The sequence below is a fragment of the Aptenodytes patagonicus genome, chromosome 3, assembly GCF_965638725.1.
Source record: "Aptenodytes patagonicus chromosome 3, bAptPat1.pri.cur, whole genome shotgun sequence".
In the NCBI taxonomy this organism is placed as follows: Eukaryota; Metazoa; Chordata; class Aves; order Sphenisciformes; family Spheniscidae; genus Aptenodytes; species Aptenodytes patagonicus.
This window is the reverse complement of record NC_134951.1, coordinates 95,641,699-95,784,373: the sequence shown is the minus strand read 5'-3', so window position 1 is coordinate 95,784,373 and position 142,675 is coordinate 95,641,699. Positions and strand designations below refer to the sequence as shown.

The 142,675-nt window shown below is 47.9% G+C and overlaps 3 protein-coding genes across 7 annotated transcripts in view; 2 read left to right on the top strand and 1 right to left on the bottom strand.

The window, feature by feature from the left end:
* Positions 1-69,242: 69,242 nt before the first annotated feature.
* Positions 69,243-91,526, top strand: MRPS18A (mitochondrial ribosomal protein S18A). Of its 4 annotated transcripts, none has more exons than XR_012994987.1 (7): positions 69,243-69,360; positions 69,508-69,539; positions 73,059-73,163; positions 80,169-80,292; positions 81,100-81,166; positions 85,637-85,864; positions 90,771-90,856. XR_012994987.1 is itself a non-coding variant. In XM_076334330.1 (7 exons), the coding sequence occupies exons 1-7, from the start codon at positions 69,261-69,263 to the stop codon at positions 90,913-90,915; spliced, it is 696 nt and encodes a 231-aa protein (XP_076190445.1). In that variant the 5' UTR covers positions 69,243-69,260; the 3' UTR covers positions 90,916-91,526. The 4 variants fall into 4 exon arrangements, 2 of the variants coding, with proteins under 2 accessions (XP_076190445.1, XP_076190446.1); XR_012994988.1 differs by lacking the exon at positions 90,771-90,856 and adding an exon at positions 87,954-88,021; XM_076334330.1 differs by lacking the exon at positions 85,637-85,864 and adding an exon at positions 87,954-88,076 and having other exon boundaries at positions 90,771-91,526.
* A 1,233-nt stretch (positions 91,527-92,759) lies between these two features.
* On the bottom strand, positions 92,760-111,969 carry RSPH9 (radial spoke head component 9). Its single transcript, XM_076334329.1, has 5 exons — positions 111,743-111,969; positions 111,323-111,485; positions 110,615-110,744; positions 109,907-110,053; positions 92,760-93,013 (listed from the first exon to the last, which is right to left on the bottom strand). Exons 1-5 carry the CDS (start codon positions 111,967-111,969, stop codon positions 92,853-92,855), a joined length of 828 nt encoding a protein of 275 aa, XP_076190444.1. The 3' UTR covers positions 92,760-92,852.
* A 27,786-nt stretch (positions 111,970-139,755) lies between these two features.
* The window catches only part of LOC143158410 (epoxide hydrolase 1-like), a 10,914-nt gene continuing 7,994 nt past the window's right edge, over positions 139,756-142,675 (top strand). The window contains exons 1-3 of one of the 2 annotated variants that reach the window (XM_076334326.1): positions 139,756-139,859; positions 141,197-141,220; positions 142,150-142,363. In XM_076334326.1, coding sequence (XP_076190441.1) covers positions 139,831-139,859; positions 141,197-141,220; positions 142,150-142,363 — 267 coding nt within the window. In that variant the 5' untranslated portion in view covers positions 139,756-139,830. The remainder of the gene's footprint in view (positions 139,860-141,196; positions 141,221-142,149; positions 142,364-142,675) is intronic. The other variant, XM_076334327.1, reaches the window with a different exon arrangement.

The window sequence follows — 142,675 nt, the reverse complement described above, 5'->3', positions numbered from 1 at the left end:
AGTGCCCAGAAAGGGAATGAATGCCTCCCTGATAGGGCAGACGGGCAAGAAGGACATGGATGAAGTCCAACACCAGTTTCTGCAGGCAAGTTGGTGGCAGCACCGCTGTGAACTACGGCTCCTTGTGCCTGCAAGCTCCTTGTGCTGCTCTTATTCCAACCGCCTCAACACTAACCATGAGCTCCAACTTCCCATGCACTGCCAGCTCCATCCCAAGCTCATGCCTCCAAGGCTGCCAGGGGTTTGTACCCTGAAGCCCAGGGAGCAGCCACAGCCCCTGCTCTTTGGACTGGCTCCTTTGGCATAAATGCAAACTGAAGCTCCAGCAGGAACTACGCTGACTCTGAAGGAACCATGGGGAAATCCCAGCGCAACTCTGAACCCGCAAGGGAGAGGCAAAGGACCCAGATCTCCGAGTTAGTTACCCTCTTTTCTTCTCCCCCCTCCTGCCCTAAACAGGACGGTCAAGAGGGAACACACTGATTTATTAAAGCAGCTCTTGTGCTGAAAAGAGGCCCTGGGTGCAGGACTGCTGAGCTCAGCTGAAATTGGGCATCTCCCACAAGCAGCGGGACAGGGAAATTTGTGTCAGCTGAGGAGTGACCCTGCTGCAAGTCATCCAGCTGTTTCCCTTCCCGCCTGGGTCTCAGACAGCGCAAGCCTGCCCGCTTCCCTCCCCCAAACCAACCATCACATTTGTCACAGACTACATTGGCCTAAATTGTTAGGTGTCACGTAGCCAGCAGCCCGTACGGGAAGATCTTACATAACTCAGATAAATGGGACAAGGTCAATGCCAAGCCCGAGCTCCTCTTGCAGAAGACCCCGCACCGATCGCTCCTCCCAGCCCTCCGGCAGCACGGGGGCCTGCCGGGGATGGGGAGAAGCAGGGGCTGCCCGGGAGCTCTGGCCACTCTGTCCACAGGCAGATCAAAGGGCACTGCTGATACGTACACGAAGAAATTCCTGGTAGGATTTGCAGGGCTGGAATTTGCCAGCATCAGTCAGTAACCAGCAGTGCCAGATCAGGTGAGACGGTTTAGTGAAACCACAGGTGTGGCCCTTTGTCTGTGCCCAGCGCCTGGCATGGTGGAAAAGTTTTACCTGGGTTACCTCACATCCCCTGCACCTGCTGATTCAGGCGCCTCTCTCTATTTTTAAACAAGGTGTTCAGTGTCACCCAGTCAGGAAAATTACTCTGCGCCTCCAGAAATAGATGCTATACCTTATGCCTGCTTTGGCCCATTCTAGGGAGTCCCTTATAGGTGATACCATTTAGCGGCGATCAGCACTGCTCCTTCATGCAAGGGGATTTCTGCAGCGTCTGCTCTGAGACTATGCAAAACCTGCGTTTGTGGGAAGCGCTGTGGAATAGAGAAAGGGGGCTGAGTTGTAGGAGAGCACAGCACCAGGTGATGAGGGAGCAGGGCTGCGTGTTTTGCATTTTTATGGAAAAAAGAAAGGAGGATAAAAAACACAGGCTGGGGAAAGGGGCTGGAGAGGCTGGATGCTGCGGGCAGCGCTAGTGGGGGTCAACAGCTGGCCAGTGCCGGGCCACTGTTTGGGAGCACTGGCCTCGAGAGCAGGGACAGATACCGGCTGGGGAGGACAGATCTGCAGGGCGGCCTGCCACGTGCAATGCGGAGAGAAGAGCGTGGGCAGGGGGCAGAGGTGCCCAAATTAGGATGGGTTTTGCAATAGCGTGGGTTTTCCTTAAAGCCCCTGCTTTTGCTGAGGGAAGAAAATTTTCAGGGCTTGTCTAAAAAGAAAGGCAGTTTCTAGTCTTGGTGGTTTCAGAGAAAGGCTTAGAGCTGTGTCCTGAGAGGAATTTTAAGGGTAAGCAGTTGGAAGTGGGGGAGGAGGGGAAGGGCTGTTAAATACGGATGCTTTTCTTTACTGTTATTTTTTCTTACTCTATCAATTTGTTGCGCACTTCAGGCTGGCAGTGTGGGATTTTAAGGGCCAGTACACAGGGTGGCTGCTCTCCAGTGACCCCTGCCTTGCCGGAAAGTGCAATGGGGCTGCAGCATTGCTTCAGCTCCCTGGCCCATGCTGCTCAGGGAGGGGTCTGGCCCCACAGCAAGCCCATTGCCGCCATCTCGCTTCCCTCTCCTACATCTCCATGTCCCTCTCACTTCAGGGAGCGCTGGCTCCTTTATGCAGAGCCCCTTTCATACCCCCATACATTGGCCTGTGGTGCTCCGCAGAGAGCCCAGGAAGCACCAAAGCAAGGCTGTAGCGCGGCGCTGGCTTCGTGACCCGGCATCACCAACCCCGACCCATCCAGGGACACAGGGCCAGCTACAGGTGTCCATCACCTGGAGGAAGCAGCCGGCGAGCAGCGTTTGTATCACGTGCCGGAGAAGGAAAACCACGGAGTCAGACAGAGGCCAAAAACAACAGCCGGGAGAGGAGGAATTCATTAAGAAAAAAGGCAAGGGAAGCAAAGCATGTTTGTGTAAGGGCAGAGCCAGCAGCAAGCCATCCTGCGACCTGCAGCCGCAGAGGGTCGCGGCTGGAGCCATGCCCACCCGGCTGGCTCCGCGCCGGCTGTCTCCTCAGCCGGGCTGTCCCAGCGAGAGGCATTCAGGGACCCTCCTGTCCCCTCCCAGCAGGCCCCGGGGGCTCCAGCAGCGGGTCTTCGCCAAGCTGGACACTTTCACACACCCCCAGCAGCATTATTTATTGCTGCCTTTGGCGTGCTTGGGCAGCAGCGGCCCCCAGGGTGGGCGGGTGGTTTTTCGGAGCCCGAGGCCCCGCAGGGGGGCACACCCCTGCTCCTCGTGGCTCCCCGGCTTAGCATCCCCTCTGGCACACAGGCCAGCGAGTTCCCAGCAAAAGAGTTGGAACTGACTTCAAAAGGATTTACAGTGAGCAACCTTTCTATCTCTTGATCCTCTCAGCTGTACACTGGATTAGGGGCTGGCTGAAGCCTGGAGCCCCCAGTCTGGGGCTCACTCCCCTCGCTCTCTGGGGATACACTGGGGACCTGCTTATCCCCAAGTCCCAAACCCTCTGTTTCCCGTGCTGGCCCGACAGTCTGCAAGAAGGAAGTTCTGTCCAGTGTCAGTGGCATTTCCTGGACTCCGGCTAGTGGGGGCACAGGGGCCCTACCAAGGACATGGGATGGGTTTGCCCACTACAACACCATCTGGCAAAGCTCAGTAAGGCCATGGCATCTCCTCCTCCTCAGGATGCTGCCGTTAGGGCTGCCCCAGGCAGAGCCCTTTATCCAGGAGGAGAGAAAGCTGAATTAGCCCAAACTGTGTCTTCCCTAACTGCATTTGCCAAGGCAGCCATCCCCACAAACCTTGCATCGCCCTGAGGCTGAGCCATTCTGATTTTTAACTGGGCTGCCTCTCCTTGGGAAATATATTGGGTCCTTCCATAGCACGCCCATGCCATGGGACTGATACATCTCCTCAGGTCCCAGGGAGGAGAGAATGGTGCTGGAGTAACACCACAAGGACTCAGAGGAAGGATAATTTGCCACCGAGGAGAGGACAGTAGGTCAGGGGAGAAGAAACGCTGAAGGGGCTGCAAACCTTAACGAAAGGACTAAGCTTTCAAAATGGAAAAGGAAAGCTGGGGGGTGGGGTTGTTTTTTATTTTTCCAACGCACAAAAGAGCTGGTCCACATTTTTGAATCATGAAAACAGGGAAAGTTTTTGAAAGGGAGAAAAATGAATCTGGCTCAGCTCAGGGTAGCAGAATGAATCTGGCTCAGCTCAGGGTAGCAGAAGAGCAGTTTGAGCTCAGCATTACTAACTTCCATTTGCTCTGCAGGATGGGTCAGTGTGATTTAAAGTTTGTCTTTGAAAAGGATGTCCAGATTTTTTCCAATTGGTGGGGATGGGAACAGAGGTGGAGTCACTTCATTAAGGAGATGAGGATGGGAAACTGCTCAAGCAAAGTTCATACTGCAAAAGTGGAGATGTTTAGCGATCACCAGAAAAAAACATAGCCAGCATAGTGGACAGGGTTACTGCAGGGCAGGACACCAGGCCTCTCCTCCAAAGTGAAGGAGAGGGGCTGAGCAGCAGCACTGGAGCAGCAGAGCAAGGGTCGGGACACCAGGGTCTGGAAGCAGCATTACTGCGCTCGAAGCCCACTTTTGCCACTGTCTCCCTGCATGGCTCTGCGTAAATCTCCTTTGTGCCTCATCTTACTGCTGTAAAACACAGGGGGGAAAAAGTGGGGTGACTTCCAAGGGGTGGTGGAGGTGTCAGCCACTACTGTCATGTGTTTCGAGAGCCGCTGAGAAAGGGAGAGGACTCCAACCTGCCAGTGCAAGCGATGGATCCATCAGGGTCTACTGGGATGAGCTTGTTCCCTGAGCCTTCGGCCCCCATCACACTCTCCCCACAGCTGGGCCAGCCAGTGCTTGGGAGGGCCACTGCACCGGGAGGTGCCGGGCAATCACTGGACAGAGCCGCCGCTGCTGCCAGTGCTGCTTCAGCTTGTTTGTTTTCCTTAATCCCAAGAGACAGCATCTCTGACATGGCAGCAGCGTGATTAAGATGATCCAGCATTGCTGTCACAAGCATGTAATTACGGGTTTCCTGTGTCACTCCTGCTGGGAGGTCAGTGACTTGCCCTCCCTCACTCCAGCAGCAGGAGGGGACGGCCGCCAGCTCCCATCTGCCTCTTAACCCCCTGCCCAGCTCTGGCCTCCAGCCTTCAGCCTCCAAAGCTCTGGCGAGGGGCGGGCAGGCTGCGGCGCACAGCCAGGCTGGGGAGGGACAGCAGGCTGAGAGGGGTCAGGGAGACCCAGAGCAAAGAAGAGGGGGACGGCGAAGACTGCAGAGATGGGGGCTTGAAATGGAGACTGCAGAGGACGCCTCCCTTGCCAGCACTCAGTACCCTTAGGTTTGCCCACAAGGCTCTGCAGCGAAGTGGCCCGTGTGGAGGCAGCTCAACGGCTGCCAAGAAGGGGCCTGGCTTTCAAGAGGGTGTGCCTGGTGGGTTTTGGGAGGCTGTCCTTCAGACCCCACAGTGGACCTGCCTCTTCAGGGGTACCCTGGCCCCAGGGAGAGGGGAAGCGCTCTCCTCATGAGCACAGGGGCCTGCCAGGGCCCAGTATGAGGGCTACACTGCTCATGGATGCAGAAAAGTGGAAACTGTGTCCTGTTCCCCCTCCCACAACCCTTTTAAGACATAACATAATACATCTGGGTCCATCCTGAGAGACCTGAGCAAGCTTTCCCATCCCCTACATCCACATAACTCTGCCTACAAGTACAAGAAGAATGGGAGCTTTGCCACAGTCTGCCCCAGGTTATCCCAAAAGGCACTGCAAAATCATTTAGGAGGCCCTCAAGGAACCATCCTGCTCCTCAACATCCATGTTTCCCTTGCAAATAGCGGGCTGGTCAGGGATGCACAGAGGAGCTGCTCTCACCAGATCAGTTTCTGAAGCAGTTGCACATGGGATTAGCTGCAAATCGCAGCAGAGAAGGTCCCACTGCTGGCCTGTCAGAACAAGACGAGGTTTGTGCTGCATTTGCTCCTGGAGAAGGCAGGGTTTCCTCAAGCTTTGTTTGTTTAGTGACCCCTACGTAAGGGGATCCATCACATAGCCTCCTTTATTAATTCTGGCAATCATCTGCAACCAGCTGTTGCCCAGCTGTCAGAGCTGGTATTGCATGGGAATCCCTGCACAGAGAGCCACATCTCCTCATACTTACAGACCTAGGTTCCAAAAGAGACTTAAGGAAGAGCCTGGGAGGATATAGCAGCAGCCTGCTTAGTGGGGTTACTGGTACAGGCAGATGCAGTGGACCTTAGCTCCTACTCACACAGCAAACTGCAGCTCAGCTGTAGCCCAGGCTGGCCATGTCCCCACAGAGCCCAGTGCAGGAGCAAAGTGCTTCTGTCTGTGAGGAGGTGTTACATGGTCACTGCTCCTCAGCCCCAGCAAAGCTTAGCTCTCTCCAAAACACCACATGCTGTTGTGTTTAGATGGGGGCCAAAGCCGGGGTTCAGATGTTCAGGCCAAAATGGATTTGCACCTCATACATAAAGCAAGTTGTGAAACTGAGTCTCAGTTCTTCCCTTACTGATCCCAACTATTTGCATCTAGCAAGGCATACCTTCCAGAAGGTCATCCAGTTTCAATGCAAAGACATCAAGAAACAGAGAAGCCACCATCACCCACGATAGAGTGCTCCAGTGAGGAGTTGCCTTCACCATTGAAAAACTTCTGCCTTCTTCCTAGTTTGGATCTGTCTGGCATGAGCTAAGAAGCAGGCAAACCATACATGAGTTGTGTTTACACCTAACACAGTTACCAAGAGCTACAGTCTTGAAGTAACAGCTATATAAAGCTACATGGGAGCAGATAGCAGCGAGGACTTTTGCAGGTTTCCTCTAGTCTACGCTGCATTAGAAAATAAATGAGCCCCATCCATAAAGCGTGCTGTAAGCAGGAGCACGATCTAGAACATCACAGACAGAGAGGAAGGGTTTCCTAATTCAGCCATCCCAGCCACATGCTGTTGCTCAAACAATCAAGGTTTTCTCTGAAACAGAAAACAAAGGAGCACAGAGGTCCTTCAAGTGAAGGCTCCCAGGAGCAGCCTCATATCACAAAAAGCTCCAGCTAATGCAAGGGCTTAGGGGTCACTGTGTGGTTTAGCTATAAAGAGCTTTCTTGAAGGGGTAGCACAAAGCTAGCAGTGGGAGTGCAGAGACAAGCTGGAGGAGGCATGAGGCAGCTGTGTGGATCCTGCCAACCACCCTTCCCACTTCCTCCACAGGGAGCAGAGGGGAATACTGCAAGCACGCTGGCCCATGGTGAGGATTACTGCTGAAATCCTCAGTGCATGCCCCATGTAGCTGGTCTGCGCACTGATACAGCCCTCTGCGCAGACAAGGCCTCCGCATAATGAGTAGCCGTCTTGCTCCTGACCACTTGCGCAGCCAGTCCCTGAAACTCCCCTGGTTTCTTTCTTGCACCCCCAATTCACACGACACAACATCTCTGTGTTTCTGAATGTGCTCATGGTGATTCATAGGCACACACACAATGGCCTGTTTTAGCGGGAGGCCGGGGAGGAGCTCTACCTGCCAGGACAGAGATACTGCTGCTTTCTGAAACATTTCCCAGGAGGAAAACCCTTCACCTTGCCAAGGGCAGTGTCATGCTGGCTGTGCCGCTGCAGGGTTAGCGGTGACTGACACATGCAGAGTCCCCTCCCATGATGCAGGAGCTAATCACTTCCCTCGACCTGCCACAGCCCCAGGGGTGGGAACGTGTCCCATGGCAGATGAGACCCAGGGTGCAAAGCCCGGAAGTGTTGCTTCTGGAGGGGAATGTGATGCTGCTCTGTATTGAACCAGTGGAGGGGACACCAAATTTGCACACAATGCAGGTAACTTTGAAAGCAAAGCAGAAGACATCCTTTAAACATCAGGCAGGGAAGAGGCAGGCAGCTATTTGTCACCTACAGGACTATTGGACTGGGTAGGACCACCAAAGCCATCTGTCCCAGTCCCTACAACAACAGGCTGATCCAGAGAGATCACAAGGACATTCACCCCCATCCCCTCCATCACCCATAATATGAGCCATGAAATATGTCATTGTTCTCCTCTGCAGTTCACAGGAACATCTCCTGGTGCCCTGGGAAAGCAGACCATGCCACGCACTACAGAAGGTTAAAAAAATTGTTCCTGCCAATCTGATTTGGATGGAAATACTTTCCTAACCCCAAATCTGGCATTTCCTTAAGGCTAGAACACGTGCATTAGACATGTCAGGCAGGCCTTGGAGGAGTTTCTGTGTGCCACTGAAGTCACCACGACACCCCACCACATCTTGTCTCTAGCTGTAGCCAGTGTCCGGTGCATCAGGACAAAAAAGAAACCTTCTGAATTTCTTTTCAGCATTCTTTCTAAGCGAATCAAAAGGGAAAAAAGTTTGCTGGTGGGTTTATATGGGCAACCTGAGATAGGGATTCATTTAGCAGAATTCTTTGTATTAACTGGGATTAATTAGTGCGCTGCACCAAATTGAAATGAGATCACTTTTCATGTTGCTTTTGGCAATACCACCAACTGGAACATCCAAAACTCAATATTGTGAGCTTTATTCCCCCAGTCCAGCACCCTGTTATCCTGTCATCCATTCCCCTCCATAAATTCAGCAATCCTACCAATGAATTATTCAGCTGTCCTAGGTCTTATGCATCAGCTGCTACCCCCATGTAAGACCAAGATCATGAGGAATGGGAAGAGGGACAAAAAGTAAGACAGTTTGCTTTCTCCGTAGCTAGAGAACAACCTATAGCACATCCCAGAAAGAAGGCCAGAGCTCCCCAAAGTGCTTGTGCTTTTCTAAATAAGATGCAGAATGACCATGGGGAAGGGCAAGAGATTCATACGCTTGATATGAATCTTGTATTAAGACTGTTTGTTGAACTTGCATCATTTAAAGCTCATGGTCACTGAGATTTCTACATAAAACCATTTTTCACTCTTTTTTTTTTTCTCTGTTTATCTAATCCACACATGTAACTGGTGTGGGAAGTACTGACAGGACATGACTCAGAAAGCGTATCCCTCTACATTTATGCAAGTAAATTCCCAAGATTTTGCTTCTGAGGATGGCTGCATTGCACTGAATGTAACAGGTACTTGTACAAAACATCCTCAGGGCCCTCTGAGCTCAGGTAAGTGACCCCTCCTTGGACAGCCTGGGGCCTTCTACCATGATGGGAAACAGCCATACTTACTCAGGCATTGGCCTGTGATGGAGGACCCAACACCACAAGTCCTACCACTTTCTGCTAACAAAAGAAAGGCACATTTTTCTGATGTTCCTTCTCCACAAAGGTGTGGACAGCCCAAAGAAAACACCATCCTCCCATTAAAAAACCAATCTTTTTCCTAGGAAGGAGAGTATACCATAGAGGGCTGGTGTTAGTCACCTCTCTTAAGAAGCTGGTGGAGGTTGGTATGTTTTGGAGCGTGGGGTGAGAACATTATCATACACTAGCTGACCCTGCACCAGGGAGTCAAGCCCAGCCTCGCCTGTGTTGGCTCTGCTGATCTTTATCTGCTAGAAATGCAATGAATCTATTCAGAGCTGGATCTGGTGGGGAACCTGGAAAAGGTGAAAGCTCAGCAAGGGGAAAGGAGAGGCGGATGAATGATCGGTTGGCCCTGCCAGAGAAGGGCCATCCCACAGCTCAGACAGAAGGGGACCGAGACTGTGAGCTCTGCAAGCGAGCAGGGGAGAACTGAAAGTCAGCCGAGGAAAAGCAAAGCTCCTTTATGCTCCTTTGTGATGCTTCTTGGAGTTCATTACCAGCATGCCATGGCCAAATGCTGAAAGAGACAGATCCCAAATGACAACAAAAGACAGAGGTTCTGGAAGTTCTGAAACAAGGATCCCCCACAAAGAACTAAAGCTGGACAAATATTGCCACAAAGACATAGGAACGACACTGAAGAAGCTGACCCTGCCACCAAGCTGTGCAGAGCAGCACCGTTGAGCCATTAGGCCATTTCTACATGTAAGTGTCATTCCTTCTTGAGGTGTGATTGCCAAGGTCAGAGCTCCAGAGAAAAGCAGAACTTCTGAAAACCAATACACAAGTGTGGTAGAGCAAGCATGAAGCAAACATTTGATTGCAACACATAACACCTCCATCAGGAATTTCAGAGAACTCCAATGTCCTTCACGACAAGAACCAGTTAAACTTTACATCCTTGCAACAAAGGCATTCCCATTTTACTGACCAGGAAACTGAAGTACCAGGAGATTCCAACCAACGTTTCTAAATGTGGAAGCCTTAAATCAGATGTCTAAAAAGCTTGCAGGCATGTTAGAAAGGGTCCCAGTCTTTCCAAGATGCTGCATGTCCCCACTGTTGCTAACTGAATAATTGCCAGCTGACCTACTTCAGCATTCATGATCACAAACCTCTCCATAAAGGTGACAGATTATTATTATTACTGATAAGAGGGCCCAATTCAATCACTCCATTCTTCTAATTAATTCCAAGGCTCCCAATGCCATTTCCACCTGATAAGACAGAGGAGAATGCTGTCATATAATTTGCTTAAGATTTCCCCAAGTTTTCACAGTTACCTCTTGCACAGATTTTTTCTCCAATCTGAAGGCAGCAGAGTCATGCATGACTATGTGGGGCCATTTGATCCTATCACTTTTAAACAAACGCCCCCCTGGAAATCAGGTGTTAGCAAGTCCAAGCAAGAAAAATCCGTGTCCCAAGACCATGGATGACTGTAGTAGAGATCTGTATTAACATGTCCTTCCCAGGCCAGAAGACAATTCACAGCTTTTTACTGTAAGCTAACTTTATCCAAACTTCTGGTTTGGATCACTGAATTGGATGTTTGAACAAATCTTCCCACTGCTCCTCTTATGCCAGGACAGCAAGGAGCTTACGTGACAGGGTTGATACTATTTTGTTAGATAAAAGCACACAACTTTTTGGACATCAAAAAAGAGACCCTTCATCACTTACAATGCAAGTAGGAATTCCTGTCCTTGAAAATACTAATCTTAACACTTTCCCAGTCTGTGTTAAATTAGTAGCATTCATACGCAGCACTTCAGGCCATTTACAAGGGGCATTTCCTGCAATCAAAAACATATGTCCCATAAATGGCCCGGTTCTGTCTAAGTTTGCTTTCCTAGAGCAGCTGGCCATTCCTGAGAATACAAAGGAGAATATTTAAGCAAGTGTAGCATTCGCTGATACCCGGAGCTGGCTGGTAAACAGAAATCCCTTCCAGCGAGAAAGAAAACAATAGTAACTGAGTTTCTTTTTAAGGAAAATACTAGACTGAAAAATCAAAAATACTGTTTTCATTAGACTTCTACAAAAATCATGCTTCACAAGAACCAAAACGAAAACTTCTGGCTTCCTGGCTGCCCATCTGGTAGGGACTTATTTGATTTCTGGTGCAGGTGAGCTGTCAAAAACTTAGCAGGGCGACTTCCCATCTCCCAGCCTTCTTACGCCTCTGACTGCTCAGCTGCGTCTCTGATTTCTGGACCTGAGGGGAAGGCTGGGTAGCTGAGAGCTGCACAGAAAGACAACTTCTGCTAGCTCTCCTACAACGCTCTTGGCAATTTTATTTTCTCCTTGCAGAAAAAAAGCCAAGGATACTTCATTTTGGTTTTCCCAATGGAAATCTGCAATTTTCTTACAGAAACTGCTGAGTTAGTGAAAAGGGCATTTTCCATTGGAGAATTATTCTGATGGAAAATTTCCCAACTAGCTTTATTAATACCCTTGACATTGTTTTGTCATTCCTCCTATTTGTGTATCAGTGTCTGGCCACTGAACCAAATTTCCAGCCAGGACTTTCATAGTTATTATTCCCAGAGGGCCATCATGTAATTCTTGGAGTACACTAGACCTGAGATTTATTACAGTAAGTGCTCTGGTGCCACACGTTAGGCAACCTGGACATGTATTTCAGTACTCTCTTTCCAGCCAAGAAGGCTTGAAGAGGCTGTGTGCTAAGCCTATCTCCTTATCCTTTCACCAGATGCCTCAGCCAGGCCTGGCTCGCCCTCAGTTTCACATTGCATCAGGGTACCTGTCACTTGCCAGGTGCTTGTGGTACCAGTCACTACATTCCTACCACGGTACCAGAGCAGAGAGTACCCCAGAAAACCTTCCCTTTCCCTAACCAGGCTGTTACTGCTAACACTGAAGCCAGCGTTTGACATTTGCAACCAGAGTAAATTGTTTCCTCTTGAGATAAGCTGCGGTTAAACCGCTGACCTCCCAAGACGACACGTGGATCTTTTCTCTGAGTGTAAGCACAGTGCTGTAGACTGATGCCAGTGAGCCCCAAGCGCAGGTCTTTTCAGTATCTTACCCTGATGGCTGCCTTTCATCATCAGTGTTTCAGGCCCACAGGGAAGTGCTGCAAGCTAATTTTACAAGTGGAGTTTCACTTTCTGATAATCCAAAGTTCTTTGCTTCATCTGGAGCCTTGGTACATCATGTGGATCAACATTACTTCTGTCCTTTGTGCACTGGTCTATTTAGGGAGTGCAACAGTGTTGATATATTGGGCAAGACCCCTTGGTAATAACTGCCTGTCCCCAGAAAGGAAGATAATTGTGACATATCTTGTAGTTGAGGTGCCTTGAGAATAGCCTCAAACATTACTGGTGATTTATGAAAATCATCTGCAAGTCCCACAGCACACAGCCGAGCCTCTGTAAAATTCACTTTTCCCTCATTTACTGTCCAGCCGTTCTTGACAGTCGCACCAGTACCTCTGCAGACATCCCTCGTTGTCACCTCCATTAACCCATACACTGTCTGCGTAGCTCTGAATGTTAAAAATGCTTTGCAATAGCTGACCCATGGCCCTCCAGCAGAACATGGGTGTGGAAGCTATCCTAGTGCTAGCCTGTTACACTGGAGTAAAGCCTTGTGTGCATTATTCACAAGGTACTTTTTGTCATTAGCCAGCATCCCCATCTGGCCGATAGGTTTTGCTTAGTCAAACCTAGGCAAACCTGTCTTTGTTGTTGGCGACCAGGGAACCACCACAGAATGGAAAGGCCCCTCTTTCCTCCTCGCTAGCACCACATCCTCCCTCAGTAACCCCTGAGAGCATTCCAGGTCCTGCCCATGTTGTTGTTCTGTCCCTATGCAGGCTGTTCCGCAGATGAGTCCTCAGGAGCACAGTGGAATTAAATACATGTTTCTCCTTCAAGCAAAGCTTTCTCTCGTGAATGTTTTCAGTTCCAATATTCTCCTGAAAGACTTTCACCACAAAGGGGTGACTGTCCCCCAAAGGGGGAACAATAAAAGTTTTGTTTCAGGCTGTTTGATGCTGTTGCAACTCCCTGCCTTCTAGAATAGCTGTATCCTTTGACACAGCAGTTCCTAGAGCACGTTTTAAGGGCAAATCACCCTCAGTTAATAACCGTTTTTGTATTGCTTCATTTTACATACCACACACTAACCGCTCCCTTGACGCAGCATTTAAACTCTCTCCAAACTGGCAATACACTAGTAATTTCCTTAACCCCCCTAACACATCTTTAGAAATTGTTTCATTTTCCTTTTTTTTTTCTTGCATTTTTCAGGAGCTCAAATGCATGGCTATCACAAGTGCCTTTACGAAGAGAGAATTTGGGAAAACTTCCACCACCTCGGCAAGCATTTCACCCCCTGGTTTAACAGAAGCCACTAGTCTGTGGTTTCCTCTTTAGCTTTTTAGCAGTCACTGTATTCCTGGATTATAATGCCACTCTGGTCATCATTTCTTGTTTTTCTTTCCTTCTTAGACATAACACGAAGAGCCACACAGTCACGGATGAGCGCTTACTGAGTATACACAGCAGCTTCTCCCACTACAACTTGGCCATGAGTGTGGAGCAAATGTTGCTTTCTCCTTCGGCATTTCAGCCTGTCTTCTTAACCATTTATTTGCTCCCCGGAGGCTGTTTAGCTTAGGGATGTAAAGAGCTGGTTTGATTATAGATCCTCCCAAAATATCTGTGAACTGATCTCGGGCACCTGGTGATCTCCAAGTCAGGTGCTGCTCTCATGCTGGTGAATCCTCGCTGGGTGGAGTTCAGACACCCAGGTTGTTGTATGTACGTGGTCGGTGGTGTCGAGGCCTTGCCACAGCACACAAATAGCTCTCACCGCTGCCAGCACGCGTCTCTGCTCACAGCTCCGGGCCTTCGACCTCCTTTCTTCTCCCTTCTCCATAAGGGACAATGTGATGCCTTTGCTTTCCAGTTCTGGGTCGTGTGTGGTGCAGGCTGGCTCACACCTCGCCTGCCCTGCTCCAGGAGCATCTGCCCTAGCCCTGATCCACCTCTGCTCGGGGTCAGCCCCCACCTTCCTCCAGCACAGCATCAGTGTGGTGACCACCTCGTGAAACTGGATACTGTCTCCCAGTTTCAACCATTGCATTTATTTCCTTGCTCTTCCCTCGCTACCACTCCCCTAAACATCCCTAGTGCCAAAACCACTGGAGCCCTGCTGCACCTCCCCTTGCTGCCACCATCTTCTGATGCATCTCACATCAGGCTGCACCATCTCCCCGGACCACCACCACGCTCACTGCACCTGCCACTGCCTCTTGCAGGGCACTGGCCACAGAGCCTGCCAGCTCCATCTGAGGCAGCTCAGCTGCAGGGGTGCAGTGTGACCCCTGCCTGGAACCTGCAAGGACGGGTACCTCTCTCCCCTCATCCCCACTTTGCTGATAGGGAAACCAGAGCAAGGAGACTGGCACCACACAGCAGCTGGGGGGACTTAGCCTTCCTGTGGGCCACTGTGAATGCAGTAGCCAGCTGCCAGGGTGGGTATCAGTGAGGGCCCTATAATCCCTGTGCCATGGGGGATCTCTCCTGGCGCCACAGGAGAGCGGCAGAGGTGCCTCGTGATGCTTGCTTACTCTGTGGGCACTGTCTCTGCTCATGGTCAAGCAAGAAAATGTCTTATGTGCATCACTTCTGGAGGTCACGATAGGGAGCAGAGAAAGGGGGTCCGTGTATCTTAGGGGAGGGAGGGAGATGAAGGGATAGTCCATCCATACACAGGTACAATCCAGGCACCCAAGTGGAGAAAGGCTTTTTTCACATCTCCCTTCTGGCACCGCAATATATTCTGGCAGAGCTGTGGAAATTCACCTGCGGTGTTACATCACTGGGGCCTGGCACAAAAAGCTGAACAGGAAGAGGCTTCACCAGGCACCCAAGCACTGGCTGCAGGCACAACAGCATGGTTGGAAAGGTACTGAGACAGCAGTGAGTCACAGGTACGGAGTCACGTCAGAAAGGGGATACCAGCTTGTCCCCTCCCAGTCGGGTTTCAGAAGGAGTTGCTGCCCAGCTCCTGCTAGTGGCATTTTCCATGCAAACTTGGCAGTGCTGGTGATACCCAGGATTAGCTTCCCCTGAGGGGGGAAGGGAAAGCCAGGTGATACTTAGGGTTGTGCCAGCCTGATCCTCACGCAAAAAGAAGACCTGGCTCTTTCCAGGCTCTGCTTCTTTCTCTTCCCTGCATGGGAACCACATCCCCCAGTGGGGACAGGCTAGGGGGGCAGAGGGAGAGACAGAAAAGCCTGAGGAAGCTACTGCTGTTGGCAGATATGCTACCTAGACCGGCCTGATGCTACAACAGTGAGGGGCATCGCAGGATCCCCCCAACACCAAAAGAAAGGCGGGCACAATGACCGGTTATTTTCTGGGGCTCGTCCTTCCTCCCTGACATGCTCCCACTCCCCCTGCCTTGCTCGGGCACCATGCACACGCCAAACCTCACAACAGCTGCAAACTCTCACTGCTTGTATGGAAAACAACAGGCCAGCAACCCCCCTCTGTTTTCTTTTAGCTTAAATATGATAAATGTCGAAGAAAAGATGAGGAATTACTTTGGCCTGAAGTTCAGGATGGACAACAGTGAAAGTCAGGCCATGGGCAGTCTTAAGGCAATTATCTTACATTTTACTGTCTTGCAGAACATCGGTGTCCTGCCCCAGGAAAGGGGTATTGCCACCTTTCCAAAGACACCAGGCTAAGCATCAGCTCTGCAGAGCCCAAGGCAGCCTGTCTAACACAGCACGGAGCTCAAAGTCGTGATTTCACATGAAAAGAGGAAGCTATTCAGGAGCATCTGGATGAGAGGGGCCGCAAATGAGGACTGAGCTATCACAGGCATCGGGTGCTGCAGGACAGGGGCAGAGCTGGGGCCCAGGGCTGGACCAGCCGGGGCTGAGGGGCAGGAGTGTGGAAAGAGGCTTTGGGCTGGATGAGCTGCAGGTAGGAATGAAGGGCATGAGCTGAGCTGCACGGATGACATTTCCACAGTTGCTGTCTGCAATACACCTAGCTCTTGCCTCTGCCCTTGGTCTACTCACCCTTAACGAGCCACAGTTGTTTGTTTGCAGCAATTTCAAACCCAAGAGTAAAGCTGGAGTTGCCTGGAGCAGTGCTACTGTCCACACACCGGCTGACCTCACGCATGTATACGCCGGGGAGGTATATGCACCATACAGTAATGACCCAGGACCTGCAGCTTTAAACTCCAGCTATAGGTGTTGCGTCAGGTTATGTAAAGTTCAGTTGCATCACGCACTGTTGCACAATGCAGCCTGTGCACAACGCAGCCTGTGCCTGACGGCAGCATGCCAAACCCCCACTTCATTCATCAATCAGGTCTCGTCGGCCGCAGCGAGCTGGTCAGGAGAAAGGTGTCTGCTCCTCAGGGTACCCCAGTGTGGGAACGGCCTCTCCCAGCTCACCACACCCTCCCGAAACGTGCAAGGGGAGCTGCCACCCAGGTCTCTGTTGTATTTGGCACAACAGCAGCACGAGAGCCCAGTGAGTGAACAAGGCGTGAGCCACCCAGGTGGCCTCCTCTTGACCAGAGCTGAGACCATATCTCCTCGGAAAGACCCTCTGCCAGCACCGCTCTGCGGGAGGCTCTGCCAGGCAACATGCTCTGTTTCAGAGCCCAGCGCCCACCTCACCGATGGTGTCCCCACGCAGCACCTCTTGCAGGTGGTCTTGGCCAGCCCAGCACAGCACTGAACCCAGCTGATGTAGCCCCCACACTGCACATATCCCCCCAGGATCTGCAGAAAGCATCTGCAGATCGGCCAGGGATAGGACACCGCACCAGCATTGCCCTGCTCGAGCAATTCAAGCCATGGGCTAATGGAAAAGATGGCGAGTGGCCCTCCAAGGGCCAAAGGTGATGGGAATGGCCTGTCCAAAGCAGCTGGAAATCAGAGGCCACCAGGAGCACACCTGAAGCCCAAAGGGTGTTTGCGTCCGTCTCCAGAGAGCCCCCGGCCCCCACCCCTGCTGGGCTCCTGTGCAACACCCCTCCCTGGATGTGCTGGGCCACCTGTGGTGGCAGGCTCGGCAGCGTTCAGTGGATTTGCCGCTATTGTGTGAAATGCTGCCTTCTTGCCAAACGGCTCCCCTCCTCTGCTAAAAGCTCAATCCCACGATGACCCACTCCAGGGCGCAGCATTGCAAGCTGTGGCCCATCCACGAGGCTGAACTGGGTGAAAGCCCTACGGCACAGGAGGGTCTCCTCTGGGGGGGGGGGGGGGAAATGGACCTACCTGTGCAGCGAGGTGCTCTGTCCCCCTCCAGTGGCAGAGACCTTCAGGAACCATCTACCAGGCTTCACTTGCCCAGCTCACCCAGCCACAGCCATCTCATGCTTTCCACAGCAGATCATGGGCATTCAGGGCCACCAGGCAGTGCCACGTCATAGCCGTGGTGGGCTCCAAAGCCACCAAGGCATCTTGCCAAGAAAGTCCTCACCAAGGAAGGTGCCCTGGCAAGAGGTCCAGTAGCCTGTGGGAGACCTCAGCCAACCACAGCCTGATCCCGTGCAGACCTTGCCTTCAGTGCAGGCATACAAAGCTTCATGGCTCCTATATTCACTTAAGAAAAACAGAGTTTTTGACTTCTGTTTCTTCCCTGCCCAAGATACCATTGCTAGAAATGGAGGAAGGAAATCCCCAGTATCTCTGTATACAGAACTACAAATTTGGTCTTGCATTTGCCATGCCTGCAATTTCCTCATGGAGCTGTAGTTGAACAGGGACATGGACTGGTTGACTGCAAGCCTGCCTGCCTCTACAATGCATGTCCCTCCACTGGGGAACATCCCAGCTCTTGTGGAAGACCCCAAGAGAGCCCAGGACAACAGGGATCCACCCAGATTATGACATGGAGATGCTCAGGCGATTTTCCTAGAGCAGTTGCTGGTATGGGGATGACAAGCAGACACAAACCCAAGTCCCCTGCAGACCCGATCACCTTCAGGCAGCAGGAACATCCTCCAGGCTGGGCATGAACTTGGCATGGGGAGGATGAAGGTGAGAGGTCTGGGAAGATGAGGGAGCCCGACAGGCTGGCATGTCTAGTGTTTTCCCTCTATGCAATGACAGGAAGAAAACACATCCACACCCTCATGACTGATTTTACCACCAAAGTATCGTACATTAGCTGCAGTGGGAGCACACGCCGGGGAAGAGAGTCACAACCAAGCCACGGCCCAACTCTCCAGCAGCTAATTGCTCCCTCCAGGAAGGCACCCAGCAGCCACAAGCTGGCTTCGCTGGGCTTGCTCAGGCTGTTGAGTAGGAGGAGGGTTTAATACCAGTCAGTCAGCGGTGAACTGTTTAAGATGTGAGGGCAGGCTGGGCTGAACAAGGGCATGGGGAATTTGTTGGACCTACTGTGACCTCTACTGGCTTGGTCTGAAATTGGTGTGCTAGTTGGCCTGGTCTCGCCAGAGCATGGTGGGAGCTGGTCCCCCTGCTGCAGGGCTCCCAGGAGCTCCCACACTGCAGTCCCTGGGGATCGCTGCCTCCAGTGCAGTCTTTGCTCTCACTCCTGATGCAAACGTAATGCAACTCCCTCAGCTCCTCTGGAAAGAAAATTGGCCTCTAATCCTCACAATGACATCCTTCTGGAGTCCCCAGGCATGCCAAGTTTAAGCTGTAATCTCCTCAGAAAGCTACATGGGGTCAGAGAGTGCCACACTGAGACAGGAGATTTCCATGGAGCAGTGGTGTCCTGCTCCAAGCGGGGCTGGTGATTCATGGGCTCCCACCCCACCCCAGGCCTCCCTCCATCCCGCTGCCAGTATGGCCACTATTAGGTCTATGCTATGGAAGGGACCCTCTCAGGGGGGATGCAAATGATGCCCTGAACACCTGTGACCATGAGAGGTCATGACAAGTGCCTGCTTGGGTCTTCTATGGATGAGCCTTGGAAAGGACACCCCAACGAGGTGAGGACAGCTCACCCCCTTCAGAGCTGCTATCTCAGGGTCTGAGTCGGTATCAATTTTATCCAAGAACAAAGCTGGTTTAAAAGTCTCCTGCCTCTCCTAAGCCTGGCTGCTTGTTCCTGAACCTGTGCTGCAATTTTCTGCCCTCTCAGGGGCATATCGATGACAATTTTTCCTCACCAGCAAAGCTGCTTATGAAGCTCCTGCCCCAGCCTGGTGTTCCTGACCTGGCACAGCAGCTTGTCCTTCCTCCTGCCCCTCGCCCCCAGTGGTGCCACTACATTGCTGTACATGACCACAGAGAGAGCTCATTCACTGAAATGGTTTGGGTTAAAAATAAAAAAAAATCCTTCTGAAACTAAGGCAAGTTTTGTGCCCCTTTGTAACCCACTCCATGGTCCAGCTTGTACATGACAGCAGTAGCAAAACCGAAGGCACAGTAAACCTCAGTGCAGGGGCAGAAGCGAATGCTTTGCGACAGAAACCTCTGCTCATCTTTGCTGCCAGGCGAACTGAAGCACTGAACCGCGCCCTTGGGGTTTCGGGACCCCAGAAGAAGCTGTTGCATCACTTCTCTTTAGCTCAGGGTTTTGATCTTTTCTATGCAGGCAGAGAGCAGGAAGCTTTCTTTTTTAAAGGAAATCTGAGCTTTCAGTTTAATCCTGTGTTTTTAGGAATGCCCGGATCTTAATCCAAGCCTGGAGTTTGGACTGTTTTAAATAGATGTTGTGTGACATTTCAGAGCTAGTTGCATTTAATTGGTGACCTAGAGTCTGTTCCCACTGCTTTGTATGAAGTTTTAGGTTATAGTTTGATGAAAAACACTAAAACATGCTCACCCACATACGCCTCTCAAGCCTCTACATATAAAAAGAAATACGGAGGGGGAGAGAGAGAGGCAAAATCATTAGCAAACCAGTAGGGTGCTGAACCTCACTTTGAAAATCAAAACCAGAGACTCATTGGTGGTGACACATTAAAGTGTCACAAGCTGCTCCCATAAAAGACACCGCAGAACTAGTTTTGATTGAGTGTTTGTGCTTTTTCCTATGCAAGCTACTGCCTCTACAGCAACACAAATGTTTCTTGTAGCAGAAGAACTTTTCCAGTAGTTTCATGTTTTAAGCACAATTCCTTCTGCAGCACTGAACAAGACTGAATGCTCATACAGCTTCTATGGGGTTTGCACTCATCTGACCTCTCTTGTAATCCAAATACTCTTCATCACAGCGAGCACACCTTCCTCTGGGCTGTTTGTTCCTGCTAAACATAGGACAGATTCTCACCAATGCTGCAATATGTACTGAACAAACATTGTGTCATGATTTAAAAATAAAATCCAGTGAAATGAAAAACTGAGACATTTCAAACCTCCTAGAAGACATTCCTGGGTTACGGGGATGTCTATGGAAAAGCCAAGACACACAGACAGATGACACAACACATTCTTATCAGCTAACCTTTGTCCCAACCCATCAGACTGCTTCTCTCCCATATGATGTATAGTATGGACTTGTGGACTTGACTTTACTGTGATGCTTTAGTAAGAGCCTAGCCTTTCTTTAGCAAAGGGGATTGTCCGCATAGAGAAGGGGAAGTGGTTGGTACACCTCCAGATAGCTGACAGTGCCACAGCAGAAAGTATTGACAGCAATGAATAAACGATGGTGAAAACCACAAGGCAGGAGGCTACGTTATTACCCTTACTATTGCATTTTTGTGGCAAAACCACCTAGAAGAGTCAAACTCCCATCTTTAGGCCTACTGTGCAATGCTGACATACGTATGTCAAAAGCTGAGGTCTGCCCCAAGCAGCACATGAACTGAGACAGGCAGACAAATGAAGAGCACAGAGAGGGGCAAGAAAATGATAGAGGGAGTTCCCAAGTACGCGCTGTGCCCCATCCCAGGGGGTTCTTCAAGTTGAGCCAGTGTTGGTCTGAAAGAAAACTTGCACCGTCAAGAGTTATGATGATTGTGACTGTGAGAAAAACTATCTTACGATATCAGTCTTGACCTCACTGGAGCAAAGCCCTCTGAGTCTGTGAGGCAGGGTGGAGTGAAGCAAGATAACTTAAGGAAAAAGAGACTCAAATATTCCCAAAACAAGAGACTCAATAACAAGCGAAGAGTGACTGAACAGGAAGGCAGTTGCGGGCTCTGCCGTGGGCTGTAGGCTGAATCCCCAAAGCTGGAAAGTTCCTTTCGGTGTCCATATAAATATTTCTGTAAGTTATTTTTAAGTGTGTGTTTTGAAACTGAAATATATTTAGACTAGTTAAATGAAAATGTGGTTTACAGAAGGCTGCTTCTTTAGAAATTTCCCACGCTGGGGAGTCTGCTTGGCCGTGCTCGGTCTGTGCCAGGGCTGCCTGGTCCTGCGGGCAGCTTCGCAGGCTGGCACTGTGCAGGCAGCAGCGGCAGCACGGGGCAGAAGCAGGGGCACCTCTCTCATCAGGGAGGACAAGACAGCTGTGCACCATCCCTGGTTTTGGCACAGGAAGGCTGGTAGCCCATGTGACATTTACACGCTGCTTTCTGATCCTGGCATGCGAGAGCAGGGTAAGATGTGGTGCAGCACATGAGAGGGGAAGGGCTGAGGAGGAAATCCTGGATCTGGAGAAAGCGAGCTTTCTCCTTCCTGTGAGCCGCGGCCGAGTGACTTTCCCAGGGCACAGCAGGGGTCACGACAATAGTCTCTTCCCAATGCAACACGAATCTGGGGTACTCGTCACATGTGGTCTGACCCCAGAGCCCTTGCCACAGAATCAGGATGTTGTTTTGGCCAGGCGCCAGCCTGGCTTGAGTGGCCAGCACCCTTTTGCAGAAGCTAGGGATCAAAAAGTTCATGAGATGGACAGCATAGTCCCTCTGCCTGGTCAGTGGAGACTGCCACCTAGGACCGCGGCACGCCATGTTCTGCCTCTCTGTTTCCCTGAAGGAGTTTCAATGGGTTGCAAACTTGTTTTTCCTTGCACATTCCAAGCCATTCTGCAGTCCTGCTGTGTACACATGGACGGTTTTCTGTCCCATCCCAGAGAGAACTGCTTTGCAGTGGATGGTAAAATCCTCCTACCTGTGTTTAAGGCTGAAGGAGAAACACAATTATTTATGCACTGGTTCACATAAAATAATGCTGGGAGTGACACCACATAGAAATATGCTTTTTCTTCCATTTTGCTTGCTTGCATTATCTGTCCATCTCGTGAGTAAAATTCTCATAAGCTTTCCCGTGGATTTCAGCCGGCTGGGTTGATTTAGGAAAAACCTTTTGAAGCTTCTCCACTCCAGCCTGCACAGTTGGATTGCTTTTCGGGGGAGTTCTGGGAAGTGCACATCCAACAAAACCTCTTTCCAGGACTCTGATTTTCTTTTCCAGCTTTTATAGATAGTCCAGCTGGAACAGCAGCATCGTGTATGCTATAGTTTAGAAATCTGACCTAGTTCCTTTAATCCGCGCTAGCCACGGGAGCTCTCAGAGGGCTCAGAAACAGTGCACAGCCTCACCAGGTCACTTGCAACACAGGCTTTAAAGAAACAGTTTCATCCAAGAGTAAAAACATCCTTTGATGGATATTAAATTAATCAAAAATGGGGGGGGAGGACTTCAAGCTTAAGCAACAGCAAACTTCAAATGAGCCTAGTTTCTTCTACAGATGAATGAAAGCTAAACTCTGTGATGCAGCCTGCATCACCCATGAGAGCTCCTTGCAGGGGAATTCCAGAAAACAGAGCGAGATGTATCTGGTAAATGCAAATACAGGATTAACAGCAACTGACCCAATGGCAGGACCCAAATCAAGCTGCTGAAATGAAATATAAAGCTTACAGTAAGTCCCAGATTCCATTTGCTGCGCTGCATATCCCCAATGCTTGAGGGGCAATATTCCCCAGTTGGTAGGCTGCCATCTGCAGAAAGGCTGCCGAGAGGGACAGCAAGACCACCGAAGTGTTATTAAATCCCAAACAAAAGCAATGTTGCTGCTTTCTGCCCCTCCCTTCGAGGTCCAGAAGTCACCTCTGAACATTTCTCCTCCCAAAGTCATCAGCCAAGTGTTTTGATGTTCCTTTTATTTTTCCCTAACACACACAAGGGCTTCATTTTTTTTTCTTTTTTTCCCAAGTGAGGGGTTACTCCTTGTAATAAAGGAAGGCTGAGAAACCCACTTCTAGGCATCCTTTTCTCAGTATAAGCAGAGGGTTTTATGAACCATATTCATGGTCTGTTTGGAGTCTGGTCTCTTCCTATGATGATAGGTGCCATTTAAAAAGTCAGAGGAGGAGCAGACCTGCTCTCCTTCTAGTCGAAGCCAACGACAACATTTCTTATCCTAAATCACCCTCATCTTTTCCCTCTCTCATTATAGAAGTGCTTTTCCCAGGCTCCCAGCCATTCTCAATAGCAGCGCCCCAGCCCCCTCTGTTTCTTTTTTACCAGAGCTGGAGAATATATTCCCTTCCCACGAGAAAATACCATTATAATATTTGCTGCTTTTTCTTTTTTTCCCTTCCATCCCACTCCCATTTTTGTTTTCTTTTGACCCCAGTGGCATACAGGGAAGAGCTTTCCACCCAGCCATGCCCACTGATACCGAGCCTCCTGGCCAAGCAGCTACCCCAAGCACATTTAAAACACAGTCCTGTGAACGAACAGTTTGACCGGTCCCTTGCCGTGCACCTTCCCCCAGCTTGGTTTGCTTCTCTGGACCTCAGGGTCCAGATGTTCCCACTGCCCTCCTCACGCCTCCTTCGGAGCAGAGATAACAGTCTCCCGGGGAGGAAACCTCTGGGCCTCATTAGCAATGTTGACAATGCATTTTGGATGCAGTCTTCATCTTGCAAAGTATCCCGACAGCAGCAATGTACTTGTCTCATTGCTTTGATCAGGCCAGTCAAGGAGAATATCAAGCGTAGAAAAAGGACATTTGCTAAGATCAGCTATGAAAATTTAAGAGGTGGCCACTGCCTGCCCTGTGCCAAAATTCCTCTTCCTACTCTGTGCGGGGAAATATTTGCAGGATCACTGGAGTTTTGTTTTGCTTGTTTTTAGGCAATGGGAATTTCGCTTTTGTTTCCCAGGATTCACATGCAGCTGAAGGGATTTCCCGAAACAAAACCCATCCTCCATTACAACCTGCAAAAAGAAGGGCCCAAAGGGCATTCTGACCACACAAAAGCAGAAACATTATAATAATAGTAATAATTTGAATAACATGAACATTCAGGGTGAGACAGGTAAACAGAAAGAAATAAAGGTGAGTTTTGGAAAGGTGTATAGACCCTGCTGCTGCAGAGCTGATTCTGCCTTTGGATCCCCAGTCTCAGGAGAAAACCACTCCTGGATACAAGTTACCGCACAGCCTCGCTGTAGGGGTTCCTACACCTCTACCTGTAAAACGTCATCGTTTGGCTGCAGTGAAGAGGAACCCAAACATCCCCATGCACGGCTGGACCCCACGAAGGCGGCAAGCCTGTGGGGCTGGCCAAGCGCCCGGCGCGCAATTTTCCCCACCTCCCTCTTTTTCAAAGGGTCCATTCTTATCATCCCCCCCCGCCCAACCTCCCCATTTCCACATGTTACTGGCATTCAAGGCAAATATTTCTCCCAGCCCCTTCGGTCTGGTCCTCCCCCCCTGCTTTTAGGAGGCCCCTTTATAAGGCAAGATCATGGCGAGCCGGGCAAACATTACCTCAGGGGCACTGTGAATCGGGGCTGGGGGTGTGAATAGGCCCCACACATTCTCTCCAGCCTCTTCCCTTTCCTATAGCAACCAAGTTGGGAGCAGGCAGGTCACACAGCCCCTCCGTTGTGTGGAGAGCCCTGCTGGGGCCAGGGGGGCGGCCATTTGGCCGCCCCGTCTGGGAGCGGGTCGCAGGGGAACAGGGTTGGGAGCAGGGGGCCCGGGGGGCAGCGCTCAGCCCTGTGCAAATATGGCAGGGGGTGCCCCAGCTCCCCACTCGGGGCCTGGCCAGTGGCTGTGCCCCACCAGCACCTGGCTCTCTCTTCCCAATTAACCAAAGACATCTTTTCTGGCACGAAAGGGGAGCTGCTCGGCCCCATCCCCATCTTTTCTGCAAGTATCAAAGAGGGGAAAGGAAAGCAACATAACAAAAAAACCCCTCTGTATCAGCCACAGATCCCAAAGGAGAGCACCAGGCAGCGGGGGAGGAAGGAGCAGGAGGAGCCTGGCAGATCTTTCCACCAACAGAGGCTCCTTCAGGAGCCTCCTCTGCCGGCCTACCCAAGCCCGCACACGCTGCGTGCAGGGCAGGAGCCACTGCTCAGGAGGGTCTCTCCAAGGCAGCATCACAAACCCAGGCGTTGTGCCTGCCTCTCCACACCAAGCCCCAGCTCTCCCTGACAGACTTGTCTGGGGAAGCTCCTATGAAGCCCTCAGCCTTGACGGACACAGCAGCGCCAAGGTGGGGGATGCCTTCCCATGCCACCGGGATTTGACATGGCAGTGCCTGGGGGCTGGCGTCAGCTGTGCCTCTCGCCAAATCTCAGAGCATAATGTGGACCTTGTTTCAGTAGTCCCCTCGTCCTTCAACAGGCATGACTACCAGCTCCCTCACAGTACCCAGAAGGCTTTCTGCAGCCCTGTGCATGGACTCTCCCGCTCCTTTCCCCGTCACAGGGCTCTGTGCAGTTTCTTCCCAGGGGAATTTGCGGTGCACAAATCACGCAGTGTTTAGCTAAAGATGCCAAAGTGCCATCTGACCTCTCACTTTTGACCTCCCACAGGTCACCTCCCTCTTGGCACACTTCCCTCTGTGAGCATGGAGGTAGGGTTTAAACATGGTTGCACAAAAGAACCAGCTCTCACCTGACGCCATGGACCTCCAGGTCTGGGTGCCTGCAGGGATGGCAGACAAGGCACACACCCTGGCACCAGCAGCACGAGCAGGGACAGCACCTATCAACAGCCTGGGAATGGGAGGTGATCTGTATTTTCACAGGGGAAAGAGGAGAGGATGCCATTTTGGCCCTGTGAAGCTTTCCCTTGCAAAATATTTATGATCTGATGTGACAGGGCTAGTCATGGGCAAAACTCTACGTGCAACAGCAGCCTCCCTGTGGCTCCACACGTAAGGAACAAGCACAGCTGTGCTGGGTCAAAGCGAGCATCCATCTAGCCAAGCGCTCTGTCTCCAACGCTGGCTGATAGCAGATGCCTGAAGGAGAAGAGAAGAAGAGCAGGCCAACAGTGATATTGCCTCCGCATGCTCTCCCAGGCTGATTGTGGCTCAGGACTCCCTGGGCCAGAGGCTGTCTTCATATCTAACAGTCCTTGAGGGACTTTTTCTCCATGAGTCTGACTAGTCATCTTCAGGAGTCACAGATTTTTAGCACCTACTGCATCCTGATGCTTACCCAAGGGTTGTGTGAAGGACTAATCCCCTTTGCTTTTGTACTCTACATGATACTGCCTACCCCAGGCATCTTAAATAAACCAAAAATAACATTAATTGGGTAATTTTCCCTCTTGGAAGCATGATGGTGTCTGGGATGCCAGAGCAGATCCTTTGCCTCCAGGCTTCTGGTAAGACACTGGATACACCCACCCAGTAACGGGCTGCACAGGCAGGTGAGCTCAATCCAGTGTCCTTTCTGTCATGCCCAGGCATGGTGGGGCTTGCTGCCTTTCCATGCCAGAGCTGCGACTCCTGGGGTTGCTGTCGTGCTGTGCTGTATGGGACAGCTTGTGCCTCTGCCAGGGAGCCCTTCCAGGAACTCCTGCAGCATGCAACTGGCATCACTACTTCTGCCACATTTTTGTCACTTTTACTCTGCTCTCCTATCCTGTCTTCTGCAGCCCTCCCCCAGGAGCCATTTCAGTCCTCTGACAGAGGACAGCCATGGACGGGTGCAGTCCCTTCTATGGGCTCAGCTTAGCCCATCAGAGAGCTCCGAAGTCTAAAAACAGAGACATTGAACAGGACTTTGTTTTCCAGGATGGAAAGTAGGATAGATCATAAAGGCGTAGACATGAAAGGGACCTTGCTCAGGCACCACCAGCACTATCTGCGAGATAATATTAGTCTAAGCCCCTCTGAAAACACCTCAGGAAGGATCTCCCATTGCGCTCTTAGGTTGCTTGCTCCAGCATTAACTAGCCTGACAGTTAGAAATTTTTTCCTAATATCATACCTCAAATATTCATGGACACTTACGCGTGCTAAGCCTCATACCAGCTGGAGCTTTTTCAGGACCTGTGGCTTTACTACTAAGTATAAAGGGAAACTGTCAATTTGAATTCTCATTTGTTTCCAAAAATGAGTGTGTTGTGGTTATTTCACTAACATTTTTTTAAGTCACAGTAGCAGCTGCGAGGCACTATGACTTGTACAGATAGTGAGGGAAGCATGGTCTTCCCAAAATCCTACGTGATTCATGGAGAATTAGAACACTGACAAAAGGTGGGTAGCAGGGAGCAGCACGCCAGGAAAGCGATAGTGATGGTGACTAATACCCTGAAAGCCAGGAACCGTTTTGGCTCTCCTACCCACGCCTGAGACCCTCCGTCACTCTTGTGGTTTCACAGTCATATATTCCACTTTCTAAAAAAGCTTTCGCTCTCCCCCAAAGGCTTGTGCAAGGCCCACCCAAACAACGGAAGAAACTCACTGACCAGACAAAACCTGATTGCACCCAAAGTGCTGACACACGCACCGCACGACCCAGCTGGGAGCCAAGCATGAGTGTTTTCCTCCACTTTTGGGCTCCTGGGAACTTCACAGCTCAACAACGGGATGGAAATAACTATGCGATAGAAGCACATTTTTAAGTGGATAGCACCCCTTCAACAAGTTGCTGCGTCCTCTGTCGAGAGATAACTGGGTCTACCTCAGGATCTTTTGGGGTGAAGATAAAACATGTGCCGCCTTCTGCTGGTTCAAGGGTAAGGAAATCCCTCCTTGCCCTGGCCTCTCTCTTGCTCTGTGACAAGAACTCAGCCTCCATCCCAACACCCATGGCCATTCCCACCACACGGCGAGGCTTGCATTCTCCAGGCAATGGAGAAAATCAGCCCTCTGATCATGCACCAAAGACACTGCTGGCCATGTCACAAGGAAGAGGCTGGGGGATAGCAAAGAGCAGGCTGTCGGTTGCAGAAACGGTTTGTGGAGCCCACGACCTGCTCCTCACGGGCCTCTGAGGACTTCAGGAAAGAGGGGACATAAGAAGGAGCAGGTCCTGTGTCAGACAATGTGGTCTGGCAGACCCCAGCCTGGGGACCATCATCCCAGCTCCACGGGATGACGTGATGGGGTATGGCAGCCCCACGTGCACAGTAAGCTACCAGATGTTACACCAAGCGTGAGACACAAGTTGGCACAGTAATACCCTCCAGCATTACCTCGACCCACTCCAGAGCTGGGCACTGCCCCAACGTGGGATCATTGCCCCACACATCCAAGCCAGGAGCACATAGCACCCCAGGGAAGGGTTCATGCTGGTTCCCAACCCCCAGTGAGGCTGGCAATCAGCGCCAAGAGGGGCTGACCACCACCACAGCATTAATAGCCTCGGCACGCAGAGCCACACACATTCCTTCCCCCTGACTCCAGGGCAGAAAACCAGGCACTGCCTGGCAACTGGCTGTGTTATTTGGGGTTAGGATCCCAGCCAAGTTGGCGGGTTTGGTGCATGGGCCATGCTGCGGGCAGGGCTGGCTGCGTTCGCAGTGCAGCAGAGAGAACGTGCTGCTAACAGGTCCCCAGCCTCAGCCCCGGAGGGCTCTTGCCACTCTCTTTCCACCAGAAAATCCTACCCTTGAGGAGGGAGCCTGGTGGAGAAGGCAGCTCCCAGCACTGGCCAAGAGGATCTGATGGCGGGCTCTTTGCCTCTGCAAAGCTCAAAGGCTTAGCGAGGGAAACTATCAGGAGTCCTGAATCGTCAGATGGTGCCCCATCCTAACACAGAGGTGGTAGCAGTCACAACTTTTGCCCTGAGCCCCACAGAAACTTTGCACATCCCTGCATCATTCTCAGCCTTTGCCTCTTTACCAGGTATTCCCATGGAGGAGAAAACATGGATTTGTGATTAAAGCACTGGGCTCAGGACTCCCTCCTCTGCATGCAGCAGGCAAGTCCCTCCTTGCCTCAGTCCCCCCCTGGGACCCAGGGCTGACGTGTCACTGCCCCATTCTTCTGGGGCAGTGGGAAAAGAAAGCTGCTGAGGGCTGTGCTTCTTGATGGGGAGCAGGTTAACACATAGCTTGTGTGTCATATTTGCAGTTTAATTAAAATCAAAGACAAGCAGGAGAATAGCAGGGATGTGTTGGCTAAGGGCCACTTATTCTGCCACCCCCATGCGTGCAAAGCCTCCGTTTGAGGCATCTGTGCCTCTCCAGGGACACATCCTCTGCTCCCAGACTGTGGGCAGAGCCCTCTCATTCCAGCTACCTCCTGCCCCTGAGCCCTGCAATTGCCTGTGAATTGAAAGGAGCTATTCTTGTTGCTACTTTTGAAACCCAGAAGTTCCCACAAAAGGCGCTTCTACCAAAAATTAAAAAAAAAAACCTATGCTAACAGGAGCCTTCAGCAAGGCACCCACCTTTGTCTTCCTGCCTCATTGCCACCCACTCAAATCAGCAAGAGCAGTGGGTGGCATTTACAGAATATCTCCCTGCTGAGAAGCAAAAGCACTAGGAAGGTGGCCCAGCTACCGGAGTGGGAAATGCAGTGGTCTGCGAGCACTTGGCCTCAAATCGAAGTGGTCTATTTCTGGTAACTCAGACACAGCAGCTTCCAGTAACGCTCATAAAGCTCCTTTCCGCTCGGGAGATGGTGGCTTCCAAGGGCCATCGCAGCTAGCGTTCCAGTTTGGCTTCCTTTAAAGCATGCTGGTGGTAGGCTGATGTTAATGAGGGAGCTGAGGCTGCCCAAGATCCCACGCGGGGGACACCAGAGATTTCCTAACAGAACCCGCGAGGCACTTTTACACTATGAGTAGTGACGAGCCAACCTCATATGGTCTGGCCAGCATCCATGTGTTCGGAGAACAAGGGGACAGGATAGCTTATGAAGACTGCCTGTTCCTGTCATTCCTAAGATCTGCCTTATCCAGGCAGGGATTCCCAAAGACCTGCTCTGAACAAGTTGCTCACATCACCTCGCTCCCACCAAGCCCAAGACAGGGCAGTCTTAGTTGGGAACAGCTGTGGCTTTGCCTTACATCTGCTCTAGACCTAATGATGTCTTGCATCTGCACTGTCCCATGGGGAAGCTGGGATGTTGCCTGAAAGACATCTCATGGGGGAGTTGCAGGAACAAAACCACAGCACATCAAAGCCCAGCCTTGCCCAGAGCTGTCGTACAACCAGATCCAGTGACTCCATGCTGTAAAAATGCCACCAGAGCTGCACCAAGGTGGAGTGAAGTGAAGCTGAAGAGGGCATGGTCCAGCCAGCTACCCCAAACCTTTCTCTTGCCATGGCAGACCCAATCACTGATTGCTAGCCTGCTTCTCGCTGAACAGAAACAGGAGGTCTCATCTATCATGTGTCCTGCCTCCCTGCCACACTGGAAAACAGTAGCAGGGTCACAATCAGAGCACCAGCTCCAGCGAGGCAGCTCTGTGCAAAGCATCACCTCTGCTGTCCACGGCACCCCTTGCTCTGTGTGGGGTTTCTCCTGACTGCATGCGTCCAGCTCCTCACCATTGCCACAGCCGGGCATTCAGCCCTGAGAACTTGACCCTGACCGAAGTTCCTGCAGATCCTGCTCCAGTAGCTAAAGAGCACCACCTGGGACACTTTATAAAGCAGTTGGCTAGCACTGCTTGTTGGTCATTAAAAATATTACATGTGTTCTCCACTTTATTGTTCGGCTCGGTTCAAGTGTTGCACAACCACCCCTTTTATCTGCCTGGAGTTTGGCCCCTTTGCATTTCAGCCTGTGCCCCCTTCACCTGAGACTGAAAGCTGCAACACACCGAAGCCGCTCCGGGTTTCTCTACACCACTCATTCCACTACCACGTTGCCCTTATTTCCTCTTCAAGCTACCAACAAGGCCACAGTGCTCCTTTCCTTGAGGCCACACACTTTTCAGATTGCTCCCTGTTTTGTCTCCTGTCCTGTCATTTTGGGGCTCAGAGCTGGTCATGAGGCTCTGAACAGGGATGCAGCACCGAGACGGGGAAGGATGGAGCAGCAAGGAAAGACAAAACCTCTGCCCACAGAGAGCACACCCAGCGGGTACATGTAACTCTGCCTGAGCAGCATCCCACTGCGTTAACAGACACACACATGCAAACACACCAGCAACACACACACGTACCCAAGCACCACCATTTAACACTGGCACGCTGGTTCCAGAGCCCAGGTCAAGGAACCTGCCCTGAACCTCCAGATGCTGCTTCCCATTTATCCCCCCCTCCCAGAGACTCCCCAAAGCACTTGCTGCCACCAATCTTCCAACCCAAAAGTCAGGGCAGGAGCATCAAGCAGGTTGTCCCAGCAGATCCCATCTCTCTCAGGTAGGCAAGTGCTGCTGGTTTGCTGGGGCCAGCCACGGGCCGTTGCTAGCAAGGGGAGAAGGGATCTCATTCCCAGCTGACATGGAAATGACGGGGATCAGCTGAGAGCCCATCCCCACCCCCTCCACTGCTTCAGGCTGTGCTCTGGCCTTTCCTTGGCGTAGTAATTTTAATGACTGAGCGTGTCTCTGAATTTCCTGCCAAGTTTCAGTCACAGGGATGGAGAGAGAGAGAAATACATGCAATGAAGGGGAAAGGGGAGCGAGGCAAAGGGAGGGAGAGATATGTTATCTTCAGCACGTCAGCTGGGGAGAGAAGGGCCTGAGCAAATGAAGGCAAGCAAAGCAACGTGTACTAGCAATGGGTGGCTTCTCTCCCAAGCCAGCCAAGGGCCAAAGCTGGGCAGGTAGCTGCAGCAAGGGAGAAACACAGCCAAAGAGCAAAGAAGCCTGATGGGGAAGGCAGAGGAAGAGAGGAAAAAGGTGAATAAGGGTGTCAGCATCTCTTTGCTCCCCCCAGAGTCCTAATAAGCAGGAGTATCTGAGTCTTCAGGCTCTAGACATGAGAATTAGTGAAGAACCCAAAGCCTCTTCTACTCATGCCTCTCCACCTCTCCAATCCACTCACACCACTGCCCCCACCCCACCTCGGTTTGGACTCTGGGCAAATGAGCCTTGAACTCATCCTGTCCTCCTGCAGTGACCAAATTCCCCCAGGATATGCTGGAAGTGCCTCCCCATGTCAGCTGTGTTTGTCACTGTGGCGTTTTGCCAAGCCAGGACCTGAGTGCAACCCAGCCTGGGCTCCTACAACCCACCTGCCTCCCTGTGGGACCCCACATCACTGGCCTCCAGCAGCCCCAGCACACTGAGGGCAGGAAAAGCTTTTTCTTGGTTTTGGAGAGGGGAAAAAAATGGAGAAGCTGGTAAAAAGAGAAGAGTTGATGGCATCTGCAGTGTCACCTCTCTGTGCAGACTTGAGTTCCTTCTGTCCTCAGTTCTGAAAATAGCAACAGATACTATGCATTGATATTAATGCTAATGTTTTAATTATTGTTACTCATAACAAAATTGATAATAATAAACAGTGTTATCTGAGGACTGGAGAAAAGCTTCACAACAGATCCAGAGGAGAATGAAGTCAAGGAGAAGAGAAACTCTCCCCCTCCCCATATTACATACAAGGAGAGTTATGCTTCCCCCTGTTCCCCTGGTTTTATTTAACCCACAGTGCAAGACTCCTCTCAAAAAACTGCCAAAGCCCCTGAGTCTTGACTCACTGGGCCAAGTGAGTCAGCTCTTCCAACGAACATCTTCCTCCTCCCGTGCGCTGTGAGCTCTGCTTCACAGGTGGATACCCCACGCCTGCACTCCCCACACCACACTCAGCCCCCGCGCCACTGCTCCCCACCACCCCGCGGCCCCTCTGGCATATCCCAAAGAGACAGAGCTGGTGTCCTGGGCTTCCCCTTGCCCTGCTGGGAGCCGCCGTGCCGAGTCCCACCTCGCGGCAGCGGTGAGCTGGCTTGGAAACCACTGCGAGTGGCCAAGGAGAGGAAATGAATTCCCAGGCCCCTCTGCCGTGAAGCCTGAGAAACTAATCAGGGAACTTTATTAAAAAATAATAATGGCGATAAAAAGGGAGAAAAGTAAGCCACCTTGGAAGCCGTTCAACCGCGAGCACAGGGAGCGCAGGAGGCCCTTTCAAATGCAAACACAAGCAAGCCTCCTCTGGGCCAAGCGGCACTCGGGGCGGCAGGTTGCAGTTATCAGCCGTGCCGAGGTCCAGCACCAGATCACTTCTGATCAAAACCAGCCCCCGCTGGCTCTGCTGGGAATGAAACACATCCCCTCTCTGCCTTCTGCCAGGATCAGTTCCTGGCTGGACGGTAATGAATGAAAGCGTTTCACAGAAGCTGGCGGTGTCTCTTCCCAGCAGTTTTCCTCTCTGCAGCTGGGGATTCCCCAGCAGAATGCCTGAGGCTTACCCAGGTCCTGCTCTGTGGGCAGCCCAGAGCTCTTCCAGCACCCGGCGATGGGGCAGGACCAGGATCATCTCAAAGGCCTTTTTTTAAATGTTTTTTTTTAAATAGCGTTTACAAACAAAGCATCACTCAGAGGCTCAGGGTGCAGACCTGGGGCTCCCCCGATATCACAGAAACCAGGCGGGGCAGAGTCTGATGTCCTCAGAGGTACTTGCAATGGTATTTCCTAACCTCTCCTTCCCCAGTAACCCCTTCACCACCAGTGCTAGGAAGGGTGAGGAGATGGGAAAGTCCCGCTGATTTCCCTCTAGCCCGTTCTCCTGCCAGGGAGCCGGAGTGTGACTGAGACCCATGAACAGTTCCATCAACTTCCACCCATGCAAACAGTGAGAAGCCAGCCCCTCCCTGGGCATAAGGTCTCACGGGCTCAGAAAGGCTCCCTGAAGTCCAGCCTGTTCATTTGTGCAGCACCTCCCCTCCCTGCAGCAGTCCTGCTTCATCACTGGACATCACGGCTCTCCTGTACTAGTTACTAGCCTTCACCTATTTCTGACTTGGGCTGCTCTCTGGCAGTTTCCTATCATCTTTTTGGCATCTTTCTGCTCAGGTGAGCTTGCTCGATTTGGGGGAAGGGCTCCCCTGATTTATCCTTCCCACTCTGGCAGGTGCCCCCTGGGTCGCCATGGAAGGAGTGCTCCAGCACATCCCTTGCTTCTCTTCACACCGCAGTCCTTCATCCTTCCAATGCTCACAGTTTGCATCTCTCACAGGAGATGCGTTGTCTCAGCAAAGCGTGATGCTCCATTTTCCATCACACCTGGAGTACACCACCCCATCGGTGAAGTCCCCCAGGCAGAAAAAGGCAATTCAGCATTCCCCAGTGTTGGGACAGTATCTTTGACATCAGCCCCTGGGATGATCTCGTCCTCGCGTGGATTCACCCTGCCCATTTCCCCACTAGCACCTAATGGACAATATGGGTATTTCATGCAGGCAAAGCCCCTGTGGCAGAAGAACATCTCCAGGCAGGACAACGTGCTCCTCCAGGGAGGATTTTTCTCATTCCAGGAATGAGGGAGACCCAGGCAAGAGGCAGGAGCTGAAGGGGGAGCTCAGGGACAGAAGAGGCAAAGCCACCGCAGGGAGCAGAGCTACTGGAGAAAGAGACACCACCATGGCCTGTGGGTGGCTGGGGCCTCCACGGCTCAGCCTGCCACATGTCAGAGCCATGGCCTCAGTTGGGCCATCACCATTGAACTGGGTTCGGCTGGGACATCCCAGACGAGGTGAGACAGTGGCGACGGGAGTTGGAAACCACCTTCCTGTGTTCAGTTAGCGCATGTTGCCCTTCACCTTGATCCTGCCCATCCAGCCCCTTTCCTCTGCTCCTCTGCATGCAGCTGTCCCACTGTGCTCACCAGCAGCAGGGCCAGACCAGCTCCCGGGAGCCAGAGGCACCTTCCAGAGAGGTTCTGTGCCTGGCCGGGAGTGGGTTCGTCAGCCTGAGTCACTCCTGAGACAAACAGCCGGCAGCCCACCTCACTGCAAACACAGCCAGTGCTGGGGCAGTGCACGCCAGCTCAGTGCTTCGGGTGCCTCACGCACGAACCCACCTGCAAGCAGAAAAAAGAGGCAGGGAAACCATCAGATTAAAGAAACCACAAAGCCTGTCTCTGCGTCTCCCCATCCCCGCCACCTCTGGACGCAATCAATAGGAAACCAAACATCCTGTACACACACAGCGTATCGCACGGCAGGGACGGGAGCTTATCGCCCACTTCCTCTGCGAGCCTGCCTGTACCTCCCAGGGTTCAGCCCCGCTCCCAGCTCCATGTAACAAGGAGAGGTGCAAACAAACTGCCAGCTCATGCAGACCTCTTCGCTCCCCAGGCGGCCTCCCAAGAGCAGCTCTCCTCCCCTGCCCCTCCCCGGGGCACAGTGAAAGCAGGAGAAAGTGCTGCTCCTCCACCCTGAGGAGGAAGAAAAGCTGCAGCCCCCACTGCTGCAAACCCAGGTGCCTTTCCAGGGGTTTGTTCCCCTCCAGGCAGCACCCGCCAGGCTCAGCCCCCAGCACCTTGCCGGTGTGGCAAGATACCACTCCGGGCTCGTCCTTCTCCCCAGCCCCAGGGGTGCCGCAGAGCAGCCCATGGAGTCACACCAGAAGGAGGGGGTGACAAGCATTTAGGGCAAAGGGGCTAACAGCCACTGAAGGCCACAAACAAATGCCCCAGCTAGGGGAAATTGGCACCAGCGTCTGTTCTGCATGTCTTGGCCACTATCTATGAGGTCTTCCCTTGCAGTCTCTGCTTTCCTTTGGATCAACCCTCACATTTTTAAAGTCACAATCCCAGCACGCGTCCATTGCTATTTCTGTTATTTCCACCACGCGGTCCATTACACAGCTGGATGTCTTGGAGGTAAAAAGCAGCTCTCGTGGCTAAATTGACCGTATTGCTGCATGCATCATCAGGGCTGGGAGTTTTCATCTTGAGGGAGAAGTGAAGTGACAGAGGTCACTGCGCTGCCTTTGTTAGGTTAAATGTGAATTTGTCTGGAGCTCTTCTGGAAAATCGGTCACCTGGGAGCTGTGAAGTGCCTCCAGGGAGGCCCGGACAAGGCAGAGGAAGGCTGAGAGGGGAGCAGAGAGCTCACCCACAGACCTGGGGTGCCTCTGAAGCACTGAGGCTGAATAAACCCCATGAGCAAGTTCTCCCTTTGCCCAAGGACACCCTCCCAAGGGAAAACACATGCACAGCTAGGTCCTGGAGGAGAGGCTGCACCAAAAGCCATGAGCTAATCCTTTGCCTTCACCTGCAGGCAGAAGAGATATTTACACCTTCCACTGAAAACCCACCAGGTTTCCCCTTCCCTCTGCAGCCCACTCTGCCCGGCAGAAGGGGCCAAGGTAGGGATGCTGAAGTGGCTACCCCAGTCCCCTCGGACTCTTTGTGCCCCTCCGCCCTGCTCCCAGGCTCTGGGAGATCATTATCAGCCACAGGTGACCCCCAGATTAGCTCTCACCACCCGCCAGGCTCCTGCTATCCCCCATCCATTACGAGCCTCCTCCCTCCTCGGGGGCAACCTGGCTTTCCAGACCCCCCTGCAAGTTTGTCAGGGATGCCGGGACACACAAGGGGTGGTGGGAGCCCTAACCGATAGCCCATGATGCGCTAATCCTGGGATTAGCTAGAGTTCAGAGGTTAATTACAAAGGTGTGGAGAGGAAGAGGGGGGGAACAGGGACCAAGGGAAGACCCAGAATGACTCCTCTGCCTAAGCAGCAAACCTGGACCCAGGTTGGCTGCAGTTTGTGGAAGACAGCATGAAGGAGGCAATACTCTGGGAGGACATGATCTCCCACCTGGGGTCGGAGGGGCTGATCGCCCCCAATTCCTGACCCATGTCTGAGACACCGAGCATCCCCCAGGCCCCAGCCTGTAAAACTAGCACAGCCCTTCCCACAGGGGGATGAGGAAAATAAACCCGCTGGAGAGTGTGCACGGCTCTAATACAACCCAGGCCTTGGAGGAACATAAAATGGGGACATGCAGGGCAGATATTTCAGGGAGAGGCAGCAGGATTTACAAATTTTCCCACCCAGACTGATTTCTCAGACATCTCTTGTGGCAGAGAGAGGCATCACGCAGGGAGACCTGAATGGGCTCCCAAGCGGGAAGCAGCATAAACGCTTCAACCTCAATTCATTATCAGAAAACATCACTAATTTGCTCCAGCACAACCCTACTAAGTGCGGTTTTCTGGCTTCCAGGCCGTGAAGTAGCTATCTCTGCAGGACACTGCTCTTGAATTAAGTAGCTTTACCCACCCGTGGAGAGCTGCCCGGGTGCCCGGCGTGGCAGAGGCAGCCCCATGCTACCCGCCGAGACCTGCTGATCGCAAGGGGAAGAGAGGGACGGCGGAGGGTCCCTCCCCAACCAGGGTCTCCAGGCAGCAGCCCCCAGGGAGTCGGTGCTGTCGGCCCACCAACAGGTTCCTGGCATGCCCCTTGCCCGCCCCATCACTGCCGCATCCCCAGGGCTTTCCTCAGGGATGTCATTAGTCAGAAACTGCGGCATATGACCGCACATCTGGAAGGAGTTAGATGACGAGAGCCTCTGCCAGCTGTCTTCGTTTAGGTTTGTTCATACTTGGAAGCACTCTGCAGCGTGATCTGTAAAATAAAAAGTTGCGATGATTGACACCAGCCGAGGGTTTCCTCTGAGGCGCTCCCTGCCCCCATCGCCTCCGCCCAGGACGCTAACATTAGTACTTATTACATCCCGGAGGCCGGCTGCTGCATACGGATGAGGAGACTATGTAAGAATAATGACGGCACAGAAGTTAACCATCGCCTTTCTTCCTGCCAGAGCACAGCCAGCAATGTCCCCCCTGGCTGACACCAGGACAGCCCTGGTTTCGGTGCAACCCTGCTGGGAAGCCAGGGCCCATCCCTCAGGGATTCCACCTCATGTAAAGTGCTGCAGCATGGGCGGGTCCCGCGGGCTCTGGGGCTGCCAGTTCCTCCCCCACCCCCATTTCTGTATGTGGGGCTCCTCCAAGCCCCTTCCTAGGCCCCAGCAACCCCCTGAGCTCATGCGTTTTGTTCTGCTGGCAGAGGGAGAGGGAGGAGAGCCCCCCACTGCAGGGGCAAGGCAGGGTCTGGCCTCCCTCCAGCCCTTCCCTCAGACCTCCACATGCCGGACTGGGGCAGCTGGGCAGGTAACGCTGCCTCCGCTCTAAGGCAGGAGATGGGGAGGGGGACACAGGTGATGCGGGGCACACCAGGCACCGGGTAACACGGCAGCGAGCATGCTGGCAGCAGTGTATCAGTGGGGATGTGCACCCTGTGTGACCACAGCTCAGGCATCCCTCACCCGTGAGTTTAGCCTAAATATCCCAGGTACCTGCAACACCACTGAGCTCAGGAAGGGCTGCAGAGCTCACTGGAGAAGCAGATGGGAAGCTCAGGGATCTCCCGTTTCCACACCTCACACCAGTTTCCCATCTGAAGCCATTTCTGCAGCTTTGCCTCTGGGTGCAGCAGAGATTAACAAGGTCCGGGGTCAACCAAAGAAGACTATCGGGAGAGCAGTGGCTAAGCTTCACCGAATCTTCGTGGATTTGTCAACAGACTTGGGATCAGCTGTTCCCAATCTGATAATCCAAGTCCCACACACACAGCCAGGGGCTGCTGGGAAAACAGCTGATCTGTTTTAGCATCCCCCAGGGTTGGATCCTTCCCACAAAAGATGAAGCAGGACAGGAGTGGCCAACCACTGACATAGAGTCCTTCCCAAGAAAAAGGATGCTGCTATGCAGGGAGGTGGGGAGGGTGTGATGCTGGGAGAGTATGCACACCTGCAAGAGTGCCGTGCATTTGCACAGCCATGCACAGCCTCCCTCAGCTTTCGCAGGGCACGTGTGACCTGCCCAAAAGCAGCACGGGGGGCTCGCAGCAGACCCTGGGCAATCGTCTCATCTGTGTGATACATGATCTCCCAACGAGGCTGCCAATGCTGGGCCCCAGCCAAGGGATTGCGTTCCTAAGGACATGTCTTCAATTAATATCTTTTTTTCCCCATTTTGTTTAAAATTGGGGTTGAGCTGCTTCTAAACAGATGTGTTGGGGTAGCCAAAATATTTGCCTTTCTGCTGGCTGCTTGTTTGGCATCCGTGCCTGGCCAATGCTAAAATATTCTTTCTTCCCACCCACAGTGAGTGAGAAGCAGCTCGGGAGATGGGGTGGGCACCTCCATTCAAATACCCAGAGAGCCAAATTCAGTAAGTTCCCTGCTGGACCCATGTCTCATCTGCAACCCCAGCATCTCCCACGCCAGCTACGTGCTCTGTATGTGGTGCCTGGGTGGAAGCATGGGAAAAGCGAAGGGAGTTTCTCCCCCAGGCAGTCTATTTCCCAGGGAAGGGTCCAGCACTGGGTGGAGCGGACAGGAGGCCAGGGAAGGAGCAGTCACAGTGGGGACAGGGCAGCAAGCAAAGCCCTCCCGCGGCACCGTGCCGCTGCACACAGAAAGCACGGCTCACTCTGCTCACCCTGCGGCCCCTGCACCCAGACCATGCCAACAGCACCCAGAGAAGCAAACTCTTCATCAAAGGGGTTGCAGAGGCCCCCGCCGGGGTGTCAGAGCCCCACACAACCTCAGTCACCCAGGGGTTTTTTACGCATCCACTCAGCAGGGGAGCAGAGCCAGGGCTTGTCCACCCCATGGAGGGAGGTGGCTTCAGAGACACCCTGAACTGCAGGAAGAAGTAAGGATGCACTTGGGCAAAAGACACCACATCAGGGGGTGCAGCACAGCCAGCACCCTCCATCCCTGCACTCACTGCGGGGACAGACCCCACAAAACACAGCAAAGCCCCTCAGGGACTTCCACCGCTCAGGGACATTCTCAACCCTGGCTTGTCCAGAAATGTGCCCTCGGAGACGATTTCCAGCTGCCTGCTGGGAGGCTTCTCTGCACGCAAACCCTTATGCTGGGTGCTAGGAAATCCCCCTGCTTGCAGCCAGGACCTGACCCCTGTGATTCAGAGGCCGGGTGGCCGGAGGGACAGTTTACATGGAGGCGCTGATGAAGGCATGCAAGCGCACCGCTAGATCTGCTGCGTGCCTCGGGAAGGAGCCGGGCTGCGCAGCGTGCAGACGCCCCGTGACTCAGAGCAGCCTCGCCGGCCCGGCGTCAAGCTCGGGCTGCAGCTGGGGAGCCCGCCAGCATCACAGATGCAGGGGAAACCTCTGCCTGTCTCGTCCTTTCCTTAAGAGGTGTAAGGAATAGCATCGCGCTGTCCCCTCCCCCTTCCTCCTCGTGCAGACACAGACCCATTTGTGCTGGCAGAAAACCGCAGTCAGTTTTGGGGTTGGGAATGGGGCTGTCTCCGCAGATTTTGGCCTCCTGGCACGCTCTTGCCACCTGCAGGGTTAAATGCAGTACCCTGCCCTCACAAGTGCTCTCACCAAAGCTCCCAGAGCCTGACACGCCAGCTTGACTCTGCAACAAGCTAATAACTAGTGGAGAGAGCATTAAACCAACTGCTCCAACTCAGCAGCCAGATTCACCCCTACTCAGTCACGCTCCTGGACACCCATCCATGATGCAGACGACCGTTTACGCCAAGGCTTTCAGGCTACAAACAGCCCTAGCACACCCTCTGGCCCTGAGCCTCAGAGGCCACAGTAGGAGGAAGACATTTCAGCGTTGCAAGCTCCTGTCCCTTTTGCTAAGTAATAACCCAGTGGGGAGAAATGCTGCTATTGGTTCACCCCAACCCCAGGCTGAGCCATCCCTGCCTCCTTCCACCTTTTTTCCCCTCTCCTGTTTCCCAGGCTCCTCTTTCCTCACTCATCACTGCCTGGGTCCAGATGCTCAGGATAGACCTGGATACCAAAGGACAAAACACACCAGTCAGGTCAATCCCTGGATCCCATCAGCAGCTATCTGGGTCGCACTCAGAGGCTTATTCTTGCTGGTGGCTTATGCAGCCACCAAACCCTCAGCCCTGTGACTGCAGCCCCACAAGATGAGGTGTCAGGATCCTGAGGAAGAGACACATTTTTACACTGGCTGCTTGACAAATTGTTTCAGACTAGAGTAAAATTCACCTCTGAGCCAACAGCCTACAGCTCAGCACCTCAGCCACGCGGCAAGCCGCAGAAAGCCCTTACCGAAAACAGGAGGGTTAGGAGCTGACCTGGGAACATGTCTCTTGCTATGCTCTCATGTAGGTTTTTCTGAGTTTGGGTGCCAACTTTTAGACCCAGGTGCTTCTAAGTTTCCCTTGATCTCTGAACGCTTCAGTGTCTCTGCTACACTATTTTGTCTTCCACCATTTCGCTGAAACAGGACCCAGTCTCAGCTGGTCTTGTCCTCCAGCAGCAGACTTGAGCAGACCAGATACCCCAGTGCTCCACCTCAGAGACAAGCAAGTTAGTTTCAATAGCAGTTCAGATGCCAAACTCCCCTGTGGGTCAGGCTTGCAGTGCCCCCCAGCTGGACGTCTGCTCTAGACCTGCTATTCAGGCTCTCAGCTGCCCTGGAGTTTCTTGCAGCTCCCAAAGACGCAGCTCCCAAAGACTCAGCATATGGGGACCTGCATTTGGCAGCAGATGAATCCAAACAATAAGAGATGGGAGTCAGAGGCAAGGAAGAAGCAGCGGGTGGTGGGACATGCTGGTTGAAGACAAACAGTTTGCACCTGTGGTCAAGCTGGTCAGAAGTGCAGAGCCAGAGGGTTAGCATGGTCCATATCAGACAGCACAGCACCGAACTCCTCCTCACTGCTCTCGCTGCACAACAGCCCAGTCCTACCAAGGGTTTGAAATTCTGGTAGGCGAACATAAAGCAAGGCCTGGCAGCTGTATCGCAGATGCCTGTTGTAGCTCTGACTGCATAAACTCCATGTCAGATCAGGCTGGGGGTTTGTGCGAATAGTAGGGGGCACATTCACACAGCAGAGAGGAGATGTTGGTAACCTGGGATCTCTTGTGGACAGAAGCCCCTAGGTGACAGCAAACATGCCAGGCTCCAGCCCCACGAAGGAGAGGAGTCAGCGTGGGGTTCATCCCTGTGTCATGATGTCCATATAACTCCCTGCCCTTTCTCTTCACCGAGGTCTTGCTTCCACTCCTCTGCCCATGAAAGGCCAAGAGGAGAGGACAATGGTGTAGCAGACTCAGTCACAGTACTATACCCCAGAGACACCTTGCAGCCTCCTAACTTCTCTGTCTAAATGCCGCAGCCTATAAAACAGGTTTCCACCAGTGCCTGGGGGATCATGTCTGGGATCCATCCCTTCACCAGTTAGAGGGTCTGCCTCTCCAGTCCTCCCAGTCCAACACAGCAGGACCAGACATCTCCCCCTTGCTGTCCGGCCCTTAAGCGTGTGAGTGTGAAGGGGTGAGGTGTAAAGGCGTAAAGGATACCCCTGCTGATCCCATGGCTGGGCCGGCACTGGCTCCTTCAATGGATGGGCCTTCGAAGAAAGGGCCACAGAGCCCAGGAATATCCAGTTTCTCGCCTGCACTTCAGATCACTGTGGGATATCTCCAGAGCCCACCAGCAAAGACATGGGCATGTTGTGAGTGTGCCCCACAGCAGCACATCTGTGACCCAGCTGCACACAGCTGGCAACACTGGCAGCATCCAGAGCCTCCCGAGGGGAGAGGAATTTCTAGCCCATGTGTGCTGCATGGGCTACCCCTCTGACTCTGAGTGAGAACCCAGTGCCCCCTCCCAGACTTTGAGGCAGGAGCTGGCTGGTCCCCTTTGGAGGATCCCCCTCAGCAGGGCTTTGTGTCTGGATGCCACCACACAGGAGTATCCAGTGAGGAGGGGGGATGGTGGCAAAGCCTTGCCTGTTCCCTGGTCACCACCAGCTCACTCACTGCCTTGTCCTGGTGCCCCAGACAGGTCGACCTCCAGTGAACACCCACCAGGATGAATTCCTTCCCTCTTAGCAGAAATGTCTCATGATGCAACAAGATTTCCCTTGTTTCCTCAGTACCTGAGATTTAGGGCTTTGATTGCCCAACACTCGTCTGATGGGCTTGAAGGGAGGGGGAGGGAGGTCGAGCCGGTGTCCTCAGAACTGATGAGTATCATCCCAAAACAGCCTCGAGCATGTCATGAAGGTCTGCCCCGAGTCATTCCCTGTTGAACTCAACACAGTCATACAGTAAACATCCCAATCGTCAACCCAGCAACGTCAGACACTGAATGTCCCGATTGGCTGTTCATGTACGCTACTCATGTATTACTAGAGAGCACTTACATCTTCATCACAGCATCAGAGTGGGATTGTATTTTTCCAGTCTGTTGTGAGTCAGTGGTGAGCAAGCGGGGACGTGTGGACTGTGTCCGGTGATGGCGTGCCATGCGTACACACGTCTGGGGGAGTAATTAGATGCATGGCCACACTATAACCTCAGCCTTCCTCTGTGGTCCCACACTCAACCTAGAAGCCAGAGACCCAGGGCAGAGTCTGGCCTTGCTGACCCCAGGTGGGGGACAGCTCTGGTTAGAGGACATTGCTGGGGTGAGAGATACTCCGATGTTCACTTCAGCCCTCACTACCCAGCGCCTTATAGGCAGGGCAAATGGCGGTGAGATGATGAGAGGGGAAGGATGCTGGCAAGGTTCTCACTTCCCAAGGCCCAGCACCACACCCTGCGGTGTGTGTCCCCAGGGTGCACCATTCCCAGCCCCAACTGCCCCCGTTGCTCCCCCCAGACCCTCAGCTCAGCGACGTGTCAGGCAGGGCATCTCCCAGCAGGTGCAGCCAGCAGGAAACACGGGCATGCTCAGCTACGGGAAATGAGACCCCATTCCTCAGGAGTCCCATGCCAGACAGACAGAGATGACATCCACAAAAATTTGCTCTTTATATGTAAAAGACCCTTTCTCTTTCCTTTACCTTTCCATAACCCCCATCTCTCTCTCCCCACCTTTGACAGCCCTCCTACCTGTACTCCCAAGGAGGAGGCTATGATAACAGCAGATCTGGATAGTATCACTTCTCTGATGCCCAGAAAGCCTTTGGTATGTTTGCTAAGAGCTGTCTTGGGGTAGCCACAGCCCAGGCTCAGGCAGTCTGAGACACGGGGGAGGTTTTCTGCCACCCCGAGCTCTGATGGGGAGCATGGGGATTCTCCAGGCTGGGCGAGGTGTGAGCATCACCACCCCAGGCCCCTGCAGATAAACTCCAGGGGTGAGATGGGGTGCAGCTGCCAGGAAGCGGTGGGGGGGGCTGCGCAGCTCGGCAGGGGAGTCCTCCCAGATGAAGAACGGCTGTAGCTTAAGAAATGCAAAGGTTTCCCATATTTCCCTACCAGTGCATTTTCTACCCCACCTCACTTAACATCAGACCTCGGGGAACACACAAGGAGCAGGACCACCGCAGGCAGCAGCGGGGCGAACCCACACACCCTCTAGCAGGGCCACCATCACCCACCAGTTCACACCAGTGAATGCTCCTCCCCGGGGGCCAAAACGCCACTGATTTTCTGCAGGGAGGGCTGCTGCAGGGCCATGGGATGGATGCTGCCTCCTCCCCAGTTCTACCAACAAGAAGGCCAGGCAAACCCAAATCTCTAAACAGCCCACATCCATTTTGAAAAATCCCTTCATCAGCGTAACAAATCCTTCCTAAAAACATATATCGAGGATATCTGTGCTCCCATGCTCTGTATCAAAGCTAAGGCCTCTTGGCAAAGCCAGGTTGGGCTGGCAAAACCTGCTTGGCTATTATGGCCTGGCACAGCCAGGGACCTTTGGTTTGGGGGTTTCACACTATTCTCTTTCAGCGGCTCTTTAACACACAAAACATAAAAGCAGAGAGCTGCTCAACCTCTGCTCTCTGCAGAGGAAGCAGGAGTGAGTGTTTGCAGGCTGCTTTTAGAGAAGACAAGCCTACTCCAGCCCACCCCAGCCCAGCCCTCAGCCCTCCCCTTCACCCATAGCCAGGGAAAGGGCTCACCGGCCCCAGCTGTCTCTCCACCCCAGCTACCTCGCCAGATGTTGGCCATTAACAGGGACCGGCATGAAGCAGGGCTGGCCTCTGGGAGCAGCCTCCATGTGCTCTTAGTGGTACGTGTGTGTGAGCAAGAGCATGCGTGTGCAAGCCAGCATGCGTGTTTGCAAGCGTGTCTCCAAGGGCTGCAGTAATGTAGCCGCTCCTTTGGCCTGCTGCCAGAGGTGAAACATCTTTCTCGCATACGCACGCTCTTGGCTTTTTGCTCACCCTTGCCCCCTCGCTGTTTTACAAAGCCCCGGACCCAGCTGACTCAACAGCCGAACTATCCGGAGGCCTGGAGCTGGAGGTCTCCCTCCTCCTGGGCCGCATTCACATCCCGCGCACACCGCTTTCCCGGCGCGTGGAGGTACCAGCTTCTGACGCCACTTCCGCCATCCCCATTTGGCTCGTTTGCTCTTGTCAGCCCAGCTCAGCCTCACACACACAAAAAGTCCAGCTTTCTGATTCATCTGCCATGGCTCCTGAGGAAAATGAATCCTCAGCTTTCATTTGCTGAGGATGGAGTGGGATATGTTTACTCAGGGAGGCAATGAAGTCATTTTTTTCTCGTTTATGCCAATAGCGGAAAACCATTTCAAAGGGAAAGGAGTGGGTTCGGATCTGGCCTCAGACAAAAGTCGAATGAACCCAGACCAGACCCAAAGGCAAACAAAGCTTCTGGGTGGCTTGTCCATAATACTGATAAGTCCTGACCCACGTTCTCTGCCGCCACGATCAAAAAAAGACTCTCTGTTATGGATAGGGCTATAGCCTATGAATCCTGGCTCCTCGTCCCCTCTCCTGGCCACCCAACCTCATCCCCTCCCACTGCGAGGACATGATTTCAGCAGTCCTGCCTCCCAGAGGCCTGCTTCATCCATTAGGTCAATTCCTCTCCTAGAGCTGGAAGGGGAGCCCTGGAGTCCTGCTCCAGTCATTTGGCATCAGTGTTTGAAAGAGCTCTTGTTCTACCCACTGAACCCATCAGGGGCTGTGGAGATGCCTAGGGATAAAGCAAAAACCAGGGCTGGCTTCATCCATACACATCACCCCTCCAAAACATGGACACGGGATCCTCAGTTCATGCCCAGCTCAATGCCAGGTGGATCTGAGGTCAGGTGCATCTCAGAAGGATGGAGGAAAAGCCTTTGACCCAAACTGAATCTATGATAACATTGTCTTTAATGTAAGTTTTTTTCTCCTCAAAGCTTTGTCTGGTCTTAAGGTCTTCACCATTTGGCACTTACACATTGCTGCACAGCTCCCCAGCAGATGCAGCCAGAGTGCATCAGACACCGGGTGACTGCTTAGAAAGATGAGCAGAGGCTTGTTGCCTTCCTTGCTGCAGGACTGATGGCAACCACCGCTCCCACTGTTCAGTTGTGAGGAGCAGCACCTGGAAGGTGGCTGGTAGATCCCAGTGGCTGATAGCTTCAGCATTTCCACAGCTTTCTTGGCCACAGTGGGTCAGTGGTCCTAGGGGTGGCCCCAGCTCCCACACGGGCCTCTGCATGCAACAAAAAAAACCAGCAGAGAGCGCAGAGCCATGGACAATATATTTATGAAAACCTGTGTTGCTAAGCAGACATGCAGCTGGGATTCACACCAGCTGAAGTCTCCTTCATTCCTCCTTGGCTCTGTTCCCAGATATAATGAGTTGTACTCAAGGAGCTGAAGGGTCCTGCTGCCAGATCTGCGTCTAACAGAATAGGTGTGGGGGCGATCCATGGTCGTGTAACCCCCCAGGACTGGAAATGTCATCATTGACTTCACTGGGTGCATTTCACTGCTCTCCAGAACCCCATAGAGCGACTCACTGACATCACTCCTCTGGCTGGGCTTGGCAGAGGCGGTGGGGATGAGGCCCGCAACAGCCAGCAGGCCGGGGATGGTCTGCATGGTTTCCATATGTTAGTTCTTTCTCAGGACTCTATCTTTGCTGCTCAAAAGCCTCAAGTGCCCTCTTTAGCTCACCGGTGCAACAACCGTGACTGCTGCTGTGTATGCAATTTCAACAGATCCACAGCGAGACACCCTGGCTAATGGGGCAACCAACTGGAAATCCTTTAGCTGCTTCTGCTATAGGCAAAGGGAAATGAAATGAGTTATCCATGCAGAGCCCTTCCTTTTTGTTGAGTTGGCTATGAAATGTAAGATTTTCCCTGCTGCTGGAACACTTTCAACAAGTCACAGCAGGATTTTGGACTGTAGACACATTTGTGCTTTCCCAAAGGTACCTGGACAGTGGGCAAGTGGGACGTACAGGCACATACCAAGGGATGGGCAGAGGGGAAGGGGAGAGGAGGAGGGACAGCTGAAGAAGCACAATAGCAGAGCACTGCTCCAAAAATGATCAGCAGAGAAAGAATAATGGTTGCCATTATTAATTAACATCATTACATCCCAACAGTTGAGGTCCACAGCATCCATAAAGCAGACTGGGGGTCACAAGAAGCTTCCTCCCAGTAACGCTTCTTTCCAAAAGGAAGTTAGAAGAGCACAGATTTTACTTCATCTGGAGCAAAATACACACACCAAACAACGGTGTTGTCCACAAACAGCCAATGAGAGTGGCTCTGCATCTCAGCACTTCAAAGACAGAGAAAAATAAAGGCTACAAGTAACATAACAAAAAGGATAAACATAACTTGCCCTAATGAGAGAACTAGTTCCTCAAATAGACTAAGAAATTAATGTATGTGCACACAATCACGGAGCAAGATGTGTTTGAAATGAGATTTCACTGCAGTTTGGAAACTGAGACAGTGAAGACTTCCACGCACAGTCTTGGTCAGGATACTATGAACAGGGCTTTACTATCTCATGAAAAATACCACTGGATTCCTCATTGATGAAGAGGAAGATCACAGGTCTGTTATCTCAGCCGGAAGATAGCATTTCCTACAGCCTAGTTTCTCCTGGCACTAGGATGTGCCATTGGGTTCAGCAAGGGAAAGTGCCAAATCTTGAATCATCAGGACTTCCTGCTCACTCCACAGTGACTCAGAAGATATCTTTCTAACATCTATCCACTTCTTGTTTCCCTTTTCACCATGCTGTTCATATTAGACATGGGTAGTCAGGCAGAAAATATTACATAGCCTGATTTCTGTTACCTGGTGTGTCAAACTAAAGCTCCTTTGTGTTTTTTCACTTGCATATACTAGTAGGCAAAATGCTTAGTGGTAACTTTGCAGTGCATTTTTTTCTCTACGAGATTCAGCTAGTACAAGATGATTTCTGGTGCAGATTCTCTTCTGGGAAGAAGACTGACATGTCTGGACTAGATCTTTTCCGATATTTCTCAGTAAGCTTTTTTTTGTCAATTGGAAAAATATCAATTTACTGGAAATGAACCTTTCTGTGGAAATTTACCAGGGCTGACAGATCACACAGGTCAAGGTTAGGTACTCAAGAAGGATGTGGGAGACCCAGATTCATGGTCTGCATCAAATGAACCAGAGAGCCGGATTCATCACACTGTTGTGGTTCCTCTGACAGGATGAGACCTGTGCTCAAATCCCTCACCTAATGGATACTGAATCCCTTACACAACATGAAACAGCTCTCTTGGGAACAGGGAGAGCAACTCCACACAGACACTCGCAGGATGGGGAAAATGTCCGGGATGCCAAAGACTGAGACCTCAGTCCCTGCTTCAAGCCAAGAAAATATTTAAGCAGCTCTCTCTTAGAGCATCTTCAAAATACTGTGTGCCACATTGCCCACAGTGCTCTGGGTGGCCACTGTGCTCACTACTACTGCAGCCATCCTTGCCTGACAGATCTGACCTGAAGCACCGCTCATGTGTCCTTTCACACACGGGGATCAGTGAGGACGGCTGAGCTGCTCCCAAAGCACAGACCCAGTTGTTAAAGAGCTGAAGCAAAGCACTGAACCCCTGCAGAGATCAGCCTGGCGCCCACTACAAGGGTAGTCAATGGTGACCACAGGAAATGTTAAAAACTGTCTGGGCAGCCAGTTGATGAGCCACCTCGTTGCTGAGAAAACAGTGGGACCTAAATCTCCTACAGAGCCAAAGTTCCTGCTGGCACCCCCAAAAAGCAGCTGGGATTTCAGGTGCTCCAGGCTGCCCGCTGGAGACCTTTCTCCTCACAGGCCCTGGAAAGTCCCTGTAGGCAGCAACCAAGCTGTGTCACCCAGTGGCCCCAGGCAAGTATTTTGCCTCATCCTCCCCCCAGACCCCATTGCCTAAGCAGGTCCCTCAGCTGGTAAGAAGCCAGCATCTCCAGGAAGACTGAAAAACAAGACAGACTGGAGTAAATAAAAGCCACACTGCATACGCACTCCTCTTCTTTCCAGCAGAAAGCACATGGTATTTGTCCACAAGCCACATCCTGGTCGTTCAGCCCTCAGTGTCTCAGCGCCTTATCAGGAGCACGGCCCCCACCACAAGCCATGCTCTACCACTGCCAACAGCCAATAACCCTGACTCCCAGCCAGCCACAACAGCCTGATGGGCCAAGAACTAAATAATAATCCCCTGCGTTTTCCCAAAGCTCAGAACTTGTGTCCTTTTTCTCTACCAACCTATACCTGACGGTGTAAGAGGCCACCTCTGGAGCTGGACACCAGCTGTGGGTTCGTTTTGCACAGGGAGACCTCACTCCCCTAGCTGCAGGGCCCCAGAGACTCTGCCTGCCTGCAGCAGCCCTGCGGTGGGGTATGCGTTTGCCATCCTGTGGGAAACTTGGCTATCAGGAGAGCTTTGCAAGCTACTCCCAACTGCTCCTTGGCAAAGCTGCTTTCTGGAGGAATTCCCCATCGCTAGCTGGTTGCCATAGGCTAAGGAGGGCTGTACCTTCCCAGCGCTCCTGCTGCTCTTCCTCCCCACTCCCAGGTGCTAGCCCTCGCCCAGCCGGGGAGCAATCCCTTGCTGCCCTGCTTCCAGGGCAACGGCCCCTGGGCTGCAGTACCAGCCCTCCCGACTGCAGAAAGGCTCTGTGCAAGGCAGCTACCCCCGGCTCTGCCCTCCCCAGCCAGCCCCATCCCACTCCAAAAGCCCTGTTGGCAGAGTGCCTCCTGGCTCCTGAGAAAGCATCCCCTCAGGGGCTGCTCCTAATTGGTGGTTTCCTCCTCTTTCTCTTATGTCGCTGTGTTTTGCTTTCTAGCTCATATTTTATAAGGCTGGTTTTTAATAGGCCAAGCAGGCTGCCAGACCTGAGTCTACCTTCAAACTTCTACTACTGGGAGAAAACGTCCTGTCTACAAACCAGAGGATAGCCATGGCTTTGTGTCTGGATGCAGGCAGGGCCAGTGGGCACATTCAGAGGCCAGTAAGAGCTCTAAGCTTTGAGGCTTCAGGCCTTCAACAATTTGGGTAGTGCCCAAGTATCACAGTGATGGATGCTGTAGCCCAAAGAAGACAACCCGGGGGTGGTTTCCAACGTGCACTCCTGAGATCTGCTAATCCATGGTATAGTGTATGTGATGGGCAGGTGAGATCTTCATGGACTGTAAACAGCCTGAATATTACCTTCCCATCATTGCTATATCCTCTTTCTCCAGGGGATCACCAGCTGAGACAGGGAATAGATGAACCCAAAAACAGCACTGCCTGAAACGCAGACAAATTTTATTGCTGTATGCCCCAACTGCTGAGGAAGGAGTGACTGGACACAGGTAATTTGCCAGGACATGACAAACACACAGGAGGAGCCGCCTTCTTCCTTCAGTGGGCCAGGCACAGAAGACAGAGGCTGGCAGATGCAACATGCTCCCCTCCCGCTGCCTTGGTCATTTGTGTCCCCGTCCTGCCTCTGAGAACCTGCCTGGCCTCCCCTGAAAGCCAGGACACCGTTGTCTCCAAGGCTTCTTTGGCCCTTTCTTCCCACGCAGGGACTTGTGGGGTGGTCTGGGCAGCAGAGTCGATGTACTGAAGCTGAACACCCATCGCACAGCAGAGGCAATTGGACCTGGCAGCATCTTTCTCCTTGCCCTGAGAACAAGTTCTGGCTCTGGCAGGGCTGTCACAGCAGCAGGACTTCCGTCCACCCCAGGTGAGCCTCCACTTGTCTGAACAGCTGAACTCCACACCCAGAGAGCAGGCAGGGATGGAGGCACATGGCTATGGTTGATCAAAGCCACAAGCTATTCTCCAAGAGGAAGCCCAGGCTGAACTCTGCGGTGGCAGCTGCAGTCCCAGTCCCTGGAGGCAGGCTGCGGTGAGGAGGAAACTGAAAAAGCCCCACACAAGCACAGACAAAATCTTCCTCCCTCCTTCTGGCAGACCAGCTCCCTTGCCAGCTGCTCAGCTCCTCACCTCCAAATCCCCATCAGCTCCTGGGCATGAGCAAACCCGCAAGTTATCAAACCTCACCTGCCTCTTTGCTCAGATCCAAACCGGAGAGCCGTCACCCCTCCCCGCTCCCACCTCTCACCCTCATCACAGTCTCATTGCTGCTTGGAAGGTTCCTCCTCTCTGAGGAGCCCACACACGGTGTGACTACTGAACCCCACACGTGGCTGGCAAGTCATGAGGGGCTGTTTGTGTTCCCGCTCCAATTTGCAGAACTGGCCAACATACCATGAATTACGAGTGTCAGATATCACAGGCACATCTCCAGCTGGATTTTGCATTCAGAGGGGAGGTATTGGTTCAACAAACAGCAGCAAGTGCCTCCCAGCAAGTGTAAGAAAGAGGGGTGACTGTCAGAGAAGGGTCAGGGCTTGATCCCCTGCATCCATCCCTCCTCCTCACTCACTTGTGAGCTGAGGATGGGTTGCTCTGAAGTGCATGGCCTGTCACTGCCTGCCGGTGAATATTCAGGCAGTCTATCTCGCATCTCCGAGCCTTTGATCCTATTTGCATACAAATGTCCTCAGAGATAAGGGGCAAAGGAGGGAGACAGAGGCAGGATTGTTTCTAGAGAGAATGGTGTGCCCTCTGCTTTCCCATGGAGAATTGGGAGTGCTAAGTCCCTTCCAAGCCACTGGCCTCACTGTGCTCTGGGGACGAGCCCCACCACCAAGCCTGGGCGCCAGGGCACCAAGAAGGAGCTCTCAACTCAACCCAACCCTGTGAATGGCAGAGCAGGGTTTATTTAAGTGTGAATTATTACTAACCACTGCACGCGTTACAGCAGAGCATAGAGGTTCCAGCTGAAATCACGGCTTGCAGGCACAAACATACATGCACAGAAGCTCATCCCTGCCACAGAGCTTAGAGTCTAAAGAAGAGCAGATGCTGATGCAAAAGGTCACAGCAGGGAACAGACTAGAGGCTGGCTCAGTCCAAGCTGAGTGCCTCAGCTATCAGGTAACACAAGTAGGGAGGAAAAAACACTGGGGGGAAGCAGGGTCTGTAAAAGAATGCAGGTGATGTACATGGGAGACTCGAGCAAAGAGATTCACTGGCACAAATCCCCAGCACTATGCAATCTTGCAACCGGAAGTCATCCTGATGAAAGCATACAACATACTCGCAAAGAGAAAGACAACTGGGTGTTGCTGTTGTCCTTGGACACACAAGGGTGAACATATATTCAATAAGACGAAGAAGTGACCAGCCCAAACTTCATCAAAGTAAATCATTTCCTTCACATCATCTATTATTGGACTAAGCCATCCCTAACACAAGAAGAAGGGGAGGCCAAGAATTTAGCAAACCTTACAAAAAGATTGGACAATGATGTGGATGAGAAGGAAAGAAAAGCATAATAATGATAGCTAACATGCTTTTGGAAAAGATGCTAAAATTTGTACTCCTGGTCCCCATCCCATCTCTAACGGGTAGGAACCAGAAAGTGATGTTAAGTGTGGAACAGATTACGTTACATCTGCCTACTGCAAAGTACTTGCACCTTCCCCTGAAGCATCTGGCAAAGGCATCAGAGAAAGCATCAGAGCATCAGAGACGGGATCCTGGAATAAACGGATTTTGGGGCTCACCCAGTTTGGCCATTTCAAGGCTCTAGGTTTCCAGGGTCAAGATTGCAATCTCCGTATTTGCATATACAAAGTCCTTGCAGACACCAGTGAAGTCAAGCCATTTGAAGTAGCATTGCCAGTGCTCGTGATAGGTTGTGGATCTCATTATACTGTTCCTGTTTTTCCTTAAAGCTCCAGATCCTGATGACAGATGATTAGGTGAGAAACATGTTTTCTACATAAGACAAGTTTCTAGTCCTCTTGATTGTGGGGAAAACTGAAAATAGTGACCCCAATGCAACATGTCTTCTACATGAGAGAACTTTCTAGTCCTCTTCACTGTGGGGAAAACTACAAAATCCGATTCAAAGGGAACTCTAAGGCTGAGAAACCAAGAGGCAAAGAGAGAAAATGCAGCATTTATTCTTTTACAAAAGCTCATGATTTTAAAATTATCACAAATTTTTGTGGTCCAGCTTGAGGTGTCTGAAACCTTGGGGCTTAGAACACTGAATTTAAGGCAATATGAACTGCTTTAAGATCCCTCACACCTCAGTTCTTGCTAGCTTCTCTCAGTCGCAGGGCTTCTGCTCGGCAGCTCTTCAGAAGCTCTCCTCTGCGGGGTCTGTCTCCCCCCATGCTGCTGGCTTTCTAGATTTCATCAGACATCCCATTCGAGTCACTATTTTTCTTAAAGCTCCAGCTCTCAGACTTGCTTGATTATGTGAAAACATACATCTTATAAGGGAAAGTTCCTACCCTTCAGAGCTGCCAGGAAAAGCTAGCAATGGAGCCTGAATGTAACCCGAAAGCCCAATATTGCAGGCCTGAGAAAAACACCAGTATCTTCTTACACTATTGAGACATTTATGATTTGAGAGATTTGGGTCTTGGATCGTGTATCTGAACTTCTGCTGGCAACGTTGTTCTCCCCACCCCTCGATTTTGAATGGGTCTCTCTTGCCTCCAGCTTGCTGCAATGCCCTCCCAAATTTACACCACCGCTTCCTAAAAAGGCTAAAAGGCTAAAAAGGACTCCACAGTAGTATGGATTCTGGATGAAAAAGGCGTTTGATGTTCAGTTCCTTCCCTCAAACACCAAAGCTTTGGCAGAGTTCAGTCCAGCTCAGGCACTAGTGGCATGTCCTTAGCATGGTTCTGGGCTTCGACCCAGCAAATGTCACCGTTGTCCCTGCCTCCCACCCTCCAGCTGAGCTCTGTGCCCTTCTCCTCCCTCGTCTCAAGGCACAGCATCCCACAGTCACAGGGGGAGAAAGCAGCTCTCCAATTCTGCCTCCACTCCGTTCCTGGCTCCCCAGTCAGGCAAGTAGAGGTAACTAGGAGCTGGCAAAGGTTACCACCAGTTTCCCAGTGCTGTTGTAATTTGGCTCTTGTGTTTCTACAGCACAGCACCCTGTTGAGGCTGGGCTTTCAGAGCCCCAAAGGCTTTCCAACTGAAGTTGGACCTCAGGGTTAGGGCATTCACAATTTGCACGGGAAGCAAGTTAGTGCTCAAATCCAGGCTCTGACCCAGGTTTAGCATACAATGTGAACATACCCATGTACTACAGTCTTGTCCTGGGGCCAATGTCTTATGGCAGCATCTTGAAGGTGAATGTATGCATCTCCTAACTTTGTGTGACCTGCTCAGCGAGGGGTTTCCAGTGTGTCCCTCACCCCGGCATGCAGGTGTGTGAGATCTGCATCTGTGGCTGCTGCACACAGGCAGAGCTTTCCAGGGAAGGTGTGTTTTCCAGCTCTTTTCTGTGCCAGTATTGCCGCCACCTGGAGATGAGAGGAATGAAGGGCTCCCAGCCATTTCCCTACCTTCATCCTTCTGCCTTTTCTCAGCCACAAAGCACCCTCCTCTACTTCAGCTGGAGGGAGAGCTGGCAGCCTCCCAGCTCCTGTGGTTACGATGTCCCATGCGCACAGCCTGTTGCAAGCCCTGCTCTGAGAAGGACAGGGCCCTTGGTAAAAACACAGCTCCTGGGCACTAGGGGAGGCTTTGGCGGCAGAAAGCAACCCCCCGTCAGCGCACTCTCAGTGCTGCACCTTCTGGGAGGAGGCAACTTGCCCTGGGCTTTCCTGTTCTTGTTAGTTTAGAATTTAAGTTGCAGATCTGTGCGAATGAATACACGCTTGTGTGTTCAGCGGAGCTGTGCACGTAAAGGAGAAGGGGTTTTCTGCACGTATTTTATGGCACTGTTTGGGTATGGAGATGGGAGGGAGCTTATACACTGCATGTGCACGTGCACATTTTCATGTTGTCTGCACGTGTGTGCATGCGTATGTGCATTTCCATATTGTGTCTAATAGGCTCTTTGTTTCTCCAGAGAAGAAGGAAAAGGAAATCCGCATGTAATGAATCCATTTATTTTATGGAGCTCCCCTGGAGAGGGGCAGGGGAGCACGATTTATGCAAAAAAACAGGCAGCTGCTGTTGGGAGGGGGACATCAATCTGGTTTTGATTTTCATTCGTAAGTGGAGGTGGCCACACAAGCCAAGGCCTCGTAAACTCCCTGTAGAGGAGAGTGGCCCATTGGTGTGAGGCTGTCAGAGCCTATCTGGCCATTAGTACTGAGCCGCTCTCCTCTGCATCTGACTAATGCCTGCCCTGTTGTTCTGCCTTGCGAGGACGTGTTTCCCCGTGCTGAGGCCTCCCATTAGAAGACCGAGGCAGAGCTGTACTGGGGCACAGACTGAAATCTTTGTATTAAAGGGCAAAAAGCCCTTTACAGAGCATTTACAGTTCATGTCACAATCCAGTGTATACTGTATACTATTAAAAGAAAAACAATCGCAACATGACTTGTATGCTACAGTCCAGTTCCTCTCTGCCATTTATAAAAACACGGAGTGAGACGGGATGGAACGACTCCTGGGCTGGAAGAAATGGCCTGGAAACTAGATACCACCCATCAGTCTTTTTTCCATCCCTGCCATTTTGCATAACGCAATACATATTGTCAGGACTGTGAGTGCAAAGGGACAGTGGAGAGTTTCCCGGTGGGAAAGATGTCTTAAGAGGGGCAGAGCTCTCGACAGAATTCTGTTTTATTATCTGATTCTTCATCAGATTAAGGGTCCGTGGGGTTTATCCATCAGTAGCGTAAGAGAAAACTGCCCTTAGCATACTCTAACTCACACTATGACTGTCCCATATGACAAGGAAGTTACATTTGGCTTCCTGATGATCTGTCCCCAGCTGTCTGTGCCAGGCACAGCTCATATGCAAAGAATCTAGTTCAAAATCTAACCCAGGGTCCGTATTCTTCACCATCACCTCATGCATGCCCGGTAGAGGTAGGCCGGTAAGTATACAGACAGATGTATCAATTCAGGAAACCAAGAATGAAAAATAGTCTTTTCTGAAAACTGTCCTCACATGCTACCAGCAATTCATTACTGGACAAAGTTAATAAATTTTGTATTTTAGTTACTCTCTGTAACTCAGGCCCCTACAGAGGACACAGATTCTCTAGTTCTCAACATAGAATGGTATTTTTAGATCCCTCAGATACATGTTGTCCTAACAGAGAACAGACAGCACTTGCCTGTTGACACTGAACTTTAAAAGGTTTTTCCGTGGCAGAATTAAGGTCCAGTAGTGGGTCAGTGAGAAGAATTTGGAAGAAGAGGTGTGGTTCACATACCACTCCCTAAAATGTCCAAACCACCTTGCAGGAGAAGGATTCATTTTGAGAGCTCCAAAAAGGAAGATGGCTCATTCACATGTTACACCTTTGTTGATTTTCCAGGTAGTCCTTCCATGGCTTTCTAAGAACTTCCTTTGCTGCCAGCTTATAAGACAAGCATGTTTGTGTATGCTATGCTGCCAGCAATACAGCCCCTGGCATCACACTGCTCTTGCATTACCAGGCATTCTGAACCTCTTGTTCCCTAGTATCTGAAAGGGGGAAAAAAAAGCTGCTTTGAAAGTATAAAGGCCAAGTATGCACTGATGTGAAATGCTGACTTTAGAGAAGCGGCCACAAGGAATGTTTTTTTCTGAAACCAGTGGGATCAGGGCCTCTTCCTGAAGCCAAAAGTGGTAGGTCAACCGGGCCATCAGTCTTCAGGCCAAGAGAAGGAGCTGCTTTTACAGGCCACACTGGAAAAAGCTCCTATAACAGAGTCTGATCTCTGGAGGAATGGATCAGGTCACAGAGCTTCCACCAGCAGAAGCTTTCAAGGATAGAGTTGGATCCATTTCACAATTTTGTTTTGAAAGAGACCTAATTGCACACTAAGTCTCAGAACTACTGGCCCTGTAGCAGAGACTAACAAAGATCAGCTGAAAGGCCTTGAATTTACAGTAAAGTGCAATTATCCACACTTGCCCCTTGAGATCCCCAGTTCAATGATTTTACTTCTTTTGAGAGACAAGACTGAGAACCAACGACCAAAACACTGTGCAAGCCGGGTGAGTAGCTAAAAGTAAACAGATCACCTTAATGCTCTCCTGTTTTACATTTTTCTTCCTTGTATATAAACATGGGTATCATCAGTAGCATTGCAAAGGATATTTAGAATTAGGGAAATGTTGAACTGATCTACCTCTCCACCTGGTGCATGTTTTCACTTCCACTTATCAAGTGCACGTTTCAAGTCATCTTATGAACTGAACATCTTATGAAATCTTGGTTGAATGATACTGTATCTATCAAAGTTTTTCAGTGGTCCCTTCAGCTATAGCTTGTGCAACTCTTAATTTTAATCTGTTCATCTTCATACAGACCTACAGGGAAGAGAGGCATAATTATGCCACAGCTATGGTTAAGTCCCTGAAGAACTCAAAGACTAAGGCTTGTCCCACACTGCAAAGCTCATCCAGCCAAAGAGGGCTGCTGATGTAATAGTGCCAGCAAAAACCCTCATGTAGATGCATTTAAACTGATGCAACCCTACACTGTCCTCATTTTTGTCACTGGGTAAACAAGGGAATGGCCCTAGGCTGGGAAGAGAGGAGGCAGTAAACGATGCCCAGTCCAGCAGAAAGACTTCTAGACATGCAGACCATAATCCCACTAGGTGGCTCTGCCAATGTAGCTATGCTCTTGATCATCAGTAATTACTCTAAGCTATTATTTCTCAAGCATAACCACATAGACCACATGTAGGTACTCTGTACTTTATGAATGGCCAGCATGCAAAAGCTTATTTTTGCTATTCTCTTGGAGTTTGTCTTTTGCTTCTAAAATCATAGAATCATAGAATAGTTTGGGTTGGAAGGGACCTTTAAAGGTCATCTAGTCCAACCCCCCTGCCGTGGGCAGGGACATCTTCAACCAGATCAGGCTGCTCAGAGCCCCGTCCAGCCTGACCTTGAATGTTTCCAGGGATGGGGCATCCACCACCTCTCTGGGTAACCTGTGCCAGTGTTTCATCACCCTCAGTGTAAAAAATTTCTTCCTTATATCTAGACTAAATCTACCCCCCTTTAGTTTAAAGCCATTCCCCCTTGTCCTGTTGCAACAGGCCCTGCTAAAAAGTTTGCTGCCATCTTTTTTTGTAAACCCCCTTTAAGTACTGATAGGCTGCAATAAGGTCTCCCTGAAGCCTTCTCTTCTCTAGGCTGAACAACCCCGACTCTCTCAGCCTTTCTTCATAGGAGAGGTGTTCCCCTGATCATTTTTGTGGCCCTCCTCTGGACCCGCTCCAACAGGTCTGTGTCTTTCTTATGCTGAGGGCTCCAGAGCTGGACACAGTACTCCAGGTGGGGTCTCACCAGAGCAGAGTAGAATGTGTCATTTGATTGGTCACAAGAAAAATGTGTTGGAAAAATCACTTCATGACTTGCTAAGGTCATGCAGAAAGCCTGTGGCAAAGCAGAGAATTGAACTCGGGTGGCCTGCATCCTCAGCTAGTCACCTAAGAACACGGATCAGATGCTGCATTAGAAGCAGGACAGCCTGGAAGCATCCAGAGAAAATTTATGCCATCATCAGGATGTAACAACCCAGAAAACAGAAAGCAAAATAATCCTGGGAGAAAGGGTGAGCTACCTTGACAGATACACACAAGGGCATGCTCACATATGCTACTGCATGGCTAGAGACATGGCATGCCAAATATCCCACAACATAGCACTACATACATTCACATGTCGTGCTATGATATGACACCTCTTCTCCAAATAGACAGCTCTGAGGATAATGAGAGGAAATAGTTTCCTGCAGTATCTCTGAAGATCAAGAGAAGCCTCCATACAACTCGGGTGAGGACTACACAGTGGAACTAGACAGCAGCTGTGAGCAGAGAAGGTTCCAGCCTGGAACAAAGGGCACAGTAAATTCTGCTACTCTCTACGCAAAAGCTATAGGTCCACTGCTGCCTGTTTGGAAAGGGTCTTAGCATACAATGAGGAAAGTTGAGAAAAACTTAAAGAGCTTAGTCTAGTTCAGCTGGTTGAGAACAAAGTCCCTTCTAGCAGCAAATAACTGAGCATGGCCCTGACTCCTTCATCTAGGAGGTGACTTCCATCCAAGAGCTCCTCACCAGGAATTACACCTTTTCAGCCAGTTCTCTGCAGTTCCTATTGACTTGGCCTAATGAAAGTGACTCCTAATCAAGACTGGTTTAGTAAAGTTCCTACCAGATCAAAACTGACCTCAGCTGGCTCCTGTCATTTCCAAAAAGCTCCTGCTGATTCGGCTGACTGTCCAAGCTCCAGGAAAATTGCATGTAAGCCCTGCATTTGCAGAGGGTAAATTCTCCCTTTCTGGAACACAAAGCAGACAGGAGCAAAGCCAACAGGAACAAACAGAGTCAATTTTTCTGGATGGAAATGTTTGCATCAACCCCTGCTCTAGCACTACTGACCCTGAGCAGGACACCAAGACACCCTGGGCAGACTGGTATCCTGGGGTTCAGTGACACAAGCTTCCCCAGCCCCTCGGCCACTTTCTTTCTACCTTTTTTGACTGCTCCAGGCCTGGACACCAGCACAACTTCATGATGCAGCCACTTGCAGAGAGAACTATCCTTATGAAGAGTTATTTCATCTTGCAAGGGGCCAATAATTTAGTCCCAAAGAGGACACTCAGAGGCACCCTGTACTTTGGAGATGAGCCCAGCAGGACTTTCATGCACTTTCCTCACCCCTCTCAAGCCCTTGGCAGAACCAGGATTCAAAACGATCGCTTGATTAGAGACTTATGGCCACTTAAGCATCTGACTTCCATGCATGGCCCTCCTGGCAAGGCAGGCACACCTCCCCCAAACCCACGCCAGGCCCATAACATTTGCAGGCTGTGTGGGCTGCTCTGCTTCAGGGCCGAGGAGCCTGCCACGTTCCCCTCCAGCTGCGTCGTCGGCAGCGTCATGCTGACAAGTTCAAGCCGTGCAGAGAGGGTTGTTTTCATAACCCACTCTCTTTTAACACAACTTTCCCAAGCTTATTCCTCTACATTATAGTCAAGATCACCTGCTGCTCAGGGGGATTCAGAATCTTAAAAGAAAATTGCAAAAAAAACAGGAAAGATTGACACATAGTGGCATCCAAGGAAGAAGAAAGCACCTTAGCACTAACCAGTTACTCCAAATACTGAGCTCTGCCAACATCCCTCGGTCCTGACTGGCAACTCCCCTCCTTTCTCTGTTGTTCCCTGGTGTCACCACAATAAACTCTGTAGATGCTCCTCATACTGACCTGCAGCTCTCCTACTATTCCAGCCCTGGGACCACAACATATTGCCCACTAGTTGTCTTTGAGCCTTGATTCATAGCCCCCAATGCCACAGTGACATGCTGGTCTACTCACAAGTTAATCACAGCTCAGCTCTGTGATCCCATAACCCATCTCTGCTGGCACGCCTTGGCCTTCGCTTATGACTCCCCAACTGTTTTGTCCCAGATTCACAGCACAGCTCCTTCCATGCACCTCAGTCCTGACTCACCACCTCCTTTAGCCCATAGAGACAGAAACCAGCAGATGTGGAACATGTGAGTCGCTCTGCTGTATCAGTCCCAAGGTCTCTAGAGTTCAGTATTTCACCTCTAGAAAAAGCTACCAGACAAGTCAGGGGAGGATGTAAAATCCACTTAGTAACCTGTCCACCATCCAGATTTGAACAGATAGTAGTTTAAAAGCCTGAAATGTTATGTTTATTCCGGCTTTCAATTGTTATTAATAACTACAGTGACTCTCCACATACTTGCCATTCACACACTGCCCAATCAAGTATATTCTCAGTAATATTGATGAGCACACTAAGTGGTGTTGCTCAGGTCTTTTTCTAAACTAAAAGAAGCACTTTAGTTGCACTAAAACTAGAGCACTTCAAGATGTCCAAGCAAATGAGTTTTCTCCCAATCATGCATTATCTTCTGGCATTCTACAGGGAACTTAATTTGCTATTGAGCTGCCTTTTCAGTAAGCTTAGCTGGGTCTCTCTGAACTTCCTTGCAGTTTCTCTCTAGTCTTGACCAACCTAAATTTGGCTAGTGCTCACATACTAATATTTAAAGCTCTCGCAGTGCAAATAAAAAAAACCATGCTATAACAGGATTCTAAACAATGCCATTTGTTTTTTTATTTTAAATTTTTTTTATTGAATTTCATGCTTTTGAATCCACAGCCTTGGAGACCAAAGCCCCCTTCTTACCCGAAAGGAGCTGCACAGGCAAGACAAGAACAAGTTTCTTCACAGTGTGCTGGAGGATCAGCTTCTACGTTCCCGAGCGAGTTTAGACTCTGAGGAATATTTAGTCCACAACTTCTTTGATTAAACTATCAATGAGTGCAATGAAAGTCCAATGCCTTTTTGAGGCAGGGATATTCTCACTCACTAGGAACTGGACTACAAAAAACCAACTTCTTTCACACATGTGCTGCCAAAGAGCTGTCAAATGGGAACAGCTTATTGTGAAATGTTTTTGTCATGAGAATGAATATTCACTCAAGAACAAAACAAAACCTATCAACCTCTCTGACTTTAAAAACAAAAAGCCCTCTGGCCAAGAGTTTCGAAGTTGTTCACCACCCTCAGTTGGCTTGAGATCCAGGATCCAACAAAGTTCAAGAGCTGCTGCCCAGTAGGGCAGGGAATGAGATCCCAAACAGGTGTGGACCAGGTGTGAAAAAGTAGAAGGTTAACACACCCCATCCATCACTGTTCAGCACATCTGTAAAAACGAAAATAAATATTAACTCAAGTCAAAATCTTGTCTGGAGATGAGCAGAATTCTCCCCAGTGGCAACTAAAGAATATCATGTGGTGAGGACTGCAGCTGAGCTGATTTACTGCTAAACTGTGCTTGTATGGCTGCAAGAGGCTCTCATTCCCTCACTGCTGAATTGCTTCTTCTCAATACAAGAGACAAAGAGTCCTAGTGCTCTTCAGAATACCTCTCTGGTTCATTTTTCCAGTTGCAAAGTAAATGGCTTGAAGTTTCATTGTCTTGCCAGACTCATAAAAAGAAACTATCAAGTGCTAGCCAAATTGTGAAGAACAGCATGTTTTATGAAAACCCAATTAAACTCTGACCATCAGTATCTCACTTTCATCTCTGCTGAGCACTGTCTCAGCTTTCTTGTTGCATGCCAAGCTCATATTCTTCTTTGATTCACTCAGTGAGATTACAGTCAACAGTTTTGTTTTGTTGTTTTGGGGGGGAATGAAGGCAGAGTCCTTTTTGTTTATATACTAGATCTGCAGAGTACCAGAAACAAGTATCTTTGGGGTCAGGAGGGGAGTTTATTTCCATGTCTTAGATATCAAAATGGGAATTGCTTGTCATTATCACTCACACAAACAGACACTGAATGCCTTTCCCGGAAAGAACTGACAGAAATTAAATGAAAAGAGAAGCACTGCACTGCAATACACTTTGGAAATCCTCATCAGTGGAATAGCTTTCTGAGCTGCACAACATGGCAGAGGCCCATATAGACCCTACAGTCCAACGCACCAGGAGAATTGGAAAGTGTCGTAAAAGTACTCCTGTGCCCTTCTTTCCCCAAGGGAAATTCCCTTTTCCCTTATCTGTCTCTAAATAGATAAGGTATCCAGCCAGCTGTGACTCATATTAGGAAGCCATAAGAAACGCAAGAGCATATTGTGTTTTCACCTGACTGGCAAGGAGGTCAACACTATTATTTTCCAGCAGCCTCCAAGTCTCTTCCAGGCCACTGATTAATGAAAGTGAAGAAGTCACTAAAAAATGCAATGCAACAGATTGCAAAGCAGAAAGCACATACAGTTAGGAATGAAGTAAAACTGATTTTAGTAGATCAACAACCATCACTCCAGCCCATCTGATCTTTTTTCCAACGTGCCAGTCCAGGAAGCAAGCTTGATGATGACTGAAACAAAACAAACAGAGATGTACTACTGTCTTGTACTGTTATCACTCTTCTATTGTCTTCTTCTGCCTTCTATTTAGAAGACTGTCTAATAAGGCTGTCTCCTGTTGTCTACTACTCAGTGTAATTTTGGTGCTAAGTGATAAAAATGCAGTGAGAAGGGCAGTCCCTGTTTTTATTTGTCATGACATTTGAGGCTTTTCATGCTGAACAATATCAGAAAATGCATAAAAATAACCCAGAGAGCAAATACATTCTTTCCAGATTTGCAAAATGCAAAGATAAATTGAGGTTCAGGTAACTGTGCTCTGTTGATTAGACAAATCTGCTAGGACTCAGGGTGGTAGCAAACATAGGTGTGTACAAGAAGTGCCATGTTCTAAACCTCTAACCAGCTGGAAAACAGCACCATCACAAAGAAATACCATTCTGAGAGCTACATCAACAGCACAGTTGCCTAAGTGAGCACTCTTCTCAGAAATACTCGGAGGAGTTAGATGACTGGAGGCCTCCAGAAGTGAAGGGCTTTGAGACAAATCCAGCTGATATATTTGTTATATGGTGCCAGCATAATTTCCCCGAATGGCTAGAGAAAAGGGGAAGCATGAAAAGGGTCAGTTGGGAATGTATGTGCATGTGGGGGGAGGGGGGCAAAGAAAAGGCAAAACTAGCTGAGAACAGGCTCCATTTAAATTGCATACAGACCTCACACAAAGCACAGAGAATTGGTCAGTAGATTGAAGCCATCTGGCTGGAGGAGCCATAAGAGGAAAACCCTGCTGGAGATCTCTCCATCACGTCCCATCATGGTCCAACATCAGAGCACAGCATGGGCTTCCCCAACTCCAATCTCATAGAGCTAAATATGGGAAGAGCAAGAAGAGGACTGCAAAGTTCATCGTTGTGACAGAGCCTCTACTCTTCTCGCAAAGTATAAACCCAGCTGGCACTCTCTCCTGCAGACTATTTCAGTCTTGACTCTATGCCTTGTTACAAAATCCCACTTCACTTAAAGCCCAGGTGTTTGATTCCTGGCTGGAACAGGAACTCAGCCTCCTGTAAATCTTGACCGGAGTGATCGGAGGCTGAGCTTGTGGATCCTTCTGCACTCAGAGACAGGGATGTGAAGCTTACAGATGTCCACACTAAATACTCAATGGAGCAGTTTCTACAGCGATGCATCAGTTTGCCAGAAGGAAGGATTGGGCATCGCTGGTTTTGCCTATGCTGTCTCAGGGCCTCTCTGGTAAACCTCAGGCTTTGGTGGCAATAAGAGAGAAACTCAGTCAAGGCTTCTGCTGTACTGCAGCCAACAGCACAAAACACTGACACAGACAGCTGGCTTCAGGCTTTCGTGACTCCCCAGTGAAAGACCACCCCAGGGCTCTCCTCATGTGAATGAACCAGAGGATTCCAGGTCTCCACCTGCTCATCCTCACCATTTACAAGCACGTCTGTCATGGAAGGCAAACTCAGCATTCGTTACAATCCAGCCTGGAAATGTCTGAAGACACATTTTTATTATAAAAACATATAAACATTTTAAAATGTATAAAACAGGTTTTATTTTTATGGCCCAGATAAACCCTCTGACTTCAGTTAATGCAAATTAACGCTGCTTGTGTTTCAGCACACTGGTATCTGAACATTCAATGATGTGGTGGTCTTTATGCCAACCATCCCTTACAAATTCAATTTGTTTTTCATTGTCTGTTTTTCTGAAGTCCCTCCTTCACCTGGGTTGGAAAAAAAAAAGGCACTTAACATCTGGAAAAATTAAAGCTTTGGAAGTTTGCCGGTCTGATTGCCACAGTGTTGTTACAGAGTTTTTGTTCCTTATGATTCTCCCATGCAGCCCAAATATTAATTGCCAGAGATCAAATCTCAGTGCAAGTGGTTCAGTTGTTTTCCATCATTTTGACTTGCCCATATGGAACGTTCCCAAAATGTCAAAAGTCAGTATTTTTTAAACACTGAAAATCTCAGAACTTAACATTTCTGTATCAGAAGTGATTTTCAGTGATCCTAAAGGTTTCTCCCTCTAACAAATGCCATCACTGAGGTATTTCAGCTGGTGTCAGCAATGCCACAGATACTGGGTATAAGAACAGTAGCAGTGAAAATATATAAGGAGAGGGGAGGGGGGAGAAACAGAACTGAAGTGCTCTTGAAAAAGGAAGTTAGATTAATTTTCCCACTGGATTTTTCTTGTTTACCCTTAGCTTGAAATCTTGGAAGGAAATGTAATGAAATTATTACTTGGTTATTTTACTTTGAAAAATAACCATATCCACTGGGAAAATAAGAAAACCTTAAAAATATAAACAAGTTATTTTCAAGTGAGTCGCTCATTCTCCTACCAGAGTGCCATCTCTCCCTGCTCTCTTTGCAGCATTTCCTTCTTACCATCTCCAGCCACCTTTTCATCCCCCTCTGCACTTCAAATTATTAATTTCTGTCCCAGTATCATTCTCCTCCACCCTCTAAAGTCTGTTTCAGAAGCTGGTTGTCACATCTTCACGGACACAGGCATTTGGGGTAAGCTGCTGTTGTGTGGAATGGGCAGGCCTTTCCTGCTGATGAGCATGTGGCCACTCTCGACCAGGACACCTGATTCACATATGTGAGATGAACCCTGCAGGACCCTCTGCGCCCCAACAGACTCATGGCACTGGACAATCTTCAGAAAGGTTTCTGTATTGCAGTGGTAGAGTAGGATGAACTGCACTTTTGGTGCAACATGATTGTTAGTTATTCCCTTCTCTTATTCAGACTTAAGGGGGTTTTGTCACTTTTGGTTTTTTACAATCAGACATTTGATTTATCTGGACATTTTTTATGTAACCATAAAATATTATTGTAATATGTTCTTTCTGAGTATGAACTACCCAAGAGGATAAACCTGTAGAATCTGCGTCTTTCTCGCTACAACCAAGCATCCCCAGAGCAGTTCTCCGGATCTGTAGCATTTAATATACGTACATAGCCAACAAGTCGTTTTGAAGAGCTCACTAAATTTCCTCATTTAAAATCTTGGGTGACCAGCTGCTGGACTTGAATACATTTCTTCTGCTTTTGATCACCCAACATCAGATTACAAGCTATAATAAAAATTCTAGACATTTTGCAACCTACTCATCACCAGATTCAGAAGGTTTCCTAATTTTTCAAGAAGGGGGAAGGGAGGAAGGCTGTTGGATGCAAAGTGAACACTGACCTGCACTGACCCCTTCTGGAAAGCACCAAAAATGTACCATTGGAAACAAACCTGTACTGGTCCGGGGGGCGCGTGTGGGAACTACATGACCTAATAGCTTTTTCCATCTCGATTTCTATGACTTTTAATCATGTTTGGTTGGAACAGCCTCAGCCTTCATAAGCTATTTGCACGGGTAAGGCTCTGGAGCAGACATACATGTCATCCATTAGCATCCAATGGACCAGAAAAGGCCCAAAGGACCAGAAAAGTTGCTTTGTAGTTGGAAGCAGAAAATAGTAATACGTTATAGGAAATAAGAAAAATAGCAAAACATATTCCATTTTTCAGACAAGAACAGAATGCAAGTTAGTATGAAAAGACAAACGGAGCCTTACAGAATATCGAGGTCTAATACCAAAGCAGTTCAAACAAGGGAGTACCATTTCTTTGAGAACAGTCCCATAAAATCTCTAGAGGCCATAAGCAATTAGGTCGTAAGTTTCTCATCTAAAATATGCTAGTCCCTTGCTCCTGACCAGACCCACACTTGGGAGCGCAGGTTTAAGTTTAATTCAAAAGGAAAAGGAGTCATTCTTCAATGGCCAGTGACATCCCGTTCCGTTCCTTGGAAACATCCAGTTTTATTTAAACTGGATGACCCTCCACAGTGCTGACAAATCACAGACCATGGCTGAACTGACTTACAGAAAGAAAATCACTTTCTTTTCTCCCTTGTGTACATGGACATAGTATTCAGGGCTGTTTTTCTTTTCCCCTGAATACAAGGGCTTGATGAAATAAACACATTCAAAAATTATCTGCAAGAAATCAGAAATATGTCAAATTTCCAAACTTGGAAAGAGATGATGGGCTTCAACTCAAATTGGCACATGCTTTGTTTGTCTTCTTGGGAGTCAATGGTCTGCATTGCTAACAGTTGTAGAAAATACTCAGAAGACAAAGAAAACATCTCAGGACAAGAGACAATTCGCTCAACCCAGAGATTGCAGGTTTTTAAGAAAGCAACTATTTTCCTTCTTTGCATTAAATTATGTGTCACTTAAATTCCTTTAGAGACAGCATTTGTTTGAAGGTGAGGCGAGCAAGCAGAGTACTTACTGTATCTGAACTATCACCATGTTGCTGGCCTTTTTCTGTCTGACCAAAAGCCATAGTGCTGCTTAAGTATCTTCATCAAAAGTCCTATGACATGGAGAAATTCTTGAACAGCCCCTATAACCCTCTGTCTACATATCTTTACCGTGGTGAGCCAGCACTGTGCTTACCAACTGTTGGTTCCTATCCCATGAAGAGAGTCACCCCTTTAGTTTTCCCCATCACAAGAGGCAAGGAAGCCAGCAGAAGAAATTGCATTTAATTTAAGCCATTGAATAAACTCTCGTCAGGTTGTTGCAGCCAAACTCCTTCCACTAGGATAAAACTCTCTATATAAAGAAAAAAAAACTCATAAAAACGTGACATCACTACACCACTGTGCCTAGCAATGTTCCTTCTCCTCATAAGGAAGTTATCCCTAGGCTGGATGGCAGTAAATATTTTGTTTGGCTCTTATGTTTAAGCTTTTGGACAAGCTAAAGATCACCCTGCTTCTAGAGATCATTATATAGCATAATGCGGTGAGAGAGGAAGAGATCTCTTCCGGCAAGCATTCTTACTCAATTTGTTCTCTGGATAACTGGGATGGCCCTGTTTTCATTGCTTGGCATAGAGCACAAGAGTCTGAACAGAAGCCCTGCCTTCATTCCCACTTCTTCAGAAAATCCCGGAGTTGAGTGCTTAGATCTGCCACAGAAAGAGATTTGCAAACTGACTGTAACAAGAAGCAAGTGTAACACACAAGAGGAAGGCGGTGGAAGACCTCCTGAGACAGGAAGATCAGATTTTATTTTACATTAAATTTTACATTTATGTCACAATTTATATTTTACACTGCATTTCAGCTAGAAACTCAGAAAAATGTACAGAACACCTGGCATGAGCACTGTTGACCACTGGTGGAATAGAACAGCATGAATGTCCATCAATGCACATGACTTCCAAGGGATTTTATCTCACTCCATTAGTTTTGCTTCCTGGATTTTTTTTAAAGAGTTGAAATGACAAAGAGAAAGCAAACAAGCACTTGGGAAAACCCCATGAATGACCTTTGCTATCGAGTACAGTTCAACTCAACCTTAAGTATGCTATTCATGAAGATACAGCATTACCACCTAAAACAAATGTTTTTTTGGTATCTAAAGCCCCAGCTATCTGACGCCCCCTGAACTGGCACCTCTAGGCTACCTTCCACCAAAGGCACATGGAAGAAGCTAAGAGATGAGGCATGCTGAGAAAGATGATGGGAAAAGTGATCTCTCAGTAGCCTACAAGCTGCTCAAGACCTGCCAAAGGCAAGTGATATTAAAACAAAAATGGAAAGCATCTAAACTGGACCGACTGGTTACAAGAGTAAGTTTACAGCCTGGCAACATGCTGCTTCAAATCTTCACCTGCCGAATTACACGAGCCGGCGCAGGAACACGCACTGACCTCAGCATCCCTGGCAGATACAGATGTGAAACTGGCAGATTTGAAACAAGCCCCTTCCCTGCCCCCCACAGCTGGCCTGAAACACCCCCTGATGCAGCAGTCACCCTGGAGCCCATCCAAACAGAGGAGCCTCTCCACCACATAGTTTAAGCTAAACCACCCCTTGCTCTTCCTCTCACTGGAGAGCCAGGAGAAACTCAGGAGCCGTGGCAGGAGTGTAACTCAGGCCTCCATAACACAAAGCCAGCACTACCTCTAGATTCATCTCCACCCCAAGCTGATACAAGCTCAAAAAAAACCCCAAACCCAAAAACAATAACAAAAAACCTTAAAACAAACAGACAAACAAACGAAAAAATAAGGAAAACCACCCCAGGGAAAGATGCTGGGCAGGGGGATAACAGCCTCCCATCTCCTCCTCCTCCTCCTTTCCCTCAGGTAACAGGGGCGGGGGAAAGACGCTCATCAAAATGGCGCCGGCAGGGCCCGCCTTCCCGCCGGCGGAAGCGGGAGTGACGGCAGCGCTGGCGACGGCAAGATGGCGGCGCCCAGCCTGCTGCGCGGGGGCTTGAGGCGGTTGTTCACTGGGCTCTTCGGAAACGGTTGGGCCTCGCCGCCGGCCCGAGCCCTCCGGGAGGGTGAGTCCGGGGGTTGCCCTGCGCCCCGTTGCCTCATCGTGGTCGGGAGAGACGGTTGTGTTCGCTGTATTTCACCCTCTCCCCACAAAAATAGCTTCTTTTAGGCTGAATGGCTCTCATTTTGTTCTCTCATCTCTTTTTTTGCAGTTGTGGAGGTGACTGAAGGCAACACGACCACAGTAAGTCCCTGCACCCCTTTTCCTCAGTAGCTGCCCTTGCCGTCGTTTCTCCCTCCTTCAGCCTCCCGTTGTGTGTGTGTCCGTGTCCGTCCGTGTGTGTGTCCCCCCCCCAAAGAAAAAAAAAAAAGGCAAAAGGGTCGCTTTTCTGCCTGAAAGACGTCCCAGGCTGTGAAGGCAAAACTAAGGTAGGAGTGCATTGCAAGTGCGGGTAAGCCAGATGGAGAGTTTGGCTGCTGAAGGTCGGGATCATCACCCTGTTGCTGGTGATGGGTGCCTCCTGTCAGAGCCACCCACGAGCACCAAACCTCTCGCCGCACCCCTGGTAAAGTTGGAAGCCCTGACCAGAGGCATTCGGGACCCAAACCGCAAGAGGCAGTTCTTCAGGTGGGTTCTTTTCCTAAAGTAGTGATAACTTGGCATCGTCTCTAGTGTGGGCAGGCACAAAGGAGGTTTGCCCAGTGGCTTTGTCACTTCCCTGGGCTGACAACGTGATGTGGCATCACAGGATGGCTCTGTGCCAGCTGCGTGCCACACAGATCGCTTGCCTTTGATCTGTGTTGTGTTTGTTAATCACTGTGTGTGCCATAGTGACTGCAGGTGATACAAAGCTTGCATCTTGTAATGCATTTGGTAAGAAAAAATTTTCAGTGAAAGGGGTATCATCAAAGGAAGACCTTAAATACTAAAGGAAAACTGCTCCTGAAAATAAAACGGAAGCTCTGAAGCAACTGGTAAAGAAGAGCATTTTCTCAGCTACAGTTTAAGACAGGAAGGAAAAGACCAAAGCAGTAGAATTAAAATTTTACTTAATTAACACTGTCTGATCTGTTGCACTTTATCAAGAGAATTGTAATTTTTTAGAAGAAGCACTGAAATTACTTGGGGGGGAGGATATTGCATTATTCTGCTCACATTACATATTCCAGTAGCAATCTATGCCTTGGCTGGAGACAGGTAGCACAGATATTTTGAAATGTGTAAATACAGCGAGGAGAGTGGAGCAGGAATTATTTGGGAATAGCTAGAAGACAGTGCCCTAAATGCTAATCTATATATACGTAAATAATAAGGAAGGGACAGACTTTTTTGCTTGCTAATGAAACGGACAAAACCTGGTTGTTCATGTCTTTGAAAGTCTGAGTTTCCTTCTTGTCGTATTTGTATTAGTGGACATTGTCATGTTTGAAACCTGAATGGAGCAGGTTACTTAGATACATAATATCAAATAGAATATGGCAGTTAGCAAGATCTCTAAGACTGTCAACAAAAATAAGTTTAAGGTGTGTCAGTAGGTGTGATGGAAAGTCTCTTTTTCTTCTCTTCAAGTGCCAGACTACTAATCTTTGCCCAGAGACCTGAAGAGAAGAGCTTGCAAGCATGCTCTGAAGTTGTTTTAACCAAAACAAGGGGGGAGCATGTACACCAACACAACATGCACAGTGGATTGCTGTACTTTGCACTCAGTCAATTTCAAAGGGGATGTAAATTATAATCGCAAAGTCCCAATACATTAACTGAGGCTTGAAATAAAAAACGTATGCATTGCAGTAGCAGAGCCCTTTAGAAAAATAATTCTTCCTGGCCCATTGTAGAAGCATAAGGGAGATTTGGATATTTCTACTGTATAGTATCCTAGCATCAATCCAGGATCAGTCAGTGCCCCTAGATGTAACAAATGGTGTAAATTGACCAACTAAAGGGCTGATGTGTTTCTCAGCATATCCTCTGGTCACTCCATTTATCCTACCAGTTCTACGTCAGTCTTTTCTGAATCCATCTTTCTATACTCACCTTTCTATGTGTCCTTGCTTTTATCAGTATTGAAGGAAGTGTTTGATGTGAACGAGCTGAATGAATCCAGAGAAATCTGGATTTCATCAGCATACTAAGAATGTAGAGCCCCTATATTCCCTCTTAGTTCTCTAACAGAAGAAGAATAACTGAGTGGGTTAACAATATGAAAGTCCTCAGTAGTTGGGGAATAATTGCCAGAAACTGTACGCTGAAATTTATCTCAAGAAAAATTGATGTTGACATAGCATTCTGAATCTTTATTAATTTCCAAGATGGAATTACAGTCAAAGTACAGTCTGAAGCCAGACTGGCAAGAATCAAGACCAGATACACCGGCTTCCCAGAAAATAACTTTACCAATGAACAGAAAATTAGATACTGGCCTATATTTTATATTCATAGTTACTTTTTTGTTTTTGTAAAACTGGCTGTTCTACTTGTGGGGGGGGGGAATCTTACTTAAAAATTGACAATATTCTCTCTCTTTGAGATACCAAGATGCTTGAACTACAAATAACTTATCTATTTCCATTTTGCCATCAGTAGACAAGAAGGACAGAAATCCATGGTATAAAATAGTTCTGGCAGTTCAGCTGGATGTCAGTGTCCCATACACACTTACAGAAAATGTCATGCTTTTCTCTTCCCAGGTTTTCAGGCAGAGAACCTGACGGTTCAGTCTAAATCAGTCAGCTTTTTTCTTAAAAGTAACATTGCACTCCACCCAGGGTTTCTTTTTAAACTCTCTGGTGCTTGCACTATTTGAGGCTGTCAGTTGGTGTTCAAAATCTGGTTTTAATCTTCATGTGACCAGAGGAAACTTCCAAAATATTTTGGAGAAAAAAATGGCTTAGTTTTATTCTCTTTTCTGTCCGTTCAGCTGCAATTTGAGATAGCTCTTGCTTCTATTCATAAGTGCTCAAAAAAAGACAAGCGTGCATTTCGAAAGAATTCATATTCCTAGCATATCTACATTTAGAAAACAAATTTCTCAAGTTCTTCCCACACACACCTTCGACATCTCTTTGCATGTTACTTTTGAGAAAACTTGAGTGTTAGATGTCACCACTTTGTAGTGATATAGAAAAGATTATAAAATGATCTCCTAAAGGAATTAGTCAGGGAATTAAACTGGAAAAAATATTGGTGTATTAAAAAAAAACCCACCAAACAAAAAAAAACCCACAAACCCACAGACACCTCCTAACAGTCCTTTTTTAAATTTAACTTTTGCTCAGAATTTTCCCTGTTGGTGATTTATAATCTCACAAGCCCCTGCATGTTTTGGTCCACAACATGCATCTGCTATTCTGTGACATTCTCATATTCCCAGAAAAAATGTGTTTTAAAGCTTTCGGCTAAAGGGCCACTACAATTTCAAGGCATAGTGGTTCAAAGGAGTACTGCGATAAATGGAATTCAGGCAAATATGAGAACTTCACGCTGACTGTGAACTAGTTTACATTTAGTAAGACATATATAATAATTTACCAAATCGTTCTCTATGCCCCTTGGATTTGTTCTGTTCCCCATAGTCTGTGTGTATCCAAAGTGCTTGGTATATCTATATATAAGCGAGTTGAATAATGCAGATACTGTTCCACTTACATCTGCGCAATATTGGTCAACGTGTTGTGGACTTGAGGAAAAGTATTCCTCAAGTCACAGGTGCAGGTAGAGGTCTAACCTATGCCTGATCATTATATCCTTTGAATTGTTTCCTAGATTGAAGGGAGAATTATAGAGGATGCTGAAACACCAACTCCTCCAAACCCCTCTGGCCAGTGTCCCATCTGTCGCTGGAACCTGAAGCATAAGTACGATTATGTGGTAAGTTTAATGAAGGAGAGTTCCCCCATTCTCATAGCTAGATAAATATTGCTCTCAGACCTACATACTGCACAACCTGCCCCTCTCGTCTTTTGCTGGGTGTAGTAAAGATAGTTAACTCCATCTCTGCTTCTCTTGGGTGTAACAAGAGCTTCCTACATAGTAATTTTTTGCCTTGGCTGATGGTGTTCCTGGGAAAAAGAAGTATGAGCTCATATCAAATAGGAGGTTTGGAATTATACACACGGCCATCTGATCTGAGAAGGCTATATATATCTTTTGTGCCCAGCTGCCTTTCAGCATTGCACTTCCAGGAGAATCAAACTGGAATGCAACGTTTAGTCAACTGATTCAGGCCTGTTCTAACTCCGGAGAGGCCAAAAGACTTGACTAGATCAATTAAATGTCTTCAAGCACTACAATTTCTCATTGGGTCATTGTCCACTAAGGTAATAACTGGTTTATGTAACTTTTAAAACTCTTGATGGGTATGAAGGAGAGCATATGTGTTTACATCCGTTGCAACAGAAAAACTAGGTTTGATTCAAGCTTTTTGCAGGAAATGCTAATGAGAAGTTTATTAACTAATGAGAAGATTACTAACACTAAATGTAGAGGATGGGAGGGAAATCCTGTAATGCTTTAAAACAAAAGCACAACAGTCAAGAACCCTTTAGAATAAGAAGCGTGAGATAGAAGATGCAGAATGTAACTTTACAAGAGGTCATTCAGACACAGAGTTTACAAAAGGACTAAGGGCCCCCTTGCAAGCTAAAAACCCAGTACTGGAATTAGAAAAGAAGAAAACCAGACAGGAACATGCTGTTACTAAGATAAGGCAACAGAAAACTCAGAATAAGTTAATGTCAATAGGATTAGGGCAAGAGAGATACAAATGCATCTGGAGGAAAAGAAATCTTTGTGAGAAAGAAAGTCCATTAATGAGAGGAGAAGGGAACTGAAAGCCACGTTGGCTGCAGAATGACTAAGCTGCTCGCATGCAGTCCTAGCGCACACACACAAAAGAAAAATTATGTTTTAATATCTAGGTAGTAATGGCAATCTTGCAAATGTAAAACAACAGGAAAAAAACAGGTACAGAAATAACTTAAGCATTGAATTAGGTACAGACCAGCAGGCCTGGATTGCATATAGCCCCAAGATCTTAAGGGAATTAGCTAACAAATATATTAGTTCACTTGCAGGATTTTTTTAAAGCATGAAAAAAATCCTAAGGAATCACCAGATGGTTTGAAAATAGCAAGTCAAATACCAAGCAGTTGAGAGAGAAATGAGAATGATGCTGATGATTACCACTTGGTAAATCAAACGTTGCAAATTCCAAGTAAAATGGTATCAACTAGGAGTAAAAACAAATAATCCGTTGGATAGGACTAATTATGACTCATGAATTATGAAGAACATGAGTACAGAAATAGTGCCAGACAAAATACTCGCTATTACCCCAGGCAGGTGAAACAACAGATGTGAGATGTAAATGAAATACCAGTTTAGTATCTTTCAAAGCCTGTGTTTCAGAAGTTGTCTAGGATCTGAGTGTTGTCAGTGATTCTCACTCAGGCTGGATGCAATATTAAACAGTGAAATAAGTTGGGGAAGGGACGTATTTAGTGTTCTCTGGTCTGGTTTCCCAACAGTCTGGGAAAGCTAAAAATACAGTTAATTTGCAGATGATAATAAATTAGGAGAAATGGCGAATACCATTAAGGTATGGAAAGTACTACAAAACCAGATCATGTTTGTTTTGTGTTGCCCATGTTTGAATGCAGCGATTTCTTGTAACTTTTCTTCCTCATGGTTGCTGAATTGTGTTGTGATCAAAACCGACCAATCACTTACACTGGAAAATACTTTCTTAGGGTTAATATAGTTTTATGTGACTTTTAAATGCAAGGAGTCAACAGCATCATTAAACTGGGTAGTTCTACAGGTTTCCAGAAAGCATTCCGTGAGTCACACATTAACAGCTCCAGAGAAACTATAAACTGATGCTCAGGGATAAAATGAGCCATGGGAGCGAATTAAATCTTGGAAATTAATATGTAGACTCACTTTTTACTGTTGACTGTGGTAGAAGACTCTGTTGCACGTAGAGATAACAGTGCTATCAAGAACCAAAGAAGCAGTTTTAGACAATGTGATGCTGTAGCGTCTGAGTTCCGGGATTAGAAAAGTAGGCTGTTGGTCCCAGTAGACAATGTAAAGCGTGAGTCTTAGGTGTGTTTGCAGAGTGAGCTAAGATTACGAGTTTTCTTCCACACTTCAGTTCAGTTTGATTCGTAAATCCTGATTTCTACTGCTCAGTATGGAGGCAAGAGAAAACCAAATGTGAGGAGAGATCCTGCAGCCAGAGTCTTGAGAATCATTGTTGAGATTGTTCCTAAGAAATTGTGGTCCCAAGAGACAAACTAGGAACACGTCCATCCTGGCTGTCATGTAGTTTTTGAATGCATATGCATCTGGCGTATATATATCCAGTACTCCTGCTGTAGAGCAGAGGAGAACCTGGACAAAAAGCTAAAGAGGGCAGTGTGGACTGGTACTTCAGAATTGTAGAAGTTTCTTACCTTGGTATTTAGAAGCATTCCTCTGTGGGGCTGATGAGAACTAGGAGAAATTTCAGTTCTGGAGCAGACCACCTCTTCTGCTTGAATAAGTCCCTTACACATTTGAATGCTTTGTACCAGTCATGAATTTTCAGGCTTTTAAATGTTAAGGTGAATAAAATCTCCCTTTTCTGCACAAAAGCACGCTCTGCTATTTTTCTTTGCTGCAGCAGTGATGAGTAGCAGAATCTTGAAATGCTTAAATAATAAAGTGCAGGCATTTAACTGTGTGAGTAATTACACAGTGGCACAATTTACTCACTGGTGGTTAATTGTCCTAAAAGTCTGTAAATGGAGAACAGCTATTTTTGTTAAAGATATAGCCTAGTTCATACAGCATAACCTATAATCTGTGCTTGGTAAGAGATCAGAATAGATGGATCACAGTGGTTCCTTTGAGATTGATAAGCTGAGATCAGTCAATTGCACAGAAGGGAAAGTGTGAGCTTTTTTGCTTGGGACGCTTGTAATTGGACTGAATGAGGCACTATGAAAAGGGAAGTGTTGAATTAGCCCCTGAGGGAGCTGAGTAATATGACCTCATAGGACTTCCCTTTTGTCATGTGCAACTAGCACAGTCTAAAGTAGTGGCATAATGAGTTACTTTGGCTGTCAGAGAACTGGGGGACCAATGTCTCCAAAGTTATTAATCAACTGAACAGGCATTGTGAGCACTAGCAGGTCATGATTCCAACCTGCCTCAGCTGTGGTGTGGAGGGCTGCAGTTGTCTTTGCCAGTTCAGTCCTTAGCCTCTGCTGAGGCTCAGGATAACAGAGCCTCAGGTATAAATTCCCAAAGTCTGTGGTCTGTCCATTGAAGCTGAGAACTCAGTTGATTTTTTTCATATCCATTGAAGATAATTTATTTTGGTCATTGTCAGGATGCAACTAGATTGAAACCTGCAATCCTGTTACGAAATGCCTGGAGAATGGTGTACAGCTTCCAGGAGTAAGGGAGAAAGGCAAAATTAGACTCTTGCGTTAAGTGGAAATAATGACTGGCAGACTTGTCTGATACAGCCCAGTAGTAATTTGGCTACACAGACAGAACTCTTCTTGTGGTAAATGAAGGTTTTAATGAATCGCATGTAACCAGTCAGGGATCCTGCTTTTCAAAGTGTCTGCGGATATTAAAATGCAGAGATGCCTCTGCATTTTGCTTGCCATCCATTCACAAGAACGTGCTGTACATAGTGTTTCGTTTAGCAAGTTTATCCAGCCCTTTTAGAGGTGAAGGCTAAACTTGTTTTTCATTTTCCCCCTTACCCACTTCAAACATCATTAGCCTGAGTAGGCAGTAAATATGTCATCTTGCTTTGGCAGCAATTAGGGGAAACCAAACTGCAAGCTTTGCCTATTAGCCCTAGATTAATTCAATCCAAGTTGTTTTCATCAAATGCTGCAGATTACAGGGGTGGGAATCTGGGTCCAGCCTCATGGGAGCTGTCCAGTGATTAAAGTAAATCCGTGGTTACAGGCTTGGCTGTCCACTAGCACAAAATGTGAATTTCATGGAACATGACGGCACCATGAGAACTTGCCAGACAGATTTTTTTCTTTGACCCACTCCACATACTTGTTTGCTTCCCTGCCCCATAAAGTTGGCTGTACCTGTCTGCTTTCTCCCTGTGGTAAGATGCATCCGTGCAAGTACTCTGGGAGAGGCACCTGGCCTGTTAACTGTGGGGATCTTCAGAACTGGACAAACCTTCTGTCGAGTGTGCAGCATTTTAAGCCAAATGGCATGAGCGTAATTTGGAGCTGCAGCGGCTTGGACATAGATGATTTCAGTTAAGAAATGACTGCCACACAAGGGTGTTGGTCAGTTGGTGACACTGTTGGCCAGAGATGATAACAGAGAACGGATTTTCCTGATTTTTTCCACAGGGAGAAAAAGAAAGACTATCTTCCTTTGCTTCCCACCTCCCCCCTTTGCATGGAAACACTTGATAACAAGCCTGTGACTCCATGAGGCGTGGTGGTAATATGAGAAATCACTTGGACCACACACACCCTTCACAACAGCCTGTGGCCTACTTAGGCTTTCACGGCTGCAAAGACTGGAACAGCTTCAAACTTGCCATCAGCTCCCTTTTTCCCCTTCCCCAAAGAGTCATGCAGCAGGCTAGTAGAAAAGTCTAGAAAGTTTTTCTCTTTCCAGGCACTTGGAGCTGAACATCCCTTTTTCACTTAGGGAAGTGATGTGTTTGTGCTAAATGGCAAATTGAGCTGTTAGTGATTTGGAGAACTGGATGGCTAAAGAAGAGGAAAAAAGGGGATGGAGTCTTGCTCTGATTTCCTGAATCCAATCCAGTGCATTTCAGGAGTGGCCAAAAGTCAGTGCCCTTGGACTGTTTGGCTGGCCTCTGTCCAGTTTCCACCAACGCAGCTGGCACCAACTGGTCCCCTGGTTACTGTTCTCATTGGCAAGGCCATGCATTAGCTGGGCTGAGGACACTTTGCTTCTGTTTTAACCATAGATGGCCTCTCAGGAGCTTGCTGTTAGTTGCTCAGCTGTGCTCTTCTTGTTCTTTGGATACAACATCGCTCTGTATGGTGGTTGGTAAGTCATTTTGTATCAGTGAGAAGTTGCCTAACCTGCTGTGTTTTCAAAGGAGTTGGATCTGGAAATCAGTCAATACATTCATTGTAGACGAGTGGAGGTAGAAAGGAAGCCAGATAAGGGAAGAGGGAAATTGTGTGTCATCATGATACTAGTGAGGGTGGGATTGAAGGCAGGGAGGGGGAAGGACAAAAACAAACGACAAAACAAACAAAAAACCTCTAAATTTTGACTGCAACACTTGTATGACAGCATCTGTCAGAATCAGCCAGAAAGCCATGCTGAATTCCAGCAGCCTGCTTCAGAGCTGAGCTGGTCTGGCGCAGTGGGAGTGGATGTAAAATTCCTAGATAGCTAGGTTTTCTGAATATTCATTTTATATCCACTTGTGATTGTTTGCAAGGGCAATAGATGAAGCTAGGAATGCTCCAGGGAGCTCTTTGTAAAAGAGCAAAGATAGGGGGATGGGAGCAGGTCTGCAAATCTGTGAACAACAGGCAGAGTCAGGGTCACCCAATGTGAAAAGCAACAAGCACTCTTTGTTCTCGCCCGTTGCCCTAGTTGGGGGGGGATGTAAATTGCTGACATACCTGGTTTGAATTCTCGTTCTGTTGGGGTGCTCGCTGGCAGGTCCCTTCCAGCCTGCAGGCAGCCTCTGCATGGTCCAGCTACCTCAACTATGAACGTGTTTACAACAGTGGTGAAGTAAACTCTCAACCAGCAGCAAGTCTATCAACAGATGGGGAAAAAATAAGCACAGAGTCTCCAGAGGCCCTTTGGGCCAACTTATACTGATGTCAGCATGTCAAGGGGGCCTGCCTGTATTGGCCTGAGGGGTACATTTGCAGTGGTGCTATGTGTGGAAATGCAGAACACGTATCTAAATACTGGGCTGTTGTACTATGTACAGTTAATGGGACACTTGTGGAACAGCTATTGCTGCTGTGTTTAAAAATTTGTCATCCCAGCTCTGTGATACTATCTGATCCTAGAGATCTCTTTGTTTTTATTGTGTGCTTTACATTTCTAGAGCTCTTAATTGGAAAGGTCAACAGCAGTGTAATCTAAATGATTCTTGAATCACAGACAAACCCTCGGCATGCTCTGAGTGCTCCTTCCAACCAGCATGGCTGTCAGAGCCTCACCTCATACACGCACAGTCGAAGGACTGAAGGCAGCAATTTATCCTATTAGGTCTTTCTCATCAGCACACATTCTTTTCTTACAAAAGCTTCTTCGTGCGAGTTCTTGGACCATTTCCCTGCTCTCCACCCCTCCAGAGAGACATGAGGGAAGTTCCACCATGGGAAACTGGATAAAAGTTTGAGGAGTAGATAGCAGAGAACAGTCATGCTCTGAGGGAACAAGGAGGGGGCCAGAGGTGATCTAACGTATCTGTGACCTTTAGGATAGCAGCTGTTGATGGCATTTCAAGTTGTGTAAACACTGTCCATCTGTAGGTCTTGTGTAACTGTGCCTGAGTACCTAGGACACATTATCTTAGCTAGAATCTTGGAGCAAGCAACAGTGAAGTAGCAGGGATTGCAGCTGACATAATGTGTTTACACTAGTGAAGTCAGGGGAAGACTCAGACCATCTGAGTGACCTTACTGAGCTAAGCTGGCAGGCAGAGTGACAGCAAGCAAAAGCCGCTTGTTGTCAGGCTGCAGCCAAAATGCGTAGGAAGGAATCATTGTTTTGTTTTGCTTTGTTTTGAGTTCTGTACGCAGCACGAGGGTCAGCACAACACCTAAGAATCACAGCAGTTAAAGTAGCTGTAGCACTGATGGTTTTGACCTTCTCTTGCTCACTCAGGACGTCTTGCTGCTGAGTCAGTTTATCCGTTCTGATGGAGGGATGCTGCCACGAAGGATCACAGGCCTCTGTTTGGAGGAGCACAAGAAGATTGCTGTCTGTGTGCAGATGGCTCACCGTGCAGGTACCTAGCCTCATCCTGAGACAACCCCTTACTGTGGGGTACCCATAGAACCCCTTGAGAGGGGTCTCCCACCCAATTAGTATAGCTCAGTGAGATGTCATTGTCCAGTCACCCATCAAACTTGTTAGGGTCCGAGTGCTGGGACAGGATGATGGACCAGAGACTACCTGTTCCACTTTCTATGTGTCTTGGCTCCTGCCTTGGCAGCAGATGTAGATGAGTCTACTGTTGCAGAAAGACCTGGGAAGTGGCTCAGTCTCCAGTAACTAATGATTAAACACCAGCTTCTGAAATTACTTGATTTAGCATGTTTGACTTACCCCATTAATAACATGCACCTGTCTGCCATCTGCCATGTGAAGACTTTTTTGCTTTACCCCGGGAGTGGGACCCAGGTTGACACAGTCAGAGTATTGTGCTGATCTTTATGCCTGGTACCTGAGTTGTATCCAAGTTAAATGGAATGAGAATTTTAATAGTCAGATTTTCATCCTGGAGATGGAATCTGATGGGACACCAATGCCCTATGTCCTCTCAAAAAGCCTCTTCAGTGATCCCAAGTGGCTGTGTCTTTGGTGTGTATTTCCTCTGTACACCCAGCAGAACCTCCTAGCTTCTCTTTGGCTGGGGTGCAGGTTCAGCAATGACTAAAGATAAAATACCCTTTCTACTGTATTTGAGTTTTTGCTGTGCTGTCCCAGTAGGGATCTGGGTTGCCTGGCTTACGAGGTGTAATGTAACTTCTGGATGCTATAGAGGCAAGGAGGCACAGCAAAATATTCTCACGCCTTTCTTTTTCTGTTTCAGGTTTGTTGCCAAACCACAGGCCTCCACTTCCTGAAGGGCATATTCCCAAGAAACCCACGCTCAACAGGTGAATAGTCTTGCCTTTCCACATCTCTTTTTTTCAGGAATAGGTTGGAAGAGGAAAAGCAGTTCCTTATAACTGGGTAAAACATGCCTCAGGCAACAGGGCTCATAGAGTATTCATAGCATTTCAGAGAAGGAAAGTCTGTCACGATATTCTCTTGTCGGTCTTTTAAGGGCATCTCATTCAAACCATTTATCCACACAGGTTTAAACTGCCACACATGTTAGAGTCTGCTGTCCCTTCCTCAGCTGCACTCACCTTCTCATCACTAACACTCAGTAGGGTAGTCACAGGAGGATGCCACAGAGATGGAGTCACAGCATCACAGCGTAGCTGAGGTTGGAAGGGGCCTCTGGAGATCGTCTAGTCCAAGCCCTCTGCTCAAGCAGGGTCACCTAGAGCAGGTTACCCAGGACTATGTCCAGTCAGGCTTTGAATATCTCCAAGGATGGATCTTCCGTAGTTTCCCTGGGCAGCTTGTTCCAGAGAACCCCACCTTCATAGTGAGACTGTTTTCTTACGTTCAGACAGAATGTCTTGTGTTTCAATTTGTGCCCATTGCCTCTTGTCCTGTCACTGGGCACCACTGGGAAGAACCTGGCTCCGTCTTCTTTACTCCCTCCCTTCAGGTATTTATAAACATTGGTAAGACCCCTCTGAGCCTTCTTTTCTCCAGGCTGATCAGTCCCTTCTCTTTTAGCCTTTTGGTGCCTGGCTCCCAACAGCAGGAGGGTGCCTAGGAGGGGTACCAGTAGTGAGAGGGGGGCTGAGCAGTCAGCAAGGGCCCATCACAAGCCTGTTCCCCTCTGCCTCATCCCCATTTCCCCCAGTCAGCGATTCGCCCTCCGCCTGCCCTTCCTGTGCAACAGGCTTTCTTCCCCCTCTCTGGCCTAAATGGCCCCTGGCCTTTGGTGGGCAAAGGGAAAGCCTGCGTCTGCCTCCTGCACTGTGCTGGGCGCTCAGAGGTGCTAATCCCCCGTTTATGACCTCACACTCTGTTTCCATGGGGATGTCAGAGCAGTTTATGAACCTCGCATTAGCAAGCCGTGGGGTTACCAGAGGCCATGGGGCTGTTGCTGGGAGAGCTTAGGCTGCAGGGCTGGGGGCGGCTGGAGACTCTTGCATTTCAGGTCTGACTCTCTGCAGTGGAGATTTGGGGCAAGCTTTTGGAAATGTCCCATGAATACTGGCAGGCTGCACACTGGGTATCAGTGAGGATCAAATTAGAGGACTCTACATTTGATGCACCCTGTAGCAATCAGATGCTTCAACTCTGAAAACTTCTTTCCTGTGTCTTACAAGTCTTTGGGACTCTTTAGTAGCTGTGTCTATCTAGCAGCTGTGGGGTGGAGCACATTATCTAGTTAGCATTCACATAGCAACCCTGCATAGCAGGTTGAGACAGGAAATGGTAAATCCTGTATCTTGCTGGAATCACACCAGGACTCCAGATCTAATGCCTCAACTCTTATAAATTGTTCCATAGACTTTTAGTGAGAACAAAGAACGGACACCTCCGGATACGTTCTACATGCAAGTAGGTGTGCTACACCTCTAAAATTAAGAGATGTAAATTGGAGATTAGTATCCAAGCCCTCCCTATTGCATTGCTAATCCCTCCCTACACCACCCTTGTTTTTCTCCTCCCAGCAAGGGAGAGTGGAAGCAGAGTTTAGAAAAAGAGAGCAGAGCTGTTGCTGAGGAGATGGAACAGCATTGAAATAAGCAGGCTTTGGGATCTGGATGGAGACAAGAGAATGGGATCAAGAAATCGGATTGAAAGTTTTGGTGGTGGGGCTCGAACTAAACAAGTGAGTCCCAGAGCCAGGATAGACTGCAGGGGTACTTGAGGAGTGTTCCCTTGGTCCCTCATGATACTGTCCTCTCAGCCTGCTGGAAGGGGGAAAGCTCTGTGTGTTGGAGCCTTGCGAAATCTTGGCCATTGCGGCTCTGTGAGAGTTTTGACTGCGTATCCCCACCTGCACTTCCCGCATTGCGCTCTGGAACAGTAGCTGGCACCACGTAAGGCAGGAGATACAAATTGCTTCTTTCCTCTAGCCTGAAGGGAGGACTGAAGGGTACCCACATGCTGAAAACATTCATCCAGTACTTACTTTGGGAATGAAGCCAGAGCTCTTATCAAAAGTTTCCCACATAAATGACTTGTCCAAGCTTACCTTGTCTTTGCCTCTGTACTTGTTTCTAAAGCTTTCTGTAAGTCCATAGTAATTGGGAAGCACTCAACCAGTGGTGCTGCCAAATGCAAGTGAGCTGGCGGGGGAGGACAGGGGCAGAATTGGGCTGGGACTTTTGAGTGGAACAAGCTGCCTTGTTCAGTGCCATGAGAACATGACCAGGTCATCCTCTAATCCTGTCTAGTGTAATATCAGTGCTGTGCACCTAACTTAGCCTGTCTTTTCACTGCGTTTGTGTCTGCTGGGTTTTTAAGTGTCAGTCCATGAAGGGATGAACAGGATGTACAGAGAGCCTATTGTAGCAGGCAGTACATTGCTTAGTTAAGTGACATATTTTCCAAATCCTTGAGCTTCAGCTCTTCTTGAGATCACTGTATTGGCTGCTCTAGTCGTCTTCAGCTCTCTGCTTAAATTAGAGGTAACAGTGCCTTTTTGCACTGCTGCTGTAGCCCTGGGAATGCCAATGGGGAGAAACTGAGGTGCCCCATAATATGCTTGCGCCCCTTGTTAAAGCTCTTCCAAGACAGGAACACAGGTAATGTACATTCCTTAACATCAGTTTAACCAGCCCTTGTGCTCTCCACCTCTGCCTGCAGTGATGGCTTTTTCCATGCTCCACCAGTGGGTCTACTCCGAGTGTGGTGTTGAAATAATGCTCTTCTGCACCCCATCCCCTCCAAAATAACCCTCACCAGCCACACTTCAGGAGCAGACTGAAGTGCCCACATGGTAGATGCTGGAGTTATTGAATTACCACCAGCTTCTTGAGGGATCTTTAACCTCATCTGTGAAGGAACCAGGGATCCTGGGACAGCAGCTTGCCCATTGCTGTGCGCTGATGCTTGCAAAGGTGAAAGAGGCATCACCTGCTTCGCTGTGCAGCAGTCTGGTCCTCCTTGGTCGAAGGAAAGTAGTCATGCGGAAACAAGCCAGCGAACAGAGACAAACTTGCGTCAGGGCTGCAAACTGAGATGGATAGTTCTCACAGGTGGGCTAGTAGTATCCAGTATACTGAGACTTTAGTCTATTCCCAGTCACGTGTCCTCCATTCCTGCTGTGTGCCCCTCACTCATCTGCACTTACTCTCTTGCCATCAGGAGCTTGCATTGCACGTGGAAAAAAGCTTTGCATACAGAAGACAGTTCCTGCTATACTGTTCTAAAATAGGAAGATGCAAGATGAAAAGAATAGACAGAGCACTGTAGAGGTGTATAGTCTGTCTCAAGTCTGTGACAATAAGCTTTGCCCTGCTGAAGGACAGCATTTCTCTCAGTTTTATCTGTACTTTCGTGTGCTCACCCCTTCTGCCCTGAAATTCCTCTCATTGCCCCCCTGTAAGCAGTCTGTTGTCTAACTCTTCACTCTGAATTGAGAAACCTTTCACTTTTTTAAAGGAGGGACTTTGGAGAAGTCACTGTCTACTCCAGATGTTACCCCACATACTTCTATGAGAATTCCTACCATCTGGGGACAGAAAATCTTACACTGAGCTGAAGAATGTTTTGCTGATGGTAGAGCTCCTGACATTAGACTACACCATCAGCTGCTACAGTGACAGGACCAAGATGAAAGCCTAAGATAACCTTAGGGACTGATTCCACTAACACCACCTGAGACTGAAGGAGATTCATTGTGGGGAGTGTAACCTGAAGTGGGAGTCAGAGCCCAGCACCTCTACCATAATACAGACCTGAGCATTCACTTACTGCATGTAGACTCTGTGGAAGTTCTGTAGTCCCAGAGCAGCAGCCCCTCCCTGGCAGAAGTCTGGCAGATTACTTCATTCGGATGAGCAATCCCTTTCATTTCTCTTCAGTCTTGCAAAGTTCTGGTTAATGCTCCCTTTGGCCAGGCTTCTTCCAAGGTTGTGTCAGTATTTTTAAGAGCAGCTTCATCTGCTGCCGAAAGAGGGACAAACCAGCCTGATGAAAAACTGCTTTGTCTCTGCTCTTTGCCCCTGAGATGATGTACAGGCCAGCTGCATAGGAGGAGCTCTCTGGCTCCTGGGCAAAGGTGCTAAGGAAGTACATAAAGAAGGGATGAGGAGCTCTGTTAATTTATACTTTTGAGAGCACCAGTAAAGCTGCTCCTCAGCTTTTCCTTGGCTGCACTTGTGGCTATCTTGGCCAGAATGTTTGGCCTATGTCACAGTCACCCTGTTTAAAGTGAGCCTGCTTCAAATACAAAGTGTCTGGCATGCACTGGCTATCACCTAGCTGAGGTTAAAATGTAACATGCCACTGTACGGAACTATCAGCAAACTGTCTTGTTTTAACAGAGGTCAGGGGTGCTGCCCTGCCGTTGATCTAGTGATGTGAAGTGTGGATTTATCATCCAGAACCCCTCTGCCTGCTCTGCCCCTCCAGAAGGTGCTCTTCTGGTGCTTACTCAAGAATGTTTTCCAAAAAGCAGAATCCCTGCTCTATTTTCTGAAGTGCTTTTATTGTCTCCATTGTATGAACTTTGGACATTCCCTCCTACATGTCCCAGATTTCTCTGCAGAGAGGTAAGAATTTCCCTGCTTTGCACTGGGTCGCTTGGCAGCTGGTCTCCCCCTACCCACCCCATCTCCTGATCCTGTTTCTACTACTGGAATGCAAGAGGAAGAGCAGAATGCTTTGGGAAGTAGAGGCCTGCATATCCCGCCTTGTTCTTGGTCATCCAACTGTCTAGCACAGTATGGGATCACCCATCCAGGATGTAATGTAACATAGAGGAGGAGATTGGTAACTGCAGAAGAAGGTATAACATGAAAGTGAAATGCCAGTTTGAGCCAAGCTGTGTGGTCCTGGGGGTGGTAGGAGACATGTGAGAACACCTTGTGGTCAGAATTCAACTGGGGAGCACTCCACAGCTCTCTCTTCTACTCCCTGCAGTTGGGACACTGTCCAGGTGAGACCTACCATGATATTTCTCATTTCTTGGACTTTAGTTCTTTGCCTTTTTGCTTTCTGCCTGATTTGTTTTTGACAGTGATAGCTCATGAATGTTATCACTTAACTGCTTTACTAGCTATGGGTGCTTTTGAAGAAATATGGCCATTGGAGTACCCACATCATCTATAAACTCTTGAGTCTACTGTCCTCCCCCTCTCTTCCATATCATTTGCCTGCAGAAATTAAACATGGAAAACCAATGAAGTTTACCCCCCGTTAACGCAGAATTGCTCCCTACAGTTCATTTTCTCATGTTTGGCCCAGTCTGGAGCTTTCACTGTTTCCAAGGGATGATTCCACAAGCAAATTTGTCTTGCAGCCAAGGATTGTTCCCTCATACTCAGCCTGAATTCTCCCTTTCATAACTTCCTGTGTTATCTCTGTGTCCATTTGTGCTCCAGCCTGGCATGTTCCAGTTAAGTGCTACAGAAACAAAGTATTTTCACTAGCCCATGAGGCTGAGGAAGTTCTCAGGGATTTCACCAGCACTGTGCAGAGTGACAGGCTGTTCTCATATTCCAGATTCATGTGTGTACAGGCCACCACACACCAGAACCGTTTGGGAAATGGTCAAGCACAGCTGCAGGTGAAACTTCTGTCCTTGCTTTCAGGAGTGGAAACCTGAATAGCTCAGCAGTTTTCTTTCCAGCATGGAAGTTATCACATGGACAGCGTGGACTAACACTTTATCCAGAACAGTCACTGAGTTCAGGCCAGCATCTAGATGCTCTCTTAATGTGAATATAGCACTCTTTTTCTTCTGGCAGGTCCAAAATATTGGTTAAAGCACAACACTGTGAAGTTGTTCCCTTTCTAAAAGGACTAAGGGATGTCACAGGTTCCCTGAGTCTGGGCTCTGTCAGCAAGAGGTGCTGTAGATTATGGAGTACTTGATTTTGAGTGCTCAGCTGTCACAGCATTTTCAGCTTCCTACTGGAAGAACAGAACTTGGCACAGATAATACCCAAGTCAATCCCTCCTCCATCACCTGAACTGAAGAAGTTGCTATGTGTTAGGAAAGAGGCAGGTTCCATTTGAACTCCTCATGAATTACAAAGTTCTCAGGCTCTGTGGACACCTCTTGTCCCTGGGAACAGAATCTGCTTTCACTGCTATCAGCATTTCACTCCAGTAGCATGTGGTTTCTCTCATCTGCATGGAAGCTGTGCTGTGCATAGCATGTGAATTCAAAAGCAAAGAGAGCGGCTGCAGGTGAGCAAAGCCAAGAGGTGTCATGGGAAGGGATGTGGCAGGGAGGAGGCAGTCTTGCCAGTACTTTGATCGAGTGCTTCCTGCAGTCTGTAGCCCTCTGCCTTCTGCTCTTAATCCAAACAAAAGCCAGATTGAAAAAGTTCAGTGAGGGTTCAGAAGTTCAGCCTTGAACTGCACCAACATGGCCTTTGCTTGGGCTGCGTGCAGGACTGCAGTTGCCCCATGGGTAGGTCATTTCTCTTACACAGCACGTGGAAGCCCTGTGCCTACTCCTAGGTGTTAAATGGCAGCCTTTGAGTAGGAAGGCTTTGGGGCCCTCCTACTCACTGAATAAAATCCATGGAAACGGACTTCCACGTGCCACGGAGATTTTAGGCAATTGCAATGACTGCAGGTGACTAACCACAGTTGTTTCCATCCTGTTTATATCTTGCCTTTTCCCATCAGGGAAATCCCACCAGGATTCCTGTCACGCTTTATCCAAACTACTCATTTGTGCAGCTGGAGTCTAGGGATTCTGGCTGTTGACCAGGATCCTACTGTATTCAAGGGGGCAAGCAGAGCCCCAAGGTGAGTTGCCAGTCCCCAAGATTGGCAGTTCTGTCCCTCTTTGTCCAGAGAGCTCTGCACACTGAGATAACAGGTTAGGAGACTGTGGACCAGCTGCATTTTGGCACCCACATGGAGGCTCTGTCCTGACAACCCTCAGCTGGTTGAGAAAATTCAGACTATCTGCCAGTGTGTGTTTGTAGGTTATTGTAAAAACTCCCCAAGACAAACCATGTGGTTGGATACAATGGAAAGTTGGGTGACTTGGCTAGAAAGGGGGGTACGCTACCTTACAGGGACAGCAGAGTTTGCAGAAAAGTCCTGTGTGCTGGGCTTTGAAGCTCTCGCATGTGAGTTTTGTGGATTGTTTTTACTCTCGGGGAAAAAAAAAAAATCTGTCTGTGAAACAGTAGGAACTGGGGTTAGTCAAAGAGGAAAAGGACCTTTGTAGACTGACTGCTCCCAGGCATCAGGCTTTTGCCACTGCTGAATCAAGGTAAAAAAAAAAAAAAAAAGAAAGGAAAAAGAAAGAAAGAGGCAGCAAACAAAATAGGACAAGTTTGAGTTCGGGACAAAGCAAGTATTAAAAGTGCTAAAAGCAAATGTGCTCCAGGAAGGGAAAGCGTCCAAATGTCTGTTTCAGCTAACAATGAAAAGCCCCAGCCTGCAGTCCCCAAAGGAAGCCAAAAGCCTGGACCAGAGGGCTGGATTAGACCTGCTCAAAAGAGAAATAACAAAAGCTTTAAAATCAGGCCATTACTAAATCCTCCTTCCTATGCAGAATTGGGGTGTGCACTTCCAGCCCCCACACAGAAACAGAGGGATTTCTTAAAAAGCCACTGTCTGCTAAACCTGCACACAGCATTGATGTGTATCTCACATTCACACATTCACTTCTCTCCCAGTGAGATCATTTATTATCATGGGAGCACTTTCCCGTAAGCATGTGGACACGTGACCAGAACTGCACTTGGCACACTGATGCATTAAAAGAATTTGGGATTTTTTTCCTCCTTCGCTGTAAGTGCAGTCTTGCGATATCAAAATTTGCACTACAGACCTCCCCCTGCAGCAAGGGGAATGTGAGAAGAAGGACCTAGCCCCATGTGCCTGTCAAATACCCCTACAGCTTCTCCCAAAGGAGCTGCCTTGCCATGGTTCTTTGCCAGATTCCGAACTGGGGACCTGTGTTTGGACCCTCTGAACTCCCCTTGCATGTGAAATTAGAGACAGGAGAGTCTTTCCTACTTCCTGTCCCGATGTTGTGATGTAAGGGATTCCACTAATGCACTAGCATAACATTAAAGGTCAAAGGGGACTAATTTAATGCACGCATAGGAGAACAAGCGGCTGGACCTTGCTCTACGCCGACTCCCAAATCGCTCCTGCTGTTGCTTCTAGGTGTTTTAACTATCATAAACTCCTCAAAGCAAAAGCAAAGCATTTTGGAAGTGGCTTCATTTCAATGGCAGGAACCTCCAAATGCGATTGATTTTTCAATTTGTGCTGTTTGGGACTGCTGAGAAAGAAAAGTGCTAGGAAAATGGGCTGCTGTTATACAGTCTGTAGCTGCCTGGCATAGCAAGCTTTCTTTGTAGTTCTAAGGAATGTGCCAAATGCCTTCAAACAAATGCATTACATAGTCTCTGTCCAAAGTTCTTAATATCTCAAATTTGCACGATGCAAATAAAAGGTAACAAAGCTGTTCGGGGAGAGGATGACTCATTGAAGTTACATTAAGACCATGGGATTACTCAACGGAGGCATGCAAACATCGCTGGACAAAGTTTATCAGTCTGTTCCAAATTCCAATTTGTTGGAGCATTGTTTGTGCAGATTATGCTAGGGTTTTACTTTGGATCTTTATTGTCCGAAAAGACTCCTTTTTCTCTAAGGACCTCTATTCGCCTCTCTACTGGTAGCAAAAGATTTAAAGCCTAAGAAAACTCCAGGCCACCCAGCCACAGCATAAGATTTCCAGTAACTGACTCTAGATCTGAAATCCCCTGCCTGTTTGCAAAGCCAAGTCTAAAACTTCAAATGGTAAAAAGCAGAGGATATTTGCCAGACGTTGCTCTGCACAGAGATTTGTAGTTGTGATGATAATTCCATTCTAGTACCTCTTACATTGTAGGTTCTGACTTCCTGCACCAGCAAGCTGCAATAGTATTGTACAGAGAATACTAAAGAAAATTTGGACATATGAAAATACAAGAATAGGCCAGAAACCCATCCCATGCAGAAGAAATAACCGATTATCCTCTGAAAGTAAACAAATCCCTTTTTAGAGACTTTATTTCTCACAGAGTTTAGCCTTTGTAATTAGTTTACCTTATTGAGGCCAGCTGTTGCAGTAACACCTCCCATAGAGGCTGGATGCATTCAGTCTTGGACTTAGTTGCAATGAAGGAATTTGGCACTCCAGTTTAGCTACAGGTGGACAGCTTGCCAGCAGCCTGGAGACGACACCTGATTTGTAGGCTGGAAGTCAAGCAGGTGCCAGTGGGTTCAGTACAGAGTTGCAGCTTAGAAGTTCCAAAACAAACAAAAATTCCTTTCCAGTGGTCCCTTCTGAATTGAGGGAGCTCTGCTCACGATTATTCCTTCTATAAAGTATGTGGGGAGGCAAAGGCTACAGCGCCTGCTCCTGCTTCAGTTGGAACCTTTTCTCAGTGATCAGTCTCAAACTGAAATGCGTTTGTGTTGTTTTGACAGGTATCTGACCCGCTGGTCCGTCAGAGCTGCAAAGCCCATCTGGAGGAGGGGCCCTAAGTGGTGCAAAAAACCCATGCCAGTCGGACACCCTTTGCTGAAGGATAATGTCAAATATACACACAAGCCTCTCTATTTAAACCACTAGTGGCCAGAACTGGCATAGTCAGTAAGCACAGCTGTTTTCCACTGTTCTGCTTCTTTTGCAAGTTTGTCAGTATCTCCAATTTTCTTATTCCAAAACTGTCATTAGTACTCTATATTGTCTCCAGTGAATGAGCTGCGATCTGCTCCTCTAGGAGGATACAAGATTCAGCAAAGCAAAGTTCAATGTGCAGAATGATTTGGAGAAAGCAGGGGGCAAAGACTTTTACCTCAAAGCCAGAAAGGATCTGAAGGCTCTTGTTTCATTATGGTCCACAACTGGGTTTGGAAAAGGATGTTTCCTTCTTTTTCCAGCAATGAATGGTGATTCCCCATTAACCTGTGTTTCAACTCAGATTTGCCTCATTTGGGCTTTTGTACCTGTGATACTGATGGAAGAAAAAGACTCCTGCAGCACTGTGTTTCCTTGGCAGTAACAGAAATTGTTCATGACTACTGAAATGAATTTTTTTAATAGTCTGTACTATGCATAATTTGCAGCAGAACACCTGTGGCAGTGGCAGTCAGGCATGTGTGTGTCTTACATGTCCCCTTCAGGATTCCTAGCTTGTGCTTCACTCCTGGATCTAGCAAATACAGAATGTTGACACTGTTGATGACTTGGCCTGTTTTTTTCCCCTTGCAAATACATTTGCCATAAGTCTTCCATGTCAGTGATACGGCTGCTTCCTGGGATAGTTTGGGGCTGATAGATGTGCATGATTTTCCATCCTGTAACTAAAAGGTGGCACCATTTCTCTCTCTGTACAGTACATGTATGCACCTTCCACCTACTGACCACTGCTACTTGAGAAGTGCTACTTATGGGCCTGGTATGAAAGGCTCATTAAATTTATCAGGGTCGTTATTGCTTTGGCTCAATTTCTTTGATATTTATCTGGGGGCTACAAATCAACACAGCTTTTTTATGTACTACTATGCCACTTAACCTTGTACTGCTTTCATCAGAATCATCTGCTAATACCTATCAGCATGGACAGGAACAAAAGGTAAGGATAAACCCTATTACCCTGGAAATAAAATTAGATTATAATGGTTCTTTTTAGCCTTACTTTGTGAAATGGAAGCCCTACATTGAGCCCTTTGAGCTGGCCAAGATCTTTTTGCTTTGGGAGACAGAGCCAAGACTTCATTAACTATACTGAGATAAAATCTCTGGCTGACCGTCTCTATTTTATGAAGCTTTTAAACCTACAGCCCTTCAGAAGGGAAAAGATTTTTCTTTCTTCTCCTACATACAAAAGTTACTATGTCTTCTAGCCCAGGTAGCTCTGCTCAGTGAGCTTTACTAATGGAAAAGTCACTGGATTAAACCATTGAGATTAACCTGAATGAACACATTTTGCAAAAGACCAGGTGATGCCCACAGTTAATTTTTTTCTACAGTTTAGTGCCATGAGCTGGAAAGACCCCTCTAATTTTGGTGAAACCTAGCATCTGAAAAACGAAATACTCTCTTCGGTATGCCTTTCTAGAGTTCAGGGTTTAGTACTGATCCCTTACAGTATGCATCAGCTTTCTACTCTGACTCCAACTCTATTTTTGTTGTCATTCATGGGTGACAGCAGGCATTCATTCATGTTGTCTCCAAATTAGTTTTTGTGTAAGCATGGTGTCTTTTTAATCAGGCAGATGGCCTAGGTTTGATTTCTGACCTAGGGCTTCACCCGTCATGGAAGAAAATGCCATTTGTTACTATCTAAAAGATCTGCCGTGACACATTACAGGGAATTCGATCTGGAGTTGAGGGAGGATTGCACACAGTGGAGTCCTAGGAAGAGAATCAGGGCCAGAGTCCAGGCACAAAAGAATCCTGCTCGAAGTGCAGAAGTTTCACACATTTATTAGAACAAGCAGTAAACAAAAATTTCCTAAGTATAAAATCTAAATGTTCTCGAGTCCTCGTCCCACACAGGAGAGTCACAGCATGAAGGGCAGATCTAAGTTCTTCTCGCCAGTGCCAAAGTAGACGTAGCCATATTGCTTGGTCATTGGGACATGGTAGAACGTCAGTCCCAGCCACAGCAGGCTCCGCAGCACCACCACAGTGCCTCCCTTCTCTAGCTGGACAGTCCAGGAGCCTGTGCAAGAACATGTGCTAATGAGTCACTGCAAAGGAGAAAGAGGCCGCGTTCCTGGCGCAAACTGTCCCTAAGCTGGGAGAAGGACTGCGGTGGGTTAACAGCGCACAAGGCTGCACTGGAGTTTGTGACACCTGAAAAGAGGGAAGCCAGGGAGACCAGAAACCTTGATGCCCTTTCTTCTTTTGTCAATTCAGCATTACAGGCTGCCCTCGTTTCCAGATGTTTTGCATCTTCCAGTTTCACACAGTAGCATATTCCCATGGCTATGATGGTAATGTCGTATGCATCACAGGAAGGGACCCTTGGAGCTCCAGACTTGTATACTTGATCCCTAGGAGAGGCTACAGCTATTCTTGGCTGCTTCTGAGTGGGCAGCAGTTACTCTAACAAGCTCTGCCACCTACTTGGTCTAGCTAATAGCTACAGAGAGCCAAGACTAGCTATAGCAATCCTGCATAGGTATGAAATTTCTTCTTAAAATAAACTTGTAACATTAGTAGTGGGAAGAGGAAGAAGGCGCTTTCCTGCTCCAGGGAAGACCGGTTTCCCTGATGCAGCAACTGGGAAAGAGGAAGAAGAGAAAGTGAAAAGCAGGGTATTTCCTATCTCAGAGAAATTTACAGAAAACGCTAATGCTCTTCAGTCTTTCTTGGCTCCACCATTGAAGAGGATGTACGTGGTAGGGGCAAAGGGATTAGTTTCTGCCTTAATTTTGCTTTGGCTCTGCAGAGGAGGTTCAGAGCCAGTGTGAAAATGCAGTTTCTCCTGGATGTAAGGAGCTCTGAGCCACTGAGTATTTGTTTTGCGTCTGACACGATAGCCTGGGAACAATGCCGGAGGGGAGGGGGCTGGAGCATCGGCCTGGATTCAATGCCGGAGGACAAGGAGCTGCCAGGAGAAGAAAATACCAGCTTCAGCACCAAATCAGTAATGCCTAGAGGCATTTGTGTAAGCATGGTGTCTTTTTAATCAGGCAGATGGCCTAGGTTTGATTTCTGTAGGGAAGAAGGTTCCCGCTAAATCTCCATCTAAAAGCAAAAGCAGCAGGCCCAAATAAAAAAAAATGCAGCTGGAGCTGTCAGGCTACTACTGGCCTATAGTCAAGCGGTCAGCCTATCTGCACCCAAAGCCAAAATCTGCCAATTCCAGAGTAAGCAGAAAGCCCATAATGTGTTGGGCCAGTTAGACGGTATTCATCCTTGTAGATAATTTTAGGCTCATCAATTTATGCTATGACTCATGCTTACTCATGTCATGGTTAGCCAGGGGAAGGGCTTTTGTGATTGCTGTCAGCTGCCAGTCCTCCCCCTCCCACTAACTTCTGACTCTTGGCCAATTTTAGTCACATCCAACAAAGGGCTGAAGGGCTTTAACACCACAAGTTCCTACAACAGGTCGCCACAGGACATGGCCCAGGGGTTGACTGCAGCTCCTGAAACTACTTGTTTGGCCTGCCAGCAGCTGCGAGGAAGCGCAGGCTGTTTGGCTTGCCTGGCAGCCAAGAGGCAGCAGCTAGCTGGGCAATCTCTGTTTGCCTAGCTTTGGGCTCTTGCACGCTCGCTTGCAGTACGTGTAGTCTCTTACGCAGTTCATGGCAAACTGCAGTAGCTGAGGGCTTGAGGGAGGAGGGAAGTTGAGGGGAAATGCATGTATGGTGTTTGCAGAATCAGAAAGGAACAACACAATTCAAAGCCCTGCAAAACCAGGTGTCACGAGTTGTGCTGCTCTCCTGTTACCTCTCTCTTCTCTTTGTATTTCTGTACTTTTCAAAAGTTTCTTGGACACCATTGTTTCCCCTGTCTCCTTCAGTAGCAAATTCCACAGGTTTGTTATATCATAATATGCACAACATCAGTCCTGCGTCATCTTTGATCCGTTACCTTTCAAAGTACCCTCTTCAGTTATGTGCAAACATGGAACTAAATGAACAGCAAGAACCCCTACCTTCCATGACAGTCACTGAACTTTCTGACAAACGGACTCTGGCTGCAGGATAGAAGTACAAAGGAGACATTCACAGTCTTTAAAGACTCGGGAGATTTCTGCACTGGAGAACTTACTTCTGACTCACTCAGCTCCATGTTTCCCACTAAAGACAAACAGCTGGAATCACAGTAAAGCAAAGCGCTACTTAATATAGGGCAGGATCAGCACAGGTGTGTGCCATCTTTTCACCTTCCTTGCACTGTGACATTCTTTGCGCAGGTCCTAGTTAAAATATGAGCTAGTGTCTTCACAAGCGGTGGTTTCACATACAAGACAACCCCAATCTCCCATACAGTCTCTCCAGTGCCACTCATATGGACATAGACTGGACTGGATCTTTGTCATACCTGGAGTAAAAACACATATTATGGTTCAGCCACTGGGATTACAAATTCTGACTGACTGACTGGGTCTCCAACAAAATCTGCATGTTCTTAAGAAACTTCACTACTTGGATAGCATGGAAACCCAGATGAACACTTCACTACAAGGCAGATCATCCAGTGGCTGAAGCACTACAGCCATCTGCTGTCAAAGGACAAGCTTTCAAACACAGTTTCTTGAACTTTGCCGCTCCAAGTTTTCAGTATTTGCTAGTGGCAGTAGCTAGACTATGCATAGGGGTGTTGAGCAACACGTGGCAAGTAAATAGGTCTGAATGTAATTGTGACAAATAACTTTTTCCATTTCTCCTTTGAACACTGAACTGACTTTGCTTTCAGTGCAGGATTCTTGCAGCTTGAACTTGCAGAAATGATCTGCAAGCCCTTCATCCAAATACTGGTGGCTCTTGCTGCAGCTTTACACATCGGTTTGCAGGGGGGAATAAATTTTTGGAAGAGTTTCTCTGACAAAAAGATAATGGAATGAGGAACTCTCATTGTCTTTGATTTAGGACCAGTCCTCTAAGAAGCAAGTCTGTCAAGAATAGGACTGTGCCTTGCCTGGCTGGGTGGTGAAAGCCTGTAGGGATTATCTAGTTTGCTAATGCCTCCCAACATACTGGAAGCATCCAGCAGCCTGGGTACATGTGATAGCTTGTATATGTATGTTCATGTACACAGAAGAACCCTCTGCCCCAAACTACTTACAAAGAACAAAAAGAAATGCCTGGAGCATGACAAATGGGAAAGGTGAGAGGGAAAACAGGGATATTAATGCTCTCAGGAACTGTATCTGGATTCAGACTTCTTTTTGTTGGACAAATTTGCAGAGAAGGTAGAGTTCAACTCGATTAAATCCCCAATCTATGCTCTGGGGCAATACAGTACATGGATCCATGATCTCCTCAGAACATTTACCTGGTGTCACACAAGCTTATCAACCTCTGCAGAGTATTCATCAGCAGTTAACTGCTGATCAAAGGAACTTCCCGTGCACCTTCACACCTGTCAGAAATGGACAGATGTAATTGAAGACAACTCCATTCACTTTTATGCTAGATCTCTGAAGGCTGTGACGTGCAGCTGCTTCATTTCCCTACCGTCTGTCCAAGCTGCAAACTCTCAAAGGGCTCAAATTTGTCATTTCATAAATGCGAGACCTTTGGGGAATATCAAGTTGTTATACTTTCCAGCTCTTCTCTGATCCTTGACTCTGCATCTAGTTCTATGCAAATATGGACAATAAAGTTTTGCTGATGCTGCATAAGTCTTCCTGTGAAATGAGGACCTGAACAAAACAAGCAGGTTACCTAAGGGCAATCCCAACTGGACTGACACAACATAGGTTGAGGACAGGTAAAATTGTAAGAAACTGCCTGAAACTGTAATGTCATTTTCACTCGGATCCTGTTTTCAGCCAGAATGATGATTAGTCATAGAGCTGCTCTTTATTCTGCAGAGCCAAACAGCAGCAGCAGTGCCACCTTCCACCTTTTACTAACAAGATACTGGGGACATTTTTCTAACCCAGCTATCAAAGGTGATCTATTCAGTATACTTTTCCAGACTGGACTTCTGCAACACACAAAACCCATTCAGAAACTGCATGTGATACACAATGCTGGTGTCTGCCTTCTAAGAATATATCACATTAAAGTTCTGGAACCTATCTGCTTATTTTGGTCCTTTTCTTTAAAGGAAGAAATTAGGGCCCATTATCTCAGTACTTTTTTTTTTCCATATCTCACCACATTAGTAGCATTTGAGAAAATAGCCCAGAAAACAAAATTAATATTTGAACTCATGAGACATGGAGAAAGTTGTTCTCCTTGAAAGATCCAAGACAATTGTATTCTCTTCCATCACAGCTCAAATCTCACAATCTTCAAACAACAAGATGCTTTTTCAGGCCCACCTTTCTTGTAGGAGTTTGAAATAACGATGTCATAAATCACTCTAAAAGTACTTTAATCAGTAGCTAATGAACAGTATGAAATAATAGCTTAAAATGAATATGCCTTCTTTCCTCCCTCAAGAGAAAGCCTTAGAAATGCATTTAATAATACAATATAAAAAGGGATGAGGAGAATTATGAAAATTAAATGCTGCTTTTATCCTTTTTTTTTTTTTTAAACTTCCCTGCTATTACAAATGGTTTTGGAGTAAAATCATTGCACAGGTAGTAGCTCTGTATTACTATAAAAATGCAGAAGCAGGATGCTGGGTTCAAATCCTTTCTAACATTGGCTCAGAATATCCCATGGCACTCCCTGTGCTCATCATTGCCCCTGTGTCAGACAACATGTCTCTTACTGGGAGGCTGGGAAGCTCAGAGCATCAGTCTGTAAGGTACACCAAAACTCCCAGGTAAAAGTTGTCAGGAAAAAAAATTAAAAATTATTATTATTTGGATTGGAGGGAACACAACTAGAACTAGGAGACAGTAAGTAAAAGCTGACTTTCCTAGAGTTAAATACTGATTTTGACTTGCATCTACATGTGAGCTGTAGCCTGTATTGTCCCTAAATCAGGCAGCGGAGTTACCTTCACTCATCATGCAAAGCTCGCTGAGGTGCAGGGAACTGGAGGTCATTGCTCTCACGCTAGAGATTTCTCACAGTAACACTGCTCTGGTGAGGTTTCCATTCTTCAAAATACATTTTTTTAAAAGAGCAAGTTAATTCTTAAGCTGCACCCAGCAAACCTAAGGAAGCCAAGCACTGTCTGTGCTGAAACTATTGCCTGTTGCTGCTCCAGAAGGGAAGGGAGGGAGCTGCTGTGTGGGAGGAAAGAGCATGGGAAAAATATCCGCTGGATGAAGATCTGGAGCTTCCTATTCCCTCTTTGGATCAGGCTTCAGCCTCCACCCCTCCAAACACAGGCAGGAATTCTGAGGAGTCCCTTGCATCTTTCCCAAACAAGAAAGTGCTTTGAAGATCCTGATGCTCACCCACTGTTAAACCACTGCCTTTTTTATGGCCCTTCAACAGCTGCCAGGACACCAGGGCTGAATTTCAAGTGTCAACCTCCTTCTCAGCTTCTTCTTCCTTTCCAGTCACCAATAGAAATCCCTGTCTCATCCCCCATGTCTGTCTCAGCCACAGGCTGAATCTTGTAATTCACAGAGGCAATACGGTGCATGAGACATTAGCTTTTAAACAAAAGCCTTTTAAGAGGGCTGTTTGCAGAAGAACTTTCCTGCCGTAACTGGTCCACTTTCAGTATGACCTCTCATAACATTGCTGCTTTGGAGGTGATTCAGCAATGCTTCATTTCAGTGCAAGCTTGAGAAGAAACAGCTTTAAAAGCTAGACAGCCCGATACAGAGGCTCCATGTCGCAAAAGCTCACAGAGGGTCATAAAAGTGACATTATCAATTCCTCTTCAAAGGAGGAAATGTCTCAAGGGAAAAGCAGCTACAGCATGATTGCTCGTACCATTAACACAATATGCTGCCACAAGAGCAGGTTATAACAGATCTTGCTGCAGTCAGTCCTGACCGAGAGTGAAGTACTGAGTTAGAGGACAAATATTAACACCCAGAGAGGGGCAACAAAACCGTTTCCCTTTGCAAAAGCAGCCGCTGCTTGGCTGCATGACCCCAAACACTTAGTTCTGACAAAGCTACACGACACCCATGGGATTTAGCTTCCATTTCCCTCCAACAGAAAATCCTACACTGGGAAGAGCTTCCTATTTCTAATTTGCTGTCTGTAGGGAACAAAGACAAATTGCAAAGCAGAGCAGCTGTAAGGAAAGGTCACTGTGCTCTGGCTCTCAACAAATTTCATCACACGGACATTTCACGCACAGCCCACCAGCCATAAGGACACATCCAAACACTCTTATGTGGGGCTCAAACTCCTTCATGCCACTTAATGGCTGCAAACTAAATCTCTCTCATTTGCTTGACACACCACCTGCACCCCATATGTTAACACTGCTGTCAATATTTCCAATTCCCCATATAACTATTTAATAATAATTAAATGAAAACACAGACTGGTTGCAGGTTCAGTACTATTTTAAAAAGCCACCAGAGCCAGGAAAGCACAGCTTACAGTCAGTCAGATGCTGCCAAGTGGTTCTTGCGTGGTCCTAATGCCTGCCACCTCTTTGACACACAAATACAACCATGCCCAAACCTCAAAGTAAAATCATCTTACTTCAGAGGAGGCTTTTTCTCTCCATTATCCTCTCCCACTGGGGATGCCTCTGCAGCACAAATGATTAAGACAGGCCTGGGCCTTCCGTTTACACACAAAGTACCTGTTTCTTGCTGACAAGGAAGACTCAGGGATTGCAACGCTGTCCCAGATGCACAGTATTCAGGTGCCTCCAAGTACTGGGTGAAATTCAGGCCATACTTAGACATCTGACAACAGTGCTACTTAATCCAGTTGAAGCAGTTTCTGCCCTCAAACTCTTACTCCCCCCCTCATCACTCTTCCATCATAGAGACCACAGAAGTGTTTATTTACTGCTCAGTGAACCAGATCAGGGAAACGATCTGGCTGAAAAATAGTCCAGCCAAAAATAAAGTTATTTTTCCAGCTGGAATCTGGCTGCACAGCCAGCAATGCCAACACAAAAGAAGGGACAATACACAGACATAAATGAGCAGCAAAGGATGGGAAGGACTGAAAAAGCTAGCACAGGAGTAATACAGATCAAATTACAGCCTCCCTTATAGCCCAATTAGTTTGCCCTTTAGTCCTAAATCCACCTGATAATTAGAATAGAGCTAGAATCCTTTTCACTATTTTTTTTTTTGTTAAGAAAAAGGTGCAGACTTTGCACAGAAAGCATCCAGAACAAAGATTTGGAATGGGGCTGTGCACTAGAGGAAACAGCAAGACAATATGCTATCAAAACTTATAAGGAGTAGGAACAACTGATTAAAATCCCTGCTATTTGGATTCTGACAACAATACAGATCATTGTATCTTGGGTCTTCTGTAGTAAATTTAGAAGTCTCTCAGAGTGGCAAAGCACCCTCCTTCCAAAGCACAGGTTTATGCTGGATCCCGTCACACTCCATATTTCTTGTTCAGCTGGTCGCTGTGGAAACGTTTTTGGAGCGTGCCAGGAGTCACGTAGCATCTACCTGGGGAGCCCCTGCATTAATCCGTCACCTTCGTGGGCTTCTGTGAGCCCATTGGTTGGTAGGAAGAAAAAGAAGGAGTCTCTCACCCCTCCCTGCTCTGAATGAAAGACGCTTCCTCTAAATCTTGCTACAGGATTTCAGGCTCAATTCAGCTTCTTTGGGGCTTTTGTCACCAAACAAATGTGATGTCTTTGAAAGAAAGATTAACAGTTTGATGAAAGGATGCAATGGACAGCTTTGTTCTAGCCTGCTTCCCCCTAGAGCTTTCGGTCACTGTCACTTTCTTACCCACGGGAGAATATCTGTCTGACTCTCAGAGGAGATTATGGCCACCTTGTAAGATTTTGCCTCTCCTGATAACAAAGCACGGCCACTTTGAGGAGGTGATAATGATGAACAGGGGCTGGATTAGGGGCAAAGAACCTCACATTGATCTCTGAATTCTGAGAGAACACAAAGCAGTCGATGCTGGGATTCAAAACCCACCGAATGCTTAGAGCACATCCAATTCACTCTCCTGCAGGAGGGGCAAGGCTACAAGCCCTGTCAGTCCCCCAGTTGTACTTCTTACCTCATCGTCAAATTAGCAGGACTAGTTAAAAGGGCTTAGGACAAGGAACAGATGGCATGGATTATAAACTGTCGATGTTTTCATACTAAACTAGATACAAATTCTGGCCCAAATTACCTGAAGAGTTTACCAGTTTCTGAGAAGACTGTCACACTGAGCATATCCACATAGCACAGTGCAGTTGTGTTGATATTCAACCTAATTCTGAACACTACAGATGGCTAAGCATCTTCTAGTGCCTGGGATAGCCTAGCTATCCCTGCACAGCACAACTGCTGTACAAATATACCCATAGATGAACAGTCCCTTGTCCTTTTCCCTCTACACACAGCCACACACTCCTTCAGCATACAGAATTTCAATCCGTATGGTATCTGTGTACAGTAAAACAAGACAACGCCCGTTGTCTTCCTCCCTGCAAAAGTTCTATGGCCAAAGGGGCAGCAAACAGCAAAGCAAAACTGTATGCCGGGCTGGCACCAATGCCAACTGCTGCGCGGGCAGGAGCTGCCACTCCTTACGTGGAGCCCCTTCAGAAAGAGATCACTCCTAGCAAAAGCTGACCTCATTCTGACTTCAGTGACACACAGACTGCCCTAGGCTTTCCCCTGCAAGTAATTTTTCATCATTCCCTAGAGAAAGGGTTAGGCCAAGGCTGACTGATGTGGTGATAAACTACAACTTCTGGTTCTAAGAGGCTTTACCAGCATTTCCCATCAGTTCAGCAAGAAGTTCATCTCCTTTTCATGTCCACTGAACCAGGAACTGAAATGGAGACAGGGTGGGCAATGATTTCTTTTACTGAGGAGGAAAAAACTTTAAATACAATCCCTGGAAAGTTGCTACTAAGACCCTGCTTCTGTCCTCATTCTTTCACTGCAGCAGTCAGGAGGGCGAAAGACTCCACCGCAGCTCTCAGATGGTGGGCAGCCCTGCTCCAGTATAAACTCATCCAAGACCTCTGACTAAACAACACCCCTGAGGTGATACAGACCTAGGACCCAAAAGCAGTGAATGCACTGCTTTATTACCCGTAGACACAAAGCCCAAGAAAAACAGACTCCTTTCCAGAAATCGAGGCAGACCATGGACAGCCAGTCAAAAGGTCTAATACTAGCTGGCTCTGGAGTCCTCCTGCTGTGCTGCCACGTGAGAGGTTCCAGTCTGATCTTGAACTCCTGAGCTGGCAGCACCACAGCTGTAGGAGGGACAACATCTTTTATTGCTCCAAGGCAGCTCTCTTGGGTCACTGCAGGAGTGGCCTTAACAGCCTCTAAAGGCTCCCCAGTCCACACATCACTAGCAAAAATAAAGTGTCTCTACTTTTGAAGGATGTAGGAGACATGCTTATGTATTTGTGTATGGCCATTACATGCCTGTGATAGCTAAGGAGGCTAAGAAAGCTATTGAGAAGTCCAGTGACCATTCCAGAAATTGCCTAAGCTTGGAAGGGACAGCGTCTTCTCCATACCTACAGTTCAGGAGGTCAGTATACCACAGTCTGGGAACTCAGGCCTTACCTTCTCCTCAGTCCGATGCTCTTCTTGGTGCTTTTCTTTCTCATTTTACTTTTCTGTGGTTTCCTTTTCTGTGCTCAACACTGACAATGCTGGCACCATAGTGCACCCTGCTGGAAGGTAGCAGCTACGGCCATCCTAGAATTATTTCTAGGGATGGCTGACTTCAGTTTTAACAGAGACATTCAGGTACCAATGCTTTAACTAATAACCCACTGAGCCAGCTATTCGGTTCGATTCCCACATCTGAAAGCCGATTGTTCTGATGCACACTAATCTGTTTTACTCTTTCTGTACCACTGTGTTATAAAGCTCGTTTGTCAAAACCACTTGTATAAATGTCAGGTAACTCCATGGGATACTGTAGCTCCCTTTCACACATTCACGAAGCCTAAGGATCACCTCTCCTAACCAGGAGCAAGGGTAGCTGTGAGCCACACTAGGTATTTCGGTCTACATTTTGGCTACCTCTTTTTATCCTTGCTAACACGAAGCACTGCCCTCTCATTCATTATGGGTCTTTTAGTTTGGATTTCAGTGAGACAGCTTGAAAAGCCTTGTCCCCGTGTGGCTCTTGGCAGGCTAAGAAGTAAAGTGCTCTTGCTCTCAGCTTTCACAGAGCTGGGGAGGTGCTGCTTATTGTTAAGCAATGAAAGGGGAGGGCTCAGGTCACATCTGTGAAATGTCAGTGGAGAAGGGAGGCTGGGTGAAAGTAGGTGGCCAGCACAGCATAGCACTTTGCTGGATTTTGCAAGGCCACTGGGGAGATAGGCAGCCATTTGTCTTAGAGCCCTGATAACGGACCAACTTGCTCTCTGCTGGCTAGCTGGGGGTTGTAAATACCTCTGCAGACACAGACTCTTCAAATGGCTGGAGACGGAGGCTGATAGGGGATTAATCGCCTGGAGGGGGGGTCGAAAGGGAGTTAATTAGCTGTGTTAATACATGGAGATAAAGCAGGTTTGTGTCTCCTGGCCTTCTTCCTTCCAGTACCTGGGCTTTTGGGGCAGCCAAGATGGGACTACCAAAATGGCCTTTGAGAGTGGCCAAAGGAAAGTATCTCCCACTTAGAAATGCAACCTCTCCATCTTCAAGGACTCATTAAGCACCAGCTTTTGCTAAACCGATAAAGAGCATGCTAAAGAAGCTCAGAGGACAGGAGGTTAGCGTTCTAACCCAGGCTACTGTTAAGCAAGTTTACAGAAAGGCTAGTGCCCAAAGTGTTCAGTCAGGGAAACAGCCATAAATCCTTTTGTCTGTAATGCTGTATAAGGAATGCTCCAAAAACATTGCACATTTGGGTGAAGAAATAGAGCTACAGGCTGCGTGACTGTCATCTCCTCCACAGTCAAAATGGTAAAGGAACTGAAATGATCTTCTGTCTAGGCACTTCTCCCCTTCCTCTAGCCGAATCTTGAAACAGCAAGTGGACAAGACTCACCATGATCCACCCTGCTACTGTATACTCATTTAGAATGCTGCTAAAAAATCTCTCCCAGCATTAGAGAGTCAGCAACTACATCTGAGGGGTCTTGGCTCCGCAATTCATCCTCCACAATGGACAGCGATAAGTCAGGAATCTCCTCAGCCCTCTTTTGAGCCCTCCTGCATCATAGTTCAGGAAGCAAAGCCAGCTGTACTGCAAGTCCTGCACTTAAAGCCACTGTCTCAGGAACCCACTGTTGTCTTTGTGTTATTGTCACTGACAATGAAGAAGCCTGAGCTAAATATCACCCTCCACAGCTGTCATCAAGTTTACAGCCAGGCGTACCAGGAAATCATCTGTTCTGGACTCCTGCATACCACTGCCCATTAAATCGAACTCAGTTACTCATGTCTGGGACTAGCAACTTGTATTTGCATTTGGCTAAAACACAATTCCCAGGAAGACATTCAGCATGATGCCAAGATAGCAACAGACAAAGACTCATCCATTCCCCTTGCTAGCTGGTAATCATTTCACTGTTAAAATTTGTACCTAATTTTTCATTTTAGTTTTTCTGGCTATAATTTTCAGCTGCTGGTTCCTGTTATGCCTTTCTCTGCTATACTAAATAGATCTTCAGTACCCAATACTTAAACTCCATGGAGTATTTACACAGTGTAATACAGTCATTCTCATGTTCTTTTCCGTAAGATAAACAGATTGAACTGTTTATGTCTCTCATCAGGCCTTGAATCATTTTGTGGCTCTTTTCTGCAACTCTCCAGTTTTGCAACATGCAGTAATCCAGTTCTAATTCCACTAACAGTATATGCAAAAGTAAAGTCACCTCCCTGTTCCTATTTGCTATGCCCTTGTTTATACATCTACAGATCAAATTAGCCTTTTAAGTCTCAGGATCAGACTGGGAGCTGATGTTCAGTGGGTTGTGCCTGGATTTCCTTTCAGAGCCACAGCTTCCAGAATACAAGTCTGGCTTCCAGTCCCTGCTCTTAGATAGGTGATTTTGCAGGTAGCTACATCAAAACGTACTTTGTTTAAGCAAGCCAAGTTTGCCAGATCTCTGTAGCCATCTTGCCCTTGTTATTATTTGTCTCTCTACCAATCCTTTACTTCTAAATTATTTATAAATAAGTTGAAAAATATCAGTTCTGGCACTGGTCCCAGCTGAAGCCTCTTCTGACCCCTTCCAGAAATACACCCATTCAGTGATTTCTGAATCACAACTAATCAAGATCAGTTTAAGGGAATATCTCTGCAATGCTGGGATTTATTAAAGGTTAGCATCGTAAGTATGCCACAAGTCTCCTGAGATAATGATTTCAGGAGTAACTTACCTGGCTCTGCCATTTTCATTTTCTGACGAACATAAAAGGTTGCCTAACTCTACCCTCCCTTAGCAAATAGTCTGAAAACTGTTTGAAACAGTATTTTATTGTCTTCATTTGATGTGAGTCCATATTCTTTCCAAAAACAAACGAGAAAAAAATTATTGAGCATATCTGCCCTTCCACATTCTTATCAGCCTTTTTACCATCACCATTAAGTGACAGTTTCTAGTACCATTACTACGCTTTCTTTTCCTCTCAATATACTTGAAAAAAATCCTCCTTATAGTTGTCGTGGATTACTCCAGGTTATCCTGGCTTCCTTTGTCATTTTCTACTCATTATCAACTCCAATTTATATCAATCAAATTGTTCGCAACTTTCTGCCTTTCCTTTTATATTGCTTTTTTTTTTTTTAAATTCTAATTCCTACTTTTACCCCACCAGTGAACTGTGGTAGGCTTTCAGCCAAAAGCAGCTATTTCTTGACTGGGAGTCATGACTTTTGAATAAACTCTTCTCATAGAAATCCTATTTCCACTCATATCTTTTCCTATCCACATTTTTCTTTCCCTTTGCCTCTCGCATACCTCCACTCCTGCATTAGTTTTTAATAGTGCCCTGTTGGTGTCCCTTATCTCCATATCAAAGTGATCTGAGCCAGTAACCTGTAACAAACCTTCAGAGTCAAGTTATTGCTTTTCTGAACTGTAGTTTGAAAGCGCCAAAGAACTGAATTCTCCATCCCCTATTTTACTTCCTCCCAAGCTTTCCATTCTACACTAGTACCTTGAGCTTTCTCCCATCCCCTTCCTTTATCCTTGCAGAATGTAGCGTTGCCTGATCTGATACCATGACCACAGTAAAATCATCCTTTCCCCTTCATTTTCACTTTCCCCATCATGCCAATGCCTGAAAAGTGACTATTATTTCATATCTACACAACATTGGGTCATCAAGTGAAACTGCTGTAGGCATGCTAGGAATTATTGCTATTTGCTTTGCCATTCCATTATCTACAAGCACACGTAAAACTGCGACAGCTCTAGTTCCTGAAATGCTATCACCCAGGGTGCCAAACCCCATGCAGCAGAAAGGACCAGGCTGGCAATCTGCCAGCAGCTGAAAGGCTACATCTAATTGTGCATAAAGTTGAGCAGATTGTCTGCTTAGACTAGAGCAAACAAGCTTATCTTTAATGCAGACATATGGCCAGCAAAACCTACAGATCCCAGCATGCAACATTCTAGCCAGCTGGCCATTTGGATCAGAATGAAGCATTACATGATCTGATACTGTGGTGACAGAAGATCAGTATCGCAACCCCTCCATGTTCAAAAATCATGAGTCAGGCCACTCGAATTCATGAGTTTGGCTCAGAGAGCTGGAGATTTTAAAGGGGATAAACTGATTGAATTTGCTTTTGAGACATGGTTCACATTCCCCCACTTTTCTCTACAATCATTAAAAAAATGTATTTTTTTAATAAAAGCTAAGTCGTACAGTCACTTGCCTCTGGGAGCTGAGACACCAAGAAAAAACAGACTCACAGTACGATTAGGGGAGGAGCAGCAACATACTCTGAACTCATAAAGTGCACAAATAACCTGATAGACACACAGACAGAATCTGGAACCTGCAATCACCACAGATATCACTGGTAAAGATAAGGGTGGCAGACAGTTTTGTTACAAAACTCCAAGTTTTCCAATCTTGCACTAAACTCTGCTTTTACCATTGTTTCCTTTATTCAACCCGGTTTTAACTTCCTTTCTTCCCACCTCTCAGCTGTCATATAAAATGTTCTCTCTGCCTCCAACTTTCCATTCTGTAAGACACCTCTGCTCTCCTATAATGACACACCATACATTTTATGACAGTTACCCCCTTGACAGCCATCACAGATGCTCAGTCTCCAAGTGATAAGGAAACTATTCCAACTCAGTTGTTACTTTTAGACAGGTTAAAATCAGCCCTTAATCTCTCAGTCCTGTTCTTTAGGTCTTTTAAGATGCTAGGGAAACTCTAGCCAATGCAGGCTGGGAGGGGAGCATTACTCAGATGTCACTCACCTTCAGTCCACTTTTTGTGTATTTGTTGAGGGCAGAGACAATTCTGGCTTCAGCCACAATTCTAGATGCAATAGATTTGGGAATTCCTACTTCTGCTCTGACAATAACTGTTCAAGAGAGGATCTAACCAGGAAAGGTGAGAAAAGCTTCAGGTCAAAATGAGGGGATTTGCCAGAGCTATGAACAACATGTCAGGAAACAGAAAAAGCACTGTCTGCTCTGGGTCAGGACCAACATGCACTGGCAGAGTTGAAGGAAGGCAATCCAAGAACCAAAGCTTGAGTGCCTTGCAGCCAGGAGTGAGTGACTTTGGCAGAGCCATGCTGATAAAATCAGCAGAAAGCCTGTGTCTGCCCTCTGTTCTTTTTTTCCCCACAGTTTCACAAGCAACCGGTACTTTAGGCAACCTGAATGCTTGTTAAAGGGGGGTGGGTTGATCTTTCTTTAATGTCAAAGCTCCTATCTGCATGTGATAGAGTGCAATTAGAGAGGCTACATGCCTTGCTGATCCTGTAACCAGTTCCTGTCTTACTTCCTTCGCCTGACAAGCTCATTCCATCAATCCCCAGGTTCAGTCCAAAAAAGAGCAGGACAATACAGCCAGAGCTGCACAGGCACCGTGATGAATTTTCTCCTCTTCCATTAAGAAGCACTCAGCCGCACTTGAGCTCAGGTAGTCTTCGAGAGGTAACTTTTTTTGAGGAGACTGAGATCTGCACTAACAGCAACAACCTCCCGGGAAGGGGGCAAAGGTTCACGCTTACACAGACCTCAGGTTGCTACAGGAAGACAAACGTGACAGTGGCACAACTGAGCCCCACTTTGTATCTGCTGCTGGGTAAAATACAGCTACAAGTCAAATTTGATTTAAAGACTTCAACAGAACCGCCATCGTGTCTAACACACAGCATGACCTGCCAGTTGCCTCGTCCCTTGAACTAGATACGAAACACTGCAGAATGGTATCTGTAATCTTTCAAAGGTGCCATTCTCCATCACAGCTGAAGGTGGCTAAAACCAACTCTGTGATGCAAATTAGCCTTCAGGCTCTTAGCCCTCAGTGCCTGCTTTCTAGTGGAAACATAGAAAGCATGGCAGATTTATGTCCTGCTGCAGTGGCTCTGTGGTTTCAGGCCTCAGAAAATTAAAGTCTCCCTACCACAAACCCTAGAAAAAAAGAGGGGGGGAAAAATGCAAACAGTAGCAACGCCTACTAGCATACCAAACTGCAGCTAAAATTTTCTTAGGAGGTATCTAGGACCTAACCCCCCTTGCAATAGTCCTTTTTGAGTCAAAAGGGCCAATTCAATGAGCCACTGTGTGTAAAAACATGCGGTCTCTCCAGACTACACTTCTAGAAAATGACTGCAGCAAAGACACTCCCAGTAAGTTGAACAATGGTTTAGATTTTAGTGCTGTTCATGCTCTGAACAGTCAAAAGTGTTCAGAATTCAGGCAAGAGTTCACTAGGTTCATTCTCAGTTCTTTTTTGCCAAAGGAAAGGTTGGGAGACAGACAGACAGACAGATAGATAGATGGATGATAGATAGATGGATGACAAAGTCTGAAAAGCTATTTACAGCACTGGCAATTCACTGTCCTTCCAGCCAATTCCATCTGGCACAGGACACCTACTATCCTATCCTGCTACTCCAGGATAGGAATAAAATAGCAAACCTAAGTTCTGATTGTGTCCCAAGAATATTTCTAGACAGCAAGATGTGGAAATGCTTGGTCCAATCTGAAAAATGCAGCAAATCAGCAAAAAGCAGTTAGAAACAAATAACAAGTCATCCCTATCTCTTTAGAGAAATATCCTGCCAGAGGAATCCCTGGAAGAGGCTTTAAATACATTTAACAGTTGTCCAGCAGAACCGTAGAGATGTGAACTGAAGATACATTCCAGTATGCACATCTTCCTTTCTCCTTCCACAGTGTGTAATTCCAGTAGAGTACAGATTATTCCACACTACAGCATTTCTAACACAGTTTATCAAAGGAAAGTTTGAATTCAGCCTCTCAGAGATACCAGCTTTGTGTTAATGAGAGCCCATTTAGATAAAGAAGAGCAATACTGGGTGGAGCAAGAGGTGTGAAATACTTCAAACCACATAAATTCCCTCTATCACTGGTGGAGTTGTCTCTCCTGGTAGGGACACCAGCTATCACAGGCTTTACAGAAGTCAGGAGGGAATATGGCACTCAGGCAGAGGGGGTAACTGCTGATGTGGTCAGATCTGTTGTGAGGATGTGACAGCCCTGGTACACTTACATCTTACCACTGTAAGCATTTATAATTGCTTAAAAAGGGAATTAAGTACAACACTTACAACATTAAAGGATAAAGTTCCCTTACAGATTTGCAGGAACTTCTCCCAAGCACATCAACGCCGCAGTAACACACACCTTGTCACCTCGGCATTTCCCAGGCTACTTGGACTGCCTTCCCTTTCATTGTATCTCTTGATTCTGCCACCTTTACCTTGTGGGATATCATGCTCCAGAGAGTCTAGAAAGTCAGTGGATGGGTCCAGGTCAGCCTTTTCCAGCAGGGTTTTATTCTTCAGGTTAACAGGCTCGGTAAAATGGAAATAGGAACTTAACTTTTTTGCCTCCGTCAAAGACAGACCTGCGAACAGTCATTGGTGACCATTAATACAGTGAGCTGGGCTAACATACATTATACCATCGAATGTCATATCGTTTCTCTAACACCCACAGCATAGGACAGAATCACAATCTTTCTCCAATGGACTCCACAGAAGACCAAAGACTTGCCAGATATGGGTGGCAGTACTCCCTGATGCTGTGCATTACAGACCATGCTAACTGCAGTCCCAGATAAGCAATGGGCATGAGTTGAGACCAACTCTCTGTGCCCATTTGGTTACATCCTACCTCTAGATGGAGAATTCACTGCAGCTATAATTGCTAAACACTGACATAAACTATACACAGACAAATGAAACTACGGGTTTAATGACTCAGAGCCATTACTGACTCTCCTCCCACCTTCCAGAGTTGAATCATGCACCTGAACTTTAGTGGCATTGGATTCTCTCCTCCCTGTTCATCTTACCCAAGATAAAAATAAACCTGAAATCAAAACATCAGCTAGAGAAAGTAATCTTAATTTACAGCCTTTATGATCAAAGTACAGTTGATCCTGATAAAGACAATGAGAATTTACCTTCAAAGTTTCTGTTTTCACGCACAGACCCAAGAGGAGTCTTCAAAAATGCCCCCCGGGGGATGATACCAACTGCTCTGTCTATCTGTTCTATCGTAGCTACGAGGCGGGACTCCTCCTTGATCATGGGCTTTAAAGAAAAATAGGCAAATTTTAAAGGCAGGGCTTTCCTTGTTGTCATTTCTGAAAATAAACTCGAGGTGACAATAGAAACAACAACAGACTCATCAGCTTGGAGCCCAATGGCACTAAGAGGAGGACCACAAATCGGACATTCTTCTTATAAGAAGAGAAGCAGGAGCAGACAGTGTAGATTCACCAGAGAATTAACTGTCCCTCTCTTCATCCATCCTTTCCTCCCTCTCAATTAAGCTACTTATGACTTGTCTATTCTGTTATAAAGAATGGTATCTGCAGTTCCTATGTAAAGCTTCAGACACTGCAGTGAGGATCTGTACCAATTGTGCATAATAAAACATAAAGGAGAAAGAGTATTTCTCAACTGTGTCTAACTCCAGGAGTAACTGAAGCAAGAGTTCAATCAAGAAGCCGTTGCTACACAATGACAGTGAAGAGGAAATTATATATATTCTGCCTGAGCACAGGCTCAGGCTGCTTATTACAAACAAGGAGGAGGAGCCACCACCTGTCCAGTGTGAGGGGTACAACTGTAGCGAAGAGAGTTCGAAAGTGTTTTGCTGTATTTACCTCCTTACCATCTTCAAACAGTCTTTCAGCATCTTCTGCATTTATCTCAGTGTACTCATACTCAAAAGAAGGATCCCCCTGGAAACGGCCCTTCAGCTGCTCAGCCTGCGCAACCATTTCCTCGGTCGCCGGTGGCAGGAGGCTCCATTCCACGCAGTTCAAGCTGCCAGCGACAAGCACGACACAGGCCCGAGTCCGTTGAAGCACAGGGCTCGATGCAGCCTTGCCAGGCCCCTTAGGGGCACAGCGAGGCTCCCTCCAGGAGAGCTGGGCAGCCCCCCCCGAACCCCCCACTCTCTCTCTTCTCCCCCCCCAGCCCCCAAACCGGCCTCCCGAGGCCGTTTAGGGGTCCCCGGTCCCACCTCCCCAGGGAGGTCCCCGTCCCCTGCACGGAGCGGCGGTGGGGCCCGGCCTCCGCACCTGTAGAGGCGGCTGCGGGGCGCGGCGCGGTCAGGGCCCAGCCCCTCGGCGATGTAGTAGGCGCCGCGCACGCCCTGGATGCAGCCCCAGAACCAGACCCGCTCGAAGCGGTAGTCGCGCTGGAGGAGCAGGAGCGAGGCCCCCAGCACCGCCCGCTTCTCCGGGCTCAGCCCCGCGCCGCCGCCGGCCGCCAGCTCCAGCGCGGCGGGCAGCGACGCCGCCTCCATGGCGGCTCCGCGTCGCCGTTGCCAGGCAACCGTCGCTCGGACGGGCAGGCGCCGCGCCGTTGCCGCGGCGCTGGGGTCAAAGGTGACCGCATGCTTCCGCTGGAGGGAACGGCCCAAAACGTCAATCAAAGCCAGCGCCCTGGCAACGGCGGGGGGGAGGGAGCGGCGCCGGCATGGCAACGGCGGGTCCCGCCTCTCCGCTGCCATGGAAACGGCGCCGGTGGGCGCAGGCGGACAATGGCGGCAGGTCGCCGCCGCCGCCGCCGTCCCCGCTGGGCGGCCGGGCCGGGTTGAGGGTCCGGCCGGGCAGGCCCCGTGGGTGAGGCGGAAGGGGAGCGCTGGGGCGGGCGCTTCACGGGGGCCTCCATAGCTCGGCGCCTGAGCAGACACGGGGCGACAGCACCTCCCGTGCGGTGCAACCGCCGCCTCGGCCCGGGCCTTCCCTCCGCGGGGGGCTGAGGAGAGCAGGGCAGTCACGGCGAGGAGGCTGTGCGCCGTCTGTGGGTCAGCCGCGGGCTTCCTCTAGAGCAACGAAGGAGAAAGCAGGGCCCTGGAGAGCCTGCAGGCAGCTGCCTGTGCCGGCAGGTCTGGCCGTGCTAGTCCTGTGTAAAGCTAACCCTGTCCCGAGACCCAGAGACACTGACCAGCAGCAACCCATTAAGAATGCAGTTAGGGGTGGCTGTCCTGCATAGCTGTTCCTCAATTTCAAGAGGCCTAAATCCAAAGGTAAGTCCTCCAAAGCAGGAGGGCATACAGTTGTATTGCACCTTAGCTGGGATACCACAAAGGGCTCCATTTTCCTCACTTCTTACATGAACAGCAGCAAAAAAAACCCCTCTGAATCTCACTACTTGGTGTCATTTTTACAGATCTTATCTAGCTCATGTACCTCTATAAATAAATGGCTTATTTATAAATGGCAGCATTGGATCACTCTTTGGGGGCTCATTGTGCTGAATCACATACAGACAGACATCCACGAAAACAGCTCCTGCCCTAAAAATCTTGCAATCTGGTTTAATAAAAAATGCAATAAATAAGTAATGAGATTGTGCAGCTGCTTAGACAAATAGAATTTTTGTTTGACGTCTTTAGGAAGTTTAAGCTTTTATATGTGTGCATTATATAAATAAATATGTGTGTGTGCACTTACGTTTCAATCCATTGTCACGTCATAAATTCTAGGATTTCTTTTTCATCCATTTCCTGTTCACTTTTAAGGAAAACACTGATCCTGGGACCGCTGCCTGTAACAGTCGTCACCTGCTTGTCTGTCAAGTGAGATGTTTAATGAGCTGTACAGCACACAATGTGACCCATTAGTTTTACTTAACACCGCACAAAAAGCGACTCAGATTCCTGAAGGTTAACCACCTCTCTTTGATGTGAATCGTGCAGAACACGCAGGAGTGACCGCAAACTTTTTGTCCATGCTGTCACCTACCACTGTGCCATAGTCTGATTTTCTCTATGGGAATAGGAATTTTCAGGCTTTTAAAATTCATTTAATCACCAATGCCTCTAGAACCCTGTGTTAATATTTTATGTTATGTCTATTATCCAGCCAGTAAACAGTAGAACTGCAAGCCAAACTCATTTCATACGAGTCAGAGAGGCAACCTGAGACCATAATGAATTTCTGTCACTGTCAACCACAGCTGGATTCAAACCAGATGCTAATAGCTGAGAGGCTCTTTAGCCTGTTATGGATCTTCTAAGCCACCCAGTCTCCAGTCTTTGCCTGTCTTGACTGAAGATTATCAAAAAGGAAATCTATAGCTTAAGGAAATTCTTCCTGGTTCAGTAAAGTCTGGTGGGTAACTGTACTCTGCTTTGCTTTGTCTTGACCCCAATTACTAAACACTGATAAGGATCGGGAAGTAAGTGGTTGTATTATTTAACAAATGAAAGGTCAAAAGCGCTGCTATTCAGCAGGGTCAAAGGTTACCATCACTGTTATTAAACAGTTTGAAAGCAGTTTCTCCCATCCGTTGCCATCCCAGGCTCAAACAAGGAGCTGCTCAGCAGTCGGGCAGCCAGGAGGGAAGAGAGGCACCAGGCATCGTTCAGCCGGCCGCTGGCTAGGCAGCTTTTTCTGAGACTTGCTTCAGGGAGGGAAGGTGCCATGCTCCAGCAGTGCACAGCAGCTCCCATCGGAGCACTGAGTTCTCCTGCCTTTGCCCAGAACAGGCACGTACCTGTGTGCCGAACAGCTTCAGCTCCTCCCAGCTCCACCCTGTTAGAGCCGGCATCCCTTTGGGTGAAAAATCAAACTCAGGTTCCCTTCCACTTGTCTCAGGCAAGGTACTGAAGCTCACAGAACTATTTGCAGCATCAGAGTTACACATCTTGAAATACATGTAAGTTACTGCTGAGCGTACAGTGGCTCCTGTATGCTCGCACAGCTTTATAAAACATTTGAAAATGCTTTTAGTGATGTAGTAGGAAGCGAGCTCATCTTCCTTCATGTTCTTTAGTATACCTCGTCTCAAGAGAAAGAAAAATAATCCATGTCACCATTTCTGCTGGTACAGATTAAGAAGGCTGCCCTCAAAATACTCTTGCAGGACAACAGTAGCACTGTCCTTAGCATCCATTAGGCTGACACGCAAGTTATACTGCTATCCATCATCCAGGTCACTTCTTCATGCGGTGGGGACAGTCTGCAGTTGGTTCTGATGCAGCAAGAAATAGCTAGGGGTTATTCCTCCCACGTGCGTTGAATCTAAAGTCTGATTTTCCTCCCAGTTATCTCAAAAGTTCAGACTGTCTCTGGTTTCAGAAACATTGTGGCTTTGAATCATTTTCCTGCATGTAAGTCATTATTGTATAAGGCAAATAGGATAGTAAAAGATAGTAAACAAGAAAGGAAAGTACAGAGTTTTTCTCAATAAGGAAGGCATGATAGATGGCTGCTTGACAGAAGGGGAGGAGACTGTGGATGACAAACAGTTGAACAAACTTCAAGAACTGCAAAGCGAAGCCTTGAGCTATGCTGAGCATAAAGTAAGGAACTGGATCCAAGTAACAGTTTAATAGCAACAGAAGGGACCAGGGATGTCCCTACCTGGTATAATACAGGCACTTTCCTCTGTCTTGGAGATCGTACTAAATATGGCAAAACTCTGGGAATACTTTGCAAACTGTTCAAAGAAAAAGGATGTGGGTCTTTTGGCTTGTCTGGGACCAATGCCATTTCCTCCGTTAGTGAGACCTGAGCTGGCTGTGCGCAGTCACTGGGAGGCTCAGAGAGGAAGGGATGAAGGTGCAATGTGTGCTGTGGGATGGGCTCCTCCACATCTGGAATCCCTGCAATAGCATTCACAGTAACAAGTCAGCAAGAAATCAGGCTAGTAGGTCAGGATGGGAACAGCTGTGCTGAGATAAAAAGGAAATCTGCAGGGTGACTGTGACGAGCCTTCCCCAGAGATTCTCTTTGGCATAATCCTGGGCAGGCAGTATGCCCAAAAAAGTGGTTATTCTGCCCTACTTGGGAAAAGACAGGCATGAGAGCCAAAGAGCTTTGTGATTTTTGTGACATGAAGTTTTCTATGTCTTTAAGGTTCATTCCATGCTTTTCATCGCTCCCCTAATAGCATCTATTTTCCTGACTGCTCTTGGCACAGGGGACAGGTAAAGAATTTACTGGGCTAAGAAGCACCAATGTGCTGATTGTATTATCTTGCCTGGGCATCACATGAGTAGCTGTGATTCTTCCAGCTGGCAACTGAACACACATGTCTGTCTTTGTGGTTTTCAGGTACCCAGAGGGGTGAGGTGCAGCCCTCTGACCTTGCACCCACCATGCTGCCAGTCAAACTGCCGACAGTCTGAGTGGGAGGACACTGTTGAGGAACCCTGGGAAGGGAAAAACAGCACAGTGAGAAACTGCTATGTAAGCGTAGTCCTGACTGTGGTTAGGCTTCAGGAAGATTTAATGCATTGGTATAAGTATTATCCACATTTCAGGCTGCCCATCATCCTAGTGTCTTGGTACTAGGAGTTCATGTATTCACAAATAACTAATACAGGTTTTTTTAGACATCCTAAGCAAGGATAGACACTGCATGAAAGATTGCTGAATTGTTTTGGTGATTCCCTGGAAGCAGCTTGCTGACGATGGTCCCTGGTCTTTACGAGTTCAATTTTTAGGACTGACAATCGACTCCTCTCTACAAGCTGCAGTTGCTGCAGTGAAATGGTGGAAGAGCATGTCTTACAGTGGCAGGGACCTGAATGATTTAAGCTTTTCAGGGCCATGACCAAGACTACGTATCACAGAGAGGAATGAATCAGCAGCCATCAGTAAGCACAGTCTTGGTGTAACAAGGTTTAATGACCTTGTCCTTGGAAGAAAGGCCAACAAGTCTGCAGCTTGCAGGTGGCTCCAGGCAGAACCTCTCTAACCGTTAAGCACGAGGGCAACAAAGACCGGGGTGATGCGTGAGAAAAACATGTGGCAAGCTGATGATGGGATGAGCATTTCTGGCCTACTGCCTGAGAGCCCGGAGCAGAAATGAGGAAGTGGATCCAGGGGGACTCTGGGATCAGAACAATTGACAAGGCAGATCTCATTAAGTAAAGATGACATTTTCAGAAAAAATCCTCCTTCTAGTAAGCTTTGCTTTCATCTAGGCAGAGCTTATTCCCGTTGGAGACATCTGCATCTCTCCCTTTGCCAGATAGTCAGAGACCACTGGCCTTTTCTCATGTCACTTTCTATAGTGATTGCTATTTCCAATGCCTTTTTTTTTTTCCTCAGGAAAATACTTCCCAATCTGAAATTCCTGCTCAGTCTCAGGCACCTGCTTAAAACTATTAACCTTTAAAAACATGCAGGAGCCAGAGACCAACTCAGGTGGAGTGGATGGCTTCAGATGACTGTCTGCACCCTCCAAGCATCAAACACCGGAGAGGTGTTTGCATCCCCATCTCTGGGGCACTGACTCTTGTCAGCATAGCTCAACCATCCCCTCAGCAAGACTTTTGCCTTTGTGTGGATTTGCTCTTCCCACCTGCTGCTGAATTGCTTTGTTTGAACAACCCAGCTGCGTCGTGCTGACACTTTTGTGTGGTTTCTTTTCCCAGTAATAGAGTCGGGCCAGGTAAATTATATCTGAAAAGGGGAGGAAAAGAGGGCTCCCTGCACAGCATCTGCTGCAGAGTCTGTCCTTCCATGTGCAGCATGTGGTCCTTGCCCAGCCAGCCTTGCAGTTGCACTAGCAAAGGAGGGTTTTCCTCATTTTTACTGCAAGACTGAAAAATATGTTCTTTCTAGTTCTGGAGAAAATGTTGCTCCTCTGAAATTTCCAGCCTTTCTTTCCCGCCTGTGCTCAGTTCTGGGCAGAGATTGAGGAAATCTGAGATGACCCAGGAGAGAGAACAGCAGAGACCTCTGCCTAAACTGTTTGAATAGCTAATACCCTTTCCAAATACTGGCACCTGGGAATCCTTTAATGACTTGGATGGTGCCTTGGGTAGACTGAATATCTCCTTTCAAAAACAAAGACTTTTTATTATTTATTTATCTGCCTTAAATCTTACACGCAGTTAGAAAGTAACCCTTTCGTGTATTGTATTCCTGCCCCTGTGCTGGATATTATGAGGCCAAAGTGTGCTCTCATTTACTGTGATTTAACAACAAGTTTAAGTCTATATTAGGGCAGATACTTCAGATTTATGTCAAATTTTGAAAGAGCAGAATTTGTCCCTATTCATTTAGTAAAATCTTAAACACACACTGCCTATTCAGAAGGGAATTATGTATGAAAAATTTCAAATATTAAATGGATGTGTGCCTCCAACATAGCTTTTGAAAAACTAAGTAATCACTTGTAACTGAGAGGAGAAGGGTTGTCACTGAAAGAAGTAATAGACCACCCTGTAAAATGTATTTTATCCTCTGTGTTGGGAAATTGTTTTAATCAGCTGAACGTGTATTCACATTTCTTTATTGACAGAGCTCCGGTAGGAGAATTTTTTCCTTCTTGTCTGCTTAGAGACGCCTACATGATCTAAAGAGAGAATGCAGTCTGTGGTTTCATGGGCATGCATGAAGATTCTTCTTAATAACCTGATCCAGAGTCATAATCCTTTGAAATTTATTTCCTACCTCTCTCCTTCTTGCCTTGATTTGTTTATCATTGTCTGCATCACTCCTAAAACCTGATTAACTCTATAAAATCGTAATTTGTAGGCTTGAGCCACGCAGTTCCTTGCAGACTCCAGCCTTTCTTGGTTTGATCTCTTTTCCAGTTCTCTGATCTTTAAATAAGTGAAGGCATTTATAGTAAAAAAGCAAACAAGTAAATGCTGCATCTTTAGAGATTTTCCTTTACACGAGCCCAGCTTACACTTGTAAACTGCAAGGGTGGAGGGTCACTCGAGGTTTGTTCAGCACCTAGCAGAATTAATCCTCGCCTTAGTCTCACTTATGGTCTTTAGTCTTCATGGGAATACAAGTACTGTTACATATAATAATGGCAACAATGACTACCAGCTTGCTTTCCTGCAGTAATTGTTATATTTGCCTTTGCTTCTACCAGCCTCCACCTCAGAATTTCCCACAGCATAGTGACCTTGTCCTTGTCCAGCAAGGTTTGGAGGTCATTGCAGGAGCCCAGGAAGTTTCCTCAACGACAATAAGAGAAACCGCATGCCCAAGCCCTTGCTGTGAGTTTGTCAGTGCAGCAGCACAGCACTATGCCAGTTGAAAATGGGGTGGGTCTCACACAGTCAGTTGTTTGGGCTTTATAGCCAGCCACAGGGCAATTTCATGCTCACAACAACCTTTGACGCATAGAGGTGCATCTGAACTGTGAGGCCTGGAACTGTTTTCCAGCTCAGAGGCCCAGATGTGCGCTGCAGTCACATCCTGCTTGCTTGTCAGGATACAGCCTGGGTGTGTAACTGTCTGCCCTCTCTTCCCTCTCATCCCTGCCATGCTTCCTGGTTTTCATTGGAAAGAAAACTGGGATTGAGGGCAGGGGAGTGGGTGCTGCAGTCAACTCCTGGTTTAGACAGCCATAGTGTCTCTTACAGTTCACCTCAGACTAATAACAACACATCACAAAGCTCGACCTGGCACAGTAGAATCACTGTGGGATGGGCTGTTGCCAGCTTCTGAGCACCTGAGACATGCAGACTTGGACTACAGTGGTGCTTTTGAATGAAATTTCCTTTCCCAGAGAACCACCACGAGGTAACCTCAAGTACTGTTTTACTGCTACCACTACCAGCAGGGATGAGTTAAGGTGTGTTTTGGGAGAGAGCTGTTTGGGTCAGTACTTACTGATCTGGATGCCTAGTAGGACTTCAGTGGGTCTCTGTGTGTAGATACTTAATCAGTTTCAAAATACAAAACAACTTAATGTTTCCTTTTCATTTGGCCACAGCTTTATATTTGCCCCTGTTAACTCAGAATCACATCTTGGCAGCTTGAGTTCATTTATCTTTGAAATGATGGGCCACAGCTGTATGAACTTGGCTGAAGGTAGGTGAAAGCTGCAGCCGATTTCAAAACATTATCCACTTGATGTAAGCAGAAATAGGAGCTCAGGTAGGCTGTTAGATGTGTGTATTGCTGAGTGGTTGGAAGAACTGTGTTGTAGAAAAAAACAAAATCAGAAACTGTATCTGGGTTAAAATACAGGTTTAGTGACAGCCAGAGGCTACTGGTTGAAGCCTAGGTCTGGCAGAAGTCGGTGGCAAAGCTTTCATTGATTTTGCTGGATCGGGATCTCATCTGCGGAGTGCGAATGAGGAGCCAATGGAACAGCAGTAGCAGAAATGGCAGTAAAACAGTTGTGGTAAGGTGGGGTATGATGCTCCATGTTTTGCATGGAGAAACAAAATTATGAATCTACAATATGTACTTGATGAGAAAGTTAAAGTGGTTGTGAGGTGATTACATGCTCTGAAGAAAAGCTGTAAGATAACATCATGGGAGATGATTAGAGCATGACCTGGGCTCTGGTCATTTGGAGTACCTCTCTCCCAAAGAAAGCTCACAGCTGCTCCACATTACTGACTAATGTGGACTCCTAAGGGGAGAGATGCCTCACAAATTGCTTGTTGTGAGAGCACAACAGCATGGTTCAAACTCCCAGAGGACTTCTGGTTACAATTATATAACAATGCTAAAGTCCATTGAACTGATTGCTCGAGCCACAAGTAACCTTGGCTGATGACTAGCTCTCTTGTATGCTGTAGAAATCCTACCTTGTAAACATTTGTAGACTTCGTACCCACCAGAGCAGCCCCCCCTGATCCCTCAGTCTGTAGTAAGAACATCAAGGCACTCGTTCCTACCCTATAAGAATTGGTTTGGGAGGAGGCAGCATGCAAGAAATCTCTCTTCTGTTTAGTTTAAACAGCACGTCCTTGGGTGCTATGAACAACTCATGAATTGTAACATTATCATTTCTCCTCTCTTCCGCTGTTTTTAAACTGAGAGATTTAATGCTAATGAAACCTGAAGGTAGCAAGGGAGGCTTTTGTTTGTGCATTTAGTAAGTACTTCTCTTTTTTAAATCGTATTTTATAAGGATTCTTTCTTTGCAGGGTTATGACTCTAGAAAAGACCTGGGGTGGATGAAGAAACCTCTCTCTCTCTTAGGTGCTGTGTTCCAGAAACAGACGTGAATTGTGTTCTGTGGGCAACTCATGTTGATCTTTTTTTTTTTATTGTTACAGCAGTTGGGTCAAAAAATAATGGGTCTAGTGAAGGTAGTCGAGATATCAGGCCTGTGAAAGTAGGAAGCAGGCAAGCAGCGAATGTGGATTTCACTGAACTGATTTTGTACAGCAAAAGCTTGGTAGACAGTGCCCTCTTTGTTCCACAAAGAAGAATGCATCCCTCTGAACCTTGCTGTTGCAAGAAGTAAGCAAAATTCCGCTAAGAAGTATGTTGAAGAGATGCCAGCCGTTCAGCCTGGCCTGCTTAATCTTTGTGTGTTTGGAAATCCTATGCAAGTCAGGGCTCCTTCAGCCCAAAGTGGAGACCGCAACAAATATTTGAGCATAGACTTTTGTGTCCCTGCAGGGAGATCTAGCAGACATGGACACGCAAGCCTTTGCCAGCAGAAATAAAGAGGGGCTTTGACCCTCCGTAGGAGCACCAGAACTGTATCCACTTCAAATGCTGTTTCTGTTGAAAGGCTCTTGGAATTTGGAGCCTTTGCAGGACCCGAATGCAGGGATCCAGCGAGATCCTCGCTCATTATATTCCCTGTGCCTCTAATAGAGTTCAGCCAGGCTTGTCATAAACTGAAGCGTCTCTCCTCTCCTCATTTTGGTAGCAACAAGAAGATGGGTCTTTTTGGGGAGCCCTCCTGTTTGAAAGAAACACAAAACACAGGTGCCAGGGGCTAAGAGCAGAGTTTTCATGCTGCAGGAAAATACAAAGGTTCTGGGCTTAGAAACAAACCTGCATGGGAAGGAAATAGCCTTATTGCCCAGTGGTGTGGAAATGCATGTGGTGGACAGGCTGCACTTGGCATCAGGGGATGCGGCAGCTGCTGTGCCTGGCGCACGCACACAGGTGCTATAGAGGCCCTCAGCTCCTCGCAGTTCCAGGAACCGGAGGAAGAGGCAGCCAGGAGGAGCAAAGAAAACACAAACTGAATAATCAGGAAAAGAAGATAAACTGTGCTGAGTGGTGGCTGGTCTTTAGAGAACGGGCTGTGAAAATACCCCGAGGGCCTTGTGCATCATCCCTGGGAAGCTAGTCCCCCGAGAGGGAGGCAGCTGGATCACCACGCCACTCCACACTGGAGGTATGTTTACTTCTGCACAGCCCTCAATGTTTCCTGTGAGAACATTCCCCTGCTCATAACCAATATACGCTGACCTTTCAACAAGCAATGTTTCCTTTCTGTGTCTATACACATCTGTCCGTGCCAGCAAAAGCCTCCAAATAAAATGTTTACTGCTCATCCTCTTCTAGGCACAGAAGGCAGAGGTGCAGTCCAGTCCCGCTTTTCCCAGTGTCAAGTGGGGAGACCAGCCACCAAATAACAGGATTCTTCCTTTTGTCTTCCATGCATAGGTGACATACAGTGTAGTTTCTCTACCTGAATGTTCTTATACTGGAAGCAGTTTGTAGGAAAAACTTGCCTGGCATAATTTTCAACATCATATATACTGACAGCTCTACATTGATACTGTTGGAGCGGTCGGGATGGGTGACTTTTGGAAGAGGAATGCAGCTTGCCAGCACAATGAAGTTTCAGTGCCTGCTGTTAATGTTGCTTCTGGCTAATTGTGCAAACCATCATTCAATGAATATTTAACAAAAGGTATCACCAGTTTGCCCTTCTAATTTACCATTAGGTGCATTTTGTGTCTGCTATGTCCCTTTCTTTTTCTTTTTGTCCTTTGCTGTGTTTCCCTCTTCTTTCTCTGTCTCTGTCCCTCCCCTGGGTCTCCAGCAACGTGCCTCGTTACGTTCACTCCCTGCAATTCGGTTGTACTGGTAGACTTGCCAGTGCTGGAGGCACACAGCAGTTTTGGCACTGGCTTTGACGTGATCCCCAGTGATCTTGGCAAAAGAACTGACCCCAGGCTGGAGCTGTGGGTTTCCTTACGGGGCTCTGCAGAGGCCCTACGGAGCAGGGATGGCTGAAGGAGAGGAACAGCTGAAATGATTTACTATCAAACAGTTGCTTTGTAGAAGCTGAGGTTTGGATCAGAAGACCGGTGCTGTCAAAGCAGTGCTTAGGTGCCTTCCGGCCCTGCTTGGAGCTTGGGCTGTAGCTGTTGTAGCAGTGAGACGTTTCGTCTTGCACCAACCAAATCCTTGGGCTCTCTTCCACTGTCCCTAGGCTGCATTTTCCACCTTTTCTACGCTTTTGGTACCTGTCATCACCCAACACCTGGTTCAGCAAAGGAGCCGTCTGACAGAAAACTTTCAGTGATGGATTTAGTCTAGGAAATTAATAAATAGGAAACTCTTCCTAGTACAGTCTACACCAACGGCCTGTCAAGCGTACTGTGGTGCTATAGGCACACTGTGCTTGCTCCCTGACATAGACAACGTCCCTGCTCTAAGAAACTGTCAGTCTGATTTAGAAATGAAAAATGGCAAGAGACAGCAAGGAAGAAGAGAGAAGATATGCTCTGTGGCAGGGATCTGCCCTCTCTCCAAAGCACGCGTGTTACTTAGAGTGTTTATTTCATGCAGGGGAAAGGAACTGGGGATTAACTGTTGTCTTTACTCTGCAAGTGAGAGGCAGGTAGTAGAAACAAACCAGGGAGTGGAAAACAAACGTAAAGAAAGAACTTGGATGTTCAGTAAAGGAGGTGAAAGGGACTAATCGCGTGGTGACTCCTGGGATCTACTTCTGAACTTACTGTCCCACTCTTTAGTTCTCTAAGATCCATACAGTGTCAGTTAAGGATCTGAGTCATCCTCTTCTTTATTGGCTGTTGATGGTGACCACAGGCTTTAAATGAGAACAGAAAATTATTTGAATTTACTGCAGTACAGGGAACTTCTGCTGTTCATCAGAATCTAATTGTTCTAGGAATACAAACAAACAGAAAACACAGAAGCACAGAAAAAAGCAAAGTCGCTTTCAGTCTAAGTAGGTAAAAGAAAGAGCTAGAGAGAGAAAGCATTATTACCTCCTTTTCATGGACGGGAACTAGAGCATTAAGAGATCAAATAACTTGCCCAAAGTCATAGAGAGGGTGGGCCAGGAAGTGAACCCAATCCATCACGACCCCTTGCTTGCAATCTCATCTCTTCTTTGCATAAGGACTCTGCTCCACCTGTGCAGGGAATGCGGTCATCTAGCTACCAGGCAGTAGTCTGAAAGGGAGAATAAAACTCCCATTGTAGGATGTAAGTTAAGTTGTAGCTTTTATAAGGTATAAGAACTAAACTTTGGGATTTCTGTAAGAACTGATGCTGCTAATGACTGGCTACTCAATTCCATGGACCCATGAGAAGGACTCAATCAGATTATTTCTGTGTTTATACTTGCTTGCACCTGTGACTTGCCTAAATCTGACAATTTACAGGAGATGCAATAACCACCTAAATACTAAGGGCAGTGTTTTAGGACAGGAAATCAGGGGAACTAAAGACTTGGAACAAATCTGTTTTGTGCTATCTATTTTTAATGGAGACTGTCTTGAACATCCTCTTGAAGAAAGCCTGTCTGGAAGTTGCTGAGGGATGGAAAAGACAGCTTGTTTTTCCAGAGGCTGAAGTGGTTGCAGCCACTCCTATTGCAGGTGGGCAGTGGGCACGCAGCTGGTGGCTCCTGTGAGCCCATCAATTTGCCACTGTCATCACAGCTGCTGGAGATCCATTCCTGCATCCTGCCCTCTGTAAACAGGAGCTCATAACCATAAAGCACCAAGCATCTCTGGTGCAGCATCAGCTCAGGGAGCCAGAGAGCTGCTTGCTGAAAGCTGCCTTCTGTTTGCTTGCAGACATGTCAATATTTACTGAGTGAGGCTCCACTTTTGCCCAGCTGGAGCATGACAGCTTTGCCACTCTTGCACTCAGTGGCCCTATCTTCCAGCATTAACATCAGGAGGTGATGAGTGACCAGGCTGGCCTGATAAATGAGAAGAGATCTGCAAACAGAGAACAGCAAACACTTCCTGGGGGGCTCAGGACACCTGCTGAGAAAGATGTTCTTTTCTGCAAGGATCAGGTAGCATATGATGCTGTATCAGGAGAGACACAGGAAAGGTGCTATTGGTGGCGTTGGGTGCTGGGGAAGGCCCAGCTGCAAGCAGGGGTACGCAGTGAGCTGTTAAGGTGGCCCCGCGGGGAAGGCCCGGTGCAATCTCATAGCTGTAGCTGTGTCGCTGGGCTTTCAGCAGAGCCCTGTGAGCGCAACAGCCTGGAGCATGCGGCAAGGAGGCGGGAAAGACAGTCCAAGAGGTGCACCAGCAAGGCTGACCCCCTCTCCTGTTTCTGAGTATATAGGTGATGGGGAAGACAGGACGCAGGATACACTTGCGGGAAAAGTGCCGTCACAGGCTGGAAGGCAATGAGCTCCACTGCATGCTAACAGCTGCAGTTCCTCAGTTATCGAACGTGTATGAGTGAGCCATTATATGCAAATAAAAATCAAGAGGCCAGTTTCTGCCATTAAGTCTTCAAGCTTAATTCTCTGGGATTTCATAGCTATTTGTGGATACTGTAGTGGTAGGCATGTTACAACCAATGGTTTGAATTTGGCCGGAGCTTACTGGCATGTTCTGCTCTGCATTAGGCGGACAATAGCTCCCAGTGGTGGGGACTGGCAGAAGGGAGGGGTCAGTAAACCGTAGAAAGAGGTACTAAGGGAGAAAAGTCGAAAAAGGATAAGCTGTTCAGTATGGGCTGTTTCTTCTTCGTTAGGTTTTTTTAATCCCTCTCCATCAGGACCCTCTAGGGAAAGAAATGTAAATGACTGAAGACTGGGCCTTTTTGTACTGTCTAAGTGACACAGGAGCATAAGTTCTGCAGAAGGTGGCTGAAGCACCTTCAAAAATCCCTCAGAGACATCAGTGTGGGTGGCATTTCCCTGAGGATTTAGGAAAAAAGAGAGGGTGAGTAAGAAGGATATGAGGAGGGGGAGTCCAGCCGTTATATGAGGAAGTAAGTGGTGGCTTGATACAGCAGAGTGTAGAATAAGGGAGGCAGGGATAGACAGTGTTGAAAGGAAGGCTATGGACAATGAAAGGGAGGCAGGAAAAAGATACAAAAATGGGGAATAATGTGGCTCATGCACTGAGTGAGAAAAATGAGTTTTGGCAGCTGAATTGTGTATGGAGTCAGGCAGTGTCAGTAGCCCATTCTGGCTTTTCTGATGGCAAGCTTTGCATCACGGATGGTTTAACGTGGCTTGGGACTAATGACCCAGTGGTTCAGATCTCCTTTCCCATTATGGATTGGATGGTTCACCTCAGTGCAGCCCAGCATCCTGCAGTTAAATGCTCATGTCTTATGATCACGGGGGTTCATTTAAATGAATTTTTACAGAAAGGTCGCCCCATGAAACAAGCTGCCACAGCAGAAAAGGGTACCAGCAGGGCCATACTCAGTACTGTCCTCTGAAGAGCAGTGCAAGGCTGCAAGGATCCCAGCCCTGCTACCCTGAGCTAGCAGAGCCTGGGGCAGACAGCAGCTGCACCGGGCTGCCTCCCAGGAGCAGTGTGGACAAGATCAGCCAACATCTGTTCCTCTTTAATCTCTTGTTCCTTTATGTTTTGGTGTAGCGCTTTTGTGCGTAATGAGTTGCATGCTCTGGCACATCCCCAGCCACTCCACTGGATGGCGGTTCCTCAGGCAGGCAGTGCTGCCGGGACCGAAAAGCTCTCTGAGGCTGGCATGTGTCAGGAGACGGTGCAGGCTACAGACTCAAGTGTGCTTCTGGTGGCCCAGCTCCTCCTGCCCCACCAGACTCGGCAGGATTCCCAGGGGTCACCAGACCCCATCAGGAAGCGGCTGAACCGTGCAAGTTGGTTCCCCTTCATGTCACTGCTTCCAGTTGTTTTGATTACAAGGGGTTTGTGTCAGGACAGCCTCCAGGGCTTCCTTTCACTCACACACCATTACGCAGTTAGTGTCTGCACCTGCAGGGTCTGCTCGCCTGGAGCCACCGATGCTTTTAACCTCATGCGTATGCCACTGAACATACTCAGTTGCATTAGGAGAAATGGAAAGAGGGCAATAATGTACTAACAGTCTTCCACAAAGGCCCTGTGCTTTCTCAGCTTCCACCGCTGCCTCCAGAAGTTCACTGCGACCCTGGGAAGGGAGCCAAAGACGGTCTCCTGCTGAGAAAAGTGGTCACAGATACTCTGTGGCATCTTTCTCCATTTAACCCCCTGCTGAAGGAACTCACAAAGCAGCATCCAGGGCAGCAGCCTGGAGGGTGAAGGCTCCTTGTGATGCAAAGGGTTTAGACAGGCTTCAGGACGGGAGGTGCTTTTCTCTCCAAACAATGTATGAAACTCTAGATAACTTCCTTCTGCCTTGCTGTTTGATGGCGTCCCTGCAACTCCTCCAGGTCAGGAAGCACAGAAGGATAATATTAATTGCCTTCCACCTCTGAGCCTTTTGAAACATGAGGGCCAGGATCCATGCAGATGTTTGTCATCCAGGAAATCATGAGCAAGAGGAACGTACACGGGACTGAACTTAGCTGAAGTAGTGAGGCACCAGCTTCTGCACGACAGCACGCTGCAGTCAGAAGCAGTAATGATGGCAGTATCGCACATGGAAGAGCAGTTCAGATGGAAAAGGGATGTCAGGAATACACAATGGGACAGATATTGGAGGCCAGTGAACCCAGAGCAGCTCCAAAGGATTGTGAAATGACCCTTCTCCGTGTCCAGCTGTAAGACAAAGCTGGCTGGATCTATATTCCCAAAACTCAGAGCAAGGGAGGATGAATAAAGCATGAGTCCCTAAGCAGAGGGGGCTGCTGGCTTCCAGATTTCCCAGACCAACATCATTTCACACTGGCCAGTGTGTCTCTGCTTTGGTGGACGCGTTCTTCTTTTGAAGTCAAAAGGGGAAAGGGTGGGATATCGGCACCCTGCAGCTAAAGTAAAAGAGCAAGAAAACACCTGGAAAGCTGAGCTGCTGCTCTGCTCACATATCCAAGAGACAGGAGCCAGCGATGGCTGTCACCTGTTGGTGACGCACCAGCAGATATTTGGACACCTTTACCTGTCCCCATCTCTGTGCTAGGGGGAGGATGCTGGACTTTCTCGCACCTCCTCCCCTGGGGTCTGTGCAACAGGGAGGAGCTGTCGTGGCTGGGGAGCACATATAGCTGTGGAAGCTATTGCTGTTCCACAAGTTGCTGTTCAAGGGCTCGACGCTTTTTTTTCTTTCACAGTCACAACAGCTTTATTTTCCAGAAGCCAGTGAAAACAGGATACGATGAAATCAAACAAACCTCTCTGACTGCTTCTCCCAGGAAAACAGCCTATGGGCAAGGACCCTACAAAGCCAGGAAGGAACTGCCAGGAAAAACAAAACAGTCTCCTAGCGGTGACTTCTCCTCCAGCTAGGGGAACCTCTGCCATGTCTCCCGTAACAGAACAGTTTGTATCTCCCTCTTCATGTCACTGCAGAGGTCAGGTACTTGAATGCATTGCCAGATACCCTTTGTATGTTGCTTTGCAACAGTGGAACCTAAGGGTAGGAGATATTAGAAACCAACACAGAGCAATAAGCACTTCAGTACTGGTCTCCTTCTTTCCCCTTCACATCCTCGGCTCAGAGATACCCAGTTTGGGAACCTGCAGAGGATGCTGGTAAAGAACAGATAGGGCTTTAGGTTGCCAGAAAAGCCATAGGTTAGTGCCCTCTATTGGAAAATCACTTTGCCTTTTTTTTTTTCCTAACAATTTCTTCTAAGTTTGCAGGGTAGGGACCTGTCTTACGGGCTTACGTGTGCCGGGTCCCAGCCACTGTGCTATGGAGGCATGAAAGCCTTTTGGGCACAGTTGCCCACACCAACTGTCCGGAAGACAGAAAGAGAAATTTGTCCTCTTTCCTGGGAACCAGTGGTTCTCAAAACAAATGAACACTCGCTTGGTTTGCTTTTGCTTAAACAGAGATCCAGGCTTGAATCGGTATTAGAGTGAAAACAAAAGCTGTTTGTTCTTTGATTATTAATCTTTAACAGGAACCTGAAAACAGCAGGCTGTGGGGATAATGCTCTAGCGAAGAGGGTGCATTAGTCTGCCTCCAGGGTCTGAGATAGGCTGAAGTATTTGAGTGTTGACTCCTCGATCTCAGGGAAAAAAATATTGCTGCAGACTGTAGGAAAGGGATCTAGTTAGCCATATTTGCAAATAAGCCCTCTGAGAGGAGACAATAGATTTGCCCATTTTTTTTTTTTTATTTAAAGACCTGTCATCATTGGCACAGTTCAGTCCTATAACGGGACTGTTAGAAGAATTAGGATTTTCTTTCTTAAATAGGGCGTCTCGGAAGGGAAGGGGGGTTGCTGTTTTTTGTTGCTTTCTGTTTGGAGTCATTTTAGTTACTAGAGCTCGGTCTGCTTCCCAAATTTTCAGGCCTCCGTCACACTTAGGGCATTCCTACCACAGCATCAGTGTTTAATTGCAGCATAGCAACTGTATATAAACTCTAACAAGGATGAAGTAACAGCAAGACAGACTTCCAGGAAGGCCAGTCAAGTCTAGTCAGGGGCTTGAGCAAGCTTGCTAGACCACGCTGCTGCAGCTTCACTGCTGCTGACATCCCAACTGCTTGGAGCTAGATGAGTCTGCCTGTGCAGCTTTCCCTTCTCCAATTGCATTTTAAATAAGGAACATCTTGCAGATCCTTCTACAAAGTCCTGGTGTAATGGGGCACTCCACATGTTGGACAGGTCCAGAATTGCTCCTTTTCCAGGGCTCTCCAGTGGCCCCAGATTACCCTGAAGCTTTCGGCTCTGCACTTTTTAAGAAAATGAATCCCAAATCCCGTGCCATTGAGATGTAAGTCTACAGCTGCTAATCATTTCCCTTCAGGATTAGCTGAGCCCGCTCCACTTCTGCCTAGGGGCCAGGCACGTATGAAAATGCTGGACAGCTTTCCGTGGTTGCAGGGAGCCCTGTGCAAGAAGCTGATTTTCATGCTGGCATGTTCCAAGGGCTGGTGTGGCCCCATCAGTGGCTAATGGAGGAACAGAAAGGGAAGAAAGGGATAGCCTGGCATGGGGAGGTTTGAATTTGGGTGCCAGGTATATGATCAACAGCTGGCTGAGGGAGAAGTGGGGAAAGGGATGGCTCTCAGCTGGACCAGTGTCACTCAGACTTTACCAGCAAGGGATACTGAGAGGGGAATGGGGCAGGAGAGCTGGAGGTGGCGAGAGTTAGTAACTCCAAGACCTGCACAAAAACACCCACTCAGTGTCACAAGGGAGCTGGATACGGCAGAAGTGCAGGTTGGGCTTAGACGAGCAGACAGGAGATACTGCCCCTGTACCATCCTGGTTTGCAACGCTTGCTTTATTGAGCACTGCTAACCCAGGCAGGCTGGCAGCTCCTACCAAATGACAGGCCATGCCTCTGTCTTAGCACCATTTTCTTGTGTTGTGCCTACAGGGGCACACAGAGCCCCCTGTGAGCACTGCATAAGCTTTTCCCTTCCTGAGCAGAGGATGGATGCTAACCTACCCCTGAGTGCCACAGCTGCAGCTCTGCAGCTTAGCTCTGCCTTCAGCACTGGCACAGCGTGATCCTGCCAACTATGTACGTTCGCAGGTTGCTAAATCCTCTCTTTGTCCTGAAGAGGCTCGGGCAGCACCAGGGCTTGCGGCACCACAGCTCCGCTAGCTTGCCCAGTGCATCCAGCTCACCCTGTCCCAACCTCCTCAACCCCTTACTGAAAGACTCCTTGTGCCGCTCTCCAGCCTTGTCAGGCAGCTGGGGAGGGCTGCCTGCCCCTGAGGAGGGACCAGGCTGGACTGATTCCGTCATGGCCATCCTGTGGGCCGTTAGATGTGCTCAGCTGTGTCCACACTGCATGGTGCCCGGTTCTCAGTCCCCTTGGGTCCCTCTGGCACGGCCCTCCCAGGCCACGGCTCACTACTGGTTCATCAGCACAGCGAACACCTCATTGCCCACTGCCATGAGGCTCTGCCAAAGTTGTGCCACGGTAGACAAATGCATGTCCATGCACCCATTCCTCCATGCAGTGAGGAAACCAAACCTGGACTGCAGGGCAGGCAGGAATTCTGTGTCCCCTCTCTAGACCTGTCTGCACACGTAGGTGCAGATAGGCACTTCATATCAATACTATAAATTGAGCACTTCCTTGTTCTAGGCACCTGTTCAGTGTTTGCACAGAGCAGGATGCCTCCACTCCCCTCCCACCAGAAAAATAATTCTCCAGAATCAGGGCAAATGGTGATATGTCCCATGGGCTGCCTCCAACCACTGTCATGCCTGACCAAGGGCCCAAACACCTGCTTCCTTGGAAAAGCATGGGAAGGTGGAGACGTAGCTCTGGCCTGAAATCAGTATTGCTCTAGAGCACCCCCAAAAACACGTCATAGGCTGGCAAAGAAGAAAGATCCTTCTTGGGACCATATGTATTTTGAAAGTTGTGGATGGGGAGAACAGCTTGGATTTCCCAGGACTTCTGACACTTTTCTTGGAGGAATTACTTCTCTTTTTCAAAGAACTTCTTCCTTTGTGGTATCCCTATCTTCCTGCCCCCACAACACTTGGATGCTTTACCCACTAGTCATCTCCTGACTGTCACGTAGACTATGAGCTGCTCTTCTTGACCAAGCGCTCTATTCCTGGCCCATACTATGTTTACCTTGACAGAGTCTTGATCTTTCATTAGAGAATCAGAATATGAATACCTCCAATTCATAGCCCAGTATCTCACAGGTAGGAAAAATACAACAGGAAGACCAGGCACATTTTCCTTGCCTCATTTCCACCAATTACTCATAGTTCTATCTGCTTTTATTATGCTGAATAATTTCTCTTCACTCTTCAAATATTTGGAGGCCAGGATCCTGCTCCTAATCAATCATCCCTTAGGCAAACTAGATTTTGCTTTTGTAATGTTTTTCTGCATAGTAGCTCCAGCCTCCTAATCATCTTTGTTGCTGTTCTTTGAGCTGCTTCTCGTTTGTCACGATTTTTCTGGTAATGCGGTTCCTGGAAGCAAGCACAATATTCCAGGCACAGGAGCCCTGCGTGTCCCATTGCGTGTGTGATGTTGCCCTCAGGTGGTTACTTCAGAGAGAAGATGCAGCTTTAAAAAAAACCTCCGAAATCTCCGGGACGGAGATTTGTAACTGCATGGGAGCTGCGGAAAGGGTAACTCTGCGCTCTCTTAAGTGATGCCTTTGCAACAGAAACCAGGATTAGACAGGCTTTTTCTGGCTGTCCATTGTCAGCTCTAGCTCCCTGCATTTTCAGTGTATTTCCCCATGTGGACGCTGCTGTGCTTAAAGAGCAGCAGGAAGAATCTCAGCTTTAGTGATCTACGCAAAGCTGAATGGGAATCCTAAGACAAGAGGCACAAGAACTGACAGACTTTCACTATCAGCAACTTTATTAATACTAATTTTATTACTACAGCTACTTGTCTTGGTCACATTTTTCAGCAATTCTTTTTGTCTTAAAATTATGTGCGACATAAAATTAAGATTTACTTTCTTTATTACACCAGGTGTTCTGTAACTCCTAAGTTATAATTCATATAAAGTCATGGAAGGTGCTGAGAAAGTGACAAGAGTCTTTATTAAAGGTCAAATTAGAAATTCATTGTGCTTATCTCTCCTCTAACTCAACTCTTCACAAAGCTAAGCCGTCCCGCTCAGTCATTCCCTTCTCCCATCACAGCCTCCACTGCCCCAGTGATTATGGTGCTGTTTTATTATCTGCCTTTTCTATTCTTCTCTGGCCCTTTGTTATGGAAGTGATCACACCTAACACCGATTTCAAGGTGGAGATACACAGCTGATTTATTTAGGAATTATTGTGGTAATATATACGTTCCTGACCTATTTAATACATGACATCTTATTTTGGTTTTGCTTTGCTCTGCATTGAGCTTCCTCTCTCAACACTGCGCTATTCACAGAGGTGCCCAGAGCTTTTCCCTGAGATCAGCTCTAATTCAGAATTTTTCATTTAAATATTAGGTAAGTGAAATATTTTTTTCCAGCTTCCCTTAACTTATACTGGCATACAGAGAGCTCCATCTGCCATCGCTTTGTCCCACTTACCTAACTTTTGGTTCATTCCTGCTCCCACCGAATGCAAATGCCAAAACATGCATTGGGTTTAAAAGGAGCAGCTTTTACTAGGGCCTTTTGAAGTTTTTTGCAATCATTCTGTATCTTACACAGATTTGGCCGCCTCACTGAACACTTCGTCCTCTGGATGTGGTGCGAAAGTAAGCTGTGGTCTCACTAATGGCACTGAAGATTGTGCCATTGTAATCAAAGCAGCTGGAGTGGATCATTCTTGGCTACTGTATGTCTCAGCGCTGACCGTGGGGGATGATGCCCTGCAACTCCTGTGGCAATGCAACACTGCCAAGAAATGGATGCTTTCTCCTATGTTTTCTTTCACAACTTCACTTTAGTTTCTTGCTTCCTGCAGAACCAATGCTTGTACAATCACTTGGTGTGTCTATAGGTGCGTCCTCCCAGTAGCTTTTTGATCCGTTTGCTGATTTCACCAACTTTGGCAAGCAGAGATTTCAAAAATAGTTCTGAAAGGTGTTTCTACATGTTTCATGAAAATTGATTGCTTTGGGAAGTGCAGGGGGAATTTTATAAATGTATCTAGAGAAAACAAAGTCTTAGAACAATTCAGTTAAAAAGTTTCTGTGTTTGTACTTGCAAAATACAAATTCTTTGTATTTGCAAATAGTAGCTGTATTTTGCAGATACATGTGGGAAATGAGGCTTCATTAGTTCCACTGCTTGTGGAACTGCTTATTAATCTTTGGCAAGGATTCATCCTGCGAGCTGTTGTTGCCAAGTTTTCTTAATAGCCACTTGCAAAGGGCTTTATCCCTGTACCTTTGGGAAGGGCCAGTCAGTTACGTATGCTGGGATTTTGCTTAGATAAGTCTTTCCAAGAATGCTGGAAAGCTGGAGGAGAGAAAAAAATTATACTTACAAACTTGTTGATAGAGTCTTGTTTACCATATTCAGACCGATATCTTAAAATACAATCCTAATTATTTTTCCAGCTGTATTTGTGGGTCCTCATATAAGGCTCAAGGTCCATAGTGCTATTTTCTTGTCTGCAGTGCTGTTATTACATTTTAGTCAAACATCCCTGGTTTTCCAGACTAGCTGTTTTTAATGAAAAGTGAAAAATCATATCCTTATGTTAGAAGTTCAGCTGATTCAATTTTCATTTTCTTAATGCCTCTGGACCTGAAGAGTTTCTTCATATTACTCTTGTTGTTGTTGTTATACAATGTAGGCATAAAAACGAGTAATGGACAGTAGGAAAAACCGTAGGGAGAATAAATAATTATTCAGAAAGGAGGCCGCAGAAATATTTCCACATAGCTAGCGCAGTTCCCAAAAAGGGAGGAAATAACGCACAGGATCAGAGCAGAAAACTTTCCAAAATTCCCAGTGAACCAAACACATCATGAGACCGACTTCTCAAAAAACACGTCTCCTCTCGCACGTTTCTTCAGGCCTGTGAAGGGGAGCTCACACGCTCCAGCAGCCCCTCGGCTGCCTCCCGTACCGATCGTGGGAGCTCTGCGGGTGCCTAAATCTCAGCCGATGTCTCTGCAAAATCCATGCTTAGATTTGGGCTTCTCCTTTTCCCTCTGAAGCCCTTCTTTGTAAGGGCTAGTTTCGGGAAGTTGGCTATGCAGACCTATGGCAGAGCAGCTGGACAGAGACAACCTGCCCCTCTCCCGCAATGCACCTACCCCTCGCAGCCGCTGAGCACCGATGCCCACTGAAAGCAAGACCAGGAGTTTGCCAAGATAAGGATGGAGAAAAGGAACTTGGGATCGGGCCTGTGATAATAGTTACTATTACAGGATCCTCAGCAGCGGTCATTGTTATTGAGAAGGATGGAGGTCATTCTCTGCCATTTCTTTTTGCCTCAGCCAAATACGATAATTGCTTTTTTAGAGATTTTTTTGGTTAAACTAAATGAATTGAGTATAGACCACCTACATACTGATTTATCTGCAAGCCTTTATCGAAGATAAGGCCCTTGTTTCTGCCACCAGTGCTTCTGTCACTACAGTAATGACAAATCACCCAGGATATTCTTTTCCATAAGCTATTTATATCTATATTGTCCTATAGATCTTAAGACTAGTCCCTCCCTCAAGTGCCTTTGGTCAGTTGCATCCTTTTTTTTTAATGATTCTTGCTTTCTTTGCAAGATGATAATTTTACATGGCTTGGAGCAACGGTTGCAGGAGATACACAACACACTCCTAAGATTGTAAGACAACAAAAATGGCCTAACTGGCCAGGGTTTAAAGTTGTATCTGGACTGATTGCATGGAGTTTCCTTCTGTATAAGAAATTCCTCACGTCCAGGCCACGGGGCACCTGGGTTAGCTGAGCCAAGCCCGCAAGCCTCCACCACACTCACCAAAACGCCAGCAATGTGTCTAAGCCCAGGAGGGCTCTGTCTCACATTACACTCCAGGATTAACACTCCTAGTGCACAGCATAGCAGGACCCATATTCCAGAGCACAGAAAGGACCCGTACACCTGGCTTTCAGTACATGGCTGGGTGCACATGCAGGGAGCATCACATTTTGCACATCTGGGCTCTGAGCACAAGCTCTCAGTGCCCGCTGCCTGCTTCCCATCACCAATATCCCCGAGATTATCGCCAGGGTATCGGTGACCTAAATACACTGTTTTGGACTTGAAAGTTGCTTTTGTTTTTAATGTTGCTGGGTCTCTAAAACCAGCACACGTAACAAACTGCCTGTTTCCAAGCAGCTGTTGTGTAACTTTGCTCCCCACCCCCAGAGATGTTGCCTGCCATCCATTTAATGGGCTCAGTTTCACTGGGAAGTGCCTGGGGGAACCTCTTAGCTCCCTAATTAGCAACAGAAGGGGCCAGTCCTTGCTGGAGGTAGCAGTGAAACATTTGTGAGGTCTTCTGAGAATGGGGGGGGGGGGGGGCAGAGAAGGGGCCATTTCCAGCTGGGAAAACACTAACTTTTATTCAACATACAGTGTAGAGCAGAGGACTAAAGGGAAGGTGTTGGCGGGGAGGTACTTGCAGAAATGATGATGGGCTTTCTAGGCAAGAAAGGAGCATTTGTGAAGGGGGAAGAGGGGATGGGAGAGATTGTCCCTGGCCCTCCCAAGTTGTTCATTGCTCCTGCAATCTGTTTTATATAAGATACCGTAGAGCAGCACAGAGGCCTCATGGGCTGGCTGCCGGTGGAGGCAGGAGCAAGGTGTTGCTGCGATCTGCTCTCAGATGTTTGAGCTGGCTCTTGTTAATAAGATTCAGGAATTAACAGTTTGGAAGCGCTTAGGAGCTCAGTGTTTCCTCCAGGGATGTGACCACGGAGGCTGAGCACAGAGCCTGCCATTCAGGGCTGGAGTAGACTTTGGTGCAAAATAAATCTCCCGCCAACCAGCTGAATGTCTGAGACGTCACTGGGAAGGTGAAAACTTTGCTTGTCCATTGCAGGTAGGGTGATGTGCTTGGGACTATTCCTTAACCCCCAAGACACAGCCACACGTGGTAAGCTAAGCTCTCCAATTTTTCCCATGCGATCCCATTTCTGGGCAGGGCTTTTTTCCATACAATACCAATTGAGAAGAGTTGCATGAGCATGGACAGTCCCAGCTTGGACCTGTTGGACGGTGGGTACCATTCCCCTTCAGAAGTCATGCAGGGAAATACAGCATTTGGTATCTTTGGCCTGTGGGAGCAAAGAACCAGTGAAGCAAAGGAAAGCCTCATTAGCCTTAAGGACCTTCCTTAAAAGCAAAGGAAGAAGGTGAAGTTCAAAGACAGAGTGACACCATGGGGCAAGCAGGGTTGTGGGAGCCTGGAAGAGCACAGGGGAGATCTGAAGCTACCAGCCCTGCCCTGCAACATCACCAGCCAGCAGCTCACTGGTAGTGGCCACTGACCAGATAAAAAGGAGAGAGCTGGTCCCTGGTATAAGTCAGGAGACCATATTCATAAAGATCCGCTGTAACTGAGCACCATTTGCTCTCTAGTAATATTCTTAAGACAGTGAACGTGATTTTGTGCATGCAAAAGGAAAATTATGCAGCAAAGCCTTCACGCTGTAAGATGAAGGGCAGCACATTACAGCCAGGGCCATAAATCCCAGTGAGAGCCTTGCAATGGCTCTAAAGGTCAGAATAATCATTTCCAAGTTGCCACAGCATCTCAAGCTGTAAAAGAGCTATGTTCAAAGCTTTTGTGCTCCACTCTTACCCCTGTTCATTAGCTCATTTCGTAAACAGAAGTCACCAGCTTTCCTCCCTGTGTCTCAGGTTTCGATATTAATAGTATTTATGAGGCTTGGATTATGATTATATGCAATTGGCAATTAGAAAAAAACAGACAGTCCAAAATAGAAAAAAAGCCCAAATAGAAAAAAAAAGTGGTATTACATGTACCACGAGCTCCTCTTTCCCACTAGAGGGCACCCAGTATTTGCAGAACTGCTGCTCGGCCTTTGGGTGCTTTCTCCAGCAGCAGGTCACACTACGCCAGCATTACTGAATGGGCCTGGCATAGCTGGCAGGTTATGTTGTGTTTGGCTCCTCCTGCTTGTATCCAGCTGCTAAACCAGCTGAAAAAATACTTTACGGTAACATTTCCACGTGCACATTTTCTATCGTTGCTGCAGGGGTATCCTGCAGATCAGTGACAAGAGCAAGAGAAGAACATAGAACACAGAACAAGCTCTCTGTTAGTATGTGATTTGTGCAATGGAAATGTATGAAATCCCTTTATAAAATGATGCCAGTCATAAAGGGGCTGCGGGATGGCAGCAATTGGAAGTTTAGATGGAGATGCAATAGTGAGATACAGTATATCAAATATTATTCTCTCTCTTTTTTTTTCCCATGCCAGAATAGCAGCTGAACCAGCAAAATCACAGCACTGGGATAGAGGCAGAAAAATGTCTAATGGTGCTCTGAGGAGGCTCTTTAAAAATGGGTGTGCTAAGACATCTGTCATTAAGGATAAGGGATCCTGCCCCAGTGCAGGGAGATGCTCTGAGACACTTCCACAGGTCCTTTCCTGTGGGATTCCTCTTTACATTTATGGGAGATGCATCAAAATCTCATGGGAGGCAGCCTTGCTGACTCCAGCAAGAAGTTTCTGCCTGGAATTGTGCATTTTAGCAACTAGAGGTTGTCAGAGAGAAGGGAAAAACCTTGTTTTCCACAGACAAGCTGCTGCAGCATCCCAGGGCAGGGGATTTCCTCTGGGACCCTTTGATCTCCGCCCACTAGCACTCACACAAAACTCCTGCATATACCCTGCATTTCAGTAGATGGGATCTTGGCATCTCAGCTGTTTCAGATTTATCAGCAGGGGGGGTTGTTGCCTTTTAACCCCAGGGTATTAATGGCCTTGGTGTGTCCCCTTATATCTTAGGCAGAAGCTGTTCTGATTCTCCCAAATCTTTTAGACAGAGAGCAGCAACTTGTATCTTTTCACTGCAGCTTTAACTAGCTCTGCTGGCTCTTCCCACATTCCTGGTATAGATAATTTCACTCTCAGATATTTAAGCCAGATCTTCCTCCACCAGCTTCTGTGCTTTTTCAAAGTGCTAGGTAAGAAACAGAAATTTCCCAAGGTCTCTTTTGTATCCTGGAGTACCTGTTGTACCTCAGCCTGGCACCTTATGGGGTCCTCAACTACCTTCCACATGGGTTGTAATTCTTTCCTCTTGTTGCTAATAATTCGCTAGTCTTCTGACTATAGTCCCCTCTGCAATCAGGGATACCATCTTCCAAAAGGCATCCAGAGACCTGGTTTTGCTTTGGAAATAGGACCTTAAAGCTAAGTAATGCCAGATGGACATAACCAGAAATAGCTATGGTGTATCAATAAATTGAACTTTGACCAAACGAAGGATTTACAAGCTTTTCTTCCTGATGGCTCTTTTTGATGGCACAGTGGCTACATATGAACTCACAGCAGTATGAGATCAATCACCACAGGTCTCACTCGTGATGGTACTTCACTTTGAGCATTGCATGGAGATAGGAATCATTTCCTCTGACAGTAAAATGTAGCTATTCCTGGAGTGAAGCACAGCAAGGACACTGTGCAACAATTTAGGAACGAAAAGCCTTTATCCAGTAAGATTTTACCGGCCATGAGGGAAATGAAATCTAGTTCCCTGAGCTAAAACAAAGCATTGATTTCTCTGGAAAATGAAAAACTTAGCTTTTCCTTTTTTTTTTTTTTGGCTGCTGCAAGTCACAGGTGCACATGGGATAGGGCCACATCATACAGAGGTTGGAAGGGACACCTGGAGGTCAGCTCGTCCCACCTCCTGCTCAGAGCAGGTCCAGGTAGGTCAGGTTGCTCAGTGCCTTGTTCCTGTCAAATTTTTAATGCTTCCAAGGATGGAGATCCCACATCCTTTCTGGGCTCCCGTCCCAGTGTCTGAATACCTCCATGGTGAACGTTTCTCCTAATATCTAACCAGAATTTCCCTTGTTGCAATTTGCATCCATTGCCTTTTTTCCTTCAACTGTTGCTCCTCCAAGATGAGTCTGGGTCCATTTTTCCTATGCCCTCCACTAGGTAGCTGTAGACAGCAGTAAGACACACACACAACCCTCCCTTTGCCTTCTCTTCTCCAGGCTGAACAAGCCCAGATCTCTCTGTCTCTCCTTGTACGCCACGTGCTCCAGTCTCCTGGCAGCTTGATGGCCCTATACCACCAAGGGTGGGCTCACTCCAATCTTTCCTCTACCAGCAAGGCCAGAACTGGAAACGGCACTCCAGATGTGGTCTCACAAGTGCTGAAGAGAGTGAAGGATCGCTTCACTCAGCCTGCTGGCTAACACGCTTGCTACATAGCCCTGTACACAGCTGGCCTTTGCTGCAAGGACACCTTGTTGACTCAGGCTCAGCTGAGGACCTCAGGCCAGTCTCCGCAGAGTTGCTTTCTATGTATTTGGCACCCAGCCTGTGCTGGTGCACAGGGCTATTCCCTCCCCATGCAGGACTTAGCATTTGCCTCTGTTGAACTTAATTTGCAACTGCAGACTCAGGCAATAGGTGGCACCAATGGGTGATGTAGCTTGCATTGTCACCGAGAGAGCGTCACTGCCCAAGAGCAAGCTGGCGGAGGAGACACCCGGGTTGCTTCGCTCGGAGCAGCGGCCAGGAGAGGAGGAGCAGGCATGTGGCAGGAGATCCTTCCAAACACCTGGTGAGATCCCCTCGGCGCGAGGAGGAGGGACCCCGAACGGGGCTTCCCGGGGTTGGGGCGGGAGAAAGCCCCTGCGGGGTCACCAGGCCATCGGAGAGCGGGAGCGTGTGGCTGAGTTCTGAATGTGAGTGGGGAGGAGGTTTTATTAGGCTGAGCCTTGTTTTGTGTCGCTCAGACAGCTGCTTCCGGGACGTGCTTGCTTTGTTGGCAGCGCTGACTTTGTGCCGTTGCCACGATAACTGGTTTCATGCCTCTGACTCACTAAACTCCAGGATGTAAGTGCAGGGGGACATTATTACTTGTTGCGTAAGCTGCTCAGCCTCCAGGGCGGTGGAGGCTGACACTCTTTGCTCTTAGGAGCCCTGTTCTTCCTCGTCTGGGAGCGGGCGGTTTAAGGAAATACCTCCTTAAAAATCACACGTACGCTGCCTTAGAGATTGTTACCAAATCGCCCTGGGGACTGCTGGGGTCTCCAGTACAGCCAGCGGGTTCTGCACCACAGGCAGCAGTGGACAACGATACTGGGCAAAAGAAACAGCCAGCCGACTTGATTTTTCATGGAGTTTCATGTCCTTTTTTTTTTTTTTTTGTCTCAATATATCGTAATTATGACACCAAACAGCTCCCTAATCTGGCTGCCTTCCACAAAGCAGAGTAACAAGACTTTCTCTTGTCACTTTTAGTTTTGCTAGATTTTAGACTGTGCTTTTCTTGCAAAAGAATCTACCAGGCTGAAAGAGAACCAAGTAGGATGTTTTCTTTTTCTTGCAGGCAGATGAGACCTAAAAGCTTGGTATCCGGCCAGGAGTAGTTAAAAGTAGCAAAGGTATAGCAGCGCATTGAACTCTGAACAGGGAAATATCCCACAAGCCTCTTCTGGTGCCAGCCCCGCAGCAGGATGAGCACCGCGTGGCTGGCAGCAGAACAACCCTTGAGCTTGAAAGTCCGCTGCCAAGGCTGTGCACCTATCGCTACGCAACAGTCAAAATAAACTATTTTCTTGGCTGAAGTAACACAGCCACTGGTAGGATGAAACACCGCAAGGACACCTACCCAGTTGTTTAGTGCCTTTTATCTAAATTGTGCTGAAGGAGAGACTATTATGGAAACAAATTAGCCTAAAACACAGCCCAGAAACACGGTCTTCCTGTGCAGAGGCAGTGCTCTGAGCCTCTCTCTTCCTGCCCCATCCAAAAAGGAGGAAAAATAATGGCAGAGGTTGCCGGGTGGCTAAACAGCTTGTGATCCCATGGCTGGGTAGTAAATGGTGCTGGCTGGTACCATTCAGACAACACTGTCAGACTATAAGGATCTTTTTTTTTTTCCCCCGTTTGTAGGGAGACCATCTCGTCCCGGATCAGGTGAGTGGAATAGCTGCTCTGTGCTGAGGCCTCCACTTTTTATTAGCACCCTGGTTGGGGCACAGCATAGTCCCTTCCCTACCCTATACAACGACAACAAAATCTTCATTCACGGTTCCCTTGCAGCCCCCTGCAATAGCCCCAGACACCTCTACTAATCCCCAAGGGAAGCTGGAGAGCTTGAGGCACAGGTCAGAGGGACAAGAAGGTACACTACATTTAGGACTGATTGCTCGAGCATTTGAACAGTTTTGAAACATGCTGCATGTCTGTTAAAACCAACTCTGGTGACTTAGCTCCCGCACCTCAAGAAAGTCTGAAACCTTGCTGTCTAGAACAGAAGTAGGGGCACCAGACAGACAAGCTGAGAGCCTTACCCATGGAAAGCTATGGTGGAGGGCCAGTGTTGCCCTAAAAGATGACTGAATCTGTAGGGGAGCTATGTATAAAGCACTGCCAAGAGGGGCGTATCTAGCACATCCAGCTCTCTCCAGCAGCTGAAGACCCTTGTCTCTACTCCTGCTCCTCAGCCCATTCTGTCTGTGCAGTTTTTATTCCTGGAGGAGTCCAGCTGCTACTATCCCATTCACTCCAGTACGTGCCTTAAAATAGACTGGCCCATATCCTATTGACCCTTGTCCCCCAGGGCACCCTGGCTCACAAGGATAGGGACAAGGAAGCCTTGTGATCAGCAAGTCCTGATCAGCAAGGACTTGAAGTCCCTAAGAAGCACTGGTGGATGTAACCCTGCCCCAAATCTTGCCTGTGATCTTCAAAAATCACAGAAACCTCCAGCCCCTGCTGACTCCATGGGATTTGTAGGCATTTGTTACTGCTTAGGCCCAACCGATGTGAATATAAGCCTCAGCGTAGTCCCTTTACCCTTGACACTCCTGTTGTTGAACACAAACAATTCTATGCCTCCCCAGGTCTTTTGAATATTCTCAGAAGAATGCAGTCTTGGTCCCTGTGGCTGTCCTGGGGGTTGGAGGGATGCTGGTTTACTGGCTGAGGTCTAGACACAAGATCAAGACTATTGAAATGGGCGATGGATGGTGGGGCTCAGGCGAAAGACCCCTAAAAGGGAAAGAAGATGAAAGTATCCGTCCGTTCAAGATTGAAACGTCTGACAAAGAAATCGAGGTACCGGTGGCTGGGATGTAGGGAGGGGCAGAAAGCTGCGAGGTGGAACGAGTCTGTCACCCACTTTACTGCTTCAAGGTGATGTCTTGGGGGTGGCAGCAGTGCACTTATATACGCCAGTGCTGCTACCTAGCACCATTAGATGATGTTCTGCCTCACCGTCCTTTATGAACGGGATTTGAGCTCAGATTCAGTGCAATGTCCCATAAAGACTTTCTGAGACCACAGACCCTCCATGCAATCTGGGGCTGCTCCTGCAGAAAGGCCACGCTTTGAGCAGCAGACTTTGACAGTGGGTCTGCGGATGGTGGA

Excerpts from the sequence above, each read along its gene's own strand:
- MRPS18A (XM_076334330.1), top strand. The coding sequence starts at position 69,261 with ATGGCGGCGCCCAGCCTGCTGCGCGGGGGCTTGAGGCGGTTGTTCACT. Across the intron at positions 69,361-69,507 it reads GGCCCGAGCCCTCCGGGAGG|TTGTGGAGGTGACTGAAGGC; the intron begins GTGAGTCCGGGG and ends CTTTTTTTGCAG. Across the intron at positions 88,077-90,770 it reads GGGGCAAGCAGAGCCCCAAG|GTATCTGACCCGCTGGTCCG; the intron begins GTGAGTTGCCAG and ends TTGTTTTGACAG.
- RSPH9 (XM_076334329.1), bottom strand. The coding sequence starts at position 111,969 with ATGGAGGCGGCGTCGCTGCCCGCCGCGCTGGAGCTGGCGGCCGGCGGC. Across the intron at positions 111,486-111,742 it reads CCCCGCAGCCGCCTCTACAG|CTTGAACTGCGTGGAATGGA; the intron begins GTGCGGAGGCCG and ends TGTCGCTGGCAG. Across the intron at positions 93,014-109,906 it reads GGAGCATGATATCCCACAAG|GCTCCTGGACTGTCCAGCTA; the intron begins GTAAAGGTGGCA and ends GTTCTTGCACAG.